This window comes from Acipenser ruthenus, chromosome 14 (assembly GCF_902713425.1).
Source record: "Acipenser ruthenus chromosome 14, fAciRut3.2 maternal haplotype, whole genome shotgun sequence".
NCBI classification, from domain to species: domain Eukaryota; kingdom Metazoa; phylum Chordata; class Actinopteri; order Acipenseriformes; family Acipenseridae; genus Acipenser; species Acipenser ruthenus.
In genome coordinates, this window is record NC_081202.1 from 32,280,480 (window position 1) to 32,424,658 (window position 144,179).

General features: G+C 39.7%; 3 protein-coding genes across 5 annotated transcripts in view; 2 read left to right on the forward strand and 1 right to left on the reverse strand.

The window, feature by feature from the left end:
* Positions 1-12,608: 12,608 nt before the first annotated feature.
* LOC117419402 (CD9 antigen-like) lies at positions 12,609-38,936 on the reverse strand. 2 transcript variants are annotated; one of them, XM_034032122.3, is made up of 8 exons: positions 38,734-38,936; positions 21,108-21,210; positions 19,731-19,828; positions 18,668-18,742; positions 18,251-18,352; positions 17,865-17,957; positions 17,213-17,296; positions 12,609-13,824 (listed from the first exon to the last, which is right to left on the reverse strand). In XM_034032122.3, the coding sequence occupies exons 1-8, from the start codon at positions 38,797-38,799 to the stop codon at positions 13,759-13,761; spliced, it is 687 nt and encodes a 228-aa protein (XP_033888013.1). In that variant the 5' UTR covers positions 38,800-38,936; the 3' UTR covers positions 12,609-13,758. The 2 variants fall into 2 exon arrangements, with proteins under 2 accessions (XP_033888013.1, XP_033888014.1); XM_034032123.3 differs by lacking the exon at positions 38,734-38,936 and adding an exon at positions 31,068-31,272.
* A 12,161-nt stretch (positions 38,937-51,097) lies between these two features.
* On the forward strand, positions 51,098-113,188 carry LOC117419959 (von Willebrand factor-like). Its single transcript, XM_058986390.1, has 52 exons — positions 51,098-51,432; positions 54,996-55,050; positions 55,435-55,608; positions 55,863-55,965; positions 56,569-56,777; positions 57,538-57,659; positions 58,733-58,949; positions 59,475-59,597; positions 61,887-61,998; positions 62,177-62,223; positions 63,719-63,855; positions 65,479-65,617; positions 66,598-66,698; positions 67,428-67,623; positions 68,829-69,041; positions 69,642-69,882; positions 71,350-71,444; positions 73,048-73,202; positions 75,132-75,235; positions 75,709-75,847; positions 77,312-77,446; positions 78,413-78,559; positions 79,484-79,624; positions 80,486-80,584; positions 81,913-82,069; positions 82,886-83,044; positions 83,594-83,729; positions 86,123-87,576; positions 89,044-89,163; positions 90,076-90,219; positions 90,966-91,109; positions 92,156-92,320; positions 92,461-92,507; positions 94,054-94,231; positions 95,657-95,877; positions 98,347-98,539; positions 99,177-99,521; positions 99,670-99,875; positions 102,524-102,626; positions 102,996-103,070; positions 103,703-103,807; positions 104,219-104,424; positions 105,128-105,277; positions 105,918-106,037; positions 106,297-106,480; positions 107,416-107,456; positions 108,296-108,412; positions 108,727-108,825; positions 111,569-111,697; positions 111,947-111,986; positions 112,421-112,518; positions 112,730-113,188. Exons 2-52 carry the CDS (start codon positions 54,996-54,998, stop codon positions 112,919-112,921), a joined length of 8,532 nt encoding a protein of 2,843 aa, XP_058842373.1. The 5' UTR covers positions 51,098-51,432; the 3' UTR covers positions 112,922-113,188.
* Positions 113,189-126,493: 13,305 nt separating this feature from the next.
* Positions 126,494-144,179, forward strand: part of LOC117420045 (anoctamin-1-like) — an 85,833-nt gene continuing 68,147 nt past the window's right edge. For both annotated transcript variants that reach the window (XM_058986391.1, XM_058986392.1), the window contains exons 1-8: positions 126,494-126,691; positions 128,157-128,344; positions 130,312-130,656; positions 137,535-137,633; positions 138,306-138,460; positions 140,559-140,613; positions 142,067-142,121; positions 142,430-142,485. In XM_058986391.1, coding sequence (XP_058842374.1) covers positions 126,538-126,691; positions 128,157-128,344; positions 130,312-130,656; positions 137,535-137,633; positions 138,306-138,460; positions 140,559-140,613; positions 142,067-142,121; positions 142,430-142,485 — 1,107 coding nt within the window. In that variant the 5' untranslated portion in view covers positions 126,494-126,537. The remainder of the gene's footprint in view (positions 126,692-128,156; positions 128,345-130,311; positions 130,657-137,534; positions 137,634-138,305; positions 138,461-140,558; positions 140,614-142,066; positions 142,122-142,429; positions 142,486-144,179) is intronic.

Genomic DNA, 144,179 nt, shown 5'->3' on the forward strand with positions numbered 1-144,179 from the left:
GGAAAACTGCAAATTTACAGTGGGAAACTTTTATAAGGGAAAGAGTCAAGCTGACGCAAATATAGAGAATCATGTGGAACCTGCCAAAATATTATATTAAACAATGAAATATTGCCCTTCCACCATCTTAAGTCACAAAATAGTAAATCACAAGTGCACGATATGGTAACACGCTGCCATGGAAGAGCACATGGAAGGGTACTCGTTTGAGAACCACTGCCACCCTGACTTAAACATGTGTGCATCATCAGTAAACCAGTAGAGAGCAAAATATAGGTGTCATTTCTAATCATCAATAAAGAAGAAGTCCTTTATATAAGGGACCCTGGTCCAATCCTCACTCACTACCAGAAACTGCAAAGAGAATGTTATAAAACACACATGATACTGTTTACCTCTGTGTCTGTGTAATCCTAGCCTGTATGTGTGTGTTCTGCGTCTCCCCCTGTGATTGGCTGTTGTCTGTCTGTCCCCATTGGTTGTTGTTTGTCTGTGCCCATTGGTCCTAGTGTGCGGCTGAGGACCAATGGGATGTGCGTGAGCTCTGGTACCCTGATCTGCAGAAGTGGCGGAGCTAAGGGTATAAGAAAGAGCTGGACCTGGCCATTTGTGTGTGTGACCTGAGAAGCTGACAGAGCTGTGGACTCTGATAAATAAAATAATTGAAAAGTGTCTTTCTCCTGTTTTCTGCCTCCTGTAGAACGCTACAATATGATATGAAAATAGAACGTTGGATATTCTTAAATGTAGATAGTATGAAGTACTGACTTTATTTGAACTTTTTTAGTTTAGTAATCTCACTGTATTGACTGATTTAATTAATTATTGGTTTGATATTACGGGGTAGATATAAGTATAGGCGCAGTGCAAATAATTGTGGATTTAAAATTCAAATTGCATTGTGGCCAGGCAATTATTTTGATCAAAGACGATTTTTAGCTTTCATGTTCTCCTTCTGCTATTCACTGGACATGAAGATTTCAATAAATATTATTATTATTATTATTATTATTATTATTATTATTATTATTATTATTATTATTATTATTGATTTCTATGCACTACATGACATCTGTACACAGGATAAGGTATTGGCAAATACTTCTATGATTGGTTGATTTTTGATATGTGATTTCTAATAGATATTAGAGAGCATTTTGGATTGTCACCATGCATTTATAGTGTGACAACAGACACAATGATGCCTATCATACTTATGTTGCCTACATGCATTTTAACAGGGCTGAAGTCAACACCAGGACTATATAAGCCAGGGATGGAAATAAAACTCCCATTGCGCAGCAGTTTGATCCATTCCTGGTTTTACTGAGACACACCTGAGCTTGTTACCGATACACTGTGGCTAATCAAGCTCGTAGGAATGGAATGGATCAAACTGCTATGCAATGGGAGTCATATCTCCATAATATATTGCTAATAAATGTAAGATTGAGATTTTGTCTGTAAGTTATTGCTGCATATGAGTACCACTGTATACTTCTTTTCATGCCATCCCCATTGCTTCAGACCCAGCCTAAATAAGCAGGGTGATTTTTTAAATTTGATCAATGTGAGTTAGCGGCATGTAAATAATAACAAAGGAGTAACTAAACATTCTTCCGTCTGCAGAGCCCATGTTTATGGTATCGCAGATGATTGAATGAGACAGGAAGCTAAACTGAACCCAATTTTTAGTGTGTGGAAGTGTTACGGATGAGATGTCCTTTAATCGGTGCAAGCCCCTTTCGTGTTCTTATTGAAAAGTGTTTTTTTCTGCTCATTATGGGACTGATATACCATCTAAAGAGTGCCCAATTATTTTACCCCTGAATTTCTCCCCAATTTAGAATGTCCAATATTTTTAGTTTTTCCCTCACAGCAGAATTTCCCAACTCAGCTCAGGAGAACTGAAGGTTCAGTAGGCGTCCTCTGATCCCACAACCGAGCCAGTTTCCTCTTCGTCACCCAGGAACTCGAGAGCGGCTACTGGCCTGTGGAGGACAAAGGCCAGGCCTGCAGGGGTCTGCTCTGAGCTCACTGGGAGCCTGGCTAGCAGGGTCTGCTGTAGAGCGATGAGAAGCAGCCCCTGACAGCTTTCCCTCCCTAACCCATGGGAGCGCCTGAGCTAATGCAACGCTCCCTCTGGAATCCCCAGCGAAGACCGGCGACTTCACACAGCCAGGACACGAACCTGCGCTCCCCAGACTGTATGAATCACCCTGCACACCTCATGGCTGCGCTTTTACCAGGGGAGACACTTGTGGACCCCAGACATTTTAGTTTTAATTCAACTTTTGCATTCACTTCCAAATATATTAGTCTGAATCCATCATTTGATATACAGTATAAATTTGCTGGATAATTCGGAACCTATTTTGACTCGTGTTCTTAGAACTAACCACTTTCTGATATTCTGAGTATCGATGGGGCTCTATTTGCATCGAATGGTATGTACCTTCATATACATAATCCTTGAAAATTGATAAATTACCAAACATTCAGAAATTAAATTCGTACAATATTTCCATAACAAGTTTAAAACTTTTTTTTTTTTAATGCTAAACATGTTGTTTAATCTTCGCCTTTTCAGTACGGCATGTTAAATATGTATATAAAGACAATCTCAGAACATGCAATTTAGTTAAATATAGACTGGTGGTGTCCCATAGCCTCACTGGAACCAATGTTACAATCTTGCCCTTTTATGAACTGTCTATAAATTAGGGTTACCAGACGTCCTGGGAAAACTGGGATCGTCCCAGTTTTCAGTCCTAATTTTTGTCCTGTTCAGAAACAGTAAAATTGTTTCATCATTCTGGTTTTGCTATTTTCTATACTGTATCAGTGGGCTCAGCAAGTTCACAGCAGAGTAATGTATTTAGTTGTGTTAGCACCATTCAAAAATAAAATGATGAATCTTACGGATTATTTGTTTAATAGTTCTGATTATGTGTTTAGTAATTTATATTCTGTTTAACTTCCTCGACCATGGTTAGTTTCTGAATTTTGAGTTAGCCTTCACATGTTTAAATAGTAGCTGATCTAATTAATCTAACCTGGCTCCCTGTACATGAAAAATGTTTGGATGGGTATCATCTGCAATAAATATAACCAATGTTTAACTTTTAAATTGTGGTTGTGTTATTTTATATAATTCGTTAACTGCTTTAGAGTTGCTACAGCATCAATGAATTGAAGAGAAAAAAAAGCACTTCAGCCGAATGCAACTTGTTTATTGTGAGAAGACTCCACTGCTCTGCATGATCAAACCTGAAGCTTGACCCCAAAAAAAGAAAAAAACTTTTAACGAGTCAATCACTCAGTGCCAGCTTTCTATTTTCTCACACAAATCTTATCGTTATCAATCGCAAACATTGATACAACAAACTTAACAAGCAAAATGCATTTCAAATGAAACAAGCACAGTCATCTATTAACTGAAATGCCATTCTTGTATTGGCTTTTCCAAATTCGTCATTTGAAGCCCAAAACTTTTTTTGTTAGATCATTTTTGTAATTTTATATAGAGCATTTTACAGCACCAGTGAATCCCCTGGTATACATCAGCCGGTGTCAGAGAATATCCGTTCACCCTAAATATTTGTTTCCCCTATATTTTTAACGCAGTAATGTTTCTTTTAACAAGCCCTGCGTTGCGTATGTGCGACAGTGGTGAGACACTTTCCTTGGTGTTTGCTGAAGTACGTCACTTCCACAGTTTGCTTCACTGTTTGGAGTGGTTCATTTCCAAGTGAACTGGAATACGTTTTGTTTCACACTGCAAAACGTTGAAACGGAGCAAAGTGGCAAACATACCGAGTCCCCTTCCAAGCGAACCGAGTCTAATACAAACTGCACACTTCACTTGGTTTGAGCAGCTCATGCCTGTCAATTAAAGCTCTTTATGCCACTGGAATTACAGTTCAGTTCTGTCCTCTGGGAGTCGTGGGCGATGGGTCCAGCCAAATATCCCCTTGATGCTGATTAATGCGCGGTTTCCTGGCTGTTAATGTTGAAAGCAGATCTGAAACATCTGTCCCCCCGATTTGGGGTTTTTTCCAACATAAGACACAATCAAAGTCTAGAGTGTGCTTTGCTGTTAAATCAGTCTGGGGGATAGTAGCTCTTCTCTCTTCCCAAATTAATGCTGATCACGCGGGTTGAGGCTGATGTTTGAAACTGTGATACACTGGATTTCGAGGCTTGGTGCAAACTGGCAAAATAGCATCTTAACCACAATGCAGAAGAGCCGGACTCGTCTGCGTTTGTGGGATAAAAATGTATTTGGAATTATATGAGAGTAAAATGTATTGGTTAAAATGATAACCTTATAAAAGAGATTGGTTAGTGGATGGTTGCACATGAATGGAGTAACAACTAAAAGGCTCAATTCTATTGAGAATTAGTAAGATAATAAAAACAGATTGTGGCCATGTATGTCCTTAGCCCATATGGTATAAATGCCAGGCATAGTGGTGACACAGACAGAGAAGCCTCTAATTCCTCAAGGATCATCGTGGACCATCAGTGTATCAGTCTGAGGCTGTCTCTCCATGGGTTCAGGTAATCCGATCAATTGCCTGTCTCTGTTAATACTAGTGGCACGTATTGTATCTAAACAATAACGTTCAATGTAGAATGTAATGTGGGTATTTGGAACTAATAAATGGTAAACATTGTTCAGATTTGAAACATGGTCTGGTCTCAATGCTTATAGTGTAACAAAGGAGTTAATTCCAGTATAACCTTAATTCAGAAACCTTACACTGAAAACTCTGATGGGATTCTCTATAACTCTGTGAACCCGTGGCACACAACACTGCCCGTTACTCACATAAGTGCCTTGATTGCTCGAAGCTCCAGCAACACTGGGAAGCTGTCCCAAGGTTTTCATCCTCACAGAGTCATTTTCTTACTCTGTTGGAATCACAAAGAGTGTAGCAGATAGATAAACAATGGTAAGTCTTACGGCTGGTTTCAAACACCTAGATTAGCGCAAATCTTGGACTGCCTTATTTGAGATAACATTAAGTGGTCTGTGGTCTGTGCTAATCTGAAACCCTGCCCACACTATGCATTTAAACTGTGTTAGTTTATTTTAAACCAGCATGTACACTACTTAGCGTTTTCAGTATGGACGCTGTAATAGTGAACTACATTTTTTGTGTGAACTGATATAATCCAGTAACCTGCCAGTAACCACTCATCCAGTCATTTTAGGATCTCTATCATTAGGTTGGGGAAAGGTGATTGTGTTTTCTGTTGATGCCCCGATAACCAACGAGAAACCTTTGGGATTCATTATTCAGGATCTTTATAAAAGATTCCAACAGTAAAAGTAGAGCAATGTATAATAAAGCACAGTGAAAGCATGGTAAAGAATAGGTAAGCATTGTAAAGCACAGATAATTATGATAAAACACAAAAAATGGCAGGCAATGGAAAACTATGGTAAATGCATAGTATAACCATGGGAAAACTACAAATTTACAGTGGGAAACTTTTATAAGGGAAAGAGTCAAGCTGACGCAAATATAGAGAATCATGTAGAACCTGCCAAAATATTATATTAAACAATGAAATATTGCCCTTCCACCATCTTAAGTCACAAAATATTAAATCACAAGTGCACGATATGGTAACACGCTGCCATGGAAGAGCACATGGAAGGGTACTCGTTTGAGAACCACTGCCACCCTGACTTAAACATGTGTGCATCATCAGTAAACCAGTAGAGAGCAAAATATAGGTGTCATTTCTAATCATCAATAAAGAAGAAGTCCTTTATATAAGGGACCCTGGTCCAATCCTCACTCACTACCAGAAACTGCAAAGAGAATGTTATAAAACACACATGATAATGTTTACCTCTGTGTCTGTGTAATCCTAGCCTGTATGTGTGTGTTCTGCGTCTCCCCCTGTGATTGGCTGTTGTCTGTCTGTCCCCATTGGTTGTTGTTTGTCTGTGCCCATTGGTCCTAGTGTGCGGCTGAGGACCAATGGGATGTGCGTGAGCTCTGGTACCCTGATCTGCAGAAGTGGCGGAGCTAAGGGTATAAGAAAGAACTGGACCTGGCCATTTGTGTGTGTGACCTGAGAAGCTGACAGAGCTGTGGACTCTGATAAATAAAATAATTGAAAAGTGTCTTTCTCCTGTTTTCTGCCTCCTGTAGAACGCTACAATATGATATGAAAATAGAACGTTGGATATTCTTAAACGTAGATAGTATGAAGTACTGACTTTATTTGAACTTTTTTAGTTTAGTAATCTCACTGTATTGACTGATTTAATTAATTATTGGTTTGATATTACGGGGTAGATATAAGTATAGGCGCAGTGCAAATAATTGTGGATTTAAAATTCAAATTGCATTGTGGCCAGGCAATTATTTTGCACTGCGCCCTATGTAAGCTTAAAAGCAATGCAAATTACTCAACACGCACAAATAATGATTCGCAATTATGATAATGAGGGTCACAGTGAGAGCATCGGTCTATTTAGGAGTACAGAGAGCAGTAGTCGCTGTATAACATTTGTGGAGCACAAATATACAAACCAAAAAAAAAAAATGTCAGAGTAAGGGCAGCAAAGTCCTCTTGGCGTATGGAAGAGAAAATAAAAGTTTTCTGAGAAGACGCTGAGACTCCTTGCGGCTGAGGTCACTCAGCATGAAACAGACTTGTTTGGAAAAGCCTCAGCCAACATCAGTTATGCTAGTATCCTTAGGAAATGATATGTATTGGCCTGCCCTTTTTAGCATGACATCCAGGAATTTGCCTAGCACTCTGGAAAAGGTGGGTGCCAGACATTCCAACTGTGGTCTGAAAGGAACTAGAGGCAAAGTAGTGAAAAGAACACAGCACTTTCACATGTGCAGGAATAACGGTCCCTAGATTGACGCTGCGGTCTAGCTCATCCCTCTATTCAGCTATTAGGTCTAGAATGACAATCAGAGTGAGATGATAATGCTTTAACATCCCAAACAAAGTGACCCTGGGATTGAATATGCAGGGTCTTCTTCATCTTGCCCTTCTCCTCCGAACGTGCTCCTGCCTCTCCTCAACAAGAGCCAAGTGTCACTGTGTAACAGGGTTAAGTTTTCTTTGCACTTTATTTTGTATTTATAATTTATAGATGTGTTGTTTTTCTATTGCATTATGATTGTTTTATATTGATATTTTTAAAGCATGTGTGAATGTGTGTAAGGAAATTGCGTTGTAATTGATTAATTAGTCCAATTGTTTGTAGCTGAATACTTTATAAAGCCACATTAATATTATTTATTATTATTTTTTTCTTTATTTTTTGCTTAAAAGAGTCAACTGGTGATTTCACATATTCTGCCGATTAGGGTGTTCTCTGGTTAATGGGGTGGACACACTCTGTGGCTTTACAACATTTCACACTTGAAAAAAACTGAGAGGGAGAGACAATGACGCCTTTGATGCATGACTTCCCTTATAAAAGTTCCCTCTAGTAAAAGCACAGCAAAGTGTAATAAAACACAGTGAACGCATTGGTAAGCATTATAACGAATAGCGAGGTACGGTGAAGCATATTAATAAACATGGCAAACCAGGGTAAACTATGGTAAATGTATAGTATAACCACTGGAAGCATGGTGAAAGTGCAAACATACTGTAGTGAACTTGTATAAGGGTTATTGGACACTACATATTATCTACCCAATAACATAAAAAGAACAACATTTACTAAGATGTTAGTAACTCGTTGTTAACAGGTGATCTTAAAATAACACTTCGAGCATAACACTTCTGTTATTTTTTTGTAGTTTTGTAGCTTTTTTACCTACGTACTTTGGAACCAGTGCTTTTAAATTCTTATTTGTGTTTGGTATCCCTGAATCTCTTTAAACCTACCAAAGTAAAATCGAAAGTTTTACAACAGCAAAAAGTCTATTTACAATGCGGTATCTTTCTAAAAGTTTCATTGAAATGCTATTTTTGTCTGCTCAATTTGCCTTTTGTAGAGTATATATTTCAAGTAATCGTTGCAAGAGTTGTCGTTAGTGAGGGTTTGTTTGTGTCATTTAAAGTGTCAGATAATGCCATCTAGAATATGCAAAGCAGCAACATTTCCTATATAATTACTGTATAAAATACTATAGCCATGTTGGCAGTCCTTTAGAAATACCAGGGATGGAAATAAGACTCCTATTGCACAGCAGTTTTACCCATTCCAGGTTACTATGAGCTTATTAAACTCACAGTAAAACAGGAATGGATCAGACCACTGTGCAATGGGAGTCTTATTTCCATCCCTGAATATTGTAATATATGTGGAAATCTATAATAATGTTTTATGAATCCTACAGTGTATGCAAACTGTAGTATATATTAGGCTCGGCAATCTTATATTGAAAAAAAAAACAAAAACAAAACATATCCACTTAATCCAACTTGTTGTACGGTTAGTCATCATTATCCTGCTCAACAATGCACTCCCATCTTATCTCCTGTGCAATTAAATAGCTTTTAGAGAGTAAAAAAAACCCAACTGTGACTGGATCTTCCTGCACTTTCTGAAAACGAGCTCCTGTTTGTCCTTAAAGCCTGAGTCACCTCCTCATCCCCTCCAGGAGATAAGAACCCTACTGCTGACAGAACGCGGAATTCCACACAGATTCTCCACCCAGCAACACACACACACACACACACACACACACACAGAGTACTGTGAGGCACCAGAGGGGAGGGGGCACGGGACTGCCTGCATCACAATGCAACTGGGAGCTCCGTGTAATGCGATTGGGTGCTGCCCAGTGTAAAGTTCCAGTGCGTAGAGTTTCATATTGAATCTGTGGAGAACTTGTACAGACTGTTCCATGACTATAATAATAATAATAATAATAATAATAATATATACAAATACTTTGTTACTAATAAATAACAGTACTACAACTTACTATGATTACTACTAATAATATGCCCCCACCATAATAAGGGAGCCCTTCATACAGCAGAACCAGTTAAAACAAAAAATGTTTACACTTTACATTGTGTCTCTAATTACTGTGTATTTACATTGTAGTTACTTAATAAATACACATGTGTCTGCACATAATTACAGTGTTATTATGGATAGTTACTATGTACTTAATTTGTAAATCTTTTTGCACGATATATGTAAGTACACAATTGTATCAGAAAATGATTAGGGTTATATCATGCAAAAAGATTTACATGTTAAGTACATTGGAACTATGCACAATAGCATTGTAATTATGTGTAAGTACACATGTATTTACTAAGTAACTACTATGTCAATACACAGTAATTAGAGACTGTAAATTGTACCCCCCCCCCCAAAAAAATGTTGTCTTCCTCTTTAAATCAACTTTTGCCTGTTTATGAAAAACAATGATTTAATTTGTACTACAGGTATGAATCTTATTTCAGAATCTGTCTACTTGTTTTAATGCCTCGTAGCTCGTTTTTTGTGTGTGTGTGTGTGTGCCGAGGAGAGGGTGAGCTGAAGAGAAACTCACATCCCTTTGAAAGATTCCCATGGCGTTGATTAGACTTCAGTTGTACAAGTGGATACATCAGTCACAGACAGGAATCCAACCCTTCCTGTTGATAAGAGCTGTCTAGTGCAAGCCATTTGAAAATGAATGCAATACGCACGCAATCGACACTATGGGCACGAGTACTATCTGTAGTGAGTCATGCTGGATCCAAAACAAGAACAGGGAGTGTGACACAAATGCTTTTCTTTATTTTATTTTCTTCCTGGAAATGAAAAAAATGCACATTTCTATAATATATCTTTCACTGCCAGCTTAAAAACAACAGATTTAGCGAGAACCACAGAATGGAACTCATAGAACAGAAGCTAGACATATTAAAGAATATTATTACATATATAAAGTGAATAAAAAGATACATATGAAAACATAAAATAAAACAACTAGTGACACCATGCTTTTACTGTGCTTTAGTATATGTTGCTGTGCTGTTACTGTCGGAGACTTTTATAAGTGGTGAGCAGCCAGGGCAGCCCTCATTAAATTAAGTCCATTAGGACTAAAGTCTCAAAGCTATTTAGACCAATTCGTCATTAGCACAATGTTTTCAGAAAGGAGAAAGACACCCAATAAAGTTAACAAACCAGACATAAACAACAGAGGCTTTTCCAGATCCAGAACCCACCTGTTAGGAAAGCCACAGTACTGCCAATCACTGTGTAGTCCTGAATCTGAAGGGACCGGAACAACACTAAAATATTGATTTTCTTAACCTTTTAGGGTCTGCCCAATATTAAATATCCTGCCGGTGACCTGGCTTTTTAACTCTTTTTACTCAGGCACTATGAGAGACACCTGCTTGCGATATGTCATTGGAAAGAGGAGATTCAGACCTTTAAAACGAGGTCCTACTTGTGTATTTCTGGTTGATGACCATATTAGGAGATAGCCTTGAATGCCAGTGTTTTGGAATGTTGCTGCTGCGCTGAAGACACACCTACCTCGGTGCAGTAAACAAATATTTTCACACAAAATCTTTACAAAACAAGAGAAATTACGACATTGAAGGCACAAGGACCTATTTTTACCTTTTCGTGTTTGTGCACAAGACCAGAGCTGTTTAGGGTTATGTTGCCCTGGTCGCCACCTTGCTGGCCATTAAGCCACATTGAACAGCCCCATCTTGTGCCACATGAGCAGGGTGTCTGGGAAGAATAATTTGAATGCATTTTTTTCTGTTTGTTTTCTTTTGCACATTTTCAATTAATTGGTTTTTAAGGTTGCTTTTGGTCCCTTTTGCATATATGGCCATAATTTCTTGCCATGTTCTCTACATGTTGAATTTTCATTGTGACACTACCAGATTTAAGCTGGCTATGCTAAACTATTTTTTACAAACAATAAATAATGGTTTTTTTTCTAAAACGTGTCTCTCTTTTCCTGTGGTTTTTGTTATCTGTATTGAACAGGGTGGGTTTCAGACCATTTCACTTTTTGTTATGGAAGCCTAGTGTGGGCACATTAATTTCATGTATGACATGTACCTGTAACCTTCATAGTTAAAGAGTTATAGGCACAAATCTAACAGTAAAAAACAGGCAAAAATACCTCAGACCTCAGACCTAAACTACAATTATCATACAAATTCACATCTCATTTGTATACTGAACTTCTAGTAACATGTATAATAGGTAAAGCATTTATCTAATTTCTACAAGTATTTCCACAAAGAGCCTGTCCCCATCTTGTTATAACACTTTACTTTGTGTCAGTGGCTTTGTTTGTGTTTGTGTCTACAGTTGTAGTTGATGCGCTGTTGCCGTCGTCTTCGTCAGCATTTTCAGCCTTTAAAGAAGAAGTTTCTAATGCTCTTTTCATTGCATCAAGAGGACTGACTGACTGACTGAATCAGACAGTTGTGAGGGAGATGCAAGTCATGTGTCTTAACTGGCTTATTATGCAAGCTTCCAGCTTGACTACACCACTGCTGCTAGCAAATGCAGTTGATGATGCATTGTGGAGTAGTGGTTAGGGCTCTGGACTCCTGACTGGAGGGGCGTGGGTTCAATCCCAGTTGGGGGACGCTGCTGCTGTACCCTTGAGCAAGGTACTTTACCTAGATTGCTCCAGTAAAAACCCAACTGTATAAATGGGTAATTGTATGTAAAAATAATGTGTAAAATTAAATAAATAAAAAAAAAAATAATGTAATTGTATGTAAAAATGTGATATCTTATAACATTCCAGCCCTGTTCTAAATTGTTTAGTTGAACCAATTAAACCTCCATCCAGACCCTGAAGTAGTTAATTATGTAATAAAAGTGGAATGGCCCTCCAGGACTGGGAGAATGTCCGATTCAGCTGGCTCCGTGCGTTATGTCACCTATATACAGACTTCGTGCCCCAGCTCGTAATGATCTTTATGTTGGTGTTTTGTGAACACTCAGTGTATAATTAATTGTATCCTGTCGACCTGGAAAATCCTAACTTCAAAGAACAGCTGATTCTGCCGGAGTTGTCTCAATATCCTTCCGGACCTAAAGGCTGTGCTGTTAGAGTCGTTAGCTTCCATTGTTCTTACAGAGTAAAAGGGTTTTACACATTCTGCTGTTGTGTCAATAGCCTGTATTGCAGTTGCCTGTGTTTTCTATGTTTGAGCTAGCAGATACATGTTTTTTTTTTATTTCATTTGTTTTTTGTATTCCGTGTTTCTTTATTTTACTCTGTCCATCACTCTCTCCCACTTTCATTCATTCTTTTTTCTGCCACTCTCCCACATTTTCTTCTATTTATTGTCTTGCTATTCCCTTATTTATATCCATCTTCATTCACTTTTTCCTTCCTTCAATTTATCTATCTTTCCTTCATTCTCTTGCCTCTCCATTTTTTTCTCTTCCCTACAAAGTCAAATGTTTCCCCTTGTAAAAAATATGAATGGAGCGAGTGAATGAAATTAAAGATAGTATGAAATAGAATAAATACAAATGAATGAAAGAGAATGAATGGGAGAAAAAGAACAAAAGAGACTATAGGGAAGACAAAAAAGAGGAAAAGCAATCCATTCAAATAAAAAATAAAAAAGACATTCACATTCAGGCACAAAGTTACAAACCCATCAGATTAGTGTTACCAGTCTTTTATTTGGCATGTTGTGATACTTCCATTATTTTTTTGACTTACATAAAAATCGAAAGATCATTGTATTTAAGTTACTCAAATCAAAAGGCAATATTAAATCTTAGCTAAAAAAAAAGAAAAATCTGCAAATATTATTTTGCAAGCACCAAACAGAACATACAATTAAAAAATAAACCCATAAAGGTGACCAAAATAAGAAGACAGTTCGACAGCAGACAAAGGCTTGATGAACTCTGCTTACAACATGTGTTAAATGTTTATATATATATATATATATATATATATATATATATATATATATATATATATAGATATACACACACACACACATGCATACAGTCTAACTTCACAATAACGAACCCACTTTAACGATCCAAGCAGCAAGAACCGTTTTTTTCAATGGAAATTAGCCCTATTAGAACGATCACTTTTACAAAATCTACCCGGATAAAACGATCTTGGTAGTGACTGAGACCGAACTTTCTCCTGTGTGAATGTGTTATTCTCTCAGTGAAAACGAAGACCTTGGTAGGCTAATTCGAAGATAAGGCTGATTCATAGATAACCTATTGTAGTGTGAATCAAGTGTGACGAATGCAACCGTTGTCATCATCACATAAACTGCAACCATGGCAACAGGCGTGAGGAGGTAACAAGATTGAAACAGCATACTTTGAGAAAAGCACGGAAAATATGAAGCAAATGGATATGTTTTTCGAGAGAAAGGGCATATAATTACTGTATTCAGCATGTAAGTGTACTTTCTATTTTTTCATTTCTTCATGGTTTTCTTTTAAATATACAGTTTAAATGTTGATCAATGTGAAGCTGTCTTGAAAGAACTACTGTATAGTGTATAAAGATGTTCAATTCAATTTGGGCGTTTCTTCATTATTCTGATACAGCAAATTACCAAACCCTATTATAGTGAACAACCTGATATAACGAACATTTCTCCAGGTCCCAGGGGGGGTTCATTATAATGAAGTTAGACTGTATATATATATATATATATATATATATATATATATATATATATATATATATATATTCAGATCCGTGATCGCGAAATGGACAAAACAATAAAAACGTCCCATTCAAAACAGCAAGGCATCGACACAGGCAGACACGTTTACACCATTTCCCTATTCCTGCGGATCGCACAGCACAGCACCATGCTGAAGATCATGCCAAAGATCTGTAAGAGGAAGAAGGAAGAGGGGGTGAAGAAGAAGGAGAGAAAGAAAAAATAGCACAGGTTAAGGTTCAGATTTACAGTACAAATATGCTTCCTCATTAATTCAGTATTCAGAAATCCACAAATTCAGCAAACTCACATGTACCAAAAAGTCAGATAGTGAAATAACAAGAGGGTACCGTTTTTTTATGCCTAACCTAGAGCCTCATTCACTAAACAGCGGTAACGTGTTTGTACACCTTTGTACACATGCATGCAACCTAGCGCATTTAATTCTAATTTAAATAGAATGAATAATGTTAATGGATGGAAATGTATGCAAATTACATCACAAAATACCACGAGAGAGATATTTGATATGCAAACCATATTTACTTAAGGGCGCTAACTTTGCTAGGTGGCTCAGCGTGTGTTAAAAGTACCACTTATTGAAACCAGGCGGTGTCACAGAACCAGCAGAAGAGCTGCACAGGAGAGCGAGAGGAAGAGTCAGGGAGCGTACTTTGGATCAGGCAGACTGTGTGAGGAGGAGGTAATAACTAGATACAGAATGAGCACAGATCATACGAGCATGATATCATGCATTTGACAGAAATCGTGTATTTGACTGCCTACTGTGAAAAATGTGCATTTTATTTTCCTTACATTATTTTACATTACTCTTCACCTGACATACTTTTATCAAGTACAAGCAGCGCTACAGTAGCTGAACATGGTCCGGCGTCAATGACGTGCATTTGGTTACTACGGGGTGCAGCTGGTAGACTCCTGCACTGTTGAGCGCCACGCAAATAGGACCAGGGGCAACTGCAAGTCCCAGGCGGTCGTGATGGCCAACTGGGTTGCCAAGGTCCAGTTAAACCTGGCGAAGTCACTGCAAGGTTTTGGTGACTCCGAACTGGCCCGTTCCAGGGGTGCCGTGATGTGCCTTTAACACTGTGTCCTGAAGGTCCCTGGTCACCACCACCTGCCAGCAGTCTTTCTGTCCGGCTGAGGCTTCCCAGCGATGCTGCAGGACTCCCTCCCACACGGCCAAGCGGGACCACTGTGCCTAGAGTCCCTTCACAACCGGAGACAGCTGGGCAATGGCTTCCCAGGATGGATGCTGCTGCCGCTCCACCCACCAGGACAGGGAGGAGGTCGGGGTCCCACTCCTGCAGCTGTCGCCACTCCGCTGCTTTGGTAATGGTTAACTGCCTGCAAGCAACCAGCGGGGTGGTGCCACCTGTTCTGAGGGGCAAGTCTGAGGGTTCCGGATCACCTCCATGCTGCTCCGCTCGCAGCTCCTGCTCCCGGTCCTCCTTCCTCCGTACATGGCCACCGGGACAGAGCATTCGTGTTGGTGTGGTGGATCCCTTCTCGGTGTTGCATGGTGAAATTAAAGCAACCTAGCCCTCCGGCTCCCGGAAGGTCAGTAACCACTGAAGGGCTGGTGGTTGAGTGGTTGGTGCGGACGGTGAAAGGGAGGCACAGGTAGTGGTGGAACTGGTGAACCCCCTCCACCATGGCCAGCAGCTCCCAACGAGTGATGCAGTACCGTGTCTCTGGTTTAGTTAGGACCCAAATGTAGTAGGCCAGGACCTCCTCCCCCTCCGGTCCCTGTTGGGAGAGGACCACCCGGGTTAGGTCGGCCAGGGTGTCCTCGACTCACCGCGCACCAGCGACCCCTGTAGTCTGGCTGGGCACCTGCGGACTTGCCTGTAAGCAGCCAGAGAGCTGCATTGTCCTCCAACGCTGTAGCTCTTGGGTGGCTGCATGGTGAGTCCGCAGTGTGAAAAAAAGCGGTCGGCTGACGGCACACGCGTCGGAGGACATTGTGTGTTTGTCTTCGCCCTCCCGATTCAGCGCAGGGGTGGTAGCGGTGAGCTGAGCCTAAAAATAATTGGCCATTCCAAATTGGGAGAAAATAATACAAATAATTGGCAACGACTACATTTAAAAAAAAAAAAAAAAATGACGTTTTGCCAAGCACTTTTTGAAATGTAAATGGTGAAGTTTTAATTGACAAGTGCTTCGCTATCTTTCGATCAGAGGGAGATCAAGTTGAACATGCCCGAACGAAACACACGTTCATTGTGAAACTCAGAACCGTACTTACCTTTTCTTTATATACTATAATAAAGTGTGTGTAAACCTTCTGCATAATTCCGCGCGATGTGACAACTTGCAAATGAATCATTTACCTCGCTGTGCATATAATTAGCTTAGTGAATAGAGCGACCGCTGGTTCATTTTTGCGCGCGGTGTGGCTTCCCACTGCAACGAGGTAATTTACCGCCGTTTGGTGCATGAGGCTCTTACTATCAAGATTTGATTGCATTTGCATTCGGAGATGAACATACAGGAATACAATTTTGAAAAACAAATGGGTCTATTCAATTGATTTAAAATGCTAGTGGATCTAAATAAAGTACTTGTTTAATCATTAAAGTAAGGGTATTTTGTGAAAACGGGTGAATTTAGAGCAAGATTAAACACTCAGTAGTAAGGAAAATTGATTTGTCATTGAATTGAAGTTTTTTTTTGTATTTGTTACTGCAAGTACACAATATATTTTGTATAATAAGAAACTCTAGTCTTAATCCAGGACTGAGCATGCAGCCCCCTGCAGGGTCCCCAGAAACAGAACATTGATCTTGGACTAAAATCTAAGATTTCAACTTTTTTTTTTTTTTTTTTTTTTTTTTTTTTTTTAATTTAGTCGTCGCCAATTATTTTTACCCCGGTTTTCACCCCAATTTAGCATGCCCAATTATTATCTGTATCCCCGGCTCACCGCTCGCAACCCCCCCGCCGACTCGGGAAACGGAGGCTGGAACACGCGTCCTCCGAAACGTGCTCCTTCCAAGCCGTCATTTTTCGCACTGCAGATCCACAGCAATGCCACCAGACTATAGTGCCGGAGGACAACACAGATCTGGCGGCTCCGCTGCAGAGCCACAGGCGCCCTATCGGCCACAGGGGTCGCTAATGCGCGGTGAGCCGTGGATTCCCCTGCCGACCTAAGCCCTCCCTACCCGGGCAGCGCTCAGCCAATTGTGCGCCGCCCCCTAGGAACTCTCGGTCACGGTCAGCTGTGACATAGCCTGGATTCGAACCTGCGATCTCCAGGCTATAGGGCACATCCTGCGAGGAGCGCCTTTACTGGATGCGCCACTCGGGAGCCCCCAAGATTTCAACTTCTTATAAAATGGATCTGTGTGGGCCTTTGGTAAACTCAGGTTGTTCACCCCTGATTTAAATAAACTTTGACTTGTGCTTTTGCCAGAATTGATATTAAAATAGCACGCAAAATGAAATGCATACCCCTTCCACGTTAAGCTACAAAATCACACAGGGTCCCAGACACTGCAGCTAGAGTTGTGCAGAAAAAACTGGAGCCCCTTACCATGATGACAGCGATGCCGATTCCAACACCTCCAATGATGTGAAGCTTCGAGTTGAACACCTCGTTAATGGCAGTTGGACAAGACTGGAAATTAAAGGAAAATGAATCCTATATTAAAACAGCAAAATCAGACCGAGGGGTGCGTTTAATTCTATAAAATGAGAGAGAAGCAGCAGCATCTTTTTGGTTGATGCCAATAATTAAAATTGAAGGATCCCAGTGATTCAGTATCAACAACATGACTCGATAACCCTGGGTAACTCATTCCATCCCCTCAGCACTCTGTGTGAAGAAGTGCCTCCTTCCTGTTCTGAATCTGCTTCTACAACACATTCCTGTCACCATGCAGTACAGCTATGGCCAAAAGTGCTGCACCACCCTGTAGAATTAACTAATTTTGCTTCATAAAGTCAAATGAAACCTGCTGAATAATATTACGTTAGTATATTGAATTACATACCGCTTTACAGTTTTCCATATACTGAAATACTGTACTACTATTATGGCTTCCGGTAGACTTTTGCAATATCATTGTATTGTTTCTTTGATTATGTTCACATAGTTTTAATTTTTTTAAATGAATGTCTCAATCCAAAAATTGTAGGATATGCTAACTTTTGGCCATATCTGTACAAATTAAACATATACATACCTGCACAGTTAATGTCGCAACAATGCCATCTTTTTCGGGGCAGGTATCCCTCACAAGAGGCTCCAGAGTCCCACCAATCCCACAGCAGTTCAGCTGAAAACAAACCAGACACAAACCAGTGCGTTAGTCTGGAAACAAACATCAACAGAGCTTCAAACACAAACAGGCCGATCTCTCGACACTCGTCCAAGTTCCAGTGCTGTTTAGGTCTGGTTTCGACCGGGTTGGTTTGTGTATGTCGCTGTGGTGTAGGATGTGGTTTGTTTATTTATTTAAAACATCTTACACCACGACTGGAAACATGGGTTTCTTTTTGGCTGCAGTAATGGAATACTTGAGCAAACTGAATGTTAAAATAAATGAAATCTCGAATATCTGATACTTACACCGTGATGAAAAGCCTTCAGAGTTTCCTTCAAGGCAGGCTGTTTGGTCGAGATGTAGTTTTTATATGTCTCTTTGTAGAATGTTTCTACCTCTCCAACAACCTTTAAAAAAATAATAATAAATTGAGGAGGGGGAAACAAAAAGATTAAACCTCAAAACCAACGTAAAAATAACTTGTTTGCAATTCCTTTTAAATAAAGTAAATACATTGCACCTCATTTATTTAATTTTGCATTATTTTCTTGTTACACTTACACAAAACCAAGAACATATTATAATAAAACTAGCAAGTATGTACATTGCAAGCTGCATCACAGTTTTACATTAGTACGGTTTTGTTTTGTCCACAACGCACACTAGCCCACCCCACCCCCTTGATTGAACAATGCCCAATAATCTTATTAATGGACACATACCTTGTCTTTGTTGGAAAAGCCCCAAACTCCAGCCGCAATTTCAATGGCAAATATGAGGAGCAGGAAAGCAAAGAACTAAAATCAAAGCAGCAATGAATTAGAAAGGATGTGGCTGCCATTGTCAAATTCTCTGCCAAACAAAAAAACACACACTGTGCAACAGGGAACATGACCTGAATCAGCTCCAGGGTCAAATACACACCTTTCCAAGCTTAACCATTCAGTTCCATGCTGTCTTTTACACCGAGCGATCATTATTCTCGGATTTTCAACCATTTCTGGTGACCCCCCGTTATTTGTTTGAAAAAAAGAAACGTTTTATAGTATGTTTCTGCATTTGTACCTCAGATTATTGCTTGGTTGTTTAGCATAAATAGAGTAAACATGTTCATTTGTGTAGTTGTTTATGTTACTTTTTAGTGTGAATGTAATTAGAATTGTGATCACTGACACATAATTGTAACTAAATGCAATTGAACAAAATTGCACCAGATTGGAATGGAGCCCTCCTAAGACAAACTCTGTTTTTAAATTGCTTTTCAATAATAGTGTTCTCAGTGCATGGATTATAGAAGATTACTGCCTGTCTGATATTCCATTACGAAATTGTTTGTGGTCAGGGGTAGTACCCGTTTAAAAAGGTTTAGCATGGTACATTTTCACAGCAGTTCTCCTGTATTTCCCAGTTTACTGTGGTCCCATGCTTTTAAATCTGATGTTCTATACCTCTCTGTGCTTTACAATGCTGACCTGTGCTTTATCACACTCTCACTATGATGTGCTTTTACTACAGGGAACCTGCATAAGGGTTACTTTACCATGGCTTGTTTTTTAATGAGCTTTACTCTCTGTGCTTTACAATGCTTATCCATGCTTTATTACACTGTGCTTTAACTATGGGGAAACTTGTATAAGGGTTAGTTTACCATGGTTTGTTTACAATGCTCCCCTACGATTTACCATGCTTTCACTGTGCTTTATTACACTTTGCTGTGGGACACTTTTATAAGGGTATGCTAATTCTTTAGGGGGTAAGTGGTTGTTAAAGCATGGAAATCCTTACCAGGCCGAGCATGCAGGGAGACTCCTGAATGGCACCACAGCACCCCAGGAAACCCACGACCATCATGAGAGCCCCAGCGCCGATCAGTATGTAGACACCTGGACACAACACAACGCAACACAAATCAACCAGACCGCACACCCGCTGCATGCAGATGGTTAACATCGCACCACTTTTACTTTATTAAAATGGCTTTTGAGAATGTTTCCTGAAATAGATGATCATGTTATTCTTCTCTAAAAATGCATGCTGACATCACTACCCCAAAACAGAAACAAACACGCGTCCTACAGGATTCCAGCCATAATTAAGATTTTCAGCATAGCCAAGCCCTCACTGTTGCAGTTCCTCGCTGTTCCACGCCTACAAATGTCAACAAGCTGAGGCAGAAAGCTGCCACTTGCACAGAAAGAACGGATCACAATGCCTCCATTCTTTGTGCCCTGAACCGCTCCTATCAGTGTCAGGCTATGCTGTCTAATGGTTGCCAAACCGGTTATCCAGAGGTATGTGGACAATCATTTGATCAAGACAGTTTCACATCACGGTACAGGGGTGGAAAGAAGACTCCCATTGCATAACAGTTTGATTCATTCCTGGATTAGGAGTTTACAGTAATAACATGCTTGGGGTAAACAATAGCCAGATAATGGAAGACGTTGGGTGATGCAGTTTTAAGCATATTAAAGAAAAGTACTCGCTGCAATTGAAAAGACCAGAGGTATGGTATAGCACATTACAAAAGCATGGCAAACCATGCTAAATGCATAGTATACCAATGAGAAAAACACGTTTTACATATATACACACTGTCTATTTTAAGATGGCAGTGAAAGAAAGAAAGAAAGAAAGAAAGAAAGAAAGAAAGAAAGAAGAGACTCATTCTAAGGGGATTCAGCAAATCATTCTATAGCACAGCTAGTCAATAGATTAGAGACCTTTACATAACTGATTATTTCTGTGTCTGCTTTTCTCTTTAATTCAGGGTTTTCAAAAACCTGCAAAGAACGTGTTTAAATAACGCCTCCAATTCTGATTGTAAAAACAACAAGGAACTTATTTGACAAACTCCTACTCTCCTCTCAATTAAACTCAGCTTGTGCAGAGTTCAGCACACTGGACTAAGTGTTGTTTAAGATGCCTAATTAATGCATAAAGTGCATTAGTTACATTTTCATACACGAGGGCCTATTGTTTCTATATTACCGATTACTGATGGAAAATTGAAATTCTCACACCCAGTAGTTTTCATGCAGGTAGGTATTTAAAGGATATAAAATTACCAATCTTGAGGTGTTCCAATAAATGTGCACACTGCTGTGTGTCTCGCACAGTTCATTCCTTGCCCCTCTGGGTTCCCCCAGTCCTAAGTCTCACCTGTGTAGAATGTGGTGGGGTTGGTATCCATTTCAAAGATGGCTTTTGTCTTGGAGTCAAAGCGCAGCCATAACCCAACAGCAAGCACAGCCGTCCCTGCAAGCTGAAGAGAGAGAGATGGTATAAAATACATTTCTCATGCGCAGATTAAAGTTTTCTATATGAATCTTCGAGTGGGATTTGGAGAGAAGTTGATTTACACAGACTTCATGATACAGTATGCACTATCCTCTGTGCTACAAACAAACACACACTTATCCCAGTTTGGTTCACTTTGGCATGTGTGCATCTATTTCTAAAATCACACACACACCGGGTTGCAACAAAGCATTCAGGTTGATTTATCTTTAAAAATCAGGAATCATGAAACAGCAACGCTAACAAAAGATATGGAAACTGTCACGTGCCTTCCCAATGGTGCTCAGTTAAATGTTAAATGAATCTATTGAGCCTAGAACAAAATTCAGGGAAGGAAATAAGACCATTCTAGGTTTTAATGTGTTTGATTAGCCCCAGTGTATAGATAACAAGCTATGTAATGTCAGTCTTATTTCCATCCCTTAAGTTCATTCTTCTCAATAAGTGAAGCACAGAACCAGGGAAAAAGGACACAGGTGGGCATATGGAATGGGTTACCCAGTCACATTGTTGATGCTGAATCACTAGGATGTAGTAATACTAAAATAAACGTAGACCATTCTATGGCAAACATTTCCACTTTTTCTCAATGTCGAAATTAGTTTTGGTTCACAGGGCATTGTGCGGTCAAATGATAGTGTGAAAATATTTTGGTGAGCCGGTAAAGAGGAATTTGCAGCAATAAAACATTAAGCCGAGCTGTACAGATTAATGTGATTTTTTTGTATGAAATACAAATTATGAAATAATTTTTTATTTCTTAAGAATATTGAAAGAAATCACGGTATTGGGCTAATTTAAACGATTTCCATGCACACCGTGTGAAATAAACCTCACAGTAGTGGATACAATCTGGAACAAGAAGCCACATGCCCTAAACAAATGCATGAATTTTACCTTAACTAGCTTATAGCTGAGGATTTGTTATCCAGATATTTTCCCTCATTCATATTTGGCGATGTGGAACTGTGGCCTCTTTCCAGTTTCTGTCACAGCAGCAGACTGGACAGGCTTGGACAGAGATTCATTTATAAACAAAAATGGTACCTGATCTTATCATTAAGGAAGGGGCATAGCATTTTTGTTTCTAGACCTGACCTAATGAACCAATGTTGATTGATCATAGCTCCCCTAAATGCTTCAGGTTCTCATCTGCCTGTCGATTAGGGTTTCATGCCTTATTGTTCGAACAATACCAGCAACGGGCCAACTAATCTGATGGACAGGAGCGACAAAACTGTTTTTTTTTGGTGGTGCTAGTTTTTTTTTCCCCCATTAGAAGTCATTTTATTACTTGTCGCATCCTAATATATTTCGTTACAGTACACTTATTCAATTCATGAAACAGGAAAGCAATTTTTATTGTACAGTAATCCATTGCGAATCCGCCCGTTACACAGCCACCATGATCAAGCTCTTCAGCAACGTTAGTCTATTATTGAACAGAAAAGATTAGTTCAGATATTGTAGATCCTACCAAAGTTTTAGTACACTGTGTTGTATGTGCTCCATGCCCTACCATAGCTGGTAGTGTCATGTGAGCTGTTCAGTGTGTTGATATGTAAATAAATCCTGTTCGCCTGCGAACCTCCGTCTCGCTCTCCTGCCTGTCACTCAGCAGCGAAGGCACGCACTCACACTGCAGACGGCTACTCTGCCTCAAACATTAATACCCTGTATCTTTATAAACAAGGGATTTAGGGGAGCTCCCCAATAAAAGCTGAATCTCAAAACAATAATTCTGTGAATATAGCAATTGTTACAGCTGTGTATAATGGTATTTAAAACAGGATTCATTCATCTTTTACATATCTGCCCTTACTCTGGTCCCACTGCAGTCGGATATGCGACAGATTACTGTACATGTTTATATATATATATATATATATATATATATATATATATATATATATATATATATATATATATATATATATATATATACCAAGCATCAAAATAAACTTATCACTATTACACCACATTGACAAAATGTTTTTGGTTTCTTTTTAATCACAGTTGATTGGACACTGGATATGGAGTGATTTCAGCTGTTGAATTGCAAGCTTGAACAGGAGGCTGGACTAGGGCAGCGTACTGTGGCTCACCGTCTTGGGTGCTCGCAGCCAGCAATTTCAAACCTGGCGAGACGGTATAACCAGACACACTCTGTCAATGACAAGCCTCCAACTGAGAGACCAAGAGTCACAACACCTGCCCAAGATCGACAGATCATTTTGCAGCATCTTTGTGATATCTGTGCATATTACTATTTTAACCCTCATTTATCTACACAATTTTAATGCTGCATTAGCGCTGCAGTTAATGGTTTCAAGTAAAAAATTAAAAACTTTTCTAGTTTCGCTTTTTTAAAATGGAACTTTTAAATTGCGTTTTAAAATTTGTACATTTAAAAAAAAAAAAAAAATAATTAACATTATACCAAACTTTTTTTTATTTTTGATCTTACTGTCCTTTTTACTCAATTTTTCTAATACAAATGTACTTCATTTGGACTTTCTTTTGTTTTGTCTTGTACAGTACACGCGTTTAAAGAGCCCAAACACACTGGAGCTGTGTCTTTTGCAGTCTGATTAAACCTCATCGCTTTTATTCTCTCTTCTTGCTTTAAATGTCTTTACTACTATTCAAGGAGTAAACTAATTCCGTTTCAGTAATTCCACCTAATTTATTTTACAGTCTTTTTTTTCCTGTTCGTAATATATGCAAGGTATAAACCACGACGGGTCGTGCGGTTCCCATGAAAAATACACATGCCTGACTGGTCATTAGCCCGGAGGTGAAGGTGTGTGTATATTTTATGTGAACCGCACAGCCCAAAGTGGCTTATACCGCTTACAAAGCGGCTATTTCAAATTTAAACACAAAATTTAAAAACAAAAAACTAAAAAACTTTTATAAATGTATACGTCCACAGTGTTACAGTCCCAAAGAATATGGCCTTTAATTTGCATTTAAGAATTCATTACGTTTTCTGGACTTATTTCCTGAGAATGAATGTCCATATTTTATTTTACTTAAGCCAGTCTTAAAGTATATTAAAACCTGGAATGGGTGAAGCTGCTATGCGATAGGATTCTTATTTCCATCCCTGTAGTAAACAGAGAGCATTGGAATGAAGGGCTTGCAAGTAAAGCACTCATCTGAGTTTGGAAACTGGAGCACTGTGTTGCCAGCCAGTGTATAAAACAATGCAGGAGTTCTCAAATGACTCAGTGGAGCCACTCCCCCTATTCAAACAAGAGCTACAGAAGGGAGGCAAGCCACAGCAGACATCTCAGAACATTTTAAACTACTGGGGCTTTGGAACATGTGCCTCAGATTCAAAGCAGAAACGAATGACACATCAGGCACAGCACTGACGGCAATGGAGTACACATGTTTAATTCATTCGGCAAGGTGTGTAATGCACTGCAGGGACAGGACTGCAGGAACTAATCCTCTTTATTTCCTTGCTTGCATTTGACATTTCATTTTGTGTATATAAAATTAGTGCGGGTTGAAGACCTGTACCCCCAAAAAATGCACCCTCTTTGCCTAAGGGTGGTACTTCTTTCAGATCACAAAAGCGATGTACCTTCACAAAATGCCCTTTCCTACCGGAGCTCGAATCTATAAGGCATTGGACCAGACTGATTGATGCCTTCACTCCAAAGGGCACCATTTCTACCCTTATTAAAGTTTACCACGGTAACACTGCAGGTTTCCCATGCTTTTACCCATGATTATGCAATGCATTTACCATAGCTTACCATTTTTTTTATGTGCTTGACCATATCTCTATGGACTGCAATGTTTGCTTTCACTGTACTGTATTAAAATCTGCTGTGTTTTTACTGCGGTAAACTTTCATAAGGGTTTACATCCCCTATTATACCATACCACATTCACCTAGGTAGCGTCCTTCTTGCACATACAAGAAGGACGTTACAAAAATATAGAAAATGGCTTACTAGCAAAAGGACAAATAAACACACAAATGTAATACAATAATGATGAGCTTGGAGTTCTTGGGGTTTATATGAACAGTGTGAATTTACTCAGCTTTATTGAATTTACTCTTTGCATCAGATTTTCTTCTGGTGTTTCCTGTGACGAGTCTATGCACTTGTTCAGCTTTTTTGATTTTTTTGAAAGTTTTGATTATTACCTGTCTGATTCTGGATAATATATAGTGGACAGGATGCCTATCTACAGCCAAGCAGAGATCTGAAGATCATCTAGGACTACCACAACGTTCTAATGGGCACATTTCATAAACTCTAGCCTCAGGACTTTTAGGGCAAGATGTGGATACCGTTAGTTAAGTGATCTTAGGGCTATCTATATTTCTGTTTAGCTGGTATTAATGGTGGCAGCATTAAAACGTCCATTCAGGCTGATTTGCATGTTCAGTTTCCTGCAGCCCTGCATTATCAAGATTTAAAGTTACCTGTCAGGAAACGCAACAGTGTGTAAAATAAGCCTGCTGTTCTGTGTCCGTGAATCTACCTAGGCCTGTCACCATAGTAACCACTGGTGAATGAGGAACGCATGCTCTAGACACTTCATTCACACAGGGTTATGCACTCAACTCCACCTGTGCTATAATATTAGTTCCTCATGCTGTTGGTTGTTATGGCTGTACATTTCCAGCTTTTAAAAAAAACAAAACATGAATGTAAACCATTCTGACAAATCAGAAGACATTTAAAGGGATACACTTTCCTGGTATTTCATTTGTTACCGGTTTAATATTTACATGTGTGTGTTCGGTACCATTTTCTGTTGAAGATTATTTTTTGCCATGCTTACTAATCTTTCTAACAAAAAATGATTCGGAAAAGATTCCTCAAGGCTGATTGTGGAGGGTGTTATAAAGTATTCCTTCAAGTGACCCTCGAAAAGCCAAATCATTTTTTTACATTATAAATCAGGATAAAATGTCAGTTCGCTATACTTTTATTTATTTAAAACCCAAATCATTATTCAATTGGTACAGCGTTTAAGTTTTCTAGTGACTATAGTCTGGTAGTTTCTGGACTAAAATATAAATCAAACCACAGCAACAAAACAAGCTGTAGTTTCCAGTACTGTCGGATTCCACCACAGATTCTGGAATATTCCTGGCCTTTGACCTGGGTTGGGTCAATTCCCTTTTTAAAATAAATTTCCAATTACAAGTCCAATTAAAAAGGGAATTGGAATTGGGAATTGATTTAAAAAAAAAAGTGAAATTGAAAAGCAGGAGTTGACCCGACCCTGCCTACGACACACCTGGAGCGAGCCGCAGGAACATGCTCAAGAACCGCTGATTCTGTCACTGGGATCACTTTACAAAGGGCAGGTCTTTAAAAAAAACAATCCAACTGCATATTTCTACCAAGACCAGTAATGGTTCTCTAGCCTATTCAACTAATTCTTACCTCTGTTAGGATATACGTATAGCAATATTTATATCTATATAACATCAGCCTACCTAGTTACTTCTACCATGCTATCGGAAGATGGCACAAGCCAAAACGTTGTAGCCAATTATTAAAAACAGCAAGTTTTCAGTTTAGCAATTACTTTTCTTCATATACACAGTAATCTGTCATGTATCTGCCCAGCACATATCCGCCCTAACTGTTTATCCGCCATGATCAAGCTGATGATCGTGACCCACATATTTTTTTTTCGTAACCCTATGCATTTTGCTGCTGTGTAAATTACCTGACACTAATGTAAGTGTATACAGCACTGTGGCAGGGCAGGAGTTTTTTGTGTAAATGTATATTGTAAATAGTGTGTATTTATTGTAATTAATTAATGAAGTAGCTAAGGCTTCTAGGAGAGTCTGTCTGCTGTGTGCGATTACCAGGTGTGGAATCTAATCAGCAGGTAGATGTGTTCCAGCGGGGCGTCAGGTATAAAAAGGTTCCATTTATTCACCTCAGGGCTGCTGCTAAACCAAAGCTAACTGGGCTAAAGCAGCTGAAATTCACAGACGTATGAATGAGAGTGAACCAGAACCATGGTTGGATACCGAAGAGTGAGTAAGCAAGTCGAAACCGCCCACATCCAGTAGTTTGTTTATTATTGAACAGAGAAGATTAGTTTATAGATTTTAGATCCCACCAAAGTTTCCATACACTGTGTTGTCTGTTCTCCGTGTGCTTCCATTGCTGGTAGTGTCGCGTGAGCTCTTCAGTGTGTTGATATGTAAATAAATCATGTTAGCCTGTGGGGCGTATCAACTTCTTATATTTATAACAACAACTCACGCTCCACCAATTTGCTAAAGGTAACATTTTCATTTTTAAGTTATTATACAGTTTTTTTTTATATACATGCTGAATTCTAGTTATTAATTATGACAAAGTTTCACACACTGCTCTGAACTGAACGACTGACCGAATCTGACAGAAACAGTTTAATTGAAGGCAGTGTGCTAAATACATTTCAAAATAAATTTGGAAAAACCTGAAGCCTACATGAGCTTGATAACCACCTTTCTCAATTTACTGAATAAAAATACAACAAATAGAACACCATATGTTGATTGTTATCCAATTTAAAAAACGTGATACTTCTTTATAGGAGGGTGCTCACACTTTTGTCCACTAACTGTAGGTCCCCTATAGTCCACACAAATTTATATATATATAAAAACAAACAAACAAACCAAAAAAAAAAAAAAAAACACACCTGTACGTTGTCGTGTCGTCGAATCAGGGTTGCCAACCTTATAATTTTGTTTCTACTGACATACAGATTTACAGTGGCGTTTTTTTTTTTTGTTGTTGTTTTTTTTTACTGACACTGCATTTTTTTTTACTGATATTAAAAAAAAATAATAAAATAGAAACAATAAAATACATTATAAAATAGGCTAGTTTTGTGTACTTGCATTTCTTTTGGTCTTATTTAAGTCTTATGGTCATACATGAGCACATTTGCAGACTGGATCATTTTGCTTCGTGGTTCTGAAGCTGGTGCTGTTTTAAAAGCAGTATTGATAGTTAGAATTCCACTCAGAATGTCTGTAGACAACTGATTTCTTACGCCTGTTTTTACAAGGTTCATCTGAGGAAAAAAATCTTGGCAAAGCCAACATATTAATGGCAAACTTGGCAAGTGTAGGAAGTGTAGGTGTAGACAAGAGCACAGTTTTGTTCCAGTTTTCATCAGCTGCCAGATCCCATCTAAGATCCGTCAAGTCAGTCACTCATTACTGCATGAATTCCATCTGGGCTATCCAGCATATTTCCAATAACAAAAAAGCACTGCAAGCTGGACGATGTCTCCCGAACTCGCTGTGCTTTGGCTACTTGGTTGAAGAACGTGTATAATAATTTCAGCACAGTTAATTGGCATTCTTCTTTTAATACTTTTCACTGCCATCACATAAAATGTATGTCATTCAATCCGATTGGGAAAGTCGCAAGCAAAAAAAAAAAAAATTATATTATATATATATATATATACACACACACACACCATATTTAACATGTTAAAAGGGAAATTTGGAAATCAAACTATTTGGAGAAACTTAAAGGGATCCCAGTAAATCAAGCCCTGACATTTGCCTCTTTTGCTGAAGGACAAACACATGTTTTTAAACCCACCTGCAATTCTCTGTGATTGGATGTAATTATGAATGTTACTGTTCAGTAATTCTCCAGATTTGCACGCCACTGTACAGCCACTGTTTAATGCTACTGGTCATTCATAAAAATACAATATTCTGTAATTTCTGTTAAAAGAAATGGGACGAAATGAGTGTCCCAAGAACGGTTCTGGGGACACTGGGACCAGCGTTCCAAAAGTGGGACTGTCCCGTCCAAAACTGGACGTCTGGTCACCTTAGGCTAATGCAGCTCGTAGTAAAACCTAGAATGGGTGAAACTGCTATGCAATAGGAGTCTTACTTCCATCCCTGCCAACAAACGCTCAAAAAAACCTGCTACTGTAGACAGCATGAAGCTGCAGCAATTCAGCAGAGAAACCACAGATTCAACTAATAACGGTTTACATTTCTTGAGATGTGGGTGGGGAGTGCTGTACTGCCAACTGACTGGGATTAAAAGGAAATGGCATAAACTGAAATAGAACAGTGAGGTTTTTCAATCAGCACCACTTAAGTGTTTTTTTTTAATTTATTTTTAAATGCCACATATGGTTGGTGGGCAATATATATATATATATATATATATATATATATATATATATATATATATATATATGAGAAAACATACAATCAAACTCTGAATGCCTGTGGCCCCGCCCAAACCAACCAACTTAATCTTTTCAATGCAGTGAAACCTGAAAGCAGCCACCATCAAAGGGACTACACATATGAAGCCGTTTAACAATGCCAGCCATGTAATTATGGGCTTTTCTTGTTTGCTCGTATTGAAAAAAACTAAAATCCTTTATGAGGCCACATTCAGAATATTAGAGTGCTGCAAAGTTGGGTAACCATGCTAGGCAAGAATCTGAAATAAAAACAACTCCCTCTGCTGAACACGACACTACATTTTTGAGTGAAAGCATGCAAGATAATGTTTTCAGATTTCTTTTGAATCCATTCTGTTACAGCTTTTGTATTGCAAACAGCAGGGATGGGAATAATACTCCCATTGCATAGCAGTCTGATCCACTTCTGGTTTTACTAGGACACACCTAAGCTCGTTACCTATACACACTGTGGCTCTAAGCAGGCTCATAGCAAAAACTTAGAATGAAACTGCTATGCAATAGGAGTCTGATTTCCAAATAATCCAAACACTGTAGTTTAAATTATTAAAAGAAGGGGGCTGTTAGAAAGCCAGAAACTGTAACAATGTGTATGAATCCCTTAACTGTAATCATGTCTTTGAAAGTAAGTTAAATTACAGGTTTGTTCCTATTCAATATTTTAAACCGTGGCGGTGTATAGATCCTCCATTCCCATTAACTGAATACACCTGTGTTTGTTTCTTCAGCACACAAATATTTGGACTGAGGTAAAGAGCGGTAGAGTGGGTTGCATACTGTACCAACCCTGTTTGGTTTTTGGCCTAGGGTTTACTGTAAGTGATAGTAAAAGCTGTTTTTGCATTACACATTAGCAGTAACATTTGCTCTTTTTGTAGCCTCTCCCCTCCTGTGGGTCCGGAAATTACTCGAGTTACACCCCCCTCCACCCCAAAATAAATAAAACAGTTTCACACCCTGTGATGCGTATGATGCCTTCTTTACAATGTGGGTGCGATTTGGATTCAGACAGACTACACCTAAGCAGAGCCAGTCATTTTAAACCCCTGACTGCTCAGCTTTTATTCAAGATTAACATTTTTTCAACTTCAAATTAATTTCTTTCAACTCTCAATTCATTTTGTCAGCTAATAAAAGCAATTTCACAACCTGTAAATCATTAACAAGAAATTCAAATGGAAAACTTGCATAAAAAAAAAAAAAAACACACAAAAAAAACCAAGAACACAACAAAGAAAGCTACGCGAGACTGGTAAGCAAAACATGACAACAATGAACCAATATGTTTGTAGTGATCAATAAGAGACATTCCTACATCTGTTAGTGACCTTGAGTTACCTCAAAAGGGTCATTCAGAGATCAAAAGAAAAGCCACTACATATACTGAAAAGCCCTGACTAAATTACTTTTTGGTTTTCACACATACAGTAACATTAGTGAAATAAACAAATACTTTTACACTTGCAATGTACTGAAGGTGTGGCACAGGATTCCCCCAGAGCTCCCTAAACAACACGCAATTCATATTCCATTAAACACTTCTTTCATTAAAGACTGCATTTTTTGAAAAAAAGAGTCTCTTACCCAGAAAATAAAGTTGAACGCAAACAGCAGGTACTTGACACAGTTTGTACCTCCAGTAACGGCCATGTTCCCTTTGGTTCGGAGATTTTTAAAAGGAGGATTGGCTTGTCCTGCTCTAGTTGTATCTGAGCTGCGAATGGTTCCCTGTGCTCTGTCTGCTGCTGGAGTTAAACAGACACACCCAAACCACTACCTTAGCAGCCTCTCTCCTCCTCCTACTGCCTCCAGCCATACTGCAAGCACGACGTGTGTATTCATTCACCTTAATCCGACTGAAGAAATGAATTATACCCTCCTCCTGCCTTCCGCCCCATTTAAAATGTGGTTTAAAAGAACCAGGCCATTACAAAATTCTGGTCTGTCATCAATCCTGACATTTAACCCCAAATATGTTCAATGCACTTTAGATATACTTGTTTCTCCTCCTCTTCTTATGAATACATCTTCTGTAGGGTGTTCTCTTATTGTATAAGACAGGGGTGTCCAAAGTTGGCCTTCCACTCCTGGTTTTTGTTCCAACCCTGTTCAAAATTGTTTAATTGAACCAATTAAACCTGCACCCAGAGCCAGAAGTCGTTCATTATGTCATTTTACCTGTTAAACCTGGAGTGGAATAGCCCTCCAGGACCGTGATTGGACAGCCCTGGTGTAAGATGTCATCTCATGCAGTTGGGGTCAGAGGCACACAGGTGCAATGTTGTGGTAAGACTATTTATTACAAACAAAAGTGCAGTGGGAGAAACAGAGATTGTAGTGATTTTATTTTCTATTCCTGCAATTTCAGTAATATTTTGTTAAAGGTAGCAGGTATGTGTGTGTGTTTTATAATTATTATTATTATGGGCCACATTCAAACACTTTGAAATCACTGTGAAATCATGAAGATTTTCTAATGTTTCCAAGTGTTGATTGAACTTTGTTTGGTTACTTGTTTCTATCTAAGCTTGTGAACAACCAGCTGCTGAATTCAAAACTTTTACACACTTTCTTAAAGGCAGGGTAGCAGACTGTTATACCACAGCCCAGAGGTGAGGTGAGTTAGGAGTACAGAGAGCAGGAGCTCAAAAAGCGCTGTGCCACAGCTCGAGGCAACTGTTGGCCATTGCTACAGGGGGCGCAGAGCGAAAGCTTGTGTTTGTTTACATCAAGCAGGAGAGTGTCCACTCAGCAGGAACTACTACACAAAACCCTTCCACTCCAAGATGGTGCTCGTGAAGGCATTGCCTAGCCGTTTTAAGAGGCAGGAGTTGCTGTGAGAATGCCCAGAAGTAGGTCAGTTTAGGGGATGTTGATCCCAAACAGTATAGGAGAGGGTTAACGTAGAGTAGAGCAGTAGGTTCCTGAAGCGGAAGTGACGACCCACACACGTAACAAACCCCCGTTACATATGTATATAGACAAACTGTCTTTAGATATAAAGCTGTCCAGTATGTACTTTTCCTGCAAATAACTCAATTGAATAAACTTTTCCTATATACGTTTTTGACAGGCATTATTTGACTTGCGCTACTGTGGACATTGATTCAATTGAACACTGCCTGAACCTAAATGTGTTTGGTTTTTTTTGTATCACAGTGTCTGTGACTGTTAGGGTGTGTGTATTAGTAGTGGGGTTAGCAACACACATATCGCCTGGTTCTTCAAAAATTCTGAACTTGCTGGTTTTTTATTTGTATTTTTATTTGTTCTCTTGTTAACAACTTGAACGTGCAAAAAGGAAGGTTGTTACAGTGTGTGCGGCTGGCTGAAGGTTGAAGGTGAAGGCCACACGGTCATGTGATTTGAATGGAATGAGGCAGCTCGTGGATGCAGTAAGGACTCCCTAGACAAGCTCAATGCAGCTCAAAGCCTGGGAAAGAAAGGTATAGCAGAGAAAACATATATTTAGGCTTGCTACTATTCGATTTTTATTTTTCACATCCTCACATTCACATCCTCAAGTCCGTCCAGTCGGGCGGAAGTGCTTACGAGTTTGCTGTGCTGCCATTCGGCCTCTCCCTAGCTCCTCGTACGTTTTCAAAGTGCGTGGACGCTATCCTGGCTCCCCTGTGGCTGCAGGGGTTCAGAGTAATAAACTATCTCGATGACTGGTTGATCTGTTCCCAGTTGCTAGAGGGAGCAGTGGCCCACACAGCGGTTGTGACAGAGCATCTGGCGAGGCTGGGCCTCACCATCAACGATGCAAAGAGTCAGCTTACACCGGCTGGACACTACGATGCACGCATACCTGTCGGACAACAGAGTTGCAGCTATCCAGGGTTGCCTCTCCCTGTTTCAACAGAGATCGCAGGTCACCCTCCTATTGTGCCAGAAACTATTGGGTCTGATGGCCGCAGCCATATCGGCCATTCAGCTGGGTCTGCTTTGCATGCACCCGCTACAAGCGTGGCTCAATGCGTTCCACCTCAATGCCAAATGCATCAGACACTATCGGCTGACTGTGCCTCACGTATGCTCGGCACCCCTACGCTGGTGGAGGACGACCTCTCACCTGCGCGAAGGTGTGCCAATGGGAGTAGTGTTGAACTGCCAAGTGGTGACGACAGACACTTCCAACTTGGGTTGTGGAGCAGTCTGGGAAGGCAGAGGAGTACGCGGATCCTGGCTGGACCGCTGGACATCCCTGCACATAAACATGCTGGAGCTGCAAGCGGTATCCCTTGCGCTCCACCACTTTCTCCCAGTGCTGAGCGGTACGCATGTGTTGATCCGGACGGACAACACGACAGTGGGATGTGCGATGCACATTCCCGGAGTGGTGAACTGGGCAGCGGACCTCCTCTCCAGGAGCGGTCCGCATCTGTCAGAGTGGTGACTCCACCCTCAGATAGTGAAGCGCATTTGGGAAAGGTTCGGGAAGGCGCAGGTCAATCTCTTCGCCTCGGCAGAGATGACACATTGTCCCCTATGGTATGCCCTCCACCGCTTAGGCGGTCCACTCGGTATAGACGCCTTAGCGCACAAATGGCCCAAAGCATTTTTTGTATGCTTTCCCGCCTATACCGCTGCTCCCAGCCTTTCTCGAAAAAGTCCAGTTAGAGAAAGCGTCAGTTCAAGTGGCACAGGAGAATCTGGTTTTCAACCTTGTGCCAGCTGTTGCACGGCCAGCCCTGAGAGATTCCACTTCACATGGATCTTCTCAGTCAGGCGAAAGGCTCTCTTTGGCACCCAGAACCGGGTAGGTTCCCGCGATGCGGTTGTGGGTACGTTGCAGAGTGCTAGGGCAGACTCCACTAGGTCCTTGTACGCCTATAAGTGGAGGGATTTCCAGGCTTGGTTTCTGGCTAGAAGCCATGACCCCATATCTTGCTCCATACCAGTCATCTTACAGTTTCTGCAAGAACTGCTTGATGCTGGTAGGTCACCTTCCACCTTGAAGGTGTATTTAGTGACTCTCTCTGCTTGCCATGCCCCCGTAGATTCAATGTCTCCGGGTGCGCATTTTTTGGCTACCCGTTTTCTTAAAGGCGCTCGGCGATTACGCCCTCACAGGAGGACTGTTCTCCCCGAATGGAGCCTTAATATTGTACTGGAGGCCCTCACGAAGGCCCCGTTTGACAGTACCTGTCTATGAAGACAGCCTTCCTCTTGGCTATCACCTACGCTAAGAGGGTCAGTGAGCTGCAGACGCTGCCTGTGCACTGCTCCTGCATGCGTACTGGGAGGATGGCAGCAGGGTGTCACCAACCCTGCTTTCCTCCCCAAGGTGATCACAGCCTTCCATGTTAGTCTGTGGAACTGGAGTCCTTCCATTCACCTCCATTTGCTTCAACGGAGGATGAGAGATTGAATTTCTTCAGCCCAGTGAGGGCACTGAGATGCTACGTGCATAGGACAAGAGCTCTGCGGCAATCTGACCAGCTCTACATCTGTCACGGGACACGGACCCTAGGACAGCCCCTCTCTAAGCAGTGTCTGTCACATTGGATTGTGGATACAGTTTCGACTGCGTATAATGGTGCTGGCGTGCTGGTAAGGTAGCCGCATACTCCACTAGAGGGTTGGTTACATCTTGGGCCCTCTTCAGAGGTGCCTCGATGCCTGATATTTGTACTGCGGCTAGCTGGGCTACGCCACATACTTTCTCCAGGTTCTACCGTCTTAATGTGGTAGACCCTGCCTTATCTTCTGTAGGCACAAGGGTCCTTGAGGGTCTAAGTTCACACCACTAACCTCTGGGTTAGACAATGCTGTGCGTCTCTCATATGCTGCTGTTCCTTCTCCCTCGCGACGGCTCTGGTATACATTATCCCATACTTAATGTCATTGGTGGTCGTCTTCGAACTGAAAGGGAATGTTAGGTTACTTCCGTTACCCTGGTTCTCTGAAAGAGAAGACGACCACCAACCACAAGGTCGCATCGGTCACCCTCATGGGTTCGATGGAAAAAGAGAAATGGCTTCCTTTGGATGATAGTTTTATCCTCTCGGTGGGTGGGACCGAGTGCATCATCCCAGGAAGGGGTCTATCGGCAGCTCTGGTATAGAGAGCTCAGCAATACCTACCCAATGGGCAGGCATATCCCATATGTAATGTCATTGGTGGTTGTCTTCTCTTTCAGGGAACCAAGGTTACAGTAGATAACCTAATGTTACTGTGCCCGCACAAGTAACCAGGATGAGAAGGATTAAATGTTGTTTACATGCTTGTGATTCTTGTTGCAGTTCCAGTGCCTGTTTTTATTTCACCGCTTTGATTTCGGTGCTTGTGATACGAGCTAACTGTGTTAGTTTCCTCAAGTGAGAGAACATCAACGATTAGCAGGGCAAAGACAAATGCAACAGAAACTGTGTGAAACAAGCCCAGGTGTGTCTTATTTAACTCACAGCAAAACCAGGAATGGATCACACTGCTATGCAACGGGAGTCTTATTTCCATCCCTAGATTATACAAAAGTGCAGTGGAAGCAGCACATAAATTACCTTTTTAATGAAATCCCAAGGCTTTAAAAAAAAAAAGCCTCCCCTGGCTAGTATTAAAAGCTTGACTCTGTCTCAGATTGAATCTCTCAGACTGACTCCTACACTGGATGCTGCCTAATTTAGCAGGTTACAAAATCAACATTATTATATTAAACATTACACAGAATTTAAAGAAAGTATAGAAAATATAACAATGCAGTTGTAAGCGCAAACAATGTTAACACAAACTTTGCATTGAGCCTTTTCTTAACTGACAGGATATCAATGTTTTACAAAAAACAACAACACATAGCAGCAAGTACAGCTCAATAATAAGAACTGCGCTGACTATTCTTCTTCTTAGGAACTAAATCGGAAAGAAAACAACATCCTGTTGAGTGTATGTCAGTGGTAACTCTGTGATTCATTAATAACTGGGTGGCTTCCAATATGGAATGCTTTATGTACAGTTACTGCACAGATATAGTTTATTGCCAAAAAGATCAAATAAGCAGCCTTTATTTAAAAATAAATAAACAAATACAGTATTGTGAGCGGTGTACCCCAGAAAACAGACTTAATTTCAATGAAGTAGATTAACAATGAAAAAGCATACGCACTCTAAAATGGGTAAGGTGCAAAGTACAAAATTAAATTGGTATGAAAAAAGCATTACTCACACACTTATGAAACGTTTAGGCCTACCTATTTTGTTTTGGGTTAAATAAATATTTAACATTAATAACTGTATTCAAACTGAGATGTTTTTTATTATTATTATTATTATTATTATTATTATTATTATTATTATTATTATTATTATCATCACAGAATGTATTTAGTCCGATGTACCTCCTGCATGCTGTAAACACGCCTTCACATCTCAATACACACTTTCTATCAGTTCTTCTGCAACAGGCAGCAACACAGAACAAATGAAACACATCAGTTTGTACTAAGAACTTTTTTTTTTTTTAATTCAGGATTTCTGCAAGCCTGTGAATCATCATGTCAGTAGATACAGGGTGTTCCACTTGAAAGTAGCCCGTAAGTATTTCAGTGCGATGCTGGCATCCATGTACACGTTGGGACTGTTTTTTGGATGATGGTAATAATAATAATAATAACAATAATCTCAGTAATACAACCAATTTGAAATCAGATGGATGCAGAGAGAGAGAGAGAGAGAGAGAGAGAGAGAGAGAGAGAGAGAGAGAGAGAGAGAGAGAATGAATATTTTTAAATTAACCCTGTAATGCCCAGGCAAAACTAATCTGTCTTGTGAGACTGGATTTAATATAGAGGGATGGCTAAGCTTACTTCAAGCTTGTCGTAGAGATTATTTGGTTTAGACCTCATGTATTCTACAGGTGGAAGGTGGGTTAAATATATCCCACAATGCTTGTGGCCCCATAAGTGACATATAGTGAGAGATTTTACAATCCATTTTCTTTATCTATTAACACTAGCAATATTGTAACAGCTCTCAAATCCCGTTGAAGACATTTTCGTTCTTTGTTTATATTTTATACAGTAACGGGTGGAAATAAGACTCCCATTGCAGAGCAGTTCCATCCATTCCTGGTTTGAGTTTAATAAGACACACCTGAGCTTGTTACCTGTAAATTGTGGCTAAGCAAACTAGTAATATTAAAACCTGGAATGGGCGATACTGCTATGCAACAGAAGTGTTATGTCCATCCCTATCTAATAAAAATAATATAGAAATTGGGTAACAAGTGGAAAGGAGGGAGAGCACACACTGTCTAGCGACTGTGAAAGAACACCTACAAATATATACAAAATTGTACAGTATTTTAGAGTACCTATTCCGTATCTCTCAAATGCAGCACTCTGTATTGTGGCCACAACTCTCCACAATATTCCAGTCGAGTTTTAAAGAAGCAATTTGGCTACAGTTTTATGAATAAACGCATTCTCAATTCGCAGAATTTCCAGAACACAGCAGCAAAACAAATTCTGCCTGTTGCCTAACAGAATTACAAAATTAATGCAATTACCCTCAATTTAAGTACAGCCCGGAGTTAACGAACCAGGTTACAGTGAGCTCATATAATTGGATTAAGATCCTATTTATAGCTCGACCGAGACTAACCCATCTGTTCTCGTTTACCTTAATAATGTTTTGAAAGAAGATAGCCATATAGGTAATTATTTATAAGTGACGAAAGAGCTACACAAAAATAAAAAGGTCAGTCCTCGTTCGCTAGTAGTTTATACCCACATTTTTACACTCTAGGTATTTTAAACTGGGCCATGACAATTCTTTAGACTTTGATAAAACAGAGCCTAGTAACAATGTATTATACATCACGTGAACTCCGTCATGTTGACAAAACATGTACTAACAAAAATATCTAACCGCACAACATGAAAAGGTAACCAGAACTGGGGCGTGTTACAAAATACAAAGTCTTTTAAGAGTCACCTGAAACGAGAAACTCGGCCACGCCCAAACAAACCAAACACCTGGAACTGGTCCTCCCTCCTTAAGTTAAATGTTCAAATTAGTTGTCATACATTCCCCTAGAAACGACAACAAACGTTAGTTTAAATGTTTATAGCAATGCAACATCCAAAATGTGTCTCCAGCACAAAGTAAATTATTTTAGGGGATCAAATAATTTTCTCTACCGAAAAATACAGATATGCTTGCAAAACAACAGAGCACGTGTAAATACCCAGGCACACTATAACGATTTTGTAAAAAAAAAAAAAAAAAAAAAAAAAAAGTATCCACTTACCCAAAAAACAAAATTGAAACCAAACAGCAAATACTTGATGCACACCACTCCACCCTTTATTGGCATTTCTCCTGGTTATAGAGCTATCTTCTTCAAACTTGATAAATATTGTGCAAATGCTGTTTTTTTCTCTCGTTTGGTTTCTCACACACAAGAAGTCGACTTCTGTCCCCTGGGCTTTTTCTAACACTTTGTTTTGTGCGGACAAAGAAGCACAGTGGCGTGACACACTCCCTCCTATCAATAGGACACCTGACTTTCAGACCGCATCCCAATTAATGGCCCGGCCAAGACAGACAAGCAGTCCTCTGAGAATTCTTCATAATGTCTAATTTTCTGGGGTTATAATGGAAACGCTATTATTATTATTATTATTATTATTATTATTATTATTATTATTATTATTATTATTATTATTATTATGTTCTGTAAACGGCACTGTCAAAAATCGACTACTTGTTTTACATGTATTATTTATACATCGGTTATTTAAAGCACGCTTTAACCAAAGCAAAACAGGTATTTTCAACGTCATCAGTTCAGCTTCTTAATATGACCATTCTCTTTCATTGAAAGATTACATATCTGCGGGTTAATCTACCTCAGGGCTATGCTTCAAAGTGCTAATACGAATATACCACAATAAGTGTTTCCCACAGGCCCATTTCCTCTGCATTTGCAAATAGTGATTCAAAATATTTAACTGTTGTTGCATTCACTTGAATAATTATTCTCTTCACAATTCATCTGGCAGAAACTGAGCCTGTAGAATCGACGTTGCCAGCTCCTTTTTTTCTGTACTTCCTAATTCAAAATAATAAGATGTGAATTCAAATTAAGTTCCAAATGGATGCACACAGAGTTTAGTACTTTCACTGCAGCTCATATAAGAGTCCCATGAATCACTGGCAGGGGGTGTTCAGCTCACTACAGGTAAGAAAATAGATTAAAAGCCTTGCCACTCCTTTAAACCAGAAATTACTGGATAATTAAATAGCAAGTGTGTGTGTGTGTAGTCCTTCAATTGCTTTTGCTATCCTCAAATCACAGATAATGTGCAGAAGTGTAAACTGTAGCTTTTCAATAGTTGAAACTCTACATAATAAAAATATAAGACCCTTTGCTTTGCTGTTAACTGAAGACGCTGCAGAGCTGAGCAGTTACACAGTTCTGTTAGAACTGCAGTTACAATTCAAACTGGCCAGAGTTCTGTAACCATGGTGTCACTCAATTTGAATCAGCTGTACAAGGTTTATAGAAAGGTCAAGTTAGGAAACTTCACCCCGAACATTCTAAAAACTATCGTAGCAGTCAAGGCCTGCACCCAGGTCCAGTCTTTGGGGGGGCCCAGCCCCGAGCCCATTTCTTTTTTTTCTGAGCCCACTTTAATGACTAGACGTAAAAAATATATAGGTGCCGTCTACTTATCTGGGATTAGATAAAGAACCGTAGCAAGGTAGTATTGGCAGACTGTCAATCAAAGCACAAATTTGCGAATCACAGTTGGCAGATTATCTATCTGGAGGCAGGACACAGAGCGAGCACTTTGGCAATAGGTCAATGTTAAGGTCATGTGATTGCTCTGCTGGGAGGTGTGATAAGGAGTAATTTTGTGATCCATACAGACCGAACAGAACTGGACAACCTGATTTGGCGAAACCGTTCCACCTTCTTGTCGTGGAGCGTGTTCTGCTTGTTCGGTCGAACAGCCCGGTCTGCTCGAGGAGCAGTTCCACAGGGTGAAACATTCGGAGCCCCGCAGGTACAGCTATGGCCAAAAGTTTTGCATCGCCTACATTTTTTTTTGGATTCAGACATAATTAAAAAATAAAGAAAACTGGATTAACATAATTTAGATGTTTTATTTAACATCATGTAATCAAAGAAACTACAGAACGATATCGCAAAAGTCTACCGGAAGCCATAATAGTTCTACAGTAGTATTTAAGGCATGTTGGATTTCAAAATGTCACATTTTTAAATTGTCTGTTTTTCGTTAAGTATGGAAAACTACAAAGTCACGGTATGTAATTCAATATCTTAACGTAGCATTATTCCACAGGCTTCATTCAAAGCAAAATTATTTAATTATATAGGGAGAAGCAAAACTTTTGGCCATAGCTCACAAATTACAACTGTACATGAAATAATGGCAAAATACAATAAACTTGTACGAAACATGTGATGTAACTACTGTTTGGAACTTTTCTGTCTAAAAAAAAAAATCATCACAATGCTCAAACAGCATCCCAAATCACTGTCAGCCATGATGTTAGATGAGAAATGGAATTAAATGATTTTGCGAAAATCAGCATCTCCAATGTCACTGCAGCAACTTGGAGAACAACAAAGAAGGCCTTCTAATCAGTTAGACTAGAAAGCACTGGTAAAATGAAAACAACATTTTGTTTTGTTTATGGACTTTGCAATACCTGCACGGTGGGTGTCTTTAGTAATATCTACAACATATTGACAATAACAATCAACATTTTGTTACAGACTTTCTAACAAGTCTGGCATAAACAATTTTGGCTGTTACTTAATTAAACCCTTGTAAAAACAAACAAAAAAAACGCTTAACATAAAAAAGAACAGTCCTACTACAGTAGCAGTCCTACTCTGGGTTTCTGATAGGATCTGGTGAATTCCAGATTTTTTTAATGCTTTGATAGAAGTATCCAGTCTACTGTTTATATTTTCAAGCAAATTGGCTTCATCACTGCCATTCTCATATCCACTTTGACATCTAACACAATATTTCCCTTGTCCAGCGCTTCTTTCCCTGTTCTGCATACCAGTCTGCCAGAAGTATATGTGCTGCGTGAAAGAAATGCAAAAGAATATCTAGATTTATCTCTAAATCATTGACAATTTGATTGTAATACCGTCTGCGGTGAATGCACGTCTTGACCTACTGTATAGCTCACAAGTATTTCCTGCCCAACTCACTCCTTTTGTCCATCAACTCGAGTTCTGGGAGAATTCAGACCAATTTGAGTGCACTTGAGTCGACTTGAGTTGGTTGTCCATGGAAATTAGGTTTATTTAAAGCACAAAGTGGTCTAACATTTTCACAGGAGTGCCTATTGTTTCTACAGTATATTACTGATTACTGACACCTGATTACTGATTACTGAAATTCTCACAACCAGGGGTTTTCATGCAGGTATGTATATAATGGAAATAAAAGACAAATCTTGAGGTGTTCTAATAAATGTGCATGTAACTGTATGCATGGACGATTTTACCCTCAAATATAGCATCCATTTACAACCAATGCTGAATACCGCCTGGCTGAGATATTTTAATTTCATCCCAAAATAGGAGTTTCTGCAATGGTGACAGCCAAGACTGCTACAAGAATCAAGCACACTGTCTCACATCGAGACTGCTGTCACAGTATTGGCAGCATCATTGAACACATGAGATGGTTGCTCATTAACATCTTCAGCATACACAGTATTTAAAGAAGGGGTTGTGGCAAAGTGGTTTGCCGTGCGTAGGTGTAGAAGTGATGCAATGCGTAAATTTTTTATTTTCCCATCATAACAAAGGAATATATTGCTTAGCCACGCCCCCTTTTGTACTGTTCGCCAAGCCCCCTTGGTTAGCGAGTGCAGCTGTTTCTCCTCCAATCCGCGGTTGCCACGGTTCCCGTCTGGGGCGATGACTTGGTGTACCATGGCTCCGCCCCCTTTCTAGATGGCCGACTTCCACCTTTCTCTGGAATTAATTGTCAGACCATCCAGTCTGGGGGATACTGTTTCCTTTACACAGCGCCCTCACAGGTCGGGAGGGAGATTTATAACCAAGATTCATTCTTGCTCTGTCACAGGGTGTCTTCTTTATTCGGGGGAAAGGAAAAGGCTTATTCTGAGAACAGAAGATAGATTATCTGAGGATCTTGGTATAATGGTTGAAATGTCGAGATCCTGAGTTCATTTATCTTGTGATCTCAACGTGATACATTTCGGTAACACTTTATATAAGGTGTCTCTCTTTACTGTGTTATTACATAGCAGTTAGTTTATAAATACATGTATACTTGCACATAATTACAATGTTATTATGTATAGTTCCAATGTGCTATATTGTTTGCATGATATAACCCTAACCATAGCCCTTTCCCTAACTGTAAACCTAACCCTAACCCTTATCTGATACAATTGTGTACATATATTGTTAAAAAATATTTACATGTTAAGTACAGTGTAACTATACACGATAACCTTGTAATTACGTGTAAGTACACATGTATTTACTAAGTAACTACTATGAAATTCATAAAGAGCCACTTAATGTAAAGTGTTAACCACATTTCTATTACATTTTCTCCACTGTCCTGAATGAGTCACTGTAGTAAAACATGGAATCAAGCACAGACACACACACACTCACAGACTGCACAGCAAGTGAACTTGTACTAATAAGGCAAACAGCCTTCCCTGGAGTCAAAGTGAAATAACAAACATTAACGCTCACTCCTGATTAACGCATCAACATTCATTCATTGCAGCATGTTTAAATGAGACTGTCCTTCTACTAACAAGAACCCAGGGCATACAATATACTACTCACCAGCTCATCCACAGGGGCTAAACAGAAGATTCGGAGTGGATTAAAGAAGGCTAATGATATACACGCCACAAACAGCCTCGTACCTGCTAATGACATACAGAACACGGTACAAACAGCCTTATACCTGCTAATGACTACAGAACACGCCACAAACAGCCTTGTACCTGCTAATGACATACAGAACACTGCACAAACAGCCTTGTACCTGCTAATGACATACAGAACACTGCACAAACAGCCTTGTACCTGCTAATGACATACAGAACACTGCACAAACAGCCTTGTCCCTGCTAATGACATACAAAACACGGTACAAACAGCCTTATACCTGCTAATGACATACAAAACACGGTACAAACAGCCTTGCTCAGCTGTATTGTTGTACAAGTGAATGCAAACATGTTTTGACGTTTGAGGCCAAAGATTCCTCAACTGTAATTACACAAGTTATTTTTCAATATGTTGGGGTTTTGTTCTTAAAGTACCGTAGAATTTAAAGCAGAATTAAAGAATTTAGCGGGGGTGTAATTTTATTTTTGCCAAGAAATGTGCATGTTTTTCCTATCTCTCCCTAGTACATGGACATGGACACATGGACAGCCCGCATAGGAACAATACGCCTCTTGTCTTATTTATTAGAGGCACCAGTCAGGGCTTGAAAGAGCATTGCACAAAACACTATTTGGCTGTTTGCAAGCTTCAGTGCTGTCATTTACAGTAGGGAAGTTTTCCGTCCTTTGGAATACAGTGAGGGACCCTTCTGAGCAAAGACTGGCTATTCAGAAATGTATTTAGTTATGTTTTTATTTAGTTACAAGATATACATTTATAGAAATAGTGAATTACAGTGCCCAATTGCAATAGTTTACAGCAATAATAATAATAATAATAATAATAATAATAAAAATAATAATAATAATAATACATTCAGGCTAAATATTTTGTGTGGCATTTAAGTCAAGAAATTGACAGTGACACATCACCGTCAGTATATTCTATTTTGTTATAAATTCAAGTCCAGGTTCTGACTGGTACTACTAAGTAAGATTTGTAATTTCTGAGTTTTTTCATAGTTGAACCTGTTCTTCCAAAGCTGTAAAATTCACCAGACAGCAGACCTTGTAAACATATTGTGTATGTGTATATATATATATATATATATATATATATATATATATATATATATATATATATATATACACACAATATTATAATAAAGTCATTCAAGGGCACTGTATAAGCTTGAGGATGGAAAGAGCTTATGCCCTGTGATTTCACTGTACAACCACTAGAGGTCTTGCCCCTTAATTGATTTATTGTTGGCAGGTGGACTTAAATCACGTAATTACAAGCCCTTTAAAAAGGGACAGGTTCAACCCGTCTAAGAGAGGTGTATGGAAGAAGGGTTCATGTGGGGGGGGGGGAGCTGGAGAGAAAAACCGAAGAGAAGAAACGCGTTATTGAAGAAATTAAGTTTAATATTTGTTTTTGTTACGGGTAAACGGCTAGCTGTCCCGTGGTTAGGCAGGGCTTCCTTACAAAAGTTAAGTTAGCACTCCTTGCTGGAGTTAGGCTTTTGTTTTGTTTGTTTGTTTTATTATAATGAATTAAAATAAATAAATAAAGAACACCAAGAGTGTTGTTGAACTGCAATTCAAGTCTCCTACCTGTGTTTCACTACAAGACCTACTACACCTCGGGGTCACATCATCACTATATATATAGATATATATATTTTTTTAAAATTATTTTTAATTTTTTTATTTAGTGTTTTGAAATGTAAATTGAATTAATTGAATATGAATATTACTGATTGTAAAAACAAGAATAGCCATGCAAGGAAAAAAATGCAATGCACCAGAAATACATTTTAAAAAGTATCTGCTGTACATGACTGACACACAACTTGAATGTTTCCTTTGCAACGGGCTTGTCTGCTGTTTGTCTGTAATGATCTGGTCATCTGGTCATGTCTTTAACAGGCTTTTGCCATGCGCAGTTGGTGGCATCACGCTTGGATGACATCATGATTGTCTGTCTGCTTATGTCATCTGTCAATGTCTGTCAATTGGCAGGCTATTTTTGATCAGGCACTGAACAGAGATAAACAAACACTCTGATGTCATACCATATGGCTTGCTCTTAAAGCTCCTAACCTTATCACTGCCAATTTAAATACAGCAAAAATGGTGCCAATGGACGGCACTGACTTAACCTGTAGGCATGTATCGCTGTGGAGCTGGAAATATAGATGAGGCATCGCATTGGTTACAACAGAGGTTAATACACTCTCTTTTCAATATAAGATCTACTATACTGTGCATGCATAACATTGTAATAATACCAACACAAGGAAGCTTGAAACAGACACACATTAATGTTCTGCATGCTACTTTACACTAGGAACATTTCAGTACTGTAAAGACATTTGTAAACCTTCAAATCATATGCTTTTAAGTCCCAAAGTGATATTAACCCATTATTTGCCATTGTCCTCATTTCAGGACAGGCTACTTTGTAATTTTCTGTAGCATTTTTAACTGGCATCTATCTGTTGTTTGAATTTTCTCTTTAACTATATTGTTAAGATAACTTACTCTAATTTTGTTAACCGCAAAAGTTAAGCCTAAATGTTACTGTCCATTCTGCAAATATAGCCCTGCAGATGCTTTTATGTCACCTCAATATAAAACCAGAAACCAAAGCCTAAAATGTATAAATTTCTTGTTGATGGTTATCTAAAGTCCACTGGTCGTATCATTAAAAACATAAAGCATATCAAGGTCACTTGTGATCGATATATTTGGAAGACTGCAGGGATGGAAATAAGACTTATATAAGAGTTTTTAATATGAGCTTGATTAGCCACAGTGTATAGGTAACAAGCTCATGTGTGTCTTATTAAACTCCTAGTAAAACCAGGAATGGATCAAACTGCTCTGCAATGGGAGTCTTTTTTCCATCCCTGCACTGTAACGTGACAAGGTGTCCAATCACCGAAAAGGTTAAAACATCACTTTTACAGTATTTGAAGAGTCAAGAATTTAAAGAAATTTGAAATATCCATTCCAGAGCCTCTGCATACTGTACCTCCGCACCAATCACAAGACCAGCATTTTGAGTGTCAAAGGTTGTTTGGCTAAAGCTACTCTGATTAAACAGATCATTCATTCAGACAAGGACAGGCGAGCATTATAAAGCAGTAACAGAATGCTGTCTGTGTCTGTGTTTGTGCTGCGCTGTGTTTGTGCTGCGCTGTGTTGTTCCTCAGTTGGGGGGAGAGACAGAATCGCCTGGCTCTGCCTAGCTGTACTGTGCTCTCCAGATATCCAAAATCTCAACAAGGAGGGACGGGGGCACACTGCCACAAACCACTCTCCATCTCTGCACATTTTGCAAATGCCTGCCCTTGACAAACAATAAATAAATAAATGTCAGCTTCATCGTGATCTGAATTTCCAGCAGCCAACCCCCAAAGCACTGAAAGCACAACTTTGTATTTGTCTCAGTCAACAGAAAAATAACATAGTCTATGGGCTTGTTATTGTGAACTATGGGGCTGAGCTTGGGTTATACTATGAAGGACTACAAAATAACACTTTACATTGTGTCTCTAATTACACTTCGAAATAGCTTAATACATTCAATGACACATGTTTCGATTTGAATTGCCTTTCAATGTCTTCGACTTCTAGTTGAAATATTTGTCATTAAATGTAAGTTTCTTTTAGTATTTTTTAATAAATTCAATGACAAAAGTTTCGATTTTAATTATTTTTCAATGCCTACATAAAGACTACTAGTCGAAACATTTATCATTTAATTGATTAAACTTCTTTAATAATGACACATCGCCATTTTGTTTGTCTTTGAAACTGCTGACTGTCGTTTTTATTACAATAATCCCAAGCACTGAAAGTGTCCCGTTTTGAAATGTCCACACTAGAAGCCAGAGAATCATTCATCAAAGACCATGAAAACAAAAACACAGCAAAGAAAACTGACTTTGATATAAACCTTTAAAGTTGTGGGATTATAGATTACAGACAATAACTAATGGGACTGCAGTGAATCACTTCAGGTTCTAATTGCATCTCTGGGTTCTGGTGAATTCATCATGAAGCACTTGAGCGTCGTTCTTGTGGTTTATGGTATCACCAGAACCCCTTGATGCAATTACAGCCTTGTAATTCACTGCAGCCCATCTATCGTGTATGTGCATGTGCGAAAATAAAGCCTTTTATAACCAAACCAGAAAAGAGAACATTAAAAAAGCCATGATTTACTCATTAAAAACTAAAAAGTGTGTGGTTTCCCTTTAGGCTATAGTGGGTTTTAGGAGTGTATACAGAATATGCCTACTGTAAGATATCTTTATTCTATGTGCTCCCTTCAAAAAACAACCAGCCCTGGCTTACTGGAACCTTTTTGCAAACCGCCCTCATATGTAAGAGTCCCGCAAGCCTTTGGATTGTTTCCCTTTATGTCACAGTAACATTTTCAAAGGGCAGGACATTTGGCAAAGTGCTAAAGACGGCATCCCTTCAACACTGTATAAAGAGCTCCTGTATCTGAAAGCACTGTGCAGACAGGCTAGGCTAATTACTCACAAGTCATTAGTCAGTGAGGCTGTTTGACCACCAGGTAGTTCATGAGTTTGAGTTTGCACTCGCTGAAACAAAGGGTTTGTGTTCCTCAGACATCTAAGAGCACATACCATTTCTATGCTGATGATGCTCAGATTTTCCTCTCCTTCCCCACCTCTGACTCCACCATCTCCTCCCGTATCTCTACCTGTCTGTCTGCTATTTCCTCCTGGATGCACTCGCATCACCTCAAACTCAACCTCTCTAAATCTGACCTCCTTTTCTTTCCCTCCTCCTCCCCCTCCTCTGATCTCTCTATCTCTGTTCCTCTGGAATCTACCACACTCTCTCCCTCTTCCTCCGCTAAGGACCTCGGAGGCACCCTGGACCCCTGCCTCTCTTATTCCCAGCACATCTCCACTCTGGCAAGCACTTGCCGATTCTTCCTGAGCAACATCCGAAGAATCCGACCCTTCCTCACCAACTACGCTACCCAGCTCCTGGTCCAGGCCCTGGTACTCTCCCGCCTAGACTACTGCAACTCCCTCCTGGCTGGCCTCCCTGCGTCCGCCACCCGTCCGCTCCAGCTCAACGAGAACTCTGCTGCCCGCCTGGTGTTCTCTCTGCCTCGCTTCCCCCACGCTACTCCACTACTCTGCTCACTCCACTAGCTCCCGATCACAGCTCGCATCCAGTTCAAGACTCTTGTACTAGCCTACAGATGCCTTGACCAGACTGCACCCAGCTACCTCCAGACCCTCATCTCTCCCTACACCCCCACTCGACCTCTCCGCTCCTCCTGCACTAGAAGACTGGCTCTACCTCCTCTACGCTCCCCTGCCTCCAGAGCCTGCTCCTTCTCCACCCTCGCCCCGCAGTGGTGGAATGACCTTCCTACAGATGTCAGGACTGCCCAGTCCCTGACCACATTCCGGCGCTTCCTTAAGACTCACCTCTTCAGACAGCACCTGTAGAACAACTCTGTTTGTATCCTGGGACACTATCACCTTTCATTTAAATGTGCTTTATTTTGCTCTTATCTGCCCCCTATTTTACTGCATTTAATCCTGTACTTCAGAATACTGTAATCTGCCAAGTGTTTAACCTGTAGTATTTTGTATTTAATCATATCCTGATGTAACTATCACTATTTAATCATATCCTGATGTAACTATCACTATTATCTGCTGTATTATTGAATTGTGGTTTGTCACACTGTGATGGGGTGCTAGCTCGCCCCTATAAATTTGTGTTTATTATTGTTATTGTTACTGTTGTTTTTCTTAGAATTCTTGTTTGTTTTGGATTGGCAGGGAGGGGGTTAAATTCCTCCCTGTAAAAATGCATGTGAGAATGTGGCTGGAGCCTTAAGTGTTTAATTGTTAATTATTAGTTAATTGGGCTCCAGCCACAGACTATAAAAGGCAGGTGAAACCCTTTGTTAGGGAGAGGAGTTTTGGGTGAGTTTGTTTGTTGGTGTGCTGTGCTGTTTAGTTTTGAAAAAAGAAACTGTAGTGAAGGCTAATGCCTACATTTCTGTATTTTGTTTGAACCTTTTTGTTGGCCCTTGTGCCTGTTTATTTGATTATTTTTTGTTGAATAAAGATCATTATTTTGCCCCTTCCACTGTCTCTGAGCCTCAAACCTCTGTCATCCTGCCACACACACTTGTACTTTGCTTGAACAAAAGTTATTGTATTTTTTGCTCTTATTGTATTACTTGTATTGTAACACTTGAAATGTATTTGCTTACGATTGCAAGTCGCCCTGGATAAGGGCGTCTGCTAAGAAATAAATAATAACATGCAAAGTGTGCAAATATATTTGTAAAAATGAAAGTGAAATTGCAAATACAGAAAATAAATATTCAGTCATAAGAAACTAGCCACCTTGTTTATGGTATATGTTGCTAAAAATGTAACAAAATAAAATATGTAGGAGAGACAGGTACATCATTATATAAAAGAAAATAGAATCACCTCTCAAACATAAGAAATAAAAAAAGTAATTGAACCAATAATTCAACACTTTCCAAAAAAATGAGCAAAACATGAATGGCCTGCAATTTTTAGTTTAAGAAATCAAATAAGATAATGTACAATACATAGAACGGAAAAGTAGACCGTTACATCATTAACTCTGTAGTAAATGACATCACAACACATTAATAAATTTAAATAGAAATAAGTGAGTATAGTTACCATGGCATCAAAAGCCTACAAGTAACTCCACTGTTTGTGTTCAAACACACTTTCCCTTGACAAAGGCATTTAAACATACTGAAACGCTGGGAAGTTGGCTCTTTTGGGGAAAAAAAAGAGTGTACACAAGAGACTATGTTAGGGACTGGTTCTGCTGGATTGCATACTTTGAATTAGAAACAGAAAACAATGAAACTGATACTATATTGAAAACCCTTGTTTCCCTGAGGTATTCATTGTCAAGTTCAAGAACTCTGTTTTCAACAGTTTTAACCCTGCCCATTTCTGCATCACTTATGATACTTAGCCACCCCTCTATATATTATTATTTTCTTAAATCCAGACTCACAAGCCAGAATTGTTCATATTATTATTATTATTATTATTTATTTCTTAGCAGACGCCCTTATCCAGGGCGACTTACAATTGTTACAAGATACCACATTATTTTTACATACAATTACCCATTTATACAGTTGGGTTTTTACTGGAGCAATCTAGGTAAAGTACCTTGCTCAAGGGTACAGCAGCAGTGTCCCCTACCAGGGATTGAACCCACGACCCTCCAGTCAAGAGTCCAGAGCCCTAACCACTACTCCACACTGCTGTATATGCAGTATATTATGTGTTGCCAGACAGGAAAATAGGTATTTTGTAAAAGAAACCAAATCTAGTTACAGTAAGATGATTAGCAGTTCATTCTCATTTTTTCAACGCTATAGAATTCTTATAAACATTCCTCAAAACAGTCCTTAAAAACAGTCCTTAAAACATTCCTCAAAACAGTTCTTAAAGTTCTGTGTTATAGGACCACATATATATTGAATATGATTTGTAGCAGCAACAGTACAGTAGTAATGAAAATCCTAATGAGAATGACCTTGTTGCAGCTCTAGACTGTCGGTACAGATTAGAGTATGATTATTCTGTACTTCACATGCCATTGGGGACCGCCCTGCTGTTTTTTAAAAGCTTATTATCGTGCTAGGAATTGAAAATATTTCCCTTTTCTTTTTCAGCAAAGAGAAATCTGTCAGTCTGTTTTTGTTGTCCCATTTCCTACCATTGTTTTGCTTCTGGCAATTAACTAGCCAGGGTCTCCGACAGCTCCAGGATCCAACACTGCAATTATACCTCTTCCCCACTATTGAGCAGAACTTCCTGGCTTATATAAACTGTCTCAAAGCCAGTCTGGTTCTATTCGTGCTCATTCTACTGGCAGGGAAAGTCATGGCCTGCTCAGGTTGAAGCTGTCTGTCAGTGGGACTGGACTACTGCAGCATCTTATAGGAAAGCTTTACTGCAGACCTGAACACATTTCACTGAAGTTTAAGGTAAGCTTTGATTCTTAAAAGTCTGCCTTGTGGTTCCCTAAATGCTCCTATGAGAAGGTATTCTACCCTGAGAGAAGTGTCTGCTGACGAGTCCTTCTGCTATTTCAGAACATGTAGAATATCAGAGTCCCCAGTGCATCCATTGTATGGATGTTCGGTTCTATTTAACCCAAAATGTATATGCTTTAGGAGTAACCATGTTTAAATGTCACGTCTTTATCATGGCAATTCCTTGTTTGCTGGTATACCTGCCACTAAACAAATAATGTGGATCGCATGCACTGTATAAGACATGCATTCATGCATTAATTAACACTTCTCACAATCCCCGGGTGGGTGAGTAAGAAAATAATAATAATAATAATAATAAGAGTGTATTAGTTTAAAGTGTTCAAATAAATCCTTTTGTTCTTTTTTTCATTAATGATCGCATAGCCTACACATATAAGGGGAAAATATTTATATTACAAATATCAACACATGGTTTAGGTAGACAGCTAGAAAGATATGAAATATAAAATGCATACAAGTTAGGATGAGAAACTAAAATACATGCATTCATAACCTCTAGTCTTGATTATTGTAATTCCTTGTTTGTTGGTGTAACTACCTATAAACTTAGAGGCTTCAGCTTGTCCAGAACGCAGCTACCAGCCTGCTTTCTCACACTCATCTTTCTCAACATCTTACTCCAGTGCTCAGGTCCTTATATTGGTTTTAATTGTCCATGACAATTCATCGCTGACAATTTGTCCCAGGACAATTCGTCCCAGGACAATTCGTCCCTGACAATGCGTACCCCCGACAATTCACCCCCACGACCATTCGTCCCCCCGACAATATGTCTCCCCAACAATTCGTCCCCCTGACTATTCATCCCCCCAACAATTTGTCCCCCTGACAATTCGCCCTCCCGACAATTTGTCTGTATTACTAGATGCACATAATACTAGATGTACATAATAGATATACATAATATACACACATTTTATTATATTATGTGCATCTGGTAATAGGGAAATTGTTGTGGAGATGAACTGTCATGGGGATGAATTGTTGTGGGGATGAATTGTCATGGGGACGAATTATCAGGGAGACGGTTTGTCAGGGACGAATTGTCGGGAACAAATGTTTGTGCGCCCGCAATAATTTAGAAGGTCCTTCATAGATTAGGGCCATCCTATCTCAAAGAACTACTAACTTAAGCATTGTAAAGCACAGAGAGGTATGGTATAGCATATTCCTTCCTTTACCCTTGACCTTTCCACCCGTATAACTGCATGCCTGACTGCTATCCAATCTTGGATGGCACGCCATTACCTCCTCATCAACCCATCAAAAACTGAAATCCTTTTCTCGCAACCTCGGCGTCATCTTTGACGCTACCCTTTCCCTTGCTGATCATATCTCGGCCACTACACGCACCTGCCGATCCCACCTATTTAACATCCGCAAAATACACCCCTCCATCTCTTTCTCTGCTACTAAACTCCTGGTTCATGCTCTCATCTTCACCCGCCTCGATTACTGCAACTCCCTCCTCCTTGGCCTTCCCTCCTATGCCTTCACACCACTACAGCAAATTCAAAACGCCTCTGCCCGTATCATATTCAACCTCCCCCGCTCCTCTCATACCTTCCCTCTTCTCCTTCAGCTACACTGGCTCCCTGTTTTCTATCGCTGCTTATTTAAATTCCTTACTCTAGTCTATAAATCCCTCCATGGTCTCGCCCCACCCTATCTGGCTACACTTATCACTTACTATGTTCCCTCCCGTCCCTTACGATCTCAAACTCTGTTGTCCCTCTCGTTCCCACCCTCGCCCTGTGTCTAATCCCGTTTCCGTTCCTTTTCCCTCCTGGCTCCCCTTCATTGGAATAAACTCCCACTCCATATAAAACAGTCAACCAACACTACGCAGTTTTCGCGCCTCCCTTAAAACACATCTTTTCACCCTAGCCCTAGCCCCTGTGTGCCCTAGCCCCTAATCCCCGATCAGGACCCTGCTTGCTTGCCCAGCCCTGCCCTAGCCTCTGTTCTCACAGTAGCACCACTCTTTACTTCCTCACCCTTGCTCTATAAATGTACCTTCTTCCTTTCCGCCATTTCTTTTGATTGTACCGTTTAGCTTAATAATTGTAAAGCACCTTGGTCAAAGGCGCTATATAAATATAAATAAATAAATAAATAAATAAATAAATAAATAAATTAAACAATCCATGGTAAAGTACCCCTTATAGAAGTTTCCAATAGCAAAAGCACAGCAAAGTGTAATAAAGCACAATGAAAGCATGGCAAAGCACAGGCAAGCATTGTAAAGAATTGCGAGGTATGGTAAAGCATATTAATAAATATTACAAAAAATAAGGTAAACTACTGTATAGCAAATGCATCGTATAGCCACAGGAAATGCATGGTAAAATTGCAAGAATACCGTGCGAAAATATTGTGGTGAACTTTTATAAGGGTGACTCCTCTGAACTCCTCGTTCTCCTTGTTCACAGAAAAAAAAGATTTTAAACCCTAAGAACCATTTCTCTATTGATTTTTATCAGCTTATCAAGAGGTGTCATTCAACACCAATGATTAAGTGAGATCTGAACAGCGATGTGGCAGTGAATGGGAGGAATAATGGGAGGAGTGTCGTTATGCCCTTTAATCTTTTGATTGAGGAATTTTATGAATCTTCCAACTAAAAGTGGCACTGTGGCTTTGAAGAGAAGGGGAGTGCTGGGCAGATATATTGTTGAGTGTCAATTCTTCAATTGAAACCTGGTCACCTGCTGCACATTCCTTTCAACTATATCAATTAAACACATTTCTTTTAGTTCCAAACTAAACCATACTATTTACAGGGGCAGGCCTCAGCCCTGCCACAAGATCACTTTACATTAAGTGTCTCTAATTACTGTGGATTTACATAGTAGTCACTTAGTAAATAGATGTGTAAGTACACATAATTACAATGTTATTATGCATAGTTACAATGTATGTAAATCTTTGAGCACAATGTATGTAAGTACACAATTTTATCAGACAAGAGTTAGGTTTAGGTTTAGGGTTAGAGTTACAGTTAGCGTTAGGATTATATCATGCAAAGTAATTTACACATTAAGTACATTGTGACTGCATAATAACATTGTAATTATTATTTGTTTATTTAGCAGACGCCTTTATCCAAGGCGACTTACAGAGACTAGGATGTGTGAACTATGCATCAGCTGCAGAGTCACTTACAATTACATCTCACCCGAAAGACAGAGCACAAGGAGGTTAAGTGACTTGCTCAGGGTCACACAATGAGTCATTGGCTGAGGTGGGATTTGAACCAGGGACCTCCTGGGTGCAAGCCCTTTTCTTTAACTACTGGACCAGTACGCATGTATTAAGTAACTACTATGTAAATACACAGTAATTAGAGACACTTAATGTAAAGTGTTCTTGTGGCAGGGCTGAGGCCTGTAAAGTGCTACCATCATATCTGTATTATTATAAAGTAAAATGAATTTACCTGCATTTATTTTTGTGTGTTTTGTTTCCTTTGAATATATGCCTTACCTCAGATGGAATTCTACATGCAGAGGGTACTGGTGTGGGCTTTGGTCTTACAGATAATAGGTAGGTGATTAACTTCATTGTATACATTATAAGCCACACCCCCACTGGATCCTATTAGTAGCAGCTACTCTTCTCATGGCACTGAGAGTGTAGCTCTCACACCCAGAATGTCAACCACAAAGCATTCGGAACATTAAAACCACAACAGAATCTATAATAATCTAGCCCCTGGTTATAACTCTTTCACAACAGGAAAGAGAACTTCACTGGAATTAATTTGTCAGTAAAAACACACAGGATCTCATAGGCCGCAATTAGCACTAGGTTGTTTTAGGTAGTCCAAGATTAGTGCTATCCAACATATTCGTTACCCTAGGGTAGTTCTCCTGTAGACTTGTGTGCTCGACTAGTTTTCCTTTTTTTAACTCTGTTTCCTCTATCCAGACTGGCCCAGCTCAGCCCTGGTTTCTGGAAAGGGTGGCGACGACCTTACAGGCCGATGCAGTCTCTTCGGAAAGGACCACATCCAGACTTTCGATGGGAATTTCTACGATTTCCCAGGAGACTGCAGCTACAAGCTGGCAGGGGACTGTCAGAAACGCTCCTTCTCGCTGCTGGGTCAGTGTGCATTATCTAGGAGCTGTACCATGTGTGACAAGGCAGGGATCATCTTTCTGTTTCAATGTCTCAGTACACCTACAACCTGTGACTGGATTCAGAACAGGAGATGGTCTGGACTGTGAACCAAGAGCCTTGATGCTAAAACCAATATTTATTGCATGTCAGGGGAGCATATTGAGACTGTCAATACTTGAGCGTGAATTGCTGGTAGATTTATATTTTTTACCATGTTATGTTTCTCCTCTTTGTAGGTGACTTCCGAAAGGGGCAAAGAAAAAGTGTGTCTGTCTATCTGGGAGAGTTCTTTGAAATCCATCTGTTTTTGGACGGCACCATCACTCAAGGGGAGAAAAGGTGAAACTAAACTGGAACAAAACCTAGCAGATTTCAGTGATACACCTAACCTACTAACTTTAACTGGCTTTGAGCTGCTTTGAGTTGCTGTGATGCTTTGAGCTGCTTTGAGTTGCTTTGAGCTGCTTTGAGTTATTTTGTGCTGAAAGAATGATACTAACTCAATATGGGAGCAGCCATTAATTAAGTTAAATATCGGTCAGTACATATAATTTCTCTTGTCAAAACCATGTCTTTGAACTTATCTTTCGTACACAGTCATTTCCACTTGACATTTCTATCATCTATACATAGTTCACTGAGCACATAATTCAGCATCACATAACTCAAACTTATTATCTTCCTAGAGCTAGAAAACTCTCTCACTCCAGTTACTGGTCCACTTGGTATACATGATCATCACAGATGGATTTCTACTGTGAAATATTAAAGGAAATACAAAATAAATAAATAAATACAATTACATTTGAAGCTAGTTATTCTTTAATAATTACAATGTGCAATACGGTTTTAGATGTTTCTAGTCACGCTGTAATAAAAGTAAAATTAAGCTGTGAATAATATTTAATGAATGAATTCCCTTGTCTTGTTTTTATTCCCCAGGCTGTCACTGCCCTATGCCTCCAATGGTATCTTCATAGAGACGGAGTCCGGATACTACAAGGTGTCCAGCGAAGAGTATGGCTTCCAGATGAAGATTGACAACAACGGGAATATTCACACACTGCTCTCCACAAAACATTCCAACAGGACATGCGGCCTCTGCGGGAACTTCAACGACGTCCCTGAGGATGACTACATGGCTCAGGAGGGTACGCTCTGGAGTTTAATGACGTGTTATTTATGGAGATAACTCACGGGAATACAGCCACATAAGTAGTATGAATATCAGTACTGTGTGATACATGAAATACATTACTTAATTAGACGTCAGTGGAAATGCAAATCCAACAAGAAAAGGTTTGTCGATTGTGGAGAATAATCATAATCGAAAGCATAATGAGAGCACAGAGGAATATCTCACTCTGTGATGTTTACAGCAAGGGTTACCAGACGTCATGGGAAAACCAGGATTGTCTCAGTTACAGCCTTAATTCTTTGTCCCTGTCAGAAACTGTAAAATCGTTCCACTGTAGCAGTGTGCTCAGCAAGTTGACAGCACAGTCATTTGTTATAGAAAACTAAAACAAAGAAACTCATGGATTACTTGTTTAAAATTTCTGAATTAATATTCTGTTTAACTTCCTGGACCGTGGTTATTTTTTTTATCTTGGAAGTGCCACCAAAATCTAAACTACATTTAGTATCAATAAAAGAAAAAGAAAACAACAACACTGATTCACTTAAAATGGTATAATTTGCAACTTGAATTAAGAATCAATGAATGGAGTTTACATACAACCATACGTCGATAATGACAAACTTCAGACTTTTAAATCACCCAAAGAGTGATCTTACATGGAAGTTTTATTTTGTGGGCTGTACAATGACTGTCACGGGTCTGTGGGTCACTTAGGTGCAACAATGACTCCTGGTCATCTTTTAATCCCTGATTTTTATGTTTTTTTCCAGGCTTTCTAACAGAGAACAGCTACGACTTTGCTAATTCCTGGGCCCTTCATGGTGCTGGAGAGCCCTGCAAAAGGGTGCTGCCCCCCAGCCAAACTTGCAATGTTTCTACTGAGACACAAGAGGTACTGTGAGCACAGGGAAGAGATGGTGTGTTAATCACTGACCTTCAGGGAGTCACAGAGAAGGCGAATAGAACTGCAAATAGCAAGGAGGTCAAATGAGGGTTAGCAGATTTTCAGAGTGAAATTGAAGCTGTAGCAACTCTGAAGCCATTATAATAACTGTATATAATAACACACAATCATAATTAAAAAATGTAACATTTAAGTTCGCTTTAATACCATTAAAATGGCTAACAAGTAAGTAGACAGCCATGAAGGCAAAATGTGCACCATATTGGAAACTGTCAAGTGTCAAAGCTGGTATATCGGTGTACATGAGTACAGGCAGAGGTAGGCAAGCCCAGTGTTTATATGAAGGGGGAGGCTGAGAAGCTCATCTTGAACAGTCTCGGGTTTGTTATTGAAGTTATTTTGGCTCTCCACTGTGGATTGCGGTTGAATGTAAGTGGAGTCCAAAATGGTGCCAATAAAAACATGCCTCCCCTTTCTGTAAATCTCGACCCACCACACTCTGCATGTTAGATTTCAAAAGCACATTCAGCCAATCAGATGTTCACGCCCCATCGTGACGACCAATCCAAAGACAGTGGGATCTAGTCAACAAAACTGATCTAAATACGATAACCGTCTAAATGATCAAAATAGATGCGTACCAAAGCTAGGAAATCTAACATTGTAAAAGTGGTTCCTTTTTAACTGTATATGATCGTGGTCCAATATAGTCCAATTAAAAAGCTCAACTTTAATGCTGGAAAGTTTAATCGAGGTGTGAGAATTAAAAATTATATATATATATATATATATATATATATATATATATATATATATATATATATATAATGGCTTTCTTTCTTTCACCCTCTCCATCTCCTCTTCACTCCCTCCCTTCGTCTCCTCTCCTTGTTCCCTCCCTTTCACCCTCTCTCCCTCTGTACCTCTCTCTCCCCTCCCTCTCTCCCCCTCTCCCCTCCATTTCCCCCTCTCCCCCTCTCCCCTCCATTTCCCCCTCTCTCCCTCTCTCTCCCTGCTCTCCCTCTCTCCCCCCTCCCCTCCCTCTCCCCCCTCTCTCCCAGGATCCCATGTCGAGGTGTCAGATCCTGTCCAGTTCTCCGGTATTCCTGAAGTGCGCTCACATCGTGGACCCCGAGCCCTTCGTCAGCATGTGTGAGGACGACACCTGCCACTGCCACAAGGGTCCGGAGTGCCAGTGCCATGCCTTCCTGGAGTACGCCAGGACCTGCGCCCAGAGAGGCGTGATCCTAAAGGGCTGGCCCACAGAGAGCCACTGCAGTGAGTATGGGGGGGGGGGGGGCGGTAATAAAACATTGTAGCTCGAAGTGCAAAGAGGAAGCAAATCTACACAGAGACCTAGCGGCAACCAGGGGACTGATACGGGATGGTGACATCAGAGAAAGGGGTGATGACATCGGAGAAAGGGGTGGGGACATCAAAAAAACTGCAATCCGCTGTAATACTTCACATTAAGTGTGTCTAAAGACTGTGTATGTACATGGTAGCTGCATAAGAAATACATGTGTACTTACACATAATTACAATGTTATTATGCATAGTTACAATGTACTCAATGTTTGCATCTTTTTGCACGATATATGTAAGTACACAATTGTATCAGGAAAGAATTAGGGTTTGGGATAGGGTTAGAGTTATGATTAGGGTTAGGGTTAAGGGTTTCATGCAGGTAGGTGTATAAAGGATAGAAATGACGACTCTTGAGGTGTTCTGATAGATGTACACAGTGCTGCATGTCCTATCTCTGTGCTTTATTAACGCACGGGTGTGATTGCTCTGTTTCAGGTCCGCGGTGTCCCTTTGGTATGGAATACAATGAGTGCATCAGTCCCTGCAGCCACACCTGCCAGAGTCTCAACATCAATGAAGTGTGCAAGGAGGGCTGTGAAGACGGCTGCAGCTGCCCAGGTGAGTTCAGGATCCTGACAAGCCAGGGGCTGTTCCATTGAGAAAAACAAGTCAAGTGTTCTCTAGGGTTCCATCAACATTTCCTCTGTGAACATTGAAACTGAGTCTTTCACTCACCGGGAAGACTAGCATTGGGTCAGCAATGGGTCACTATTCACTGTGAACCCCAAAGCTGGATCCCTTGAGGTATATTTCCATGATCTAAACTGTGCTGATCTCAATTTCTTAACTCTTTATCTATTATTTCAGTTCCCATTTTACCTCTGGGTTAATCTTAGACCCACTTAATGCAATTAAAATCCAGTGAAATGGGGTTTGCCCTTATAAAAGTTCACCACAGTATTTCTGTATGGTATTGTTGCAGTTTTCCTAATGCATTTGCCATGGTTATACTATATATTTCCCATAGTTTACCCTGATTTGCAATGTTTATAAATATGCTTTACCGTACCTTGTTGTTCTTTACAATGCTTACCCATGCCACATTACTTCAGTAATTTAGATTTGTTGTGTATATCAAATCAAACCACCTCACTATTTTTTTTACAATGCTTACCTATATCTAAAATCGATACAGTAGTCCAGAGCCATGCAGCAAATGGCTCTTGAGTCCCCTCTGGCTCATTGAGCACCACAGTACAGCTCTGTTGAAGTCTACCATTGAAGGTTTACAATGGGTATGAAAAGGACAATCTGTACTCTTCGGTAAACACAAGCAAAGAAACAATGCAGCTACACTGATGTTGTGTTCTAAAGGACATGTTCACTGAGAAACTACTGAAGCTGTATAGTTGCTATACTATAAAATATGATTTTGAATAAACTAACCCTTTTTGTTTGTGATATATTTTGTCTATGTCTCTATACAAACTCCCTGATAATCAGCTAGGCTCTTTGTTGCACTACAGTATCTCAACATGGTCCACTGATAATAAGATAATACGATGTCATGCTATAAGTCATTATTGTTATGAATTCCATCCATTTATTGGGACAAATTTTATCAAAATATTCATTCCAAGAGCAAGTCGCTTGAAAATGTCATTTTAATTGATTCTTTACCTTTCTAATGCTTTGTTAGGATGAATGTATAGGTTTGAAAGAAGGTATAACTGCAGTGTACAAAAATGAAAACAATGAAAACATTGTTTTTTCTTAGGTGAAGGTTTAAATGATATATATATATATATATATATATATATATATATATATATATATATATATATATATATATATATATATATATATATATGTGGAAATACAACATTAGTGATGGAAATGAAATTCCAGTATAACTTCTAAGGAGAGTCTTCCCCATAGTGGCCAGTACTGGAACAACATGATTCACTAATTCTATTCATAGTGAAGCCCTGAAGTTGCAGTTCATTTCTCCTCCCTACATGATCAAGTTTCCATATCAACTCACAAGTGACAGACTTGAATATTCTCCAAAGAGTGAGAGAAATAAAAGCCTTCTTGTTATCAGAGGCTTATTTAATTTAACACCTTCTATCATTTTGTTTTACCTAAGGGATGAGCTAGTATCAGTTTACACAAAATGTACCAAAATAAAAGTAAGATGTATCATTCTGAACTCTGAAAACCTGTATTATCAAATATATTTATACATAAATAAAAGAAAATGTATGCACTTGCCTAAAAGTGCAATTCCAATAGTCCCTGTAAGTCGCCTTGGATAAAGACATCTGTTAAATAAACAAATAATAATAATAATAATAATAATAATAATAATAATAATAATAATAATAATAATAAAAAGAAAAATAACACACAAAATTGACAGAGAGACAGCCTGACGTGAGCAAGACCCTTTCTGTGCAGGAAAGAGCTCTAAACCCTATGAGGGTTTCAGCTCTGCTGCACAAAATTTCAGTCCCTGATCTGTCACAGTATCTGTGGCACTGGATCTGTCACAGTATCTGTGGTACTGGATCCGTCACAGTGTCTGTGGCACTGGATCTGTCATAGTGTCTGTGGCATTGGATCTGTCACAGTGTCTGTGGTACTGGATCCGTCAGTGTCTGTGGCACTGGATCCGTCACAGTGTCTGCGGTACTGGATCTGTCACAGTGTGTGGTACTGGATCTGTCATAGTGTCTGTGGCACTGGATCTGTCACAGTGTCTGTGGTACTGGATCTGTCACAGTGTGTGGTACTGGATCCGTCACAGTGTCTGTGGCACTGGATCTGTCACAGTGTCTGTGGTACTGGATCTGTTACTGTCTTTGTGTTTTACTGGATCTCTCACCATGTCTCTGTATTTGGCAGCCGGGAAGGTTCTGGATGGAGAGCACTGTGTCGACTCCTCTCAGTGCTCCTGCACCCACACGGGCCGTCGCTACCCCCCCGGCTCCAGCATTGCCCAGGACTGCAACACCTGGTCAGTACACACAGCACTCTGAACACAGAGCAAGAGAAACACAGGCACTGCCCTCTAAACGACACCTGAGAAAGAATAGTGTGGCCTGTCGCTTTTTGAAATGGCTCTTATTTACTATTGTAATGAAACCATCATGCGACACACTTGTTGAGGAAGGAACTGTGCTTCTGTTTTACAGCATATGCAGACATGGACTGTGGGAGTGCAGCAATGAAGAGTGTCCAGGTAAGATTTCATCACAACAACTCATGATGGTTTCACCCCTCTGACCACACCCTACCTTTAAAGTGTGTAAGCGGCGCTGCATCACCGCATTGTGGCTGGAGCTCGCTTGCACCACCCCAGAGCGGCTGAACTAGCATGGGTGAGAAAACTGACAAATAGCAGATCTGAAACTCAAACACATAATAAAGTTCAAAGCTGCAGGGCGTAGCCACGTGGTTCAGTCAGCTGACCTGCAGAAAAGTGAGTGAACAGGACCGGGCAAGAACTGGGAATTAGAACAGCCATTTACTGGCTTCTTATTGGTTACCCAGCTAGCATATACAGTTGAACCCAAGCACAGGTTTACAGCAATTAGATTTGTTTACACAACAAATCAACCAACCGTGTCAGTGTTGATGCAATATAATGACAATACTTTAACAGCACGCACGGCAGTTTCTGTATCTAGGGCACATAGTAATATTTAGTGAATGGCTAAATGTTCAATAGCAGTAAGCTAACCTACAGTGTATGTACATTAATTATATGTATTTAAAACCTTGGTCAATAAACCTTTAAATTGACTATTTTTGTTTGAGCAGCAGATACAAAAGACTGTGTTCATTGAATATGATTTCACCCGTCTCTATGCGTCTCTGCTATTATTCAGATGTAATATATAGCTCATTTTGTTCCTTACTGTTTTTGCTGACACAGAGATTAGATTTCAAAGGATCGCTGTTCATTGTACTGAAACCAATAGAATTCTGAGACCTGCCCAGGTAAAATATCTTGCTAGAGAACACCATGCTAATGACTCAGCACAGCATAGGTTTTGGGTTTCTCTACCCTTTGTACCTTAATTATGAAGGCACCGCTGAATATTGAAAAGGCACATATAGCATACTGCACCTTTATTTCACATTCAACATCCCACATCAATTGCGTGACAATGAAAAATGGACCTCCTAATTGTTTTGTAAAAGGAAAGGCTTGGGTTACCTGGAACACAAAGCTGGGTTCATTAGCTTTCCCTTTAAACAGAAAATGTCATTACCGGTAACAGAGCCAACTAACTCTGTCCTACCTATAGGGTTTTAATATTAGCTCTGTGGGAAAAACAGCTTGACTTTGAACAACACAGATGTGTGTGTTTCCTGTGGAAGTGTCTGTCAGGACATGCTGACAGAAAATGTGTGCTATCCATCGAGGACATGTTCAAATCTCAGCTCAAAGTTCCCTTTCTCTTGTCTTCTTTTTTTTATAATGTTTTCAATTCAGTTTAGTGATTCTTTGTTCTGTTGAGCCAATATTGAGGTATTATATTTTTCTCATTCAATCTGTCTTTATCTGTCTGTGAGCTTATCTGAAAAACTTGCACTGCCAAGGACTAAACAGCCTTCCTCTCAAATCAAGTGACTCTTTGAAACTCAGACTGGATTATGCACATGGTTTCCATGAAGGCTCTGTGTGTTTACGAGCTGCAGACTTGCCTGACTCTGGGTTTTCTTTGCAGGAGAATGCTTCGTCACTGGGCAGTCCCACTTCAAGAGCTTTGATAACAAGTTCTTCACTTTCAGTGGTGTCTGTCAGTACCTGTTTGCGAAGGACTGCCAGGACAATGAATTTGCTGTCGTCATTGAAACAGTCCAGGTAATTAAAACCTCTTATTTCTGCCGGCGAGGCACGATCCTAACTGGGGCTGGCAGAGTCCCTTTTCAAACTGGGTTGATTTTGCTTTGCAGCCCATGGAAATGGACTGGGCTTGGTATTAGACTGATTTAAAAGCACAAGACGGCAGTTTTTTTTTAAAGCACACTACTGTTTAAAGTTGAGCAGTTTTAACATGTAAAACAGAAGAGTACAGCATGCAGAACACCACAGTTTAAATAATTCCATTTTTAATACAACCTGCGTGTAGAGCATTGTAAACAGTACTGAATAAAAATAATGTGAAGTTCTCCAGATATTTTCTCAGTCCCATTACAGTGATTTTAAAAGGGTTTGCTCTTAAGCTGAGGGAACACAAAGCCACTTTGTAGCTTAGAACTTGGTTTCAGGAGACTGGGTTTCAGGCCACTGTATGAGACACCTGGGGAGACTTGGGGTTTGATACAGGAAAGTTACCTCAAACTAGGTCTCCTGGTCTTCTGGAACCAGGTTTCGAGCCACTGTTCTTGAAAAAGTGTATTTGTGTTCCTTCAGCTTTAGTGGATGTACAAAATACATCAGAAAGATATACCGGACATTTTTTATATAAACCTGGGGCTTTACCATACCCCTCTGTGCTTTATCAAACTGCTGTGCTTTTACTGTTGGAGGCTTTTATAAGGGATCAGCTGAACAGAGAGAAGTCATGTTTGGGAGCACTTTTGAGTCCATAGAGGTGCTTTTTTAAAAAAAAAGTCCCCAGGACATGATAAACAAAACAGAAAATGCTACAGTAATTAAATCAGGAAACTCATGCGATACATTATTTATTAAAACATAGACTAGACAACACTACCACATTATAGATATTTTGCACTAGACTTTTTGACCTTTGGCCTCACCGTTCGTTACCCCTGCCCATAAATTAGCTCAGGTAAGTGGAGAGGCTGACCGTAGGGCAGCCATGGGCAGGGGTGCAGGATATCCGATCTCCTCCGTTAGATGAAGCCAAAAAGCAGGTGGAGGCTGGGGATGAGGAGGTGAACTCTGACACAGAGCGGGGTCATAATGGATTGAGGTAAGATATAAATCCTTTTCTTGAAGATCATTGGACGTATTGTTTATCGAAGGACAAATAAGATACTAGATATTCAACTGATGATTTGATCTGGTATTGGAAGCATCTAAAATATGCTTGATGTTTACGTGATTTGATCTAAGGTTAAAGTGAGTTCCCTTCCTGAACCACCACTTTGCTTAATTACTAAACAAGACGAGCGTGCATTAGTTCAGATACCTGTGATATCTCTGACCTGTTAAAATAGAGCCATGAGTCTGTCCGGTGTATTAAAATGCAGTGTGGAGTAGTGGTTAGGGCTCTGGACTCTTGACCGGAGGGGTTCAATCCCAGGTGGGGGACACTGCTGATGTACCCTTGAGCAAGGTACTTTACCTAGATTGCTCCAGTAAAAACCCAACTGTATAAATGGGTAATTGTATGTAAAAAATAATGTGATATCTGTATAATGTATAATGTGATATCTTGTAACAATTGTAAGTCACTCTGGATAAGGGTGTCTGCTAATAAATAAATAAATAATAAAATGCTGGAATGTTTTCTCGTAGTGTGCTGATGACCAGGATGCAGTGTGTACCAGGTCAGCCACTTTGCGTTTCCACAAGCTGTCCAACATCACCATTAAGATGAAGCACGGGGGAGGGGTGTCAGTAAATGGCCTGGATATTCAGACTCCTTTAATACAAGGTATGTAACAGAGCCTGCTAATGTACCCCTGGGCTCATGTGGCAATGCAGCGGCCCTACACAAGCACTATAATGGGTCTGTAAAATGATGAGTGGTAGCACAGAGATGGCTACAATGGGCTGAGGATGCCCTTGTTAGAACATTTTCAGATTTTGACATACAAATGGTATCTCATTGGTGTGAACAAGCAATACACACAGCTGGTAATCCTTTGCATTCAAATGTCTCTACAAATCTAAACATTGACAATTCAAGTGGCATAAATGTATATAATTGTACCATGTTAAGTTTTCAATCTATGTATCTATTTTATAATGCGTAATGCGTAAAAATTTAATAAAATAATAATAATAATAAAAATATTGTGACTGCAATAGATTGAGGGAGTATTGTGGTTAAGGAATCATATCGTCATGAAGAACAACTGCCAATGTGTACCAGTTGCAAGCTTGTCATGTACCAGTACTGGTACACGCATCACCAGTTGAAAACCAGTGCTCTAAACAACCCTTTTTATACCTAACCTGTGGTTACAACAGTTCTTTCTTTTGTAACTGTTGTCCAGTATAGTTTGGTCCTCATGGTCCTTCTCATAAACATTCTCACAATACACACACGCACTGCTAATAAGGTCTATCACTACAAGAGATTACAACAGAAGACTACCAAACACAGATAACCTGTGCAAATGTGTCCTTATCAGTAACTTTCTACAAGCTTGCCTTTACATTGATATTAAGAAGATACACAGACAACGCACAGCAACATATACAATAGAAAAACATTATACCACAACACATTTTTCTCGTAACACTAAGGAATTTGTCTGGTCTTCAATCAAGGATCAGGGTATACCGCATAGACAGATCCAGATAATGAAGTGTCCAAGCTGTGCATATCAGCAGTGTCTTTTGGAAGGACCAGGTATAAGCAGCAGGTGCTGTTTGATTCTCACAGTAAGCGTGATTCTTACATTACAGGACCCCTTCGGATCCAGCACACCGTCATGTCATCTGTGCGGCTCACTTACAATGAGGACTTTCAGCTGGACTGGGATGGCCGTGGCAAACTCCTGCTGAAGGTATCTTCACCACATTTCAACTTATAAGCAACTCATATTTCTTACCATACTTTTCAGAACATTACACACACACTTTTACACATTTTAGAAGCTATACACAGGATCAGCGCTGTATTAATGGACAGGCCAAGGCCAAGGGCCCCAGAAGACTAGGGCCCCTTTTTTTATGAGCTTATATCTTTCGTTGTCCATTTTTTAAATTTATGGGGCCTTAAAACATATATATATATATATATATATATATATATATATATATATATATACCTCACTATAAGTGCAGGAACTACGAGTCACAATTTTACATTTTTATTTAATAGCGCTTGACACTCCTTCCTTTAAAATGGTTTGAGTGTTTTTGACACGTGACCTGGCGGTTTTTAGATGAAAAAATCTCAAGATATTCTGTGCCCAGGGCCCTGAGAGTTCTTAATCTGGCCCTTCGCAGGCTTTTATATTGGGACTGTCTGACTATAAAAAGTCTGAAGTTTATGCTTAATTGAAATACAGTTAAAAAATATCCTACTATTATTATTCCTTACTTAACCCATCCTCTTTTAACACACCGGAGAAGCACGTTTTATGTGACAAGCACATTTAAAAGTGGGGAGCGTTATATTAGGGGTGCACATTATACAAGGAATGTTAAATGAAACTGCTTGTGCACCATGGACAGGGTGCATGTTATATGGATGGCATCTGTTGACCAACTGGAGTGTTCTGTGTTGACAGCTAAGCCCAGCATACTCTGGTAAAATGTGCGGCCTGTGTGGAAACTACAACGGTAACCAGGGCGATGACTTCTTGACCCCGGCCGGCCTGGCGGAGGCACAGGTTGGGGACTTCGGCAACTCCTGGAAGATAAACGGGGAGTGTGAGGACGTGACCAAACAGGATTTGGACCCCTGCAGCCTGAACCCTAAGAGAGGTGAGAGACGCGTTTACGAGCCACTGCCAGGCTGCTGCTTGCATTTCTTACATCGATAAATTAATAAAGTAGAATTAAGACGAGAATGACTCCTGATTGAACTTAAACAGCATTACATTTATTGATTCCAAGTCTCCAAGCACACACGCATAAGAAGAGATTAACATTAGGTCACTAGCTTTAAACAATAGTTAGGTAGTCAGACATATTACCTTCCCATTGGGAGTCACGTTGGGCACACCTCAGCACGATGTTCGGGGAGGAGAATGGAAGCTCTCAGATGCCTGTCTCTCTGAATGACTCCCAATTCATACAGACAGATAAACAAGCTTGCAAGCTGTGCTAAACTTGCCTCCTTTGTCTACATTGTAATTCCCCTTTTCTCAGCATAGTTGTTTCCTTAAAACATTACTTTCCTTACTACCTGTTATTCCATTTCTTGCTGTCTCAAGATTTTGCAGTTTGCTTACAGCATAATTTTTGTACTTTGCAAGAGCTGAGCTAATGCACCAGCGTTGACCTTACACAGTACACTCAGCTACATCAGAGGACAAACACTTTACGCCCTTGTTGGCTCTAATATTGCTTTGTTTTATTTAATTGTGTTCATTTATACAGTGAAGGTCAGTGCCTAGCATATTCCACAGTTATTCTTGTATTGCATATTGTATTTGCAGCTCTGGGGAGAGGTGTGTATTTGTTTAACCCATGAAGTACCAAATACAATTTTCTTTGAAAAAATCAGAACACAAGCTATATTTATTATTATTATTATTATTATTATTATTATTATTATTATTATTTATTTATTAGTAGACACCCTTATCCAGGGCGACTTACAATTGTTACAAGATATCACATTATTTTTACAAACAATTACCCATTTATACAGTTGGGTTTTTACTGGAACAATCTAGGTAAAGTACCTTGCTCAAGGGTACAGCAGCAGTATCCTCTACCTGGGACTGAACCCACGACCCTCCAGTCAAGAGCCCAGAGCCCTAACCACTACTCCACACGGCTGCCCTACACATTACATTTAGTCTTTTGCGGTAAACAAAGTTAGAGTAAGTTATCAATACAATTAAAGAGAAATAACAGGTAGATGCCATTTAAAAATGCTCCAAAAACATTACAAAGTAGCCTGTCCTCAAATGCAGACAATGGGACTTAATGGGTTAAGTCGGTATCGCTTTTTGTTTCAGTGCGGTACGCAGAGGCCTGCTCTGTGCTCACGTCCCCGGAGTTCGAACCCTGCCACTACGAGGTGAACCCTGCTCCGTTCGTGAAGAACTGCCGCTACGACGTTTGTTCCTGCTCGGATGGGAAGGAGTGCCTGTGCTCTGCTGTCTCCAGCTACGCTACCGCCTGTGCCAGGAAGGGGGTCTTGATTAACTGGAGAACACCCGATTTCTGTGGTAAGGGAGACGTCACCCTCTAACCAGGCTTAAAAAAAGCTGCTTTTCTATACTAAGACAATAGAAGTTTCACTCTGAGACCAAACACATAACACTGGCCCAAAAAATGTTCTATTTCAGTACAGTTCGGTACAGTACAGTACGATTAAACTGTGTAACAATATAAACTGCAAATACACAGCTCAGGGTATATTTTCTATTAGAGGACATTTGAGTGGTTTCTTAGCAGCTGTATTTAATTCAATTCAGTTTGTGAAGCAAACAGTAAATCTGGCATAAGTGTCAATTGAAAAATCTGTCAAGAAGCAAGTTTCATGGGTATAGGAGTCATTGTCAATTTATGGTCTCGTTGTCAATTTACAGCCTTGTTTACAAGTACGAGTAAGAGTATCAGCACACGAAAGACAAATATGCCCCCTATGGCAGATCAATTAAAGGCGAAACTACAATATATTATAATATTTCATTTTTGGCCATCACTACGGACCCTTGCCCTTGAATTGTCTGAATAAGCTTTAGAGCTGCCATACGTCTGAGACAGCCAGTTGAAAGGAACTCTTGACTCCTGTGTTTGTACTCATGAGTGGTCTTATCCCGCAGAGATGAGCTGTGCTGAGGACCATGTGTACCAGCAGTGTGGGAGCCCCTGTAACCAGACCTGCCGCTCGCTGTCCTTCCCCGACACGGTCTGCATGGAGCTGTGTATGGAGGGCTGCTACTGCCCCCCGGGGCTCTACGCCAACGACCACGGGGAGTGTGTGCCCAGTTCCCAGTGTGCCTGCCATTATGACGGAGACGTTTTCCAGCCCGGTGATGTCTTCTCTAGCCACTTCACCATATGGTAAGACCATAGAGGCGCCCGTTCTTAACAATGGAGCGCATACATACAGGTATGGCCAAAAGCTGTGCATCACCTTGAATTGTAGGATTGAAACATATATTTTTTTTTTTTAAACTAAAAAAAACCTATATGAACATAATGTAGATCTTTTATTTAAGATCATGTCACTGACATGACAAACAGATATTGCAAAAGCCATAATAGTAGTACAGTATTATGTACCATACAGAGTATACCATGTAGTTCAACACAACACTACACGTACAATACAAAACAGTTTACTTAAAACAATAACACAAAATCAATACGTGACCTTTCCAGAGGAACAAGGTTGAAGGCAATTGTTAAAACACTTGACTGCTGAACATTTTATGAACTACCTGCACATTGCAATAGCCACGGCAATGAGCGCTCGCGAAGGATTATGCTTAAAGGACGGGTGTTTTGGGGGAACGTTTTAAGAACGAGCAATTTTTAATGAATCCATGAAGTCATTCGGTCGTTCACAAGTTACTAAAAGCACAAGCTGTCATTGAAACATACAGACACAGCACAGGCAGTAATGAGAGACCAGGAGGCTGCAGGTTAGACTTCTAAATCTGTACTTGGGGGGGAAAAAAACAAACAGAAAAACTAACGAGAAGCAGAGCAGTGATAACATTGCTTATTCTATTAAAAGGAGCGATAAGCAAGGTTTTAAAGAGTAAGTAGCGGGGTTCCGAAATAGATAGCGTTACACGTCCCTGTAATTTTTCTTTTTATTATAAACATCCTGATAACTTTTTACACTTATAACTTTAAAAAGCCTGTTTCAAATGTCTGTTTTAGTGTGTGTAAGGATTATTGCCCACATTGTCAAACAGGTAACACAGCAATAACGATCCATGATGTGGTACGGAATAGAAAAGCCAGAGCACTTGTTATATATATATATATATATATATATTTATTTATTGGTCTTCCTGCAGTGATTTTAGAGGACAGATCTCAAACCCCAGTGTACTAGAGCGGACATTTTGAAAGAGCTTTGAAGCACATTTTAAAGTGTAAAAAGTTGTCAGGATGTTAAGAATGAAAATAAAAATTACAGGTTTGTTATTTAAACAGCTGTAGCAACAGATGGGATCGTGTAACGCTATATTTTTTGGAACCCCTGCTTAACTCTTTGAACTCCTATTCTTTAAATAACAAACTTGGCATAATCTTACTAACCCTGACATTTATGAATAACCCATATTATTATATTCATATTCATACTAGATTTATATTAACTCTATGTAGCTCTGAATTATAATGTGTTCAAGTAAAGGGTGGACCAATATGAATTAAACTGGATGTAATATTTAATATATGTATCCTATTGTCTTTGAAATGAACAACAAAAGAAGCAAGGCTTTAAACTCCATGTTGTTGCCTATGTTTGGTGTAAGCGTCAGAGTTCGTCACTCTTGTATGTTTGGTTCCCAGTTCCTGTGAAGAGGGTTCGATGCACTGCAGCTCCAGTGACCTCCCCAGTGCCATGCTATCTGACCTCCTCATGAACGACCTGCCATCCACACGAGGTACGGGGGTTTCCTTATTGCATCGTTAACATTCAGTGGGCAGGATTTTCTAAAGTTCATAAATGATAACTCCAGTGTTAATCAACAAATCGGTATGTATCATTGATTTTGGCCATTTCAAGCGGTCGTTATGTCTATCTCGTTATTAAATAATCATGCTAATGTGATTCCTGAAATTATGTTGATTTACGAAATCATGTTAATATCTTAACGAGCAGTGCTTCTTGCGACTATTTCTTTTGTCTGCATGGGAATTTAAAAGCAAATCCATATTAATTGTCATAATTTATCAGGAGTTAATTTGCACTTGGAAAAGGAGGGTTTTAATTAAAGAAAGACTATAAGTTATCTCCTTGAAACAGAAATTTAACAGACCGCGGCTGTGACGCTGACGATACAGAGACTACCTAGATAATTCAATATTTGTAGTTATGAAAATATTTTAGACTTTTATATACTTGTGGTTATGAATGAGATTTGTTCACTTGTTTTAACAATTTGTAACCTTAAGTCGCAGGAAGGGACGTATAAAGTACAGTGGCAATGGGGCGAATCGATAGGTGAAAAGATAAGGCTATGGCAGTAATAAATATCTACAATTTTGGCTAGAACTTAAGTTGACGTGATCGTGAAAAGCACATATTAGTGGTGACATGCATTTATTCTCTCTCTCTATTAAACACACACACACACACACACACACACACACACACACACACACACACACACACATACACACACACACACACACACACACACACATACATATATTCATTCATACATACATACCTACACACACGGTATTCCATTGGTTTATTTTTAATGCCCGTGCCGATATTTTTTGAAAACAAGACTTGATCAGTCCCACATTGTACTTTTGAACTATTAGACGAAATATTTACAATAATACTTAAAAACTACTACTATAATCATGATTCCATTATGATTACATTATACCAAATCACGTTTTTTATTTAGATCGTTGTAAATAAAAACGTGATTTGGTATAGTTTAATTATAACGCTTGTGACAGGGTAGCCGGGGCGTTGACGTCAGGCCAGCAACAGACAACAATGCACACAGGCAGGTACTCGAAATCACTGCGGCACTGAGAGCTAAAATAAACCCCAGGTCAGGCTGGGCAACCGTTTGAAAATCCTACCCAGTGTCTCTAATTACTGTGTGTTTTGCATCACCTGTGTGAAAAGTCCCCTTGTACTGGACAGAGCGATCTTTAGCAGAACTATTTCCGATCTTTGATACAGCTGGTGTCTTTTTCACTGAAGGCATTATAAAGAAATCACGCAGCTCTATGCCGTGTGTTCAATTATTTATCAGAAGCAAACTAAACCGGCTGCCAGGTTCCTAAATGCAGTGTAACAAGTAGTGCATCAATAAGGCATACAAAATATGTACATGTACAATATTCTTTCAGCAATGGGAATTTTCATGGGAAGCTACATATTACATGGTTACAATGGTTACATTTCACAGAAATCGTGAAAAAAATACATTGCAAATACAACTACTCAGAATGATTGCAAACCTCATGAAAATGCCTCCTGATCTTTAACCTGGATTGGTTGATGCATCTCTCTGTCAGTGAGAAGAGCGTTGTCCTGCAGACCCCCTATGAGGAAGTCTGTGTGCAGCAGCCCTAGAGAAGAGGGGATCGAGTGCACCAAAACCTGCCAGAACTACGATCTGGAGTGTGTGAGCCAGGGCTGCATCTCAGGCTGCACGTGCCCTCCTGGACGGGTAAGGGACATTCTGCACCTGCTTCAGAGAACAGGAAGTTAGCTGGAACAGCAGTTCCGCATCAGCTGAGTACATTGTTTTTGGAACACAATTCGATGGCATCATTATACTGCAAACTTTTATTCTCAGCATTTTCTAAATCAAGTTGTTGCTGGAACAGTGTAGCAGTGATTACTATGTTTACAACCAAGACAACGCAACTAAAGCTGTGTCCATACTGAGTTGCTGGTGGGCAGGGGTGTCCAATCACAGTCCTGGAGGGCCATTACTCTCCAGGTTTAACTGGTAAAATGAGAACATTAACTACTTCAGGGTTTGGATGGAGGTTTAGTTGGTTCAGTTATAGAATTTAGAACAGGGATGGAACAAAGACCAGGAGCGGAAGGGCCAGCGTTGGCCAGCCTTACTGTAAAGCAACCACATTGGCCAACAGAGTGTTATAATGTGGACATGCTGGTTAACAGTGTCTGCCAGCACTTTAGTGTCAGCCAACCCTACTGGTAATAGAAGTGTGGATCTGGCTCATATTAAGAGAGAGGAGTTGGTCAAATAAATTCATCATTCCTTAACAAAATGCTTGCTTTTAATGTATAGACATTAAACGTGCCCTCGCAAAAACTCATATTGGCAAAACACTAACACTTTAATGTGCTTTGAGAGTAGGTGCAACATGTTGACGTGTAGTCAGTTATATATGCTAAATATACTCACACTTCTACAGTATCCGTCTTTCCACAGTAGTTCGTATGTTACTAACTAAAATAGCTGTGTTTCATTAATATATGGATTCCCTGCAGGAAAAGATGCAGCTCCTTGCTGAAAGCTCTTTCATGAACCTTAAATCAACAATAAACATTTTATAACACAGTCCAGCTTTTGCCTTTTGAGCCTGTGTGCTACGTCATGTGACAATAGAGACATGATGACAGATGACACAAAAATAGGAGGAGTGGCAAACACTGTTGCAGCAGCAAAGTTCATTCAAAATGACCTAGACAGCATTCAGAACTGGGCAGACACATGGCAAATGATATTTAATAGAGCAAAGTGTAAAGTACTGCACGCAGGCAATAAAAATGTGCATTATAAATATCATATGGGAGATACTGAAATTGAAGAAGGAATCTATGAAAAAGATCTAGGAGTTTATGTTGACTCAGAAATGTCTTCATCTAGACAATGTTGGGAAGCTATAAAAAAGGCCAACAAGATGCTCGGATATATTGTGAGAAGTGTTGAATTTAAATCAAGGGAAGTAATGTTAAAACTTTACAATGCATTAGTAAGACCTCACCTAGAATATTATGTTCAGTTCTGGTCACCTCGTTACAAAAAGGATATTGCTGCTCTAGAAAGAGTGCAAAGGAGAGCAACCAGAATTATCCCGGGTTTAAAAGGCATGTCGTATGCAGACAGGCTAAAATAATTGAATCTATTCAGTCTTGAACAAAGAAGACTATGCGGTGATCTGATTCAAGCATTCAAAATCCTAAAAGGTATAGACAATGTCGACCCAGGGGACTTTTTTGACCCGAAAAAAGAAACAAGGACCAGGGGACACAAATGGAGATTAAATAAAGGGGCATTCAGAACAGAAAATAGGAGGCACTTTTGTACACAGAGAATTGTGAGGGTCTGGAACCAACTCCCCAGTAATTTGTTGAAGCCGACACCCTGGGATCCTTCAAGAAGCTGCTTGATGAGATTCTGGGATCAATAAGCTACTAACAACCAAACAAGCAAGATGGACTGAATGGCCTCCTCTCGTTTGTAAACTTTCTTATGTTCTCATGTTCTTATGACAAGGGGAGCTCAGTGAAACCAATGATATCAGGGACTGGGGTGGAAAGCCACTGTGTGAAAGAAAGTGGCAGAAGCAGTAAGCAAACTGTCCTCGTGAATAACGCTGCTATATGTTTGTGTTTGTAGGTCCGACACAGGATGCGCTGTGTGGTCCCAGGGCAGTGTCCCTGCTTCCACAACGGTAGGGAATTCCGTCCCGGACAGACAGTATCCATGGACTGCAACACCTGGTAAATCAATCAGGGACCACTGTTCTGCACGCACACAGGCTGCTTTCACAACTGCAGACATAGGAGTGATTGCAGTTTGTTTCTGTTATCTTATTAATTACCAATGGGAATGAGCTATTCCTGTTACTCCATTCAAGTGCAACCAACCAGTAACTACTCTCTTTTACAGTGTTACTGTGGTTAATTGTTTACCATATTTACCTTTCCCATACATGTCTGCACATGCTTTATCTCTCCAAATATTTTAAAGTTACCTTAGCAACCCTACTTATGCCAAAGTCACCTCCAACAAACTGGTTTAACATTACCAACACATTTTCTTTCATATGAGCTTGCATACACAACACAACTACGGTGGATGAGAAGTGCAAAGAGGTCGCAAATCTTCAGCTTTTAGAAGGTGTCTGCTATAGACTGCCCTGTTTGGATCTCCATCTCATTGTAACGTGTCGTGTGTGTTCTGTGTGTGACAGCGTGTGTCGTGACAGAAAGTGGGAGTGTACAAACCAGGTCTGTGACGGGTCCTGCAAGTCCATTGGAGAGGCGAACTACCTGACCTTTGATGGAGTGAAGTACACGTTCCCAGGACTCTGCCAGTACGTGCTGGCGCAGGTGAGTCAGCGATCACATTTACACATGAGAACGGAACACAGATCTATGGAATCAGCAGAGAGACTCCACTCACTCAAACAGGAAAAGCCTAATAGACAGTTAGCACCAATAAAAACTCGACCACACAAAAACATATTTCTCTTCATCTCTGTAGTACGCATAATCAAAGTATTTAATAATATAGCAACACCAAAAGAAAAAGAAGCACTGGTTGAAAAACTCTTTAAGAAGTATTTATCTGCAGGTATTAAATAAATTCATTCATTAGCATGTTTATTTCTTTTTTATTTTATTATTTTTTTTTTTTTAAATTTAGTCGTCGCCAATTATTTTTACCCCGGTTTTCACCCCAATTTAGCATGCCCAATTATTATCTGTATCCCCGGCCCACCGCTCGCAACCCCCCCGCCGACTCAGGAAACGGAGGCTGAAACACGCGTCCTCCGAAACGTGCTCCTTCCAAGCCGTCATTTTTCGCACTGCAGATCCACAGCAATGCTACCAGACCTAGTGCCGGAGGACAACACAGATCTGGCGGCTCCGCTGCAGAGCCACAGGCGCCCTATCGGCCACAGGGGTTGCTGATGTGCGGTGAGCCGTGGATTCCCCTGCCGACCTAAGCCCTCCCTACCCGGGCAGCGCTCAGCCAATTGTGCGCCGCCCCCTAGGAACTCTCGGTCACGGTCAGCTGTGACATAGCCTGGATTCGAACCAGCGATCTCCAGGCTATAGAGCACATCCTGCGAGGAGCGCCTTTACTGGATGCGCCACTCGGGAGCCCCCTAGCATGTTTATTTCAAAGCCAGAAAAGCTGTCCTTGCCTCACGTTTACAACTTGAGTACCAATCAACTTGAATTAACTTCGGCATTGAGTGTTTTAAAAGCCGAATGGAAGATTGTTTTCCTCTCATCCGGGGCGCTGTCATTTTTCCTGTTGTACTGGCATACCAAGGAGGTAAATTAACTTTAAATACTTCTTAAAGGCAATTACGAGTACAGGTTTCTACACAGCCATACTGCAAACAGTTCCACCAAGATGTCTTACAGATACGCTTTTCCTGTAGGAGCTGAGGGGCTGCTCTTCAGTTCTAGTTGCCTCTCATTTGAGTAAATGGTCTGAATAATGTGTGCTATTATTTTATTAGCTGCGATAAACACAGATGTAACACTGAGATGAGATGAGGTTAAAAGCTCTAAAACCATAAATCCAGACAAGCCCGGTTGTTTTGTGTAGTGGTTAAGACACTAGCTTGCAGTGTGCAAGGTCATTGGTTCGCACCCGGCCTCTGCACTGCTACACAGACAAGCTATTTGAGTTATTGCAATTAGAACCGCACTGAATCATAAAAAAGGTAAGGGGACAATCCCATTTGAAGCAACTTGCTCTTTAATGATTAGACCATGAGGAAGCCATTCAACTTGTCCAGCTATTACATGTAACTAACATGCATTTTGCCTCTCCAGGATTACTGCAATGGCAACGAGGGCACATTCCGCATATTGGTGGAGAACAGTGGCTGTGGAGTGCAGGGCCAGAGGTGCTCTAAAATGACCATGGTGCTGTATGAGGGAGGAGTCATAGAGCTGGCCAATGGAGTGGTGAGGAGTGCATTACCTGTGGGGCGACTGCCAGCAATGGCCAAACGTTTAGCATCCTATAGAATGAACTCATTTAGCTTCATAAAGTCAAATGAAACCTGCTAAATAATGTTACGTTCGCATATTGAAAAACATACCGCTTTGTAGTTTTCCATATACTTAACAAACAACTGATAAAAATGGAAAAATGTGACATTTCAAAATCTAACGTGAAATACTGTACTACTGTAGTAGACTTTTGCGATATCATTTTGTACTTTCTTTGATTACATGATGTGAAATAAAATGATATATATTTTTTATTTTGACAATCCTAAAATTCTAGGTGATAAACTTTTGGCCATATATTAAGATTATTCAGTATCATTGAATTTAGCTGTTAATTTACAGAGCAGCATGTCATCTAAATAAAGGGTTCAGAACCTGGGTCCAGGGTTGATGGGAAAGGACAATTGAACTTGATCTGCATTACAACTGGACTCTGTGGTCATTTAAAAAGCTTTTCTCCAAGGGAATGGTTAGACTCTGTAGCGCAGGGTTGGGTGACCAATCCAAGTCTTTGTTCCAGCCATGTCCTTAGTTAATTACATTTAATTAATTAAACCCCTGATTAGAACTCAAACTATTTGTAAAGAAAGGAAGTGACGTAGCTAACACAAATACTTTAAGTGCAGTACAGAAACCAGGACATGGGGGCTTACAGGAAATTAAGAGGAGATGGACTTCAGAAAGATGGAAGGAGACACTTCTTTACACAGAGAGTAGTGAGGGTATAGGATGGGCTACCTAGTTATGTTGTTGAGGCAGAATTACTGGAATCCTTTAAGACCCAATTTGAGTTCTGAGATCAATCAGCTGCTGGGAACCACGCGAGATTAGACCTCCTCCTCTTGTGTGTAAGTTTTGGTGCCACATTATTAAAAGGTTCCTCTGGTTTATAATGTGGTTTGTTTGTCCTGTGCTCAGGTGACGATGAAGAAGCCTGTAAAGGACGAGACGGAGGTGGAGATTATCCGATCAGGGCTGTACTTCATCCTGCTGCTGGGGAAAGGGATCTCTGTGACGTGGGATCTGGGGACGAGAGTCACGGTGCAGCTCAAAGGACAGTACCGGGTATGTGCGCACAAACCTGCCTTAACAGAGAGGAGTTAGTAAAGGTCCCATACTCTTAGAACCAAGTCAAACCCGCAACGCAGCATAGAGAAGCCAGGGTAAAGGTTGTGCTTATCCTGGCATGTGAATCTGTTTTGGTGTTTCATCTGCTTTTACAACTTTGTCACATCGGCTTATAATGATGGACGAAAAATAAAACATGACGGACACCTATGGAAATTGGGAACATAGTTTTCCAGATTCTGTGTTACTCACAACCGCATTCAAGATTCCACGTAGTGGCGTTTGGCACAGAACATAACTAGGCGTGGCGTAGTTTTGTTTGCGGATTGAAGAACGTGGTCTAGAATATCTGTTTTAGTAAGAGAGTGGATTTTAAAGCCTTGGCCAACGCACCTGTACAGGAGAGAATGTTGCTTGTGCTAATTACAGGTAAGAAATTGCATTTACAGCCCTGGTTAGCAATCATTTAAAGGTGGACCAATGGTGATGTTGCTAGTGATAATAAGAACTAAATAAATGGATTTGAAAGTCTTGGTTATCAGTATCGGCTGGTTTCCAGACCCTGATAAGTACGAATCTTGAGCTGCCTTATGTAAGGTGACGTTATTATCCATGATTAATGGTAATCGATTACGTGATGCAAGCCTTTATTTTTTGTAGGCTTTTTTGTAGCAGGTGCGTTCCTGTTTTCACTGTTATCATTTTATTCTATTTTTACAAACCTGTTTTTTTTTTTTTAGCTTTTTACCAAATAAACTGTTTTTTTAAAGTCCAATTTTATAAAATGTTTTGCTTCAGACTCCAGACTCTTTTCTTTCAATTTAATGGTGTATTGTTCTTTTGTTTGTGTGCGTGTGTGTGTGTTGTGATGAAAGGTACTGTAGAAACATGAATTGCTGCTGTTGTTGCTGGTTCTTACAGAACAAAGTGTGCGGGCTGTGCGGGAACTTCGATGGAGTTCAAAACAACGATCTGCAGAGCAGCAACAACCAGATGGAGGTGGAGCCTTCGGACTTTGGGAATTCTTGGAAAGTCAATCCCGGATGTGCGGACGCTGTGCAGGTAGGATACAGCAATGACAAACTACAGGCTAACGAAGGGGGTGTCTGATCAACATGGCTGGACCTGCACTGAAGCTCTGGGCTATTTCAGAGCAGAACCGGATCATAGTTTTGGACTACACCCCATGAATTACGGGCCCCTATTTTATACAGGGTTAGACACACACTAGCCCTGCAGCACCCAGACCTGGGTCTCAGAACTCCCCTTGTTTAGTTATATTATTGAGGTGACCAGGTGGCAGGAGTTTGAGCAATCAGGTCCCTGCTAACTCTGCTCTGTACTGATTGCATTTCTCTTCACAGCATGAATAAGATCACTCTAGTCTGCAGATTTACTGATATACTGTACTAATGTACTTCAGTGTGCAGATGTATTAGAACACCCCAATGTTTCTGTTATTTTAATCTGTGACTGAAAATCTTGAAATATTGTCAAAAAAGGCACATTAGTGATTGTCTCATTTAATTGATGACTTTAATAGGCCACACATGCAATTCATTTAAAATAGTAAGAGAAAGGGAACACTTAGCCACAAATTGTAAAATGCATGACACTTTTTAGAAGCTGTTTCAGATGCCTAATTAAAGCACAAAGTCTGTTTAGGTACTGCTATTGTCCAGTACCTAAAATGAAAAACACTTTCACTTTATACATGTTATTAAAATGAGTATACAGTTGCTTACTTTCTTTTTATTGTGACAGATTTAATTGGCTAGCTGAAAATATTCATCTCCGATCAACAGTTATTTAAGGTTTCAGCACAGAGTGTGGAATCTTATAATCAAATTTACACTGAACATCCAAACGGTCCTATGAGGTTTATGTACAATGTGGGTGGTTAAATTTGAGTTGTCTTTGCAGCTGCCTTCCCAGTGCAGTGACAGCATCATGAAGCAGGTTTCAGTGGAGCAGTCCTGCAATGTGCTCGTCAGCGAACTCTTCAAGGAATGCAACAAACTGGTAAGAAATCCTGGAGCCTCACAGAGGGGGCCCCAAAGAACCCACAGGAAAATCCTGAACTCTGCATTAAAACTGCTCAATAGTGACCCCACAAAAAATATCGGGGTGCATGGAACAGATCTAATGTTTAATTCTGCTTCTGTTTAGATCAGATTATCTTTTCAATTATTAAACACAACAGGGCCATTAAAAAGTAAGTAGGCTCAAATTTGCTCAAAACCAAAGGAGATTTTGAGATCAGAGCAACAAAACTGAGAACCTCTCAGAATGATTGACATAAAATAGTAAAAGTGAAAAGAGATCCAGTGGCATTTGAAGTGACTTACTCTTTAGATAACCAGGCAGTCACTCAGTAAACAGCAGGTTTCACAGCCTCATAACATAGCATACTGCAGGAATGAGGAGAGATGACATTTAATTTACACTCTACAGCTTTAACAAGCACATATAGTTTAGTTTAGTCTAGCTGTATTATTTCTTCTCTAAATGTACTCATTTTAATTATGAATTTATTTTATCTGGGCAACACTACATTAAGTTTTTCTAATTACTGTGTATTTACATAGTAGCGACATAGTAAATACATGTGTACTTACACGTAATTACAATGTTATTATGCACAGTTACAATATACTTAACGTGTAAATCTTGTTGCACAATATATGTAAGTACACAATTGTATCAGAAAAGGGTTAGGGTTACAGTGTAAAGTTGTTGTAGTTTATACACTATTGAACCTAAAAAAAATTCAGCTAGCACTCGACTGCATCAGATGGATTTTATCATGTACAGCTATGGCCAAAAGTTTTGCATCTCAGGTGCCTCATCTCGTGATAAGATGTGATTCCATCTGTTTTCATTTCATGCAGAAATAAAAAATATCGATTAGTTTAGGAATAAAAAAAAAAAAAAAACATTGACTCTTTGTTTAAAAATTATGTATTTAACATTTAATCATAATGTGATGAGATTGTATTATTTTTCATTCCATTAAGAATAAAAAAGTGTGACTAAGGTCATCTCAACTGCCTCTCGTTTAACTGGGACAGCTGCTTATTCGGGATATTTTTCCTTCTCCCGAGGCGTCCTGATAAAGCGTGTCACATCTTTCAATTTTTGTCAGGTTTTTGTTAAGTATATGGAAAATTACAAAGCAGTATGTAATTCAATATGTTAACGTAACATTATTCAGCAGGTTTCATTCGACTTTATGAGGCAAAACTAGTTAATTCTACAGGGTGATACAAAACGTTTGACCGTAGCTGTAGATTTGAAAGATGAGGAAGCCACTCCCCTGCAATATAAAGACGAGGTTGTTTGTTTTCCAGGTGGACCCGGAACCCTACTGGGACATCTGCACCTACGACACCTGCTCCTGCCCGTCCATCGGAGACTGTGTGTGTTTCTGTGACGCCGTCGCTGCTTACGCACAAGAGTGCGCCCAGCACGGGGTCCTCATTCACTGGAGGTCCAACAGTCTGTGCCGTGAGTTTACTCAACGACCTCATGAAAAACAGCAACAGGAGGGATATGTATTGTGTGCTCAAGCAATATGCACAACAGGGTGTGTGTCGATCTGGGATATTGTTAGCACAGATTTCACGATTTCCATGAATTAACCATTGCTGTCCAATTTCTAAGTGAATATCACTTAAAAAAAACAACTTTGCTTTACTGACACACTACCTGTCACTTTTAGGAACCTGGCAGATGGTTTTGTTTGCTTCCAATTAATGATTGAACACAGCATAGAGTTGCATGGTTTCTTTAAAATGTCTTCACTGTAAGATACCAGCTGCATCAAAGATTGGAAATAGTTCTGCTAAAGATCGCTCTGTCCAGTACATTATACATTTTGAACGCGACAACGTGAACTATCGTCAAATACCAATTTTTAGACCATGAAATGCCTTGAAATAAGCCACCGTGAAAAAAAATACATCCCAGGTAATATCCAAGAGTGACACACACACTGGAGTGCTATATTGAGGTTATACAATGACTATGAGGTCAAACAAAAACAGGTTTAAAGTGAACCGATGTCCTACGATATCGCCACAGCTATCACAAAACCTATTAAAATGAATAAGAGGACGAGCCTTACCATTCTATAATATAAGTAAATACCATGTGTGTAGGGTGTCTATTATTGTTATAAGAGATCTCATGATGTGCCTGTAATGCACCATACTTGTAGGTCACTGTCTACTGATTTGAAGCAACCAATAACACCATTCTCCCAAGGACAGCTTCCGTAAACAAATATGCAGCTAATACTGTGTGCTTGTGTTGTGTTTGCAGCTCTGAGCTGTGAGGAGCTGAATGCAGCAGAGCCGGAGTTTGCGTGCGAGTGGAGGTACAACGCCTGTGCCCCAGCCTGCCCCATCACCTGCCAGCACCCTGAACCCCTGGGGTGTCCTCTGCAGTGTGTGGAGGGGTGCCATGCAAACTGTCCCCCAGGTTATTATTATTATTATTATTATTATTATTATTATTATTATTATTATTATTATTATTTATTTCTTATCAGACGCCCTTATCCAGGGCGACTTACAGTCATAAACAAAAATACATTTCAAGAATCACAGTACAAGTAATACAATTAAGAGCAAGATAAAATACAATGACTTCGGTTCTAGCAAGTATATGACAAAATACAATTCAATAACGGAGCAGATAACAGTGTCAGTGATAGTTCAAGATATAATTAAATACAAAATACGACAGATTAAATGACACTTGACAGATTACAGTACTCTAAAGTACAGGGTTAAATGCAGTAAAATAGGGAGCAGATAAGAGCAAGTAAAGTGCATTTAAGGAAGAGTGATAAGTGTCCAGATGAAAAAGAGGAGTTTCTACAGGTGCTGTCTGAAGAGGTGAGTCTTGAGGAGGCGCCGGAAGATGGTCAGGGACTGGGCAGTATTACCCCAAAACCGTCAAGTCTTACTGTATTACCTTTCTTTCAATGTCTAGTAAGTTGTTACTAAGTATATGCTGTCCCAACAGGAAAGATTTTGGATGAGGTCTCTATGAAATGCATCGACCCCTCCCAGTGTCACGTGTGTCTCCATGAGGGGAGAAGGATCGCCCACGGCAAGAAGATCATTCTGAACCGGGAGAACGAGGACCTGTGCCAGATCTGGTAAACTAGTCACTGTGTAACTGTGCAGCTCACTGCCTTTAACAGGAGATCTTTCATAGTCACTGTGTAACTGTGCAGCTCACTGCCTTTAACAGGAGATCTTTCATAGTCACTGTGTAACTGTGCAGTTCACTGCCTTTAACAGGAGATCTTTCATAGTCACTGTGTAACTGTGCAGTTCACTGCCTTTAACAGGAGATCTTTCATAGTCACTGTGTAACTGTGCAGTTCACTGCCTTTAACAGGAGATCTTTCATAGTCACTGTGTAACTGTGCAGTTCACTGCCTTTAACAGGAGATCTTTCATAGTCACTGTGTAACTGTGCAGTTCACTGCCTTTAACAGGAGATCTTTCATAGTCACTGTGTAACTGTGCAGCTCACTGCCTTTAACAGGAGATCTTTCATAGTCACTGTGTAACTGTGCAGCTCACTGCCTTTAACAGGAGATCTTTCATAGTCACTGTGTAACTGTGCAGCTCACTGCCTTTAACAGGAGATCTTTCATAGTCACTGTGTAACTGTGCAGTTCACTGCCTTTAACAGGAGATCTTTCATAGTCACTGTGTAACTGTGCAGCTCACTGCCTTTAACAGGAGATCTTTCATAGTCACTGTGTAACTGTGCAGCTCACTGCCTTTAACAGGAGATCTTTCATAGTCACTGTGTAACTGTGCAGCTCACTGCCTTTAACAGGAGATCTTTCATAGTCACTGTGTAACTGTGCAGCTCACTGCCTTTAACAGGAGATCTTTCATAGTCACTGTGTAACTGTGCAGCTCACTGCCTTTAACAGGAGATCTTTCATAGTCACTGTGTAACTGTGCAGTTCACTGCCTTTAACAGGAGATCTTTCATAGCCAAGCAGCAGCTCTATAACACTAGAACGACTGTGTTTATACACATACCTAGAACAACCATGAGAGGTCAATTTGAGAGGCGTATTAAAAACAACATAAATATTATAATGAAAGGACAAACAATTGAATGTAACTCGTAATTTTATTCAGGAACATCATATAAAGCATCTACACAACCAAAATAAATAAACAGACATTTGAACAGAAATGTGTTTCTATACAGATATATTACATAAAACGCAACCTCAAAAAACGGTAAAAAATTAAAGAAACAAATATTTGAAAATAAATGTGTGTATATACAGGTATATCATGTACATACAAAACTGTACAACTGAAATGATGTAAATAAGTATCAAACCTTTTTTTTAATAAATGGGTTTGTATTGCCTACATAACAAAGTGCATATACGCAACCGAAGCTATCCGTTTATACACAGACATACAATAATTGAAATTACATAAATAAATAAACATTTGAACAGAATGGGCTTCATTTACAATCATTTACAAAGTCTAAGTGCTGGCACAAATCACACAGATCCTATGTTTTATATGTAGCGGTCAATTTGACCGTTCCTGGTTGGAATAGGTATGCCAGTATTTTATCTCCCTAATATTTGCAGCTACGCGATTCTTTCTTTGTCAGGGTAATTAGTACATATATTCAGGAAAAGTCAGGAAAGCACAGCTCCTTATCTTAAACACATACACAGCAATTTAAATTTTAATTCCAAAAACTGTCAAAATGACTGCCTTGGTTGTTCTAGTGTTAATGGCAGATCAATCGTTCTATACGTAGGGGCACCGGGGCTACTCCAATGATACAAGTCCGCCATTGGTTGAATGATTGGTTAAATGAATTTGATATATTAATGGTATTGCATAAAAAAATCAGGGCTAGGTTTTTGTACTAATAGCTTCAAATAATATATGTATTATTCAAACAATAGATATATTCAGGAAGAACTGAAACTTACTGCCTTGATATCTTTAAAGGAGTTCAAACAACAATTGACAGCTATGTAGTGAGAGACATGTTGTTGTTTTGGCTCCTGAAATGCTTCTTATAATTTGATTAACTTGTTTGTATTGGTTGTGTTCATTTCAATTTGTTTTGTATTGCATGCTACCTTCTTGACCAGGTCTCCCTTGAAAAAATTTTTTTTAACCGCAACAGGACTTTCCTGATTAAATACAGATTCAATAAATATTTCAGAGAGCCACAGATCTTGATTAGCACTCATCATGGACTATCCGATTTGACTTTAGCTAGGGTATCAGGATTAGTGCTGATCGGGATCCCTGAAGCAAACTGGTAGTTTGAAACATCGTAGATATGCTTGTACAGTTCCTGGTAGAATAGGATGCAGCTATTAGGATCAGGAGTCATTGAGTTTCTTTTAGTATTTAGAAATTTGGTTTAGATGCTGTTAAGACCTTTACCCTGTTTGAAGACTACCCTAAGAAAGGTGTACTCATTTTCTAATTGAACGTTCAGCTTTGCAGTTCATTTCTCATTTCTTCTCTGCAGTCACTGCGAAGGCAATAACCTGTCCTGTGAGTTCTGCCCATTGGAGTTAGTAACCACCCTGGCACCCACCACCCTCCCCGTCACCACTTCTTACAGAGACCTGTTCACGACTCCAGTCCCGGAGAACGTGTGCAGCCGCATGATGGACCTGGCCTTCATGGTGGACGGCTCGTCCTCACTGACGGAAGATGACTTTGAGACCGTAAAGGACTTTATCATCAATGTGGCAGAGCGGTTCCGCATGGGAGCGGCCTACACCCGCATGACGGTCATGCAGTTTCACACTGGCATCAAGAGCTACGAGATGCAGGTGCAGAAGCCTGTCTTCAAGAAGGTGGTGAAGGAGATGAAGTACAGCGGCGGGGAAGCAGCCTTCATCAACGAAGCCCTGAAGTACCTGGCGCTGAACATCTTCGACAAGGACAAGCGAGAAGACGCTTCTAGGGTGGCTGTTCTGCTGACGGCCAGCACCTCGCCACGCAAGATCAAGGGTATGCTGAAGCTGCTGTCCAAGAAATCCATTACCATGATCTCCATTGGCCTGGGGCCTTACATCAGCATGGACCAGATCAACCAAATCACCAGCACCTCGCCCAGTAACAAGGCTGTCATTCTCAACAGCGTCAACGAGCTCCAGGAGAACGCTGAAGAGCTGACCAAATATCTGTGCCACCTTGGCCAGATTCTTACAGTTCCCCCTCCAAAGGTGACCAAGTCTCCCAAAGCCCCTCCTACCACCACAACAACGGCTAGCTCTATTGTCAGCAAAACTCTTGTCCCTCAAAATGCTGCTCCCTCTACTACCTCCTCATCCACTGGTCCCACCACCTCTGCTTCCCAAGCTCAGATAGATATCACCTTTGTCGTTGAAGGATCTGACAAAGTGGGTGAGGAGAACTTCAACATTACCAAAGAGTTCCTGTTGAAATCCATCCAGAATATGTCAGTTGGGGAGAAGACCATCCACATCACCATCATCCAGTATTCCTATACCCTCACCATTGAGTACTCGTTCACCGAGAGCCAGAGGAAGGACGATATCCTGGAAAGAATCCGCCACATGGAATGGCGAGGCGGGAATGCCACCAATACCGGAGCTGCTGTTTCCGAAACCACTTTAACAACTGTGCAGGGGAGCAGGGACCAGGTTCCTGATTTGGTTTTCCTAATATCCAGTAATCCCCCAAGTGATACCATCACAAAACCAGCCGAGGATTCCCAGACAAATATCATACCCATTGGGGTGGGACCGCAAGTGAGAGAAATGGACCTGGAACTCATCAGCTATCCTCAAAAACCTGTAATTATTAAAGATTACAAAGGTCTTCTTGAACAAGGGGTGACGACAGTGATTGAAACAATCGCAGCAATAGCATCACCATCTCTCCCTGCAACCCCCACAACTGCTGCCCTTCATAGCACCCCAGTGCCAACCACAATGCTGCCCTCGTCAGGTAAACTGCCAAGTGTTACAGTGAAATAAGCCCCCTTTTATTTGTAGGTATTGATCAGCACGCACAAGAAGGTCTCTGCAAATCTGCAAATATGACAGAATCAGAGAGGGACGCTAATACTGTCTCAATACAACTACACAAATATGACAGAGTCAGAGAGAGAGAGGGACGCTAATACTGTCTCAATACAACTAGACAAATATGACAGAGTCAGAGAATACAAATAAAGAAAACAATATGTACTCCGCAGTGACAGAGTACTGGACTCACTAGTTCACTAGCTCGCCTTCTGTTAAGTTGAGGGAACATGAAGCCACTTTGTGGTTTGAAACTTGGTTTCAGGAGACTAGGTCTCAGGCCATGACATGACACACCAGGGGAGATTCGGGGTTTGATACTGTAAAGTTGCCTCAAACTAAGTCTCCTGGAAAAGTGGCTTTGTGTTCCCTCAGCTTTAGACCAAGAACTGGACACCAAGCCTTGTACTCTACTCACTACCTGGGTGGACATGCAAGGGAGCTTAATATCAAATAGAACTGTTCAAGGGGTAGCTATGCATGAGACAGAGGTTCATTACAGTACACGATCAGGAATAGAAGCCGTCTGGAAATTTGAATGGAACATATCAATGGAATACCATATTTAGGTTGCTGCATTAAAATGAGCGAAATATACGAATTAACTAAATTAAGACATTAGCTATTAAATCAACAAGCTATTCATTTGCTTACTCATTATTTGAAAAGTTTATTTCAGCATTAATGTCTGATCATTACAGAAGGTAAAGAAAGTTACGTATGATATTCACACTATTAGAAATGATTCGCTGAGAGTTTATAATGTGGTATGATATCTACTGCTAACTATAGATGGAACTGTGTTTAAGCAACGTAGAGCTGCATGCAACACCTGCATGTATTACTTTTACATTTTGGTTTATTGGTTATTATTTTATTAATGTGGTAAATCATAGCAAAAGCAAAGCAAAGTGTAAGAAGGCATTGCATACGCATTATAAAGCACTGGCAAGTATGACAAATCACTGAGAATAAGGGTAAAGCATGTTTAGCAAAGTCAAAGGTAAATGCAAACTTGCAAGTAAACCTCTATAGAGAAACTTAACAGAGAGCAGTATGTGCAAACAGTCAGCACACCCTTATGTCACATAGCTTTTACATTTCCTATTGCAGGTTCCCATTCAGGCTGAATTAAAGATCATCTTATAGAAGGATCGTAAAAAGTGATTCATTATTATACATAATCACTGTGCGGTACATAAACCTTTCAAAAATCCTTATATTCCTATTAAGCTATTTACATTGGCAGTCGTGTCTCTGTTACGCATGGAACCAATATTCTCTTTATAACTGTGTATGTATATGTGTTCTGTACATTGATTTAGTGCTTTTGGAGGTGTTGCAAGTGCACCAGTTATGTTTCACATCTATACTGTGCTTCATCCTCTAGTTCCGTGTGACAGACCGATGGATGTGATAATCATGCTGGAAGGGAGCGCAGGAATCCCAGAACCACAGTTTGAGGAAATGAAAACGTTCGTAAAAGCCTTCATCAACAAAGCTGACATTGGTGAGTGACCAGCTGACACAGCGAGCACAGTGCCTGACCTTACCTGCTAGATAATGAACCAGAGGACAGTCAGGTGCCCGAGCCCAATACTGTGCAGGTAATGGTCGCTGTGGAAGATATTAACCCTTTCAGGTACAAGGAACATGTGTCCCACGAATACGATTATACAAACTTTCTTATTTTTGCAATAAGGTTCACCAAACAAAGGTTAGATCTGTACTGACAGGTTAGATCTGGTCATCCAAATCGTCAGGTCCATCCTTATGACTCTTGAGTCACTCTCAAGTGTATTTTAAGAAGTGCCCCAGATGAGAGTAAAATAATCTTTCAATTGGCTTTTAAGCTGCTATTGATCGGTACTCAATTGGAAACGTGTTTTGAAATCAGCTTGTTATGAGTGTGTTTATTGGATACCTGGCTCATTATGAGTGGGTTTATTGGATACCTGGCTCGTTATGAGTGGGTTTATTGAATACCTGGCTCGTTATGAGTGGGTTTATTGGATATCTGGCTAAACATCAAGCATATTTTAGACACTTCCAATACCAGATAAAATCATCAGTCATATAGCTAGTATGTTATTTGTCCTTCGATAAACAATATGTGCAACGATCAGCAAGGAAGGATTTATATTTTACCTCAATCCATCACCTCCTCCTCCCCAGCCTCCACTTGCTTTTTAGCTTTGTCTAACGGGGGAGGCAGCTATCCTGACTCCCTGCCCATGGCTTCCCTATGGTCAGCCTCTCCACTTATCTGCAAGTTCATTTATGAAAGGCGAGGCCAAAGGCCAAATAATGTAGTGTGAAAATATGTATAATGCAGTAGTGGTGTCTAGTCTAAGCTTTAATAAATAATCTATGACCTGAGTTTCCTGACTGAACAATGTCTTTTTCTTTTGAAACATTGCAGGTGCCAATGGAACCCACTTGGCTGTCCTTCAGTATGGAAGGAGCAATAGTCTTGAAGTGTCTTGGGTGGACCGTCAGAGTAAAGAGAATCTCATCAGCAGTGTGAACTTAATGCAGCAAAGGGAAGCGGCTCCCACCAGATTAGGTAACGGAACTGATTCAGTCTCCTGCAGTTTATTTATGTTGACTTCTTGAAGAGTGAGACTCAATTCAGACGTTTACTACCTTTATCAAGTACACATAAACAACTACTAAAGACACTAGCCAAAATGTTTGTGTACTTGACAATCAATGGCACTTAACCATTGAGTCATTTAAATGCAGCTGAGAAGCACATTTTGGACATTTATCACTGCAAAGGACATTTGGTAACACTTTACATTAAGTGTGTCTAATGACCGTGTATTTACATAGTAGTTACATAGTAAATACATGTGTACTTACACATAATTACAATGTTATTATGTGTAGTTACAATGTACATAATGTCATATTTTTGTATGATAGAACCCTAATCCTAACCCTAACCGTACATCTAAACCTAACCCTAACCCTTTTCTGATACAGTTGTGCACTTACATACAGTATATCGTGCAAAAAGATTTACAAGTTAAGTACATTGTAACTATGCATAATGATATTGTAATTATGTGTAAGCAAGCATATATTCACTATGTAACTACTAAGCACATACACAGTAATTAGAGACACTTAATGTAAAGTGTTACCGGACATTTAACAGAAATCAGGGAAACGAATGCTTTATGACAGGATTATACTGTACTTTAGAAAACTCCCAGCTTTTCCTTGTTCAGAATGTGTGTTTTTGTCGCTGCTCCTTCGTGGAGAGTCCATTGTTTTTACGAGCTGTTTCTTTGTGATGTGAAACAGGGGATGCCCTGCGATTCACCGTTCAGAGTGCAGTATCGGAGGTGCACGGGGGACGTCCGGGGGTCCCCAAGATCGCAGTGCTGATCGCGACACGCCCCTCCCAGGACCCTGTGGAGGAGGCTGCCAGGGAAGCACTGACTGCGGGTATGTAATCAAAGAGACAGACACACTGTGTATTACAGGCATGGATAGACATGGAGTTTAGTAACTGGGTAATTAACAAGGGTAAGTACTGTCAGTTTTGGTCTCTTCACATCATTTTACTTGAGAAGGTACAGAGAAGGGCAGCTGGGCTGTTTACGGATGAATTACATCTCTTCAGCCTAGAAAAAAGAAGGGCAAGAGGGGACTTGATTGACGTCTTTAAAATCATAAATGGAATAGATAAAGTTAACTCAAGACACTACTTCAAATTTAGCACAGAGAGAAGAATGGAAGCTGAGTAAAAGTAAGTTTAGAACAGAAGGTAGGAAGCACTTTTTTACACAGAGAGAGTTATAAATGCATGGAATAGCCTACCAAGTGAAGTAGTAGGATCTAAAACACTGGGAGCATTAAAAAAGACGAGATTCTGTGCTTTTTAATACGTCCCCCCAGTAGGGGAGAATGGTGTTCTAACAAGGGACAAGCCTTGATGGGCCAAGTTGACTTTTCTTATGTTATGTTCTTATGCACTGTCCAATTACATGGAGATGGTCTTGTGATGTTATTAGATGGTACAGGCCATTTCTATATAATCACGCACATGTTTCACCAGTAGTTACCATGTAAAAGCAGGTTTAGCCACTGCTGTTTGCATTTTCATAGCTGTACTTTAATGTTATCAAAATGTTTGTACATCAAAACGTAAAGGAGGGATTTATTTCAAAAACTGGAAAACTTATCATTGAATTTAGTACCTTTCTTTTAGTATTTTTAAAATGTAGCATTATTTTATTATTCATCCAGAAATAGTAGATATTCAACAGTGCAAAATTTAGAAATACTCAAAAATTCTAAATTCAGTGACAAACATTTTAACACTGCCTTCAATGTTGTCAATAACTATTTTATTGTTATGGATGTGATATGATTAATAAGGGGACAATCTTGAAAGGTGGTGCTATAGCTTACCAATGAATTGAAATCAAGAGTTGTTTCTGCACAAGTTATTTCTACACGTTGATGTGCTGGTCTCTTGCCCTTCCTAGGAGTGGCAGTGATCCCCATTGGAGCTGGGACACAGTTTGATGAGGACCAGCTGATCATAATGGCAGGGCAAGCCATGAAAGACAACATCATCCACCTCCATCGAGTAGAAGACCTCCCCACCATGGTCACTCTAGGAAACCAGTTCATTGACAAACTCTGCAGAGGTAATCCCAGGGCCTCAGTGCTATATTTCCATTCAGGACAATGCTATAATATATACATGTATTATAGCACGCTGTTTGGGATGGTTGATAGATGTGAGTATGCAGTACAATGCTGATCATTGTTTTCTTTTCTCTTACAGTTGGACCCCCTGGGGTGTGTGTGGATGATGAAGGAAATGAAAGGAAGGTAATATGTTCTCTGAATATGCCACTGTACAGTCAACCAATACCCCAATATGTAGCATTTCATTAAGCAGTGATTTCTTGTCAGCTTTTCCACTGAAGATTGTCTTCAACTAAAGCCCTTTGTCTTAATTCAGGGGTGGCCAACCCTGGTCTTGGACAGCCACAATCTTCCAGGCTTTCTGGGTATCTTTAAATCATCAATGATTAAATACCTGGAAAACAAGTCAGTGTTTACCAATTAAGAAGATAATTTTCACTTAAGTAATTGAGAAGTCAGATGGAACGAACACCAGAAGACGCTGCAGCTCTCCATGACCAGGGCTGACCACCCCTGCATTAAGACAAGGAGCTTTATTTGAAGACAATCTTCAGAGGGGAATAGAGTGATTTTATGGTACAAATCTAACAATCGGGAGAACAATAGTTTAAACGCTTATTCCTGGGTCATTCCAGCTAGGACCTGATTTACTATCTAAAAACCGTCAGGTCATGTATCAAAAATGGGTGTAAAGTGCTATTAAATAAAAATGTAAAATTTTGACTCGTATTTACTGCGCTTATAGTGGGACATATTATATATATGTTTTAGGACCCCATAAATAAAAAAAATGGATGCCGAAATATGTAAGCTCATAATTAAGGGACCCATAGTCTTTTGGGGGCCCTGGGCCTGTGCCCCGTAGGCCTTTCCGTTAATATGACTGGGGAGGTATTTCCTCTGTTTGTGACTGATGAGGTCTAATGGTGGTAAAAATACCTTCCCTGATGACTTTTGACATTATTGTTGTCCATGTGGCAGATGACCAAGATAAATATCATCAGTATATTTCCAAAGCTTGTTCATTAATAAAGATAAAATTATATATATTCACGTAAGCTGTTGATGTCGTGGTCCACTTGAACCGGAACATAAATAAATGGTTTGTTGCTAGTTTTAGAACCGCTCTCAATTGAACAGCAGTACTCAACTCTGTCCCTCGAGATCCAATCCAGTCCAGGTTTTTACTCCAAGCAGGTTCTAATGTAGTTAATTGAAGCTGCTAAGAGGCAATTAACTAACTTAGGACTTGGTTGGAATAAAGACCAGGACTGGAATGGGTCACGAGGGCCAGAGTTTAGTCCTGTGTCACTGGCTTAGAACATAAGAAAGGTTTGGGAAAGAGAAAAAGCCATTTGGCCCATGAAGGCTCGTCCCTTGTTAGCACACCATTCTGGGGAGAACTCATTTAAAAGCGCATAATCTAGTCTTTTTTTAAAATGTTCCAAGTGTTTTAGATCCTACTACTTCACCTGGTAGGCTATTCCATGCACTTATAACTGTCTGTGTAAAAAAGTGTTTCCTACCTTTGGTTCTAAACTGATTTTAACTCAGCTTCCAGTTATGCCCCATTGTTCGTCTCTGTGCTAAATTTGAAGTAGAGTCTTGGGGTAACTTGATCTATACCAATCTAACATGCTTTCTTCAAGCTTGCTTCAAACCGGGTCGGCCCCGTTGTATGTTGGACCCACCTGGTTCTGGTTAATGGTTCTGATCCCGTGTGTTCCAGCCCGGTGAAACCTGGACTCTGTCTGACCAGTGCCACAGCCTCCTGTGCCACCCCAACGGGGCTGTCACCATTCAGAACCACAAGGTGAACTGTGAGAAGATGCAGAAGCCAGCCTGCAGGAACAACCTGCCCAGCGTGAAGATCCAGGAGACCTGCGGCTGCCGTTGGACCTGTCCTTGTGAGTAACAATCCCCCAGGGATCGATGGAGAGGACAGGAAGGGTTCTATCAGTAGCGCAAGAGCAGCATTATCACTGGTTTATTCATTCATTCTTCAACCAAGAATAAACCCACTTGCGTGGAGTGCAGGATGTGCCCTATAGTCTGGACGTCGCAAGTTCGAGTTCAGGCTATTCCTTTGCCGACTGAGGACAGGAGCTTCCAGGGGGCGGCGCTCAATTGGCTGAGCGCTGCCTGGGGGGAGGGAGGCCAGGGTGTCCTCAGCGCACCGCGGACCAGCGACTCCTGTAGTCTGGCCGGGCGCCTGCAGGCTTGCCTTTAAGCTGCCCGAGAGCTGCGTTGTCCTCCGACGCTGTAGCTCTTGGGTGGCTGCATGGTGAGTCCGCAGTGTGAAAAAAAGCTGTCGGCTGACGGCATACGCTTCAGAGGACAGCGTGTGCTCGTCTTCGCCGCTCCCGAGTCAGCACAGGGGTGGTAGCGGTGGGCTGAGCCTAAAAAATTAATTGGACATTACTAAATTGGGGAGAAGACTAAAAAAATAATTGGTGAACACTAAATTTAATCTTAGTCATTGTTCTACTTATAATATGTTGAGGGTGTAGTTTCATACAAAGACTTGTTTGCGGGACTAACACGGCAAAGAGTGCACAAAAAACTATATTTTCAACTTGATTAGTGGAAGCCGCCAAACACTTAGAAATAGAAGTACTCTTTAAAATGAGACCGGTAACACTTTACGTGAAGTGTCTCTAATTACTGCGTATTTACATAGTAGTTACTTAGTTAATACATTAAGGACCTTGTAACTACATGTAAATCTTTTTGCAAGATATATGTAAGCACACAATTGTATAAGAAAAGGGTTAGGGTTAGGTTTAGGGTTAGTGTTATAGCATGCAAAACAAATGTATACATTAAGTACATTGTAACTATTATTATTATTATTATTATTATTATTTGTTTATTTAGCAGACGCCTTTATCCAAGGCGACTAACAGAGACTAGGGTGTGTGAACTGTGCATCAGCTGCAGAGTCACTTACAACTACGTCTCACCCGAAAGACAGAGCACAAGGAGGTTAAGTGACTTGCTGAGGGTCACACAATGAGTCAGTGGCTGAGGTGGGATTTGAACCGGGGAACTCCTGGTTACAAGCCCTTTTCTTTAACCACTGGACCACACAGCCTCCTATGCATAATAACATTGTAATGATGTGTAAGTACACATGTGTTTACTAAGTAACTGCTATGTAAATACACAGCAATTAGAGACACATAATGTAAAGTATTAGCGCATGACCTAACTCTGATTTAAAACATTCCTTCACCTGTATTTTATTATAGTTTTTTTTTAATCCACCCCGAATTGTGACTTTGTATTGATGCCCTGTTCTATTCCTTCAATCGTTCATTTACTTCACACAGGCATGTGTATGGGGAGCTCCACCAGCCACATTGTTACCTTTGATGGTCTTGCCTTCAAGTTGACGGGGTCCTGCTCCTACACGCTCCTGCGTGACGCTGTGCACGACAGTGACATCATCCTGCACAATGCACCGTGCTCAGTAGACTCCAAGCAGAGCTGCATGAAATCTATAGAAGTGAAGCACGCTGGCACCTCCATCGCACTGCGGGACGACATGAAGGTACGTACATCCTTTACCTAAAGCTGAGGGAACACTAAGACACTCTGTGGCTTGGAACTTGGTTTCAGGAGACAAGGTTTCAGGCCACTGCATGGCACACCAGGGGAGACTTAGGGTTACATATTTTCTAAGAAAAAAATATTTTGGTTATTAATGGGTTAATACAATAGTCAAGAAGCAGAAAGTATGTGGTATTGCCGAAATGACCTTGTGAGCTCAGCTGCAACTCTGCAAAAGCTGTTTGGCGCAGTCTGCTGGAAGGGTAGAGGGTATTGATTTATAATTAAAAGCACTGCAGCATCACCGCAGTACATTTTAAGGGCCCTTTCATACCTAGTTTGTTTATGAAGAATTTAGAATTAATTTGTAACAATTAAAAATGTTACAATTTTGCTTCGATTGGTTTCACACCAGATCTCAAACAAACTGCATTTTTCCTCCAAGCAAGTTCAAGTTCGCTTTCTCCACTGTAATCGCACCAGAATGCGTTTGTTTTCACACTGCAAAGTGAATCTGATCGTCTGGATTTGTGCATGTGACCAAAATGATATATTCCTGTTAATGCCCAGACGGATGTTCATTACTAAACATGGAGGGTTCCGCCCGTGCAAGGCTTGCGATGTTTGTGCTATGTACCTACATTTTGTTTATTCAACATCTGGTAGAATGTCAGCCTGAAAGCCGGATAATAAATATTGTTGAGCAACACCAACGTTTTCGTGCTGCATTATGTGCAAGGAAGAGACATTTACAAAGGCGACAAATGAGAAGGAGCGCTTTACTTTTTAAATTTGTCAGCTGTTGCATTGTCAGTGGTATTATCCTGACATCGGTGAGTTGTATGCAGTCCCTATCAATCCCTATTAATCAGCCTTTCTTGTCTCAATATGATTGCATTGTAATGACACGTAAATGCAGAGAAAGTTTGTTAAGGCAGAAAGACCAATTATGCGAGAGACCAAGCTATTTATATGTGTAACGTAAAAATAATAATGTAAAAATAATAATTATAATTATAAATTTCATATTGTATATACATTATGCATTACATCACCACCAGTCGGTTCAATTTCTGTTGCATTGCGATTGCTTTCACACTGGCCGACTTTGAGGGTGAAACACATTACAGTACCCCCTCAATCGAGCCGAGACCACCCTTTCAGGTGAATCTTAGCCCTCTTCTTTGGTGCGCACTCTGATGCGAAACTAATTTTTTTGACGTTTCACACCTGCAGAAATGAACCGAACTGAACTCTAGTGCAAATTATCCTCTCCAAACGAACTAGGTGTGAAAGCCCCCTCAGTTACACTTTGACACATTTGTATCAGGTACACTCAGCGCCCCAGATAAGCTGCGTACTGGGTGTTTTATGCATTCAAAAAATAAGAATTATGTATGCTATTTCAATTTAATTCATAACAATTACTCGTAGCAATTCTGCTGCACAGCTTGAGTTTGCATGTTATCAAGCTTCTTGTGCTTCGTTAGTTCCCAGAGTCTCAATGGTTAATTGTGAATATACTATGGCAAGCCAAATTATCATTTAGAGATATTTCGAAATGCATTTCAAGATATCTTAAATTGATTTGCAGATATCGCAAACTAACTTGATTTAAAAATATCACAAACTCATTTTGAGATATCTCGAATTGACTTCCTGTCTAGTTTGAGATATCTTGAAATGGGCCGAAAGTCCATTCAAAACATAGAGCATTTTCACAGGAAGTCAATTTGAGATATCTCAAATTCAATTCGAGATATCTCAAACAGGAGGAAGTCAATTTGAGAGATCTCGAAATGAGTTTGAGATATCTTGAAATCGAGTTAGTTTGATATATCTGCATTTCAATTTAAGATGCATTTCAGTATATTATTGATGTATGTATTCTCGGTATAAACAAGATATTTCATTAAAAGCCATGCCATATGGCATTTTTATGTTATTGCCACATCTGCCCATGACAGAAATACCATATTTCATGGCTTTTCATGACTTATCTCTGTCTGGAGAACACACTCACACAAGCACACCTTTTTGTAGCCCCGTCACATCATTTACGGCAAGTCCTAAGTGGCGCAAAGTTGTGCATGTGCAGGTAATGGAGCGATGAGATGCTATATCATTATGCACAGGTGCATCAGATCTGCATGTGTAATCAGGAGCATCTCAGAGGTCATTGAGATCTTAATGACCTGCCTGCTTATTCCCTGGAACATCTTCCTACTGAGGCGTACAGTTGCCCTTACGAATTTGCGCATGTGCATTTTTCGAGATGCACTGGGCATTTCCCTTTCGTACATATGTCGCATTTTTGCACACGCGCAACTTGATATTTGCGCATGCACAACGCTTAGTACATAGGCCCCATAGTGTCTAAACTGGAGAGTAAATTACTCAATGAACCTAACCCTTCTGTGCAGCGCTGACTCATTCCCCACACTGTGGTCCATACCTGCGTGTGTTTCAGGTCACAGTGGATGGCGTGGAGACCCCTGCCCCCTTCAGCTCGGGGGGTGTTGAGGTGACGCTGTACGGAGCTCTGATGCACGAGGTAAAGATTCCCAGCCTGGGCTACGTGCTGACCTTCACCCCCGGCAACAACGAGTTCACAGTGCAGCTCACACCCATGCTGCGCACAACCAAGACATCCGGCCTCTGTGGTGAGTACATCACAGGCTTAGATTAATATCAGCAGCTTCAGGAAGACCATGCATGTAATATATATATATATTCAAGGCCGAAAATAATCTAGAAATGGATCCACACTGGAGAGACAGATAGCAGTCGGCTATCTGTAACCAAACCCTAAAGAAATGGGTAATGGAGGATTACAGTTATATTATACACATTAAGTACATTGTAATTATGTGTAAGTGCACATCTAGTTACAAAGTAACTACTATATAAGCACACATTAATTAGAGATACTTACTGCAAATAGTAAATACACTATAGTCCAAAGGCTGCCGTGTCCCTTACCAAAGTCAGTTCTAGTGTCAGGATTTAGAAACTGACTGTAAAGGAAATACTTTTAGGCCTTTTTGATCCACAACCATTACTGGATTACTGTTACCTTGTAGGTCTGCTGTTTTTCAATATGAAAGATTCACACATTAAGGTAAATGTCTATTTGATTTATGTATATATACAGTATATAGATAGATAGATAAATAAAAGTTTGTCATAATATGTGCGTCTTTCATAATAAGAAGACCTACAGTAATTAATTTCTCTAAGGAATTATGTTATTATCTCAATGCCCTTTAATAAATGGTGGTGCTCTTTTTGAGCGCGTAGGTTTCTGCGACCAGAACGAGATCAATGACTTTGCTCTGAAGGACGGCTCGGTGACTCTGGAGAGCCATGTGTTCATCAAGGAGTGGACCATTGAGGACCCAAGTGGCCCAAGCTGTGAGCCCGTTGCCAGCCTGACCTGCACCCACCCGGCCAGCGACCAGTGCCTGGTCCTGCGCTCCAGCATGTTCCAGCGTTGCCACGCCGCCGTGCCCCCCGCGCCCTACATCGCCCTGTGCCAGGAGGCTAGCTGCCACGGGCAGGACCTCTGTCAGATCGTGGCTGCCTACAGTCACCTGTGCCGGTTGCAGGGAGTCTGCATCAGCTGGAGATCCGAAGGCTTCTGTGGTGAGCAGCAACTCTTTATGGGGGGAAAGTGACAAAAAAAAACCTCAAGCAATTTAATGCCTCTGTTTTGTTAATCTGGTCAGTATGTAGTTATGCCTCTGTGTTGTTAATCTGGACAGTGTGTAATGCTTGTGTCTTGTCTCTGCAGCCCAGCAGTGCCCCAGCTCCATGGAGTTTGACAGCTGTAGAACTGGCTGTATCCAGCAGTGCGCCGGCCCCTTCAACAGCACCATGTGCATGGACACGCCCACTGAGGGCTGCTTCTGTCCGCCGGGCAAAGTGTTGAACAACGGAGAGTGCGTCGAGGAGGAAGCCTGCTCACAGTGCCTTGATGAGAACAGAGTGGCCCACAAGGTACACTTTATTAGTAGTGATAGTATTAGTATTTGTATTATTAGTATTAGTAGTAGTAGTCATCGTATTTCTAATAAATTGATTGGGCTACCAATGGTGATGGGGATTAATACTAATTTGCATATTATTGATTTTCTTCTTCTTCTTCTTCTTCTTCTTCTTCTTCTTCTTCTTGAACGATAATTGATGTTTTTCAGCTCTGCTCAGTGGTGGTACAACACCTGTGTATAATTGGGTGATGGCACAAGACCCATATATAATAAGAATGCCTGTGTGTAATAAGACTGATTGATAAAACTGCTCAGCTCAATTTAAAAAAATGACCTCAGCCCCATGCCCTCCGTGGAATGTTAGGCAGTGAAGACTGATGGCCTTCAGAAAGCAGAGGCTCTTGAATGATGAGGAAATAATCCAGATTTTCTACTCCGATTCTTAGTATAACACATCTAAACAATGCAGTATTTTACTAAACGCTTAACCCCCCAAAAAAGTACTGTGTTATGAGAATCTTGCATTGAATTTGACATCTTTTCAAGAAGTTTTACTGTGTTATAATGATCCACTGTAACTGAATAATGAGTTTGTAACTTTTTATTGCAAATGCATGAGGTGGTTTACATGGCAAAGAAACGTTTACATGTTTATTCTATTAGACGTAGATTTATAGCCTTAATTATTACTATTTCTGTTTCACATCGTTCTTATACTTACTTTGCACAGCAGCTCATCTCATATTCAATATTATTATTATTATTATTATTTATTTCTTAGCAGACACCCTTATCCAGGGCAACTTACAATTGTTACAAGATATCACATTACTTTTGTCTACAATTACCCATTTATACAGTTGGGTTTTTACTGGAGCAATCTAGGTAAAGTACCTTGCTCAAGGGTACAGCAGCAGTGCCCCCCACCTGGGATTAAACCCACGGCCCCCGGTCAAGAGTCCAGAGCCCTAACCACTACTCCACACTGCTGCCCCAATAAAAACTGAGTCAGAATAATACAAAGTATCCCTGTCTTTTAAATTCTCCTAAATAATAAAATACACCAAAATGGTTGTGGCTTATTTTGTCACCAGAACCCCATGATGAAATTACAGTCTTTACTATACAGTATAACCCATCTGTGGTACTGGCTTTCTAGCTATCTGTCTATCTATCTGTATGTCTGTCTGTCTGTCTGTATGATGTCGGTCACGTTGACTCAAGTCACTGAATCTTGTGGTTCAGCATAGATTTGTCTATTATTATTATTATTATTATTATTATTATTATTATTATTATTATTATTATTATTAGTTTATTTAGCAGACGGCTTTATCCACTGGACCACACAGCCTCCTAATGTCTAGAATGTTATCAATAAACTCAAATACATTTTAAGGGGGCACTGGGTGCAGCAGACTAATACTTAGTCTTAGCTGTGGCATGGCTCTTGATGGGATAATACAAAGTTTATTTGCTGTTCAGGTCAACATGTTGTGTGTTGTGATCATAACTTACTGTTAATGCACGAATAGCTGTCTCTACTGCCCTTTGGACCACAGTCCAGTGGAAATTGTGACTAATACCTTTTTTTTATACCACCATTGCTGTTTAATCCCCAAATAACTTTATGATTAACCTGTGTGATATAAAGGACGTTAGCTGCACTGTCTAGTGCTGCTTTACTGTTAATATACATTGTTTTAACCAGTGCTGCACGAACTGATTATTCGGACTGAACTCTCCACATAAATCAGGCGCTGACAATCAGGTGAGGGTCATTGCTGTTGATTCGGCTAGTTTACCATTCAAAGTGAAACAGGTGAAGAAACAGCTGCTCGGGATTGTGATGAGTGCTGCTTTTCTTAGACACTGTGGAGAAGAGCAATCCACACAAACCCAAGCAGCTGTTTCTTCACTCTGAATGGTAAATTAGCCCGATCAACATCCCAAGGATGAATACTACTTTGTGCAGCTCTAGTTCTGAGAAGTGTTTTTTAAAGGCGGCAAGCAAGTATTTTTAAAGACTGCAAGTCACAAGTCTGTTTACATGCTAAGAGTGTTACTACAACCCATACACAGATACTCCCCAATAACTCTACTACATACAGCTCTGCTGTTAATAACTACAGAGTCCAACTGGAAGTGTTTCTAACCACAGCAAACCTTGAGTTCATCCACACTTTCCTTAAAAAGAGGCAAAAGGTTGATGCAGGGGATTGTTTTAAGTGGCTGTGGTACAGTAGGTGCCTGATTGTCATGTCACTGTTTTGAAATTACTGTTCTGTTTACGATAAGGTGTCCATATAGCTCTGTGTTCAGTGGGACAGTTTGGGATAGTTCAGGCTTTTCAACTCGCAACTCAATGCATTCTGGTAGGTTTTACCTGTCTCAGGTACCATTCTTACCTTTTAGAGAAGCAGGACTACGCTTAGCAGAATGCATTGGGTTGTGAGTTGAAAAGCCTGAACTGTCCCAAACTGTCCCGCTGAACATGGAGCCATATGGTCACCTTAGTTTACGAGGATCAGACAGTCATGTAACTGAGAACAATAGATGCCATGAGTGGGGTTTTGGGATGTTTCGTGGCGTACATGACAAAGCAGACACCCTGCTTTGATGCTACAGTGTGTCACTCACATGCCTTGTTTCCTTCAGCATCTGGACTCCTGGATTCCAGCCCACGATCCTTGTCAGATCTGCATGTGCTTGGACAACAGGAACATCAACTGCACTGCGCGGCCATGCTCCAACACCAAAGGTGAAGAGGGGAGGAGAATACTTCTCTTTTTAACTTGCTGTCCTTGATCTCACTTACAGTGCTCTCTCAGTCTATATCCATCACATATAGGGATCCTTATAGGTATATAATGGAGACGCCCATACATGTGGGAGTGATGAGTCATGCAATTCAATTAAAGAGCGAGCTCTATAGCGGAGAGGTAAGTACAGCTCTGATGCTGATATCAGTATTAATTGATCAGCTGCTCGGTGCAGATTCATTGCATGCAGTATGCACTGTGAATGTATAGTCATGGTGACCTGCTTTTTCATGAAACTCTTGGCTCTTAGAGGGACTGTGTTGCTGTGCTGTGTGTTTCTCTGATGTTGTGTGTATTTGTATTCCCAGCACCGGTGTGTGGTGCGTGTGAGGTGCTCACCAAGAAGAGGGACTCAGACCAGTGCTGCCAGGAGTATGAGTGCGGTAAGGGTTAGGGTTACGGTTCGGGTTATGAGTGCGATAAGTGCTGTATTCTACTGTGACAGCTTGAATGTAACAGGTTGAGGCTGGGGGTGAACTGGCGACCCCGCACACCTCAAGCGAGCGTCTTAACCACTGTGCAAAAGAGCCGGGCTCGTCTGCATTCATGGTTATCTCATTTCACTAACAGGGAACAGAATCACACAACACTGCTCGTTACACTTAATGATAATATTTTACATGAATGACAGACAGCGATGATATTTTTGACATGATCTGATAATGCAGTTTAGGCTATTTTGAAAACACACTGTTTACTCCAGTCTTTTTAACTCCTGCTGTTTCAAAAGAGCCTGTTAATTTTACAAAACTAGAACCAAATGACTAAGTTATACATCCCTAGGCCTCTTAAACGCCTTACAGTGGTTTTGTTTGTCATTTTTTAACATTTGCATGTTTTTTTCTCCTTTTAAAAAGTAGAAAATATGGCCCGTAGGGTACAATGTAAACTTCTAACAGCACATTTAGGACGTTACAGGAATTTAGAATCAGGGGAGGGGCTATTTTCTGTGACACAGAGATGGTGATACACAATGAAAGTAATCCTTCTGTCTTTCTTCCTCCTTCCTCTGCAGTGTGTGACCTGGTGAGCTGTGACCTGCCTCTGGTGCCCACATGTGCAGACGGAATGAGCGTTGTGCTGACCAACCCAGGGGAATGCAAATCTGTGTATGAGTGTGGTGAGTGGACATGAACAGGTACCTTCAATTGTCTGAGTGGTGATCAGCTTTCTGAATGGAACTACCACAGGGTATATTTGCTGATCTTGTCTGTTGCCACATATAGAATCCTATGTACGCCCACTTGTGCAATTTTAAGGTCTTAATACTTCACATCCATTTTTTTATATGCACTCCATCTGTAAATAACCTCAGTTTTCATTATGAGCTCTGTTTAAAGATGGTGCTTGCATTAAAAAAATGTTAGCAAAGTAGAACAATGTTAGTTCCATTAAAGGTAAAACAACTTCCATGATAAATATTTCATTTTTGGCTGTCGCTTGTAGGAAAAATTTCCATCTCATCTCAAAGCCCCTTGTCCTTTCCAGTGATGCACAACACTACCCTGAACCTGTGTTTGTATCCATCAAGCCTGCAAGAAAGAAGTCTGTAAGCTGGAGCCCAAGCCGAGCTGCCCCCCCCACCGCAAGCTCAGTGCTAGAGAGACTCAGTGCTGTGATCAATACGAGTGCACCTGCAACTGTGTCAACTCTACAGTGACCTGCCCACCAGGCTACCTCTCCACGTCTGTGACCAATGACTGCGGCTGCACTGCGGTCAGCTGCCTTCCTGACAATGTAAGTGATGCCTAAACACGCAGCCTGTGTATCAGAGAATGGTCATTGTGGCTCATCTGTAGTGTTCCGCATTTTCGTTTTTTATCTAATAAATAGTTTTGAATTGAAACATCGGTAAAAATTGGGTGAAAAAATTCTCGGTATACACCCTTCACACTTGGAATATGATGCGTAAGATCTACAGAAGGAACATGACATCAGCACAAAACAAGGCATTCATGTGTAAAAGCATGGCTGTGTGGTGTGCATGGTGAGTCATACAGTCAGGGGAGCGCAGGATCGAGTCCTGGCTGTGCAAAGTCGCCAGTCATCGCTGGGGAGTCCGAAGGGAGCGTTGCATTGGCTATTTCGCTCCTGCGGGTTTTGGAGGCAAAAGCGACTTTCTCCTCATCGCGCTACAATGGATCCTACCAGCCAGGCTCCAGATCTGTGCAAATAGTAAAGAATGGTTATCAGTATTATATAGTAAGAGCAATTCCAGTGTACTGCAGGGATCAGAGGCCAGATTATTATCCATTAGGCTACAGCAGCAAGCAACTAGGGGCAGACCTAGTTACTCATATCAGCGAAAGTACTGCAAATAGCAGACTGTATGTATTATGCACCAGCCCTAGTGGTGGACTACAGCATGCTTTATACAAGCGGACTGTCCTCCATACCTGTGCACCTTCTTTCTCATGCTTTCTCTGTGAAACTCCTCTAGGTGTGTGTCCATCATGAAGTTGTGTACCAGGTTGGAAGCGTCTGGGAAGAAGCCTGCAAGACTTGCAGCTGCACTGACAAGCAGGACAAGGTCACAGCGCTCCACATTGTTGACTGCACAGAGAAAGTGTGCAATGAGATCTGCCCAGTGGTAAGTGTTTGTCAGTTTAGCGCCGTCTGCTGTACCTGAAAGTGTCAGCTATTCAATGAGAGCATGTTTCGTATACAGGACTTCAATCAGAACACAGAGCAAAACCAAACAGTGCCTGCAAATTCAGAGCCACATTTATTCTCATGTTTAGTACGCCCAAATCCACACAACAGCAACAGCAATTCACATTTCTATAGCACCTTTCATCACAAGGCTCCCAAAGCGCTGCACGCACAAATAAATGAACAATTAAAGCATTGAATTAAAAAATAATATAGAATTAGATAAAACAGAAATTTAAAAGCAGATAAAAAAGTGGTTGTAATTGTAAAATTAGAAAAACAAAGATAAAAAGCTAGTTTGTAGAAAAAGAACAATTAAGAGTCTAAAACAAACAATTTATAAAAAATAATAAAATACATTTTAATTTAAAATAGAACAATTACAAGAGTCCATTAAAAAAAAAAACATATATATATACAAAATAATTACACTATCCACGCTGTCTTAATAATGCGTGATCGTTATGTGATTGCTGTTCGCTTTATTTGCCAACCGTGCGGACAGTGCATTTCAGGTAGCGTGAACAGGGTATATAATGTTCAGCGTATGTTTTTCATGTATTTTGTTTCTTTTATAGGGGACTAGTTACACCACAAAGGATGGCGAGTGCTGTGGAAAGTGTAAAAAATCCGCCTGCCAGGAACACTTTGTTGGGGGTCCGCTGACCGACTTGGACAGTAAGGGCCGTTTACGACATGTAAGCTTGTGTTTATTTTTACTTTCATATTCTCTTTTACATTTAAATGTATGAAAAAGATAAATGCATTCATTTTTTTTGTAATTGCTTTGCATTTCAAAGAACCGTTTTCTATTTCCTTTGCTCCTCAATTAAAGAGGTAAGGACCAGGGTCCATTTTCTTACCTCTTACATCTCTATGGAATGCATGATAACCTCATGTGGGAATACCATTTTTCCCCATATAAAGCAATGAAAATTCAATGTATTGTGTGTGCAGGTGGGTGAGAGGTGGCGCTCTGCTCAGAACCCCTGTGTGATCAGCGAGTGCGTGCAGGTGAACGAGGAAGTGTTTATAAACCAGCAGAACCTGTCCTGCTCCCAGCTGGACACGCCCCACTGCCCCCCCGGGACCACGCTGCAGTGCGACACCTTCGGAGACTGCTGTCCCTCTTGCCACTGCGGTACGGTTCAAAGCACTCGAACCCAGAGTCAGACAGGGCCCCCTGGAGGATGAAAATGTAATGGAATCGTATGAGAGTGAAATAGAACTTGGGTTTAAAATGAGTGGAGAGATAATGCATGTGCAGGAATGTATGGAATGAAATATGGTTAACAATTAACCATGGTAACCTTGTAAGAGAGATTGTTTAGTGGCAGGTTCTACTTGAATGGAGTAACAGCTAAAGGGCTAAATTCTCTTGATAATTAGTAAGATAACAAAAACAAACCCCTGCTGGTCAGCTCCTAAAGAGCCTAGCAGAGCCTCCCCAGGCTTGGTAGCATCAAAACGGTTGTTTTGCTAGGCGACATATTCGAATTGGGCTAAAAAAAGGGGGGGGAAATGTATAGAAGTTTGGTCAAATTAATTTTTTTGAACTCTGCTTACACTGTGTTTTCCTAACAATATCTAAACACTATCAATGTCTTGGCACGAGTTACAGTGCTGTTCCGGATACAGAACATACACAAGGTCAGAAGTACCTCAGTTTATCAATTCCTTGTCTTGAGGAGTAAACATCCCTGTTGATAACAGCACACCTTGCTTAATATTTATTTAACCTTCATTGACCCTCTATACAGTACAGAGTGGGAAAGTACTGCAAACCAGGATCAATGGGTTTTGCACATGCTTGTTCCATACTTCCTGTACAGACATGCATGTTGCTTGGTTTGTAGTATTGGTACTGATTGGAATTGGGTGCTAATTACCTTTTGCTATGCTTGAGTTCTTGTAATTATTTCCTTATTGTGAAGGTAGCAAGTAGAGATTTTGCATCGTGAAGAAATGGATACAGATTTGCAGCATCAGTAATGTTCACATGAAAGCGGCAGCTGTATAAACAGTAGGGTGGATTCAATGTGGAGTTTCTTATTGTGCATCTGCTCCCACTTCTAGCTCCCATGGATGGCTGTGTCATGAACAATACTGTCATTGGGGTAAGACACTCTTCCTCTATTGTATTCTATTACTCTATTATAACCCTGATTCTTCTGTTAATTTGCTGCCCAATGTCCTGTATATTTCACATTGAGAAAATAGGCATTAAATTGATATGGGAACATACCCAGGGCAGTAAAGGGTTAACTGCCTGGCATTGTTATTTGCTTATAATATATCTTGCCAACATATTTCACATGCACAGAAACTGCAGGTGAAAGGGGATCAGACAAATAAAGATCTGATGTCTATGTTACAAAAATAAATGCTGCCGTACATTTTTCAAAAGCTGCAAAATTTATTAATGTGGACATAGCTTTATATACAGCTACTTTTTACTTACTTTGTTGGCTTTGGGAAGGTAAAATGTTTTATTCTGACATAAAAAGTTTAGAAATTCAAAAAGCAAAAATATAAAGAATGGAAAAATCTCCTTTGTTTTTCTTTACTGATAAAAAATGACAAAGTGTAAAAACTGATATTTTAACACTGGTTTATAATAAACTTTGGAAATATGAAGAACTGTTTTTTCAACCCTATGGGGTATACAGCTATGGCCAAAAGTTTTGCATTACCCAGAATTTCAGGATTGAAACATAACAAAATAACTATAAACACAATTTAGATATTTTTTTAACATCATGTAACCAAACAAACTACAAAATAATAGTAGTTAAGTATTAAGTATATGGAAAACTGCAAAGCAGTATGTAATTCAATATGTTAATGAAACATTATTCAGCAGGTTTCGTTCGACTTTATGAAGCAGTTATGTCATTCTTTCGGCTGATGCAAAGCCTTTGTCCATAGCTGTACTACATTAATGCCTTGTGTTCAGTCAGGAGAGACGTTCATGGTTGATGAATGCAGCCGATGCCAGTGCAGTGTGGAAACAGGTGTTATCAAGAGGTATCGACTGCTGTGTGGGAAAGTGACCTGCACCCCTTGTCAGGAGGTACGTCACTGTGCTGGGATTACCTGGGGGATTAAAGGATTGGAGCTGAACAACAGATACAAATTTCTATCCTTTATATACATACCTGCATGAAAACCTCTGGGTATGAGAGTTTGAATTTCCACTCAGTAATCAGCAATATATTTACACTTTGCGCTGCTTTTACTATGAGAACCGTTTAAGAGGGATTGCATTTCTTTACACGTACATTTTCAAGCATGCAGCAGGCAGTTGGTTGCATGCTGTGCTGTTGGTTCGTTGTTGAGAAAATAATTGTTGAGAAAACATTTACATGGCTTGTCTTTTTTACACAGGGGTATAGGCTGGAGAAGGTGAACGGGTCTTGCTGTGGGAAATGTATAGCGACCACATGCTCTTTCTCGCTTAAAGATGGAACAGCTATTCGCCTCCAGGTGTGTATCTTTCTTTCCATCTCTCTGAATGGAAGGGCGGTTCCTGCTGTCCGTGCCTTTGCATTTGGACTTGCTCATGCTAATGGGCATAAATAATGGGATTACACACATTTTAACTAAATTATTTTAACCTAAATTATGTACTTCTACTGTACCAGTGTAATCCAGAATAAAAACATCACAGACAAAAGTATTGGCACCCCCACACATAATGTAAGGTAATTCAAGAAAATATGTAGAATTCTTGAAGAAAACGATAATAAAAGTTTTGGAATGGCCTTTACAATCACCAGATCTCAATCCAATAGAAATGCTTTGGACTGATGTAAAAAAGCTGTAGCCAAGCATTGTGTATCCAATCTGTCTAAACTGAAGGAAATATGCAAGACAGAACGGGCCCAGATTTCACCAACAAGATGTAACATCCTGGTTAAGAATTATCATAAATGTCTGAAAGCCGTAATAAAAGCAAAAGGAGGACACACGAAACTCTAAAGCAATACTTCTGGCACGAACGAATACTTTAAATGAAATAAGTTTTTTTTTGTATTGATTAAGATTGCTTGTTACAATGTGTTGTACTGTATTATTCTCGACTTCATGAAAATTGTCTTACCTCATGGGGTTGAATTGAACTGCTAGCCTCTCTCACTAGAATCAAACTTCAACAGCAGAAAGATTAGATGTGTCTGTTTTGATGGTTATTTTTGTGTAGCTTCGGTTCATATAATTAAATACATGAACAGCATTGAATAACACAGGGGTGTACATTACGTGCGATTTCAGGACTCGCCCTGCTGTCTCGTCCCTCAATCCTTTTCAAATAGCATGTAATGTGCTTTTCATTGTTTAAACCAGGGGTTCCCAAACTTTCTTAGCTTAAGCCCCTCCATAACTAGGCATACTGACTGAGGACCGCCCCCTCCTCTATATCAAGAACTTCTACTGACAAAACCTACATTGGTATTCATTTCTTTATTATTTATTTTTGATGTTATAATTATAAAGTGCATTAATATAGTTGCCTATTTTGTTTTCCTTACAATCACTCCCTTTTGCTGTATAATATTATATACTGTTAGCAGTGTTACAAAAATAACCCCAAGCACCTACAGCAGCGTTTATGTAAATAATAATATAATATAATAATAATAATAATCTTTAATTTATATAGCGTCTAAATGCAGAGCATCTCAAAATGCTTTACAATATAAAACACAGTAACAATAACAACAACAAAAAAACACACAGTAAAACTCAATGTAAAAACACAGCAGGTACGCAGACAATACATATTTTTAGCTCAAGTTATAAAACAGAGCGGTACACAATTCCGAATTAAATAAAAACCTAAAGGTAATAGATAAAAATGTGTTTTTAGTTGTTTCTTAAAAATATTGATGGGTTTAGTCCCTGATTGCCTGTGGGAGATCATTCCAGAGCCTGGGTGCATAGCAGCAAAATGCCCTATAATACATAGAACATGCGAAGGAAACATGTACAGTGTGAAAGATGTCTATTACACAAAACGAAATTTTCCTTATGGAAAATTAGACGGACCATATTTGTCACACAGACTAGTGTGTTTCCACACGGAGGTAGCTTATGCATCGCTTAACTGGGCATGCGCTGGTACGTTTCAGAGCACATGTGAGGAAGTACATGAGGAAGTCATGTTTTTTGGCTCAGAAGAGATGCTTGAGAACAGTGATTTTGGACATAGCAGTGTGGCATTATGCAGATGTTTGAGCGCATACAGATTGTTATACAATGACCAAATACATTCGGAACAGCAAGGTGGGATAGTTTATGTGTTCTCTTTCATATAGTGCTGATGTACCCTTTAAATAGAAGGGGTCCCAGTATAGAGCCCTGAGGGACATCTGTGGATACCGGACTAGGGTCGGGTGAATAACCACCCATTGAAACACATTGCTTTCTATCTGACAAATAAGATGGACACCACTGTAGAACAGTGCCAGAGATGCCCACGCATGATTCCAAATGGTTAATAGTATGATTAACAGTGTCAAATGCAGCACTGAGGTCTAACAGAACCAACATGGAGTCAGTTGCCATAAACAGATTGGTAACGACCTTAACAAGGGCTGTTTCGGTACTGTGCAGCGGTCTAAAACCTGACTGAAATAGTTCATAGATACCACATTTCAAGAGATGCTTCTGTAATTGATAAGCCACCAAAAATGGCAGATTTGAAATAGGCTTATAATTACAAAGAGCATCAAGATCTACGGTTGTTTTTTTAACAGGGGAGTCACAACAGCATATTTGAATGCTGACGGAACTACCCCAGTGCTCAGAGATTCATTAATAATACTAGTCACCAAAGGACTAAGGACTAAAAAATTTGACACAATGAGTGATGTAGGCACTGGATCAAAGGAACAAGTAGTAGGTTTCATTTTAGTGACCATTTCAGCCAGGCTAGATGGAGTAACTTTAGCAAAGTCAAACAAGTATGTTCCTATAATTACAGTTTAAAAAGATTCAAGACAATTTTCACATTGATCTTTGGTACCGGAGGGTGTAGACACGTGATTTGGTTGCAGCATGCGGTTTATTGCAGAAAAAAGGTGCCTGGGATTAGCGGAACCATCCTTAATAAGGTTAGAGAAAAAGGATGATCTAGCTGAATTTATTGCATCCCTGTATAGTATCTGAGGTCCCTGGCCCCAGTTTGGGAACCCCAAGATTAAAAGTTTCCCCCATGTCTGTTTTTCAGGCAGGTGAAACCCGGGAAGATGGGTGCACTTCTTCTTTGTGTAAAGTCGACGAGAGAGGAGACTTCGTGTTGGAGACTAAAGTGACCAGCTGCCCCCCCTTCGATAAAGACAAATGTGTGGCTGATGGGGTAAGGAACTCAGGGTTCATATTGGGTGAAACAGAAACTCCACGCTGAATAGAAGAGGTGCTTAAATTCCTTCCCTCAAGTGCTGGTGAACTCGGCTATGCAAAATGTTACTGTTTTAAGTAACGTAGTGGAATTTACTATGTATAGGAATGGCAATTCTGGTAGTGATACTGGTGGTAAGATTGACAGTGGAGTATAATGTTTGATTGTAATGCGGAAATACAATCGTTTCTTTTTGTATTTATACAGGGTAAGGTTGTGCAACTGGGCAAAACCTGCTGTGAAACATGTAAGTTGGATTTTTATATATCTTGCTGCATACTGATTCAGACAATCATTGGAGCACCAAATGTGGTGGCGAACCTCAACCCCCGTGAGGGATCGTTTTTACATGGTTCTTATTTTCTTTAATGATGAAGCTATTGAAATGTAACTGTAGATGTCAAAATGTGCCACCTTGTCATAAATTGCCATCCTTTTTTATACTATACAGAAATGCAGGTAGTAAATTCTGCCAAGTGTGGTGTCAGAAAATGCCACCCTTGTTTATAGAGCCACCGAACACCAGTACAGTTTGTTGAGAAGTAACAAGCCAGTGCAGTTACTGGTTGAATCACCACAATACAATGCTGGCAATGCAAAGTCTGTAAAACTCTTCCACTTCTAGCACATGTGAATGTGGCACTGTGACCCAGAAGGATGAGTGTTATTCCTTCTATACAGGCGCAGAGCCGGAATGCAAGCAGACCGTTGGGATTCTGAAATACATTAAGATCGACGACTGCATGTCTGAAAATCAAGTGGACCTTCATTACTGTGAGGTGAGCAGATGAGAGAGCCATACCACAGTGCTGGTGGACTGGACTGGTTCATTCAAGGCACCTTAACCCACAGCCACCCATTTGCCTATTTTGACAATTTTCCAAGATTTTCAGTTACAGTGGTTTGATTTCATATGCAATTAAAACTACAGAAGCAATGGGGGTTTCTACTGTATATAAATGCTCACAGCAATTCTTCTCTTCCTATCAGGGGAAATGTTCCAGCAAGTCTGTCTACTCTTTGGAGCACAATCACGTGGAGAGTCACTGTGTGTGCTGTTCAGCCACAGCCACGGAGCCCCTAGTGGTTCCTCTGAGGTGTGCCAATGGGACTGTGCTGCAACAAGAGGTTCTGAATGTCAAGCAGTGTGACTGCTTATCCCATGCCTGTGCAGGAGAGTGAAAAACAAGCACGTCTGTATGAATAGATACAATACCAAGCATGGAATGCACTCAGACTGTATCACACTGTAAGGTAGTCACAATTCCACTGTTGCCGTAGCTGCTTCATTATGCTATCTTCCATTATTGCACTAAACAGATTAGTTGTACAATATTTACACTCTTGCTCTGAGTATAATGTGGACTCATAATAGCCAATTCCACGTTTTCACCTGTAGTATTTTTACACATTGAAACATCTCTTAATAAATATTCATGTTTTATCAAACCTGTTTTATTATTGTCTGTCTCTCACAACAAGGTGAACACGAAAACCGCCTTGAATTTCAACAACATTTCTCCAGACTTTAATTATCAACTAATGATCAGGATCCTTTCTGTATCAAGAAAATTAAGGAAGTCATCAAGTATTCAGTGGACTGTCTGAAAGAGGTCTTAATAGACAAGTGGTCTTTATATTAATGTGTTTAACATTGGAAATATCATTGCATTTGGATCAGCAACTTTGAAAGTCTTCCAATTCCCAACCCCCTTATTGTCCAAACAGTTAGAGTAAGTAGCAGAGTTTCTAAAAATATAGTGTTACACGTCCCCACGTGTTGCTACAACTGTTTAAATAATGCATCTGTCATTTTTCTTTTCACTTTTTACACTTATAACCTTAAAGTCTCTTTCAAAGCTCTTTTCAGAATGTCAGCTTTAGTGCACTGGGGTTTGAGATCAGGGGTGTGTTGAACAGGTGACACACAATAAGATCCATGATGTGATACGGAACACAAAGGCCAGAGCACTTGTTATGGTTGTTTTTGTTTATTGCTCTTCCTGCACTGATTTAGAGGACAAACCCCTGATCTCAAACCCCAGTGCACTAGAGTGGACATTTTGAAAACAGCTTTGAAACAGACTTTTGAAACTGTTTGGACAGTGGAGTACACATACTTACAGTACGGAACAACGTGGATACAATTTCAAGGTATGAAGTTTATTTTATAGACCAAAAGTAAAATTTAATACCTGTTAAAAACATTATGATTTTATAAGATAACAGGCAATGACCTAAAAGGATATTATGTTTATTCATTGTCTATAAAATGCTAATGTAAGAGAATGGCTGCTCCTTGTTATAATGTTAACCCTGGTTTCACCCATGCTGAAAATGAACACATAATAGGTATATAAAAAATTATTACTTTATCAAAATTCTGACTACGAAAAAAACAAACAAAACAAAAAAAAAGGAACAAATAGCTATCGTTACCATGATCCAAGTAACGTCTTCCTTGTTTTATCAGTACGAATAATAGACGAAATACAATCTTGAGGTGCACTAATTTATCTATCTGTTTTCTTTTGTAATAGATTATCACTACCTTGCGTACTTCTCCTGTTTAACTAGTGAAACGTGTGCTTTAACAAACAATGTTATACAAATTATAACTTGCACACATTGCTAACTAATGTCACAGTTTAATAATGAACCCAGTGTGGTTTTTTTTTTTTTGTTGATATTCCTTATTCTACTATTACTTCTTAATTTCTTAAAAATTGTACAGCATTTAAAAATGCAGTGAAAAGGCAGGGTGTGAGCATACATATTTATGAACAAACCAGTTATAACACGTTGAATGAATCTTTTAAATGTAGCTGTACCATGCTGGAATTAGCTTTCATTTTCAAAACAGCTCAGTTGTGATTGTAACTTTATAATTTATATGGTCACACAATGCAGGATTCAACAATAATGTGGCACACATTACTGTGTTTTTTGTTTTTTTTTTTATTGATGTTTTTATAGGTGTGTATGATTGGTTAGTTACCGAAATCATATAAAAAGCTTATGTAACAGATATGGTTGCATTCTTGTAGAATTTAAGGATAAAACAAAATACATTTCCCCAAGGAATTGCATTAGTTCCATTACTCAGTTGAGCACAAGGTGGTTTCAATGAATACTTTCTGATTTAAATATAGGCCTACTATTTGATAGTTTGGGATATTCAGTCTATTTAAAACAGTAGGTAGGTGTTTATTTTTTAAAATTTTTATCGCTACCAAATAAGACCATTTTGCTACCTACTTTCCAGGTTTCAAACTTTCAAATCCTCACTACTGCCTTAAAAAGTACATTTCTAGCCCTGGATATTGATAATCACGACGAGGAAACTGACAATTTGGATGTCAGTATACTTTAAACCCTGTTTCGTGCACCTCGCTGTAAAAATAAGAATGTTGGCAGCATTTTATTTGTGAAACACATATGTTCCTTGTACCTTAAGGGAGAACATTTCATCCTAATTAACTGCAATTAGCCCTGAGTGTTTAGCCAGCTCTCCTTTGCAGTTTAGCAGGCGAGCTCAGGACAGGCAACCCGTCTCCCCGGCAGCTGTGTGTGATTAAACTGCCTCTGTTAGTGGGTCCGGTTTAGGTTGTTATTTGAATAGGATGTACTGATCAGTGTGAAGTCTAATCTCTGAAATGTATTGCTCTGCTTAGTCATGCCTGTGAAAGGTTTGTGAATGAAGGTAAACATGGAATTAACTACTTTGTTACGCTATAAAGATGAGACCAGATCATGTTTCAAATGAACAATGTTTACCATTTATTAGTTCCTAATACCCACATTACATTCTACATTGAACGTTATTGTTTGGGTACAACACGTGCCACCAGTATTAACAGAGACAGACAATTGATCAGATTACCTGAACCCCTGGCGAACCCTCAGACTGGTTCACCGATGGTCCACAATATCCTGGAGGTATTAGAGGCTTCTCGGTCAATGTCACCTCTATGCCTGGTATTTATAGTACGCTCTGAACATATGTGACAACAGTTTATTTCTGTTATCTTGCTAATTATCAATATACATTAGTTATTCAGCTGTTACTTCATTCAAGTGCAACCAACCACGAACCACTCTATTTTATAATGTTACTGTGGTTAATTGTTTACCATATTTTCCTTTCCCATACATTTCTTTATCTCTCCAATCAATTTAAACATAAATTACCTTAGAAACCATTTCTGTCAAAGTCACCTCCAGCAAACTGATTTAACATTGCCAATAAATTCTATCATATCATCATCAATACATTTCCACTCTAAACTCTCATTCACTGTAGTTCAACAAGGTACTGGTGGACATTAACACTAGAAGGACCGGAGATATACTCATACCTAGAAGCCCCGCAGCGGTCTTTCTGACGGCTGTATTCAAAACACTGTAAATATTATAACGAACGGAGAAACAGTCGGATGTAATAGTGTTTTTTTTTTTTTTTAATTGAGTACGTTACATAAACATCTGAAAAACCGAAGCATATTATTACATTACTACTGTATATATAGACACACACACACACACATACATATGAACATTTATTTTACAAATCAAAACAAGAAAATGTAAGTAAATAAACATCTGAACAGACATCGGTTTACAACATACATATTTATAAAACTGAAACGATAGCAATACATTTTTAACTTTTCAACAGCAATCAGTTTATTATAAGATGAGCAAAAGCATCAGAACAACGTAGATAAATAAACTTAGAAGAAAACGTTTTACAGAAGCGCACAGCACAAGAAGTTATAAAAAAAGTCTAATTTATTTTGCTTTTTTTTTCGACAATGGTATTCCTTTACTTTGAGTCTAAGGCTGTTCACAATCAACACAGATAACGTGCTTCTCCACACTGCCTTTCTGCACAGGGCACAGCTGTCCGAAGTTTTATTTTTATTGCACTTGCCAACCTGGCATTGGCGTCTCTTGCGGCTCACAGCGGGGTTGCCAGTTTCAGCTGTGGGTACACGCTTGGCAGTTTCTCTGTGTTCCAAATGCTTCTTGCAAAGTTCCTGTACTAACTGTAAAATATATTCTCTTAGTAAATTCTGCTCTGTGCATTCTTTGTAAAGTACCCAGGAGCTGATGGCTGCTAGGTCCAATACATTCTAAAACACCTGAACAGGCCACCGAGCCAGCTTTCACGGAATACTTCTGTGCCATCTGATCCAAACATCAATTTCATATTTCGTTGCGTTGTAAAACTCCACAGTCTCTGGTATTTATTTTCACTAGGCCCAATGCTAATTGACTGACCAAAGCAGCACAGCTGGCAAGCAGGCGCCAGCCTTTCAAAAGGCTGACTGAAAAACAATAGACTGTCAGTCATTCACTCAGACAGAGAGTAGAGACTAATCTAATTACAGCTAAACACATTGCGGACTGGTAAATAAAAATAATAAAGTAGAATACCGTTCTGTATAATCAAAATACAATTGTTTTATGTGTGGCCGTCAATGTGACTGCTCCCGGGGCTTTTAGGTATAATGTAATATATCTCCTTTATTTCTGCACTTGTTTCATGCTTTGTGAGAATATTTAATACATACGGACAGAAAGGTACACAAACGTGGAGCCACATATGTGTTACAGGACTGGAGAAAATGACATTTTAAAACCAAAAACCGCCAAAATGGCCGTAGCAGGGCTTCTAGTGTTAGTAATACTGTTGGACTGGAGAAGATTTCCCATTAAGCAGTCCAACAAGACTCCCCCTTGAAGCACAATACAATACAGTACAATACAATTCAATTCACTATAGTGCCTTTCATCACAAGGATCACAATACACACAAAACAAAACATTTAAACCATTAAGTTAAAAAACAATACAAAAAAGAGAAAGTAAATCTCAGAGAGGTATGGTCAAACATATTTAAAAAAAAAAAACTTATCAATCAGTCTTTATTTTTATATAATGCCTTTCATGATAGACTGCCACAAAGCAGTTTACAAGGATACAAACATTAATAAATATTACAAAAAGTAACAGCAATGTACAACAGAATAAAAACAAAACAATAAAACAGTACAACAAGTAAGGCAGGATAAGAAAGCATTTTAAAATATATAACATATAGATTATAAAAATGTGTTTTTAATCTAGTTTTAAAGGCAGCTATAGTGGGAGCTTTCCTTACAGGGCTAGACAGGTCATTCTATCATTTAGGAACTTTTTTTAACTGAATGCTCTACCACCTGTTTTTTTTCTTAATTTTGGGAATAGTAAGTAACCTGTCATCCTGTGATCGAAGTGAGCGTCTAGGAACATAAGGGGTTAAAAGATAATTGAAATAAGATAGGGCAAGGGCATCTAAAGCCTTATCGGTTAAAAGGAGCACCTTAAAATCCATCCTAAACCAGACAGGAAGTCAGTGCAAAGATGCTAACACAGGGGTAATGTGTTCTTGACTCTAAGTCCCTGTTAAAACTCTAGCAACAACAGTTTGTACAAGTTACAGAAGAGAAATAACATGACTATGAGTAGCAGAGAATAGGGCATTACAGTAATCAATCCTTGAAGAAACAAAAGCATGCACCAGTTTCTCAGCATCTGGTAAACTATGGTAGATGTATAGTATACCCATGGGAGCAGCTTGGGGGAAAACTACTGTGCAAATTTACCATGGTGAACTTTTATAAGAGAAGTTAAAGTAACCTCTATATCATCAGGAAAAGTGGTACTTCCTTGGTAATGTCACCCACTTTCATGTCATTAACCAATCAGCTGATTCCCTTTTTGACTGACATGTTTTGCAGCCAGTAACATGCATGACCACAAAGACACTCCCGAGGTGAAATGGCTTTCTTTAACCTAGAGTAGTGCCAGACATCATTCGAGATGTGTATATCTACTGGGAGTGCACACAGGTTACACAATGGAATTATTTAGTTTGCTACAAAGTAAACTACATCCTTCAATCCCATGGTGTATGCCCTATTGACAGTGCTATGGCAGGTGAATCAATCCCATGGTGTATGCCCTATTGACAGTGCTATGGCAGGTGAATCAGTCCCATGGTGTATGCCCCACAAAACTCACTTCAAGCTGACGATAAACCTGCTATTGGTCCTGTTATTGGTCTGGGTAGTTGCCTGGTATATTAGCTTTCATTATATGCTGGCTCTACTGAACTAGTTATGCATCTCATAGTGTGCTTTCCTTTCCTTATACCATAACTTTCACTGTCAATGTAATCAATGGGAATATGGGTTAGCATAGGGGCAAGATAACCTCATCTGGTGCTTGTCTTTAATCTTGGATTACCTTACCTTAGATAACTGCATGTAGTCCAGCAGCTGCGGTTAAAAGGGCAGTTTAAAGCTTATGCAGAATCCTCACAGCACCTGCTGGTGAAAGGGTGACAATACAGTCCAATGACTTAACCATTTATTATTAACCCATTAAGGGCCATTGTCCTCATTTGAGGAAAATTATAATTGAATGTATAATTATTCATTTAATGTATAATTTATGGAGCATTTTTAACTGGCATCTACCTGTTATTTTAACTCACTCTTTAACTATATTGCTATGGTAACTTACTCTAATTTTGTTAACCGCAAAAGTTAAGTCTAAATGTAATGTATCAAATTACATAAATATGGCTTGTGTTCTGATTTTTCAAATAAAAAAAAAAAATGTATGTGGTATTTAATGAGTCATGTCAGTACTGCAGTGTTTAAAATGCTTGCAACAAATTGCTTTCAGAAGGAGACCCCCTGACAACTGTACTACAGATTCATACACCACATTTAATTACAGACAACACAAACCCATGTATCCAGCTATCCAATAGCCAATACATAATAAAAAAGCTGCTAGGACTACCACAGGGGGATATGTTCATGGTTACACTCTGGTGTATCATATTTCAAATTCAAATGTATTTTATTTAACCAGGATATAACCCTTGCGATATACATTTCATTTACAAGGGGGTCGTGGCATGAGATAACATTATAAAATCAATGGCAAAAGAAGACAAATCATTCAAACAGGACAAAAGCACTTAAAACAATAATAAAAAAACAGTAATACTACAAAATAATAGCTTTACATGATCCTGGTCATAGTCAGTGTTTACAGGATTTGGAAACCTAGTCAGATTTTAAATATGTTTTCATGTGATTTAAAAAGGCATTGTGAAGAGGTTGTTTTTATGTTCGAAGGCAATGAATTCCAGAGATGAGACACTTGATATACAAAGGCACATTGGTCCATATTAGATCTCAATTCAGGGATTTTAAAAGTAGGCACATCAGTTGATCTTAGTGCATATTTGCATGTCTCTAAAAGAGATGTCATATGACTTGCTGAATTTCCAGTGTGCACCTCATAAGATGTACAAGAGGTTCTTTAATCAGGCCTCATTTACAAGTGTCCTGGCAAGATGACCAGCAACAGACAGCTTTAATTTCACATCATTAAAAACATTCATCGTTCTAAAAGATAAATATCATACAATTAATCTGGGGTCAGAAACATCTGCACTTCAGTAGTTCTTGGAACCTACTCATCACAGTAAATGTATTCTTAGTGATTGTTCTACGTTTAGCTGATACATTTGAGTTATTTATCTGATGCATCATATCCCAGATACATTGGTCCTGACTATTACATGCCATAGGGGGCGCTGTGACTAAATGCTGATTGGCCAACACAGGACCTTCTCGGTTGTAAATTCCATTTAGGTATATTTACATGTAACATCGAGCCTAGGTAACCTGGCAAAAAACCTATTAGATTTTTACACACAACAAGTATCCAGTGCAATTTCCTTCTACAATTCAGTCACATCCAATTTAAAGAAGCCAGTAACTGTCAGTGATGGGTTTGAGGGTGGCTTTCTCGTACAAATGTGGCTGCTTTGTTCATTAGTCGATCCCTTTTTTTTTTAATTGCTCTGCAGAGGCCTGAGGTACTCGGGGGTTGGAAATGTTGCTGAGAGCTCTACTGAGTTTTTAAACATTTGAGTTCAAAAAGTCAACAGGATATGATGGCTGAAACAGAAAATGATGTGAAGGGAATCTAAACAACAAGTAGAATACATTAGTATAATATTTCATACTCATGCCAGGTGCCTCTTGAAAGCCTATACAATATAACTATTTATCCTAACTCTTTAAGGTCTATACAATATAAATATTTGTCTTCGGCTGTGATGTAAATCAGTGAAACCCAAGCTAAATTACTATATATATATATATATATATATATATATATATATATATATATATATATATATATATATATATATATATATCTTGTAACAATTGTAAGTCGCCCTGGATAAGGGCGTCTGCTAAGAAATAAATAATAATAATAATATATATATATATATATATACACACACACATATATATGTACACAGACACATATATATTCTCTATATTCGATTTCACTTTTACAAATATATTTGCATACTTTGCATTCACTTTTACAGGTTTTAATGTCCTTTCATGTGTCTATTTGTAGTGAGATGAAAGGCCTACATTTCGTGAAGGTCAGTTGATGTGTGCATGATACAGCTCAATAGGATACGTCGGATTACTGCTTTTCAAACCAAATACTAAACTGCTTTGTACTGGCTTTGTAAAAATACAAATAATTAAAAAAAAACTCCAAATGAAATAACTAGTTCCCTGGGCAGCTGTTTAAATAAACCTGCTGTTACCAGCAGCTGTTCTCTCAACAATAATTAGAAAGAGGCAAACTTAAATACACCAGTAGGCCTGCTGTTACTTTACACTTCTGGCACACTTGTGGAAACGTTCTCAGAAGGTTGTTTTGCCACAGTATTTCAAATTAGCTAATTAGTTTGGTTGTTATAAGTATTCGTAAAAAACATAACCCTAAATGTTATCAACATTTTGAACTACCTAACGAGTAGACCAATTAAGTGCTGTCAAAACCACGTGGTATAGGGCTTGATCGTTTGAGGAATGTAATACTGTCAGTGGCACTAATTTGAGAATACTATTTAAAATATGTTTTGAATCAATTAATAATAAGCAAATCCAAACAATTGATATAGCCTATTACTCAGGAAAGGGATAATTTGTGGACACTCCCTCAATGTAAGTGTACACTTAGCTCATTATTATTAAGCTAACATATCACAGCAAATCTATTCAACTTTAACAGGACCTGTTTGTTATTTATTTGAATTATCATTATATATATATTTTTTAATTCAGAGTGACCAATTATTATTTTTATTTATTTCCTCTCCAAATTTGGAATGTCCAGTTATGTATTTTCCTCACCACAGCAAGTCCCCACACAGCACAGACGTTCTGAGGCCATGTGAGCGTACTCCGATCTCACAAGCCTAAAACCAGAGTTGCTTTTACACCGAGCAATCCAGAGCAGAGGTGGGCAGGCTACCGATCCCAGAGAACAGAGATCAGCCCTGCTTCTTATCCACTCTGAATGTGCTCGGTGTTTGGCCAGCAGGGTTTGCTGTTGAGTGACGAGGAGAAGCAATCCGTGTCGGTTTCCAGTCGCAGGGACTTGCCCCACCCGTAATAAATGTTTCTTTTTATTACATATTGTCCACAGTGGAAACTCGGGCTAATTGAATCAATACCATTGTGGTCTAACGTACTATGTTATTAAAAGGTTATTTTGTGTTTTTTTAGACAATATACCCAGTACCGTAGTCGAGCTGGAACATCAGGTGTTCTGCCAAACAGTGTCATCGGAAGAAAAGTGTCGCAATTACAGTCAGCGCACATGCAAAATCGTTTGTGCATGCCTAGTTTATTTTTTCCACCATCTTTGAATTGTATCTGTCAATCTAATTTCAATGGTTTTGCTCCGAACATAGAGAGTGAATTAATTCTTGTATAAGAACCTGTTGCTGAGTATCTCAACCTTCACATTTATTAACTTTAAAAATATAAATATATTTCTAAAGTGTCAGTGAACTGTTTTTGCATCCTCAGCACATTATTCCACACATTAAAAGGTGAACAGAGAAAGTATTCTGCTCCGCTACAGTAATAAATACATTAATTAGCAGTACAATGTTCCCTGATCTTCAAAAACAAAGAATGTAAAACAATTAAAAATCAAATCAATATGGTCATACAATATATTGCACATTACTTTATTATTACAATTGTGCAACACTATTTGGCAGCGACACTAAGGTGCCAAATCCTCACACGCCACACTATTTGACACAACACAAGTACTATTTTCTGTAGGTAGTTGTGGTGTAGTCGAGCTAGAACTCATAGGCAAGCTAAGTCACATGACTCACATCTCCCGCCAGTCATTAGTCCCCTTGATGCTATGAAAAGAGCATTAGGAACTTCATCTATTACAAACTATTTCTTTAAGAAGGCTACAAATCAAGGATTACTGTACCGGTAGCTCTTCCATTCCGAGTGCAGACTATCGTTCCATAAAAGTATAAATATATATTTGTAGTGTCTCACTATTTCCGTATATGCCTTTTATCTGACAAATAGTAATAAATAATAATGATTCTAATAATGTGTCATTTAGCAAGCCAAATCGGAGTAGTAACAAGCATTCAACCACCTTTGGCTTTTAGATTTGGATATTCATGACTCAATTAAAGGAAACGTTTCCCATGGACAGCCTAATCTAAACAAAAAGGGAGGCAAGTCGATCAAAAAACAAACAATAAATCAAGCGCAAAAAAAATATCAAGACAGGTAAAGTTTGCTGCTGTAAACAAGAGTCAATTTATTATAATGCTGATGTTCACCATAACATTTTAAATATTAAAATGTAATATCTTCATCATTTTTCAATCCACTGCTGGATGAAGACCTCCCAAAGATTCTTCCACAAAGCCTGTCTGTCTGCTGCGTCCCTCCGTTGCTCTGCCGTGTTTCCCAATTTCATCTTGCCATCTTCCTGGAGGTCTTCTTGATCGCTTTATATCTCTTGGTATCCAGTCTAATATCTCCTTGATCCAGTGATGGTCTGTTCTTCTTGCCATTTTTTAGATGGAGCCTGTTTTAAATAGGTTCCCATCTCCATGAGGAATTTTTGAAACAGAGCCACTTTAGACGGAAAATACTCAATCCAACCACATCAACCCTTTTGTTTTTTGCACAGGGGTTAGGGTTAGGGCTATGCTGTGTTTACACAGATATGAATATGTATTGAATTTAGTATTATGTAGTAGAAGTAGTGGTAATTATTGTAGCAGCGGGGCAGCTGCATCCAGACAATGGGCAACATGGACTGTATCAGAGACTGGGGAGAGGGGTGGGATTGTACTTTAAAATCTGTGCCTAAAATGTTAAGAGTGAGTGACTGTGAGATCATGTAAGTCTGTGTCTATAGAAAGTGTGGCAAGTGCGTGTTATCTCTCTCTCTCTCTCTCTCTTATTTGTGTGCCGTCTTGATTAGCCTGTTCACAGCTGGTAAACGGTGTGCGTGAGAGCGGAGTGACCAGAGGCAATGGTGTGCTGTATGTGGAATGGACCAATGGTGTGGGGCATGGGTGGAGTTACAGTTATAAAAAGGGGCACTGCTCTGCTGGCTGGTTGTTGTGTGGTGAGCAGTCAAAAGAAGAGCAAGAAACCATTTATCCTGAGAGAGAGAGAGAGAGAGAGAGTGCTGAAAGAGTTTGAAAGAGTAATAAAAGTAGCAGTTGTAACTGCTTTGACTGCACGCTGTCTCTTGTGTTTCATTTGATCCTGCATTATTATTATTATTATTATTATTATTATTATTATTATTATTATTATTATTATTATTATTATACTATCCAAAATTTAGACCCCTGAGGACTTGGTCTTGAATCAGACCCGGACAGTCCTGGTCTCGGTCTTCAATCAGACTCGGACAGTCCTGGTCTCGGTCTTGAATCAGACTCGGACAGTCCTGGTCTCAGTCTTGACCTGGACTCAGACAGTCCTGGTCTCGGTCTTGAATCAGACTCGGACAGTCCTGGTCTTGGTCTTGAATCAGACTCGGACAGTCCTGGTCTCAGTCTTGACATGGACTCAGACAGTCCTGGTCTCGGTCTTGAATCAGACTCAGACCGTCCTGGTCTCGGTCTTGAATCAGACTCGGACAGTCCTGGTCTCGGTCTTGACATGGACTCAGACAGTCCTGATCTCGGTCTTGAATCAGACTCGGACAGTCCTGGTCTCCGTCTTGAATCAGACTCGGACAGTCCTGGTCTCGGTCTTGACATGGACTCAGACAGTCCTGATCTCGGTCTTGAATCAGACTCGGACAGTCCTGGTCTCGGTCTTGAATCAGACTCGTACAGTCCTGGTCTCAGTCTTGACATGGACTCAGACAGTCCTGGTCTCGGTCTTGAATCAGACTCAGACAGTCCTGGTCTCGGTCTTGAATCAGACTCGGACAGTCCTGGTCTCGGTCTTGACATGGACTCAGACAGTCCTGGTCTCGGTCTTGAATCAGACTCGAACAGTCCTGTCTCTGTCTTGACATGGACTCAGACAGTCCTGGTCTCGGTCTTGAATCAGACTCGAACAGTCCTGTCTCTGTCTTGATTTGTACTCGTACAGTCATGGTCTCGGTCTTGATTTGGACAGACAGTCCTGGTCTCGGTCTTGAATCAGACTCGGACAGTCCTGGTCTCGGTCTTGACATGGACTCAGACAGTCCTGGTCTCGGTCTTGAATCAGACTCGAACAGTCCTGTCTCTGTCTTGATTTGTACTCGTACAGTCCTGGTCTCAGTCTTGATTTGGACAGACAGTCCTGGTCTCGGCCTTGAATCAGACTCGGACAGTCCTGGTCTCGGTCTTGACTCGGACTCAGATATGATGAACTCAACACTGGTTCTCATCCTTCCTGGCCATTTTTGATTTTTGGCTCTCTGTTTTTGGTTCACTGATAATGTTATACTGCTGTCCTAATCACATAGCTTTTTTATCATGAGTTTATCATTCTATTCTGTAGCCATATGAAACACCTCATGTCCTGGGATTTGACAAATTTCAGTTTTCAATGAGTTGGCGATGTGCTCTGTTGATCAGATTAATTTTCATCCTACAGCCGAACAAAAGAGATCCACCTGCACGGTATATAAGGAGAGCCATGAGAGAGCAATATAAATGGACTGCCAGGCATTCCCAGCCAGGCTATCATCGCGCTGTGTCTACTTTTTAAAACTTGTTGACTTTGGGCGCAGATTTGAGAACAAGCTGTATTTGATATTTATTAACACATTATTTTTTATATATAATAATAACCCACACCATTTGTATAAGGCTTTTTAAAATGGTGTGCAGAATTGTAAAATATATAAGGGGGGAATAATAATAATAATAATAATAATAATAATAATAATAATAATAATAATAATAATAATAATGCTTAGGCACATTACTGGTCCTAATTGCGCTACTGATTACAAGATAACTGTTTAAATATTTGAACAGGAGTGATGCATTTGCATATGTTGAAAGTAACCTGAGATCGGAGGTAAGAGTATAAACACTTTCTCTTCAGTTCAACTGAGGTTAGAAAAGGAAAAGCACATGAAATTGCGCTCCACATTTTTTTGGATTCAAATGATTACTCCGTGGACTCACAAATGTGTTTTTAAGTATTTATCTGGATGCCTACACATTTTCTTTTAATTATTATTATTATTATTATTATTATTATTATTATTATTATTATTATTATTATTATTATGCCAAGGATATTTGTGTGCTTGTGTGTACGTGTTTGATGAATGAAACTGAAGGTCGGGTCTATTAACTGAAGTTCCTGGCTTGCCAAAAGCCTGTCCAAGCAAGGATGGAATTAGCAACCAGAGCCGTTAGCAAATTAAGACACTGCACAACGAGGAGCAGATTGTACACAGTAACGACTCAGCCTCATCCTATTATCAGCCACTCGACTCAGAACCCAAACCTTCTGCATAACATGGAAGACAATTCCAGAGCCAACGGTAAGCGGGTCATTCTTTACAAACACTCAATCAACTGTATTGGGGAAGGGGCAGGGGAGAGGGTTAAACAGATATGTTGCCCTAATTATGACTCAAGTGTAGGCGTTAATTTTATTTTCGCACTTGCTGGGGGTTGTATGGGATAATGGCCATTTCGCTTAATATAGGTTTCGTCATTTCTTTTTTAAAATATAATATTTTCGGCATCGGCACTTAGGCTGTATGAATTTGTACACCAGTGTTACGGTGTTGTGTTGGACCCCGCTAGTGGGTTTTAAGTTAGAATTGAGACTTAATGAAAGCATATGCTATTGTCATATGAACAGGTTTATTGATTTTTTGTTCCATGATTAGTGCGACCTATAGTTTATGGTACACAGGTACCGAAGTCAAAACAAGTACAAACTTTAAAAATGAACGTGCTGATTAGTACTATTGTCCTACCATGTACAAAGGAACATAAATTTTACATGAAAAGCCCCAACAAAAAACGACTAAGGTACATGCAGAGGCTCTTAAATCACTCGAAGCTTTTTACATTAATACTTTGACTTTGAAAAATTGGATTATATGGGTATAATTTTGGAATAGGAAAAAACAATGGAAAATTAAATTAAAAGTATGCAGAATTTACAAAATTGGAAACAATAAATCGCTCGAGAAAGCTCAGAGCAGCTCAAAAATAATAATTTAAAAGCACACCTCGTGAGTTTGCAATTCCGGGCGTAAATGGAATTGTATGGCGGTGCTCTCATATTTGTTATGATCGGGAGTGTGCATCACCGAGGGAAATGGATGGATCTGTCCGCAGAACTGTGGTGCTGAACCGGGGAAGTCTTCAGCTGCCGACTTAAATTTCAAACTGCCGATAATATCATTATTTTTTTTTCTTGACAAATTGATTAAATGACTAAAGTGATTCATTTTCTCCAACTATTTGTTCTTTTGCTAGAGAAATATAATTTTGTTTATTTTATTTTTAAAACTATTTACTTTATATAAATGATATGTATAGGCCCACAGTGCTCCAGATAATGTTTTGGGTCAACGAGTAATTTATTCTCCAATTTTTAGTAATGTTATTTGAACTACTGTACAAAAACGTAGTTTTACAATAAAAACAACATGTTCTTATTTGCTTTATTGGCCACAAACAATATGGCTGTGAATCAAATAAACACAGAATCAGAACTACTTTTTAAAATTCCAAAGCTGCAGATGGAATATACTTAACAAAAGGCCTGCATGCACATACTATATATATATATATATATATATATATATATATATATATATATATATATATATATATATATATATATATAAACTGCACCGAAACTGCACTAATGCAAATAAAGAAACGATAATATTGCACTCCTTATTGGTCGTCTTGGTATAGCAATATATGAATGTGTATGTGTGCATTGTGTAATTCGTTCCTGTCTATGTCCATATTGTTTCTCAGACCCCCCAATAGACACCGCACAAGTGGAGTATCGAGAAGCGGCGGCCGTGGCTGTGAGCGAGTCCTCTTCAATACACAGTGGACAGTTCGGTACAGCACCGCTACCACAAAACCTCCCACAGGTCACCTTCAACACAACCGAGACTTCTTTAGATCTGTCAGAGTACTTTGAGGACCACCACAGAGCAGTAAGTAACCCGACTCGGTGGTTTATTATTATTATTATTATTATTATTATTATTATTATTATTATTATTATTAGTAGTAGTAGTAGTAGTAGTAGTAGTAGTAGTAGTAGTAGTCGTAGTAGTAGCATGTTCTGGGTTCAACACTCCTAACTCTTAAATCCTGTTTAAAAACACACAAGGTTTCACATACCCCAATTAGCACTAACCTTGAACTACTTTGCAGTATCGAAACCACCTCTAATGCCTTACTACTCATACGTGATCATATAAGTTTATTGCAGACATATTCAGCCAGCGTTGCTAAACTACGGTTTATTCAACTGTGTGGTTCGAGGGAACACTTTGATTGGCTAGCGATATTCTGAAGGGGCAGATTAATCTCTGAAGACCAGCTGCTGCCGCCTCACCACACTCATTTAATTTAACATCACACTCCGCACTAAGTATAATTCTTAGAATGTATTACAAATAAATTACATTTAAAACGACGCGTCCCTACTGTTGTCGAATGTATTTGTAAGTCTTAACATGTTGGCGCAGCATACCAATTGTTTCCTGGTTTTCAGAAATGTTTACAAATGAATAACATGTACCTTAAGTAAGGTAGAATTAAAACAGCGGCGCCGGGGAGTTGGGCACAGGACAGGGAGCGCTTGCAGCCTGGAAGAGCGTGTTGAGAGATTGCTAGTCAGAGCACCATTCAAACCACTGCGTTACAATATACATACTTTTATATTGTGGAGGATTCACCTGTAGTGTAAACATTATTCTGAATGAAAGGGAATGGGACTTTGTTCAAAATGACCAATCCCTCATGATCTATGCTCGTGTAACGGGCAGTGTTGTGTGATACACTGCCGTTACGAATCCTGTCCTGCCCCCTGTAGGGGAAAACCACGAATGCAGACATACCCGGCTGTATGATGTGCAAGAAAGATCGAAAGTAAATGATAATATATCCCTTCTCCGCACCTGCTTCAAATACCTGTTTCTTCAGCCCTAGCAACGCCCGTTGAGAAAATAAAACCAAACAATAAAATAATATTTATTGATTTTAGATTAAAAAAAATAGTTGCATAAAGCATTGAAACCAATTACAGCGTGTGTGATTAGCTCATCCCCTGTCTCGTTTTTGTGCTCAAGACTCGCCCCTCCCCATTCAATGAAAAGCCTCTAATAAGCAACCTGCTCAGAAGAACAGGTCTCTCGTGGTACCCAGCCGCGCGCATCAGTTCAGGAACAACGCCCAAACCAGATGCGATTGCAGGCAGCTCAACTGGAAGAATACCCCAAAGCTTGCACCGTATTTTTTACTTCTTACACGCAGTGGACCAATTTTACTTTAAGGAGAGAATGCTGGAGCCAATAAAAACACCTGTAAGTTATTTACTAAAGGACAAAAGTAAAGTGTTTTATTTATTTATTTTATTGTTTGCATTTTTGGAATGCCACCTTATAATATATCTATCTTTTAAGTCAATACCATAACTAGTGTAACTTTTATGTAATAGTTATCAATGATAAATATACATTTAAAGTATGTGGTGCACATTTTGGTAATACACGTCTTTGGTATAGAAAGAAGGGTTTATTTTTTCATATTAATTTCTTAACAGACACCCTTATCCAGGGCGACTTACAATTGTTACAAGATATCACATTAATATTACATACAATTAGATAATTTTTTTACACATTATTTTTACATACAATTAGCCATTTATACAGTTGGGTTTTTACTGGAGCAATTTAGTTAAAGTACCTTGCTCAATTGTCCCCCACCTGGGATTGAACCCACGACCCTCCAGTCAAAAGTCCAGAGCCCTAACCATTACTCCACACTGCTGCCTCGCTCAAAAATCGACATTAGAAAAAAAAGTGTTGTCATTTATAGATACATTTTTTTAGGTTCTGTGTTCTATGACTTATTGTTCACGAAAGATAACACTTTCCTATGTTATTTCTAGGTTCTTAATAATTTCATTGAAGGGAGCCAGCCAAACACCAAGAACGGGTTGTACTTTAGAGATGGGAAGAGGAAAGTGGACTATGTTTTAGCATACAACTACAGAACACACGTCTCTATAAAGAGCGCCTTGGTTTCCCAGGGACTGGCAGTGATTTCGAATGGCAACTCTGTGAATCCAGAAGGGAAGGCCCAGGTGCAAACCTTACAGTCTACACCACACGAGCAAGGGCTCGTCGTGGAAGTAGCTCCCCAGGACCTCCTGGAAGACGATCGGAGATGTCGTAGGGAGGCGTTTGAGCGTAACTTGGTGGAGGCTGGGCTCGAGATCGAAAAGGACGAGGAGGTAAGACTAATCTTGTGCCTCGCATGATGATGATGATAATGATGATAAAACTCAATTACAACACTATTATAACCCTAGCACGGGAAAAAAAAAACAACAACTTGGTGATTTGTTGAGCAGTTTATTATATTTTAGCATAAAATGAATTGAACATGATTGTGGAGCACTGCCATTTTAACATGCCTTTATCCATATCTTACTGTAACAAGCAATAATAGTATCTTTCTATATTAAAACTTGTGTTGACATATTTCATAAAATGTATAGATTCACCGGGTGGCAAATGTGGAACACCTCCTATAGCAGCCATGTTTGTGCAGATGGGCAGTGCTTCATATTACTGATTGATGATAGCAAACGGTAATATATACAAGCTGCATCTCCCTGTTGCACTGGCCACTTTATTAGGACCTGTTTGCCTGATTGAATTTGGCATATTTGTAGCGTCAAGTAACCCAGATGGCAATGGCTACTTTGAAGATGATAATGCACCCATCCACCGTGCCACAATTGTGCGTGAAAGCAGGTTTGGAAATAAGACTCCTACTGCATAGCGGTTTTGCTACAAGCCTGATAAGCCACAGTGTATAGGTAACAAGCTCAGGTGAGTCTTATACAACTCATAGCAAAATCAGAAATGAATTAAACTGCTATGCAATGGGAGTCGTATTTCCATTCCTGGAAAGGTTTGAGAAGCATGACAGATACTTCAGTCCCCTTAGCATGTCTGGGATGAACTTGTACAATGCATTTGTCCTCATGATCCTCTAACTACCCCTTTGCACCAAATGCTTGAAATTCTAATGAATGAATGGATTAACGTCCCTCGAGATATTTTCCAGCACAGTGCCTTACTGTGTGAAGACTTTGACCAGGGCAAACAGTAGGTAACAAGCTCAGGTGTGTCTTATTAAACTCATAGTAAAACCAGGAATGGATCAAACTGCTATGCAATGGGGAATCTCATTTCCATCCCTGTACTGGGTGCTCATGTGGCCAGCAATTTCCTCCCCCTGGGTACATACCCTCAGCTCCAGTTGGCATGGAATGGCTCATTGCAGGATTGCAATGGGAAGTTATATAAGGTAGTAAAAGTAAACACAGTATAATTGGAACATGGCATTTAAAGAGATCGGCTTTTAGGCTCGTTAGTGCGTCTTAAGGCTTAATTGCGTGGGAGAGGTGATTCATGCGTGATCATATAACATCCAGTGATCTTTGTTTTTCTTGTTTCTGGGCATGGTCCTGAAGGAGTTCTGAGCCCATTTAAAGCTGCGTTGTCCTGCAAACATTTTCAGTTTCAGATCTGATTGACTGCAAAGAGTCAAATTGACTCCAAGCGAATGTCATTTTAACCCTGTAATGCCCGCTCATTTTCGAAATGAGAAAAGCTACTTTATGTAACTAGATTCCGTTTATTGTAGAAAACACAATATTACTGCATATGACAAATTCTGGCTTGTGATTTAAAAAAATATATAATATGGAGGGGTAGCTAAGCATTGTATCATGTGATACAGAAACAGGCATTACAGGGTTAATTTTTTATACTATACTAGTTCCCTATACTTGTGATTCATGCAATATCTCTACAGTAAATACAGTACTGGTGTTGTTCAAACTGTTAACAACTTTTCAGTCTAACTTCTGTTTCTGTCTCTCCCTTTTGATACAGTATCTGAATTGAACAAAAACTGTGCTGGCACTTTGTAACAGACATCTTATTCAGAATTCATTTTATAACTAAATACGTATTAGGCCTATTATGTGGTTATCTTTCCTAATGTATTTACTTTTTTTGCTGCGAGAGGCTTTCTCTGGGAGACGAGACGCTTCAGCTTCTCTTCAGCCCCGCTTCAGCCCCACTCCGGCAGTCGAACCTGGGGCGAGCCCATTCCCTATTCACCTCTCCCAACCCGCTCTCCTTCTCACACTTGGTTTGCTTGTCTGTTGCTTCGAACTGAACTCCTGACCACTGTTTAGCCAGGCTATTTATAGTTTAAAAACTGCTAATTAAAATGATCTACAAGTGGAAATGTTACCTTTTTTTGTAAAAAATATAGGGTTGATCACATGGTGCTTTACGCATGGTTAATTCACGGAAAGTTAAACTTTTGCTTTACTGTATATGCATTATAGAGAGGGAGTTATTTTATTTTGTATTTTAGTCAGATGTGTGTTCTTATGGGCGCCCCCCCACCCCCTCCCCCATTTATAACGCTCATATTGTGTGTCCTCCCAAGACCCACGAGGGAGCACTGTATATATATATATATATATATATATATATATATATATATATATATATATATATATATATATATAATCAGTTGTAGTCAAAAGTTTACATACCCCAATGTATAATTTGTAGACATTTCTCGAAAATAAATAATTATAGGAAAAATCTTTTGTAGCAAAAGTTTTGCTTTTGTGGATGAGGAAAAAAAGTTAAAAGAAATTCTTCAATGCAAAATTGTTCCAGTTCATTCAAATTCCGAGGACTTCTGTTTGTGCACAACCTTCTACAACTCATGCCAAAGATTCTCAATCAGATTTAGACCGGGACTTTGACTAGGCCATTCCAGAACCTTGTTTTATTCTTCTTTAACCATTCTGAAGTAGATTTTGATGTGTGCTTTGGATCATTGTCATGTTGGAACGTCCAGTTGCGCTTTAAACCAAGTTTTGTAGTGAAGGGTTTAAGATGATTAGTCAATATCTTTCGGTATGTTATGGAATCCATTTTACCATGTATTGGGACTAAATTTCCTGTGCCATTAGAGGAAAAACAGCCCCATAGAAGGATATTACCACCTCCATGCTTGACAGTAGGTATGGTGTTCTTTTCTTTGTACGCCTCGCCAGACTTTCTCAAAACGTAGTGACTATCAGCGTGACCAAATAGCTCTATTTTTGTTTCATCACTCCACAAAACCTTTGACCAGAAGTCATATCCATCATTCAAATGCCGTTTTGAAAACTTTAAGCGATTGTCCTTGTGATGTTTTATTAAGAGTGGCTTTTTCCTTGGCCTGCAACCATTGAGACCTTCACCATGCAAACCCCAGTCCCACTTGCAGCCAATTCACGTTGAATATCTTTGGCAGTCAATCTCGGATTGTTATTAACCTTCCTCACAATACTTCTACTTGTTCTTGGTGAAAGAACCTTCTTTCTTCCAGACTGAGGGAGCATAGTGAGTGTATGAGTCTTGTTCTTCTTGATAATAGAAACAATAGTTGAAATTGGGATACTCAAATGCTTGGACATCTTCTTGTATCCTTCTCCAGCTTTATAACAATAAATCATTTTCTACCTAAGGTCTTCAGATAGCTCTTTACTTTTTCTCATATTAACTTATTGGTAATGACAACAATCATCCAATGCCTAACCCTTTTATACTCTCTAAGAACGTTCACCTACAATCCAGCATTTTCTAGACTTTTCTAGAATTAGGTGCTGCGTTATCATATTGAAATTTCTAGCACCTTGTAGACAATAATATCATAGCATCAAAGGGTATGAATACTTTTGAATTTAGCATTTTTGGAGCTTTGCAAAAAAATTGCTGAAATAAATAATTGTAGACATCTATTTCTTATAACTTTTCTTCCTCATCCACAAAAGCAAAACTTTTGCTATAAAAGTTTTTTTCTAAAATTATTTGTTTTCGAGAAATTTCTAGAAATGATAAATTTCCATTGGGGTTTGTAAACTTTTGACTACAATTGTATATACACTGCTGAGAAAAAGTCTAAGACATGTTGCATTTTTCTACTCTGATGCATTATGAGCATCATCAATTTACTCAAAGCCTGCACTAGTGTTTTCTACTATTATAACAACCATGACTTGCATAAAGAAAGAAAAACATTGAGTGAAATAGCTTACACCACTCGATTTTCAAGGTGTGGTATCAACAAGTACAGAGAAACATCATCTGTAAATGACAACTCCAGGACTGGAGCAATACTTGAAGATAATATCCTTAAGGAATAGAAAGAAGACAAGTGTTGAATTGACAACAGAACTGGCAGAAGGCACAGGTGTCATTGTCCATCCATCAACAGTCCAAAGCATCTTTGACCATTGTTCCATAGTCCAATTTCTGTGTTCTTGTGCATATTTTAGCCTTTTAGTCTTGTTCCCCTTTCTTAACAGAAGTATTCTTACTGCAACACTGTTCATTCTGCAAACATAGCCCTTCAGATGCTTTTATGACGTCTCAATATAAAATAAGAAACTGAAGCCTATTGTACATTTCTTGGTGTTTTGCTGCCCACAGTGATGATAAAGCTCCATTTTCTATATGCTGAGTACAGCATAAGACACACAAAGGTGACGTGATGCGTTTCTTGTAAACTTTGCAGTGTGTTCTGGAACGCTAAATGAGCCAAATTCTGTGTTAAAAACCTAAGATTTTATTCGGTAAATATTGGTAAAAGAAAATTAAAATTCCTTTAATACAGTGGTGTATAGATTAAAACTTCAGGTAACTGCCTGCCTGCACAGAACAGCTAAATAATGTAATCTGAATAGGTCTGTGGTAAATGCTTTGATTCCCCTATACAATGTTTTACTTCCTTTAAAATAATTATTTAGAACACTGATATGTGATCAGTAATCCTTTGGCACTATAAGTACTGTATCTGCATTACGCAGCAAGCTGTCCAGTGTAGGCTCTATGGAGGAATCAGCTGTTGCATAACATTACCTTTTGACTACAACTTTGCACAGTCTTCCAGGCTGCAGTCTGGTGCTAATGGTACAGTGTGCTGGGTTAGGGTTACAGCTTGAGCTGCCCTGCGGTTTAAATGATACATTTTTCATGTAGAGTTTGGTTGAAGAGCTGTGTGCTCGTCTGTAAGAGACTTATTTAATTAAAGGATGCACTGGGGCCTGACCAGTGAAGTTTAACTGGCAGACGGTTCCTGAGTTGAGAAACTGGATCCCTGCAAACTGAGGATCAATGAGGGATTCGCCATAAATTAGGCTGGCTGTCATCTTGGCTTGGAAACTTGAACTTTGACCCATTCGACACCTTGAGACCATCACTTTCAATTCAAACACAAAATGTCTCGTTTTCAACCACTCGACAACACCCACAGTACAGAAATGTTCATTAATGATCAACAAAATGAGAATATGTTAAAAAAAAAATTATGTAAAGCTGGCACATTCGTATCTCAGAGAAACTGAAGAGGAACAGGAAATTAAAACAAGGTAAAGACAATCATCCAAATAAAGCTGAAGCACTAACGGATAAAGACACAGAACGGCTGTACAGCATTGAAACACTACGTTAAAAAAAAAAACAACTGTACGGCTGAACCTCGTCTTCTTTAACATTAGCATCACAAGGGTATCCATGTATTATAAAAAATAATAATAATAGATGGGCCTCTTGAGTGAGTTACAGGAAAACAATTCCATCTCGGGTTTCTGTGACAGTTTATAAATTACTCGACCTTTGGTCTCATAATTTATGACTTCATAGGAACCCTAGATGGAATTATTTTCCTGTAACTCACTGAAGCCCATCTATTATATATATATAATTTATTTCAAAATACTCCATTCATAAATACACTATGTTAGTGCTACATGGACCAAGTATTTGATTAATTGCACTGAAATCAGACGCTGACAATCAGGCGAAGGTCACTGGTGTTCATCGGACTAATTTACCATTCCAAGTGAAACGAGTGAAGAAACGGCTGCTTGGATGTGTGATGTTTGCTGCTTTTATTAGACTCCAGAGATTCTGGAGCCAGATGGCAAGCCTAGTTACAGCTCTGTTTGTATGGGAGGTATTTTAACCTGGTCATCAGAACGATACAGACCACACACTTTGTGACAGTGTCTTGCCATTTGGCAAGACACTGCCACAAGGTTTTAACTTTTTTCCAATTCAGTTATAGAAGCCACACACTTTGAGGTGTCTTAACAATCGGTACATAGCTGTATTCTATGATTTTCTATGATCGAGTTCCATTACAGATGTTGTCCAGTAAATGCAAACCATTTCACCACTACGTTTTTTAATCATTTTGCTGTATTTCAGAAACATTTATACTTCTTCCGCTGCATAAACCCTGCTAACTTTCTGCATAACCCCTGCTAACTTTCTGCATAACCCCTGCTAACTTTCTGCATAACCCCTGCTAACTTTCTGCATAACCCCTGCTAACTTTCTGCATAAACCCTGCTAACTTTCTGCATAACCCCTGCTATGTTCCCAAAATCACCCCTTTCTTGTTTAGAATTATTGCTAAGGCTGCATGTACATTTTTATCATGGGATTTCACAATTGCTGTGAAATGTACCCATTGCCATGTAATATGCAGTTCCCAGTGAGCATTCCCATTTCTGAAAGAATAGTGTAAATATGCATATTTTTTATCACTGAAAAATAAATACAGCAAACGTTTGCCTTATTGACTCACTGCCTGTTACACTGCATTTAGGAACCTGGCAGACAGTTTCGTTTGCTTCCAGTAAATGATTGAATATGACATAAAGTTGCATAATTTCTTTAAAATGTTTTCAACAAAAAGACACCAGCTGCATCAAAGATTGGAAATATTTCTGCTAAAGATCGCTCTGTCCAGTACAAGAAGGGGACATTCCATGTGTCTGCTTTTATTTTTACATTTATTTATGTTTAAATTTTGTTTGATAATTCACTGAATATTCTACAATTTAGTATTTACATATTTAGGAACATTTCTTGTGTAATTAGAGAACAATACATTTTAAATGTGACCATGCAATTTTTTTCTACTTTAATAAATATTCTGTTAAATTGTGGAATATGTTGACATACCTATTTTTAGACTGTAAAATAAGTCCTAATTATTGGTGTTCTTTGTTGACAGATCAAAAACCAAGGAACTGGCTTCATCCGAATACATGCCCCTTGGCACGCTCTGAGTAGAGAAGCAGAATTCCTCAAAATAAAGGTGCCCACAAAACAGGTAAGTGCAGTAGAACGAGCGAACTGACCGGTCAACCGAAACCCCCACTTTAAACCAGAAGTATGCAATCACTCAACCATGCGTGCAACCAGATAGGCACTCCTATAAGTGACGTGCTGGTCATGAAGAAGGCAAACTTACTGTACCAACAGATGTATCCAGACAGAGGTGAGGCAGATTTCAAATCAAGAACAGGCAATTTTACTAAGAACATTTTAGTTTTAAAGAAAGCCAAAGGAGGCTGAGTGACTGAGCAAGCTGCACCAATGCATTTTGTTTAAAATAAAAACAAGCGCTACGTTAACCCATGTTATCCTGGATGTTTAAATCTTTGTTTTTGCTACAGTTACGATTTCAATGGTAACTTATCTTTAGCCTTTTCCCTTTTATAGTACAATTTCAAAGTCTTTAGAACTATAACAATATGAGTATTGCATCACTGTGCTGTATCCTTGTATTATTCACCAGATTGAGGGTGTAGATAGCAGGTGTACACATTCATTAAAACCACTGAAAACTCATTTTTAGAGCTACAGACATTTAAGACTTTCCTAAGGTCTACTGTAGTCAAATTAGTTTTTCTGTCTTGTTTTTTTCTTGGGTGTCCTTTCCTAGTACATGTTCACCTGTCTTAGCAATCACAATGACCACACACCTTGTTTTGTTTTGCAGGTCTATGAAGTAAAAGAAGAAGATGGCATGATAACCGCACTTCATAAAGTTTGGCACAAGATCACAAGGCCTTTTGAACCCAAGGTGCAACACCTGGAAAATGACACCAAGACCAAGCACATCTCTTATGATTTCACCAGAGAAAAGATCCACCTGTAAGTACTCACATGTGCTGCCAAGTTCATCCTTATAGGTATGGGTTGGGGTGAATGTCACCCTTACATTTAAACACATGACAAGAAAACCACTTTTCCAAACTGAAACCTGGTAAGGACTTTTCTGTGTTATTTGTTTTGTATTCAGGTACAAAAGCTGCATTGATTTCTTGCAACATTAGACACACACATTTGTATATAAGCAAATTTCTTTACTGATCCAAAAGAACAGGATTTTGATCAAATGAAACCTTCTGACATTCAAACAGGGCTCTATTCATTTTAAAAGGTTTCCTGTTTTTTTGGTAGGCCAGAATATTTTCTTCAATAACTGAGTGGTTCTTATTCCAAATACATACATGCTGTTTTATTACACCGTGTAACACATTTTTTTTTTTTTGGTTCCTGGGTAGTAAGTGTTATTTCCTAATTGCTTATGCCTCAAAAGTATAGAAAATGGTCTATTATTCCCCACAGACTTTGCTTTTGTGACCAGGACAGTGATATTTTGAAATTTACCTATTTTCCAGAACATTCCAGATAGATTCAGTGCTGAGTAAACTTGGAGTAACTTCTAGAACTTTCTAGAACTTTCCAGTAATATAAATAGTAGTATAAATACAGGGGCCTTAAGCCCACCAGTTCAGTTTAGTTCCAGCTGCCTAAGTGGATACATATCTGCATTTTTCTGAGATGGCATCAAGGTCACAGGAGACTTCAAAATGGTGGTATTCCTGATGGGTCTCCAAGGCGGTTTTACCAAGTTTCCTTGCTATCTTTGACTTTGGGACAGCAGGGACACCAAGGCGCACTACCACAGGTGGGACTGGCCACAGCGGACCGGGTTCTCTGTGGGGAGGAACAACGTCAAGTGGGAGCCACTGGTGGACCCCCGGAAGGTGCTGATGCCACCACTGCACATCAAATTGGGTCTTATGAAACAATTTGTCAGAGCTCTAGATAAGGAGTCGGCAGCCTTCAAGTACCTTCAAGACTTCTTCCCTAAGCTGTCTGAGGCAAAGGTCAAAGCCGGTGTCTTCGTCGGACCACAGATAAAGAAGATCCTGGAGTGCAATGAATTCCCCAAGAAGCTCACTAGTAAGGAGAAAGCGGCTTGGAACAGCTTTGTCGCAGTGGTTCGGGGCTTTCTGGGCAATCACAAGGCCGAAAACTATGTGGAGCTGGTTGAGACTCTGGTGAAGAACTACGGCACAATGGGCTGTAGGATGTCCCTCAAAGTCCATATCCTTGATGCTCATCTTGATAAATTCAAGGAGAACATGGGAGCGTACTCGGAGGAGCAAGGCGAGCGCTTCCACCAGGATATACTGGACTTTGAACGCCGCTACCAAGGAAAGTACATCGAGAACATGATGGGAGACTACATTTGGGGGCTGATTCGTGAAAGTGATTTACAGTATAATCGTAAATCTCGAAAAACTACTCACTTCTAAATCTTTTGTAGTCATTTTTGTATTACTTTAGTATAAATACATGTTAATTTGGATTCATATGTTGTTTTTTTCTGACTTTATGTGAATGAAAAGACACAAATTCGCCCTTTTTCTAATTGGAAATAGGTTAATTTCAAAATATCACTGTCCTGGTCACAAAAGCAAAGTTTGTGGGGAATAATAGCCATTTTCTACACTTTTGAGGCATAAGCAATTAGGAAATAACACTTACTACCGAGGAACAAAAATTGTGTTACATAGTGTAATTTATATCAGCCATTCTGTCTTAAGGAACCCAGAAAGGATAATCTGGCTGCAAATCGTACATAATTGGTGCCTTGCCTCAAAGTTTAACTTTTCTCCTTTTTCTCATACAGCTACAGTACAGTTCAGGCTTTACAGTATATTTTTTAATGGATTTGTCTGTTGAGTACTGTCGCGTTTATACAGAACTGCAAATAAAAAAAGAGAGACAGAGAAAATAAATCTGTAGCAGTACATGGGGGTAGTATGCACAAGATTGGGCTTTCAAAGTGCTTTTGGAATATCTTCTTTCCCAGGTCTATCAACCTGATGGAGGTGAACCGTGTTGAGCTTCACCCCACCTACCTACCTGACCCTGTACCTCTCATGTTGCTTTTCAGATACAACATCAAAGACAAGGAGACGTTCTTCGACAATGCCACACGGAGTCGAATAGTAAGTGTGCTTCTCTCTGTGTCTTTTCAATCAGCTGGATTTCGGCACGCTAACTCCAACATTACTTAGCAACACAGGAGTAGACAAGCAGGTGCTGTCAGTCCCTGGTGATTAGAGAGCTGCTCTGGTGGATACGTGCTTAAAAACATGCACTGACCTGTAACACGCAATAATAGCTGTTTCTTTTTTATTTTTTTCAAAGCTCTTTCAAACACTGCAGATCTGTATGCAGGTATAGGAAAGACAATTTAAAACTGCAGATTGCCCTAGTAGCAAAACAAAAAAAGAACACTCAAACTAGCAGACCAGTAAGCTAATCTAATATACTGCACAGTGATGTCTGACACTGTTTTTTCAATGCAAAATGCACAACAGTGATATCATCTTTAATATTCATCTCATAATGCTAAACAACATGCTGGAGACTGGCGCTCAGGTTAGAAAAATGCAAAGTACGAAATTCAAATGATAAAAATTGCACAAGTGGGTCTGTATAGAATACACATGGGGGTGGGTGGGAGAGAGAAATAAGATTGTGGACATTATAGATATAGTATATTTCTGAAAATATACCCTGTTGTAGCTTCAAGGAAGGTGAATCAACTTCCATAGTAAATGTTTTATTTTTTGCCATCGCTTTGGTGAAACTCCCATTTTATAGACGCTTGTCCCTTCAGGAATTTTTAAAAGGTGGTTGCTGGGAGTCCTGAGATGATATTATGTGGACCTCTCGCCGTGTCAGCCCAATTTGCAGTAGTATTGTGTTTAATTGGTCACTATGCTGTTGCAGGTAGTAATGAGTGGACTTGTTTAATTGGTCACTGTGCTGTTGCAGGTAATGAGTGTGGGTGTTTAATTGGTCACTGTGCTGTTGCAGGTAATGAGTGTAGTGTTTAATTGGTCACTGTGCTGTTGCAGGTAATGAGTGTGGGTGTTTAATTGGTCACTGTGCTGTTGCAGGTAGTAATGAGTGTGGGTGTTTAATTGGTCACTGTGCTGTTGCAGGTAATGAGTGGACTGGTTTAATTGGTCACTGTGCTGTTGCAGGTAGTAATGAGTGTGGGTGTTTAATTGGTCACTGTGCTGTTGCAGGTAATGAGTGTTGGTGTTTAATTGGTCACTGTGCTGTTGCAGGTAGTAATGAGTGGACTGGTTTAATTGGTCACTGTGCTGTTGCAGGTAATGAGTGTGGTGTTTAATTGGTCACTGTGCTGTTGCAGGTAATGAGTGTGGGTGTTTAATTGGTCAATGTGCTGTTGCAGGTAATGAGTGTGGGTGTTTAATTGGTCACTGTGCTGTTGCAGGTAGTAATGAGTGGACTGGTTTAATTGGTCACTGTGCTGTTGCAGGTAATGAGTGTGGTGTTTAATTGGTCACTGTGCTGTTGCCAGTAGTAACTGTGGGTGTTGGCTGCACTCTGAGTCAGCTGGTTCTTTGCTCTCTACTTCAACAGGTCTATGAAATCTTGAAGGCCACAGGCAGCACCAAAGGACAGTATGGCAGTAGAGGTGAGTGTCCTGGGAAACGTGTAATTCCAGGAGATCTGACACATCATCCAGGGAAACCTGCTTGCTTTTACTAAACTACATGGTGAAACAGAGTGACTCCGAGTGGGACATTTATTGCCCTTCATGTTAAGTAAATTGTAACTATACATAATAACATTGTAATTCTGTGTAAGTAGAAATGCATTTACTAAGTAACTACTATGCAAATACACAGTAATTGGAGACACTCAAAGTAAAGTGTTACCGGACGAGGCTTGAAGCCGATGCTCAGTAACATCTCCACACTTGCTGTTGGTTTCTCTCTTCAGGTATTGCAGCTTTAATAGCAAACGGCACCTACGATTCAGCCTATCCACTTCATGATGTGAGTACACACAACAATAAAAACACAAGAAAAGATTGTGCAGACGAAGAAGCTTCTAGAAATTATAACACTCTGGCTTCAGACTTTAAAGAGTAAGTAGCAGGGTTCCGAAAAAAAAATATAGCGTTATACGTCCCTGTGTGTTGCTACAACCCTTTCAGGACCAAACGTTTTTCAGTGGTACACTCCCCCAGGACCAGGCGTTTTTTGGCTGTATTTGACTCTTTCTATCTTCCTAAAAAATCACAAAAAATCTATTTTTTACAGTAGCATCTTGGAAATGGTGTCTTCAGAAACCACAAAACTCAATCCAGTCTTTAAACAGTATATTTAGTATTTAAAAAGTAAATAATGTTTTTTTATTATGCATTCCGCTTGGTGTTTTCAAAGAGACAAATGTATAAAAATTTATATTCTGTGACCTGAGGGACCTTACAATACATTGTTCCACCTGCAGGATTTATTTTGAAAAGAGCTTTGAAACAGATTTAGTTATAAGTGTAAAACGTTGTCAGGATGTTAACAATGAAAAGAAAAAATACAGGTACGTTGTTTAAACAGTTGTAGCAACACGTGGGGACATGTCACACTATATTTCTCAGAGCCCCGCTACTTACTCTTTAAGTTACACTGTATTTTCGGAGACCCGTCCAACACTCAATATAGCCCGTGCTTGTACTGTATCACTCTCCCCTGAGTGGTGTTTCAGGCCTCCAGTGTATGTCTATCACAAGCCTGGGCCAGCTGATTGATCATAGTTGTCAATTGCTACCAACTGGCATTTACGGTGTAACTACCGCAGACACAGTTCCAGAGCCTCAGTGTTCTGAGCATCGACCAGTGAACCAAACACACCACTTGGAGCCAGAAAGCAAATAACAATGCTCACAGGCCCAGATTCAACACTGCTCTATGGGCCATTTCTTTTGTGTAGACCCTTTTATGAAGACATTACATATGGCATTACAGAAGACATTTTCATAAAATCATTGGCAGTAATGTACGTTTCCAAGTGTTTGGTGGCTACCTCTAATCAAGTTGAAAGTGTACTTTCTCTGGCACTCTTTGCTGTGTCAGGTCTCCAGGGGAGACATGGGGTTTGATACAACAAAGCCACTGTTCACTCAGCTTAAGTGTAGCTGTTGTTAATAGGTTCCAATTGGGATGTGACTTATAATACATTTTACAATTACAGACATTTCAGAGCAACCTTTGTTTGTGTTGTGCTTGTAGTGTGCAGTTCTGTGTGGGGCTTATAGACCCAGTTAGTAACTGATGCAAGGTGTGTGTGTGTGTGTGTGTGTGTGTGTGTGTGTGTGTGTCTATGTGTTTTATAAGTGTGGGAGAGTGGCTGGAACCAGACAGAAAGTGCAACTCAAAATAAACGAACACAACACAATCATATTAAAATTTTGCCTTGGGGTAGGCAGAACAAACAATATACATTTTTCCAGGAACAGTTGCTTGAAACCTGGTTCCAGGTGACGGGGAGATTTAGCTTGAGGCAACTTTGCTGTACCAAACCCCAAGTCATCCCTGGTGTGCCATGCAGTCTCCTGAAACCAAGTTCCAAGCCACAAAGAGGCTTTGTGTTTCTCATTAACCGTCTGCCTTTCTGTCTCACTGGACTGACAGCAGCCTTTTACACCCAACCGCCCAGCAGGTGGAATAATAAACCAGTCACCCTGGATAAG

Bases quoted from the DNA above. Each gene is read 5' to 3' on its own strand.
- LOC117419402 (XM_034032122.3), bottom strand. From the start codon at position 38,799: ATGCCAATAAAGGGTGGAGTGGTGTGCATCAAGTATTTGCTGTTTGGT. The intron at 18,743-19,730 runs GTAAGGATTTCC...CTTTGATTTTAG, and splicing joins CTCCCTGCATGCTCGGCCTG to TTCTTTGCTTTCCTGCTCCT. The intron at 17,297-17,864 runs GTATGTATATGT...TTTAATTTCCAG, and splicing joins TTGCGACATTAACTGTGCAG to TCTTGTCCAACTGCCATTAA.
- LOC117419959 (XM_058986390.1), top strand. From the start codon at position 54,996: ATGGAATTCTACATGCAGAGGGTACTGGTGTGGGCTTTGGTCTTACAG. The intron at 92,508-94,053 runs GTAATATGTTCT...CGTGTGTTCCAG, and splicing joins ATGAAGGAAATGAAAGGAAG to CCCGGTGAAACCTGGACTCT. The intron at 103,808-104,218 runs GTGAGTGGACAT...GTATCCATCAAG, and splicing joins CAAATCTGTGTATGAGTGTG to CCTGCAAGAAAGAAGTCTGT.